The sequence below is a fragment of the Dermacentor albipictus genome, chromosome 1 (assembly GCF_038994185.2).
Source record: "Dermacentor albipictus isolate Rhodes 1998 colony chromosome 1, USDA_Dalb.pri_finalv2, whole genome shotgun sequence".
Taxonomy (NCBI): Eukaryota; Metazoa; Arthropoda; class Arachnida; order Ixodida; family Ixodidae; genus Dermacentor; species Dermacentor albipictus.
Window position 1 is genome coordinate 248,958,294 of NC_091821.1, and position 144,179 is coordinate 249,102,472.

Sequence of the window (144,179 nt, forward strand, 5' to 3'; positions counted from 1 at the left end):
CATTCTTCTCCAAGGCATGCAGGTGCTCCACATAGTGCAGTGGAAGGTTCCTCGCAAAAAGGAAGCCCCGCAGAAGCTGAATAATTTGTCGGGCCTCCTGCGAGGGCAATGTTAAGGCCGCCTGCCCTATTGCGTCATCGCTGGCGTCGTTGCTGCCGCTACCTGATGCAAGCATGTTCACGACGGTCGCCTGATCGGTTAGAAGCACTTAGTTTCCAAATCTATAGCCATGCGCTTTCTTTTCACCAGCAACATCGTGCATTGCAGATGATGAGCGGGCGCATCAGCCATCTTCTGTTTCGGCGGCGAGTCAAACCAACTGTTGGTCAAACGAGGCTGAGAAACCGCGCAGCCAGGAACGTTTTCGACGCAACTAACAAAGACGGACGCAAGTGATTACGCCATTTGCAGAACTGCGCTGAATTGAGAAGCCAGCAAGCAACATGCGAGCAATCTGCAAGCAGTGCAGTTGGCATGGTCCATTTGTGTTTTGGAGGTTGGGGTGCCTTAGAGCTATGAGCACAGCTCAGTCGTGTTTGGAGGGGTGGAAAAGCGACGGGAGAGAGGTGTGCGGAGAAGGCTGGAAAATGATCGCGCAGTGGCTGTTGAAGAAGTGGCCCATCGTGCAGCGGTTTGAATTTCTTGTTTTTTTCTTTTCTTTTCAAGGCTTTCGCATTTCACTACCTTTCAGCTTGGAGACCTAGCAGCCAGACTTCATCATTATAACCGATAATGCGGCATCAATGCATAGTAGTAAGCAGGTTATTTCACCATGGAAAACATACAAAAGTTGACGGTGCAGCAGGTTCTCATTGTTATAACCGATATATTGTTAAAACCAGTATCATTATAAGTGGGTTCGACTGTATATGAAAATGCTGCATATTTTGCTGTCTTTGTTGGGTGGCCATTCTCGAGGTCATGAAACCATAATAAATAAATTGGGCTTCCTAAACTGGATTTAACAGCTTGAAAGCAATTAAGCAGCACGTTCAAGGACAATGACTACCTTAAGAAAATGCTCCAATGTTGGGCCAGCTTTTTCAGCCCCTTTCAGTACAGGCATTTCTTTAGTGGGCTTGCTCCCCAGATGAGGAATCAAGTGCCGGAAACAAACAAGGACTCCAACAATAGTGTGAGCTGGATGGTTTTCCTGGACTGGAAGCACCAGGCCTGCAGAAAATTGAAAGAGGGCAACTGGATCAGAAGCAAGAACAAAACAGAGCACCAGAAATAGTCTGATAAAAACGTCACTGTAGCATGAGCAAGAAACAGGTCACTTAATAATTTGAGTATAGTAGTATTCCTATTTTGACCATATGACCCAAAAGTGTGTGTGTAAAACACCTGTTCACTTGGCTAAAGGCACACATAATTTTCAGTGGTGTGAGTATTGCATTTGCATTTCAGCCTTCAGTGTCACTGAGTAAGAATAGTTAAAACTCTGCCTTTCAACATTTGTGTATGCAATACGTAGTCAATTACCATTGTATTTATGGTGAAAGAACCGCACCTATTCACTCATTTAACCCTTTCAGTGCCACTGATGTACCCGGTACATTTCCGTGTTTCTGTCCTGCCATGTTACTGGCACATCCCTTACGTTCTCTGCTCTCTCCCTTCAGATACGAAGAGTGCATTTTCCATTAACTATGTCTTTTTTTTTTTTTCAGAGACAATAAATTGATGCTGGGGGTGTGTCACCTCTGAGAAAACCCGACAGTGAAAGGGTTAACTACACTTATAAGCAATGGTCATAGGGCCTACACACCAACACACTTATCTTACCTTACTAAGTACCAAGGGCATATTGGCCTTGGCAATGTATCTAGGGGGGTCACTTTCCATGAGTTCATGCAGTCGCCACAAGGCATAGCATTTGCACATTGTCCAGGATGGTTTACCTCTACTTTTTACTATGGCCTTGTTCTTTAAATTTATTATTTCGGCTTATAGCAGGTATTCAGCAGACCTTTCATTTATATTAAAAACTGGTTTTCTTGAAGTAAACCAATGCTACGTTCACTTTAGAGTGATCAGACTCCAAGCAACCAGACTCGCACAAAACACAAACGTGCGCCCCAGTGTGTCTCCGCTGCTCAGTGAACTGATGCCTTTCTTGAAAAGTGTGGTTACACACACTTTTCAGCCAGTGAGTCTTGGTTTCATGTGCTCAGAGAGCCCCAATCCATCTGGCCTCACATTTCTTCACATTTATAAGTTGATATAGTATGTACAGATGGCTTGCTTCAATTTCCCAATGACAGTGAGGTGCCCAAAACATACAGTTAAAATGTTTATTAGTGATTGTAGTCAATCACTGCACCTCACCTATCCTCTGATGTTTGCTACCACTGATGCTATGGCTATGAAGTCAGCATGTTTTTATTTCAAAAAGCCTATTTTGAAACATTACTGTTTAAGTCTTTGTTGAAACCTAAAGTAAAGCCAGTGCCTTCTATGAAAGACTTCTGAGCAGTTACATGAAACAAGCTAGAAAGAGAGATGGTCACAAGAAGATAAACTGAGGTACAAAACCGTATGGACATACTGAAGAGGTCGTTGAGAAGCCACAACAGGAAGACATTTGGCTTTCGAGACCACTGGCATACGGTTACAAGGGATAGGGCTGCACAACGGCGAACCAATGCTGAGGGACAAGACAGGTTGGGCAAGAATGTTCGTAGCAGCATCTGTACAGAAAACAATACAGTACTTAAAACACTAGCAAATTGGTTTACCTGCATTGACACACAAGACTTAAATTCAATTGAGCATGTCTGAATGGAATTAGACGACTCACGATGTCTCAACTGAAGCAGGCAATCACTTTACAAATGCAAAAAAAAAAAATGCAGGAATTCAGGCAGTAACCATCCCTACCAGAAGATTTAACACTTTCAGTTATGATTCATAACAATCACTGACACATAATATCCTTCCTTGGCAATAGCAACTGAAAAAGTGTGCACATAAGAACCTGCATTATGGTGTTTCATGCCACATAAAACAAAATGTATAAAAGCTGAAAGAAAACAAATTATTATTTTGTAATGAAGAAATGAAACTATTCCTACGTCAAAATTTACAGCTTAAATAAACGTTGAGGGAAGAAATTCCTTCTAACAGATTTGGAAGGAATGTCTTCCCTTAATAATGTTTTTGGCTGCAGGCATGAGTCTATTAAAACATGACTGAACTATACTATGTCGCCTGGTTACTGATATCCTGTCCATGATGAATTCACACTACCAACCTTGATGTCGTTGTCGTTGGTGAATTGCCCAAGCATTGGCATGGCTCGAACAACAGTGTTTGTCAAGGCCTCCTGCACACTCTCCTCTTCAGAACGCTGGCTTATGCGCACAAAGCAAGGTATCAAGTTCACCGTGTATGCCCTGAGTAGACAAGAAAGAGCACACAAAAAGCAATCAGAAAACACTTTTATGGCATAACTATTTAAATTTGAATGACATGCAGTTTTCCGTGTTTTTGCGCCACTATAATGATACAAACACGTTTACCCTGATAAAAACAACTTAATGGTCATAATAAAAAAGTAAGATGACTCTGTTTCATTGCAACAAAAAGACTATGTGAGCAAAACACTGCAATGCAGACACTTTGACAGTGACGCAGCAACAGTATGGTACAACTGGATCCTTGCCTGCATTTTTGTGTCTTGATTAAATGGCACAAGTCTCCAAATTTGCCAAGGGCCACACGTAAGCTTCGACCTGGGCCGTTTTTCTTTATTTCCTTGTACAGCTCAGCCTGTAACCGTCCTAGATGAGAGTCTAGAAGAGTCTGAAATATGAAACAAGGCCACTATAATGATAGAGTCAATACTTTTGTGGAAATGTGGATAAACTGTCAGAATTAGTTTCTACAAGCTGAAAGCACCACAAAGCACAAGATATTGGTAGCAGAAAGATCCATGAAAATGGATACATTCTAATGAAAACAATGCAAGGTGGCCATGAAATTGAATACCCTTGACTAAAATATCTGCTACACCAGAATTAAATGTATTTCAAGCAAACAGCTGGCATCATATTAGCAGATTACAACAAATGCCAGTGTCACCTAAATGCAATGTGTCACAACCTAACAAATAAAAAAAAAAGAAACAAAGAAAGAAGTTTACACCGAACAGCCCCCCCCCCCCCTTCCTACAACCAAGTTCTGCACCATGTGCATCACGTTTCTTTGTGCACTGGTTTTCAAGAGCAAGTCTCCAAGACTCAAGAAAACACATCACAGAGCTCAACTTGGAACCTTTCGCAACCATATGAAGAGGTGTCTTGAAGAGACAAAAATACAGCAGTACTTGCAGCAAATCAAAATAGTCAAAATGTGCCACAGTTTTTGCCACAAAATGATATAAATTCAGATGTATAAATGTTTCATACAGGCTCACCTTGATGGTTCGATTCAAACATTCATCTGCCACCATGCGCACATCACTGTCTTCATCATCACAGCAGAAAAAAAAACTTTCCACAGAAATGCCCAGAAGCTTAGGAAAATCTGAGTAAGTCCTGAAAATGGCCCCACCAAGAGCAGAGAGTAAATGGTTTCATCTGTAAAGGTACTCACCCGACACTGCCAACAGGCATTTATTAAGCACTGTGTAGCAGCATATATTTCTATTTATATCTCATGAGAATATCTTGTTCGTCTTCAGCAAGAGCTCTGAGCAGGAACCAAACTGCTTACTTGGTTATAAAACTCTGAAGCCACAGTCACAGTTGGCCCCATAAAAGCTGAATGCAATGTAAAACAGGCCACTAAAGTAGAAACTAATAAAAAATAAGATAAAAAAAGGAACCCTTACCTACTATTCAGTACTGCTACGTCATCCAAGTTATAAAGACTAGGTTTCAGTACTGATGTACACATAAGGCATCAACATTTATCAACTATAAATTGGAGATCCGTAAGTGGAAAGTTGCACATAGTTGTGCCAATAGGCACTTATTAAAAGAAAGAAGCCTTCGCACAGTGGCATTGTCGTAACACTGTTTGCATAATAGATAACTCTGTATCATGACAGTGCAATTACCTCTGAGTGATGAGGCAATATCTTCACTTATTCACCTTACATTCTTTTTTTTTGTACTGACCTCATGTCAACTAAAAAATTCCCACACAACTTGTTAATTAACCAGGCTGATGTGTCCCTAGAACATTTCAACACTACTGGTTCCTAAAGCAGCTTAGAGATGTACTTTTCCAAGAAACACACATATGTAACACTTATTACAACAGGACCACCCATAAGGCTACAGGTGCTTATGACATCTTTTTTTCAGAAGATCAATATGGCATAAATTCTGCATAAGACATCCTAGCAATGAACGAGAAGGATCAGGTGAACTAAGGAGCTCAAATCAACAGGCAATAAACAAAGACATCTACAGGAAGATAATCTTCAATTAAATTATTAAAAGGAATGGTAGAATGGGGGTTAAATTTATAGCAATGTACATTTTATTAATTGATTAAAATAGAGCATACAAAGTTTTATTGGACATCTGCCTACTCCTATTTCTAAGCACTATGCAACGCCTTCAAAGTTTGGATATTCCACATCAGCTGCTATGGCTGTGAGCAGTGCTGGCTAATACTCCCAGGGCTAATTGAGCCACGGCAGCCATTGCCGCAGCTCAATTGCTAGAGCACTGCATGCATCATGTGAAGGTCAAGGATTTCGATCTCACAGTCAACAAAACTTATTCTTCCTTCCACTTTCATTTCCCTTCCACCTCTTTAAGAAGGTGTAAATTATTGCAAATTTAAGTCTCATCGACATATATTACAGTTCAGTTACGTTTCACTGTGTAAAGATCAATAATGTAGGTTAGGCTGTATTGCTCCAGGACACATAAATTTAGGTATTTCTATTTTCCCCAAACCACTGAAGAGCGAAATAATAATTTATCTGGGGAACTGGTGAAATACAAAAATCTTGACTCATTTTATAAACTTTAGTCTCGTGCAGTTAAAGAAGCCTTAGTGGCATTGCAGACTTGTTTGAATAAAGAACAGTTCCTTCTCCCCTATGCTTTCCCTGGTTACAAATGATTACTGACAATAAAAAATCAACATCAACAGGATAAACCACTGTCTCCTTTTTTGAAGCAAAATACTACAGACCTTTCACTAAGGCCCATGCAGAAAAGGGCATTTCTGGGGTTCGAGTAATCAACAAGAAACAACAAGACACGAAGGTCACTGCGCTCTTAACCATTCTGTCACACTGAAAGGGGGTTCATGTCACACCTTGCATATGCAATAGGCCCACAAAATCAGCAGTGCTCGATAGCATAGGTCAGACGCAAGGCAATAAGCATGCCACCCCTTCCATGCGACAGTTTCATTTGTGAGCAAGGAACTAGAAAATAGTGTTTAGCCCTCCTTGAAGCCTCCATACAGGAGCCCCATATTGAACTAAAAAATATTTAAGTGGAAGCCCTGCCTAAGACCGAATAGAACAATTTCATACCATAACACCTATGGGCACTTAGCACAAAAAGGAAATAAAAAGGGGACAGGGAGCCTTGTCCCTGTCCCCCTTATTATTTACTTTTCGAGCTAAGTGGCCATGGGCTTTATGATTTGAAATGGTTCAGTATGAACCGACTAGCCCAGCAACACATATTACAAAGACCCACTATTACTGATATTTTCATCAACTATATGGGAAACAAGAATGCTTTTGAACAGACTTTCAACGTACTGAATGGAACAAGAGCAAGAGTGGCAGACAGATTTTGTTTGATTGCTAGTAGGAACGAAAATTTTATATTCTTTTCAATTATCCCAATATTAAATACTTTGAAAAGTCTGTCAAAAAGAGGTGTTAGCATTACAAGAAAAATGCACACTTAAATTTTGAAAGGTTGACTCCTGTCAATACCACAATAAGAAAAGTTATTTTCTTGTTTAAGACAGTCTATCTCCAGCAGTTAGGGAGAAAAAATAAACAGCTGAAAACAAAATTTCAATTTACAAATACTGCAAATTGCACTTTATTGACTAATGTTTAGTTTCACACATGTGTCTGTCTTCCATTTTGCAAACTATTACTGAAGGCCCAAATTATAACAATACTATATCACAGTACAAGTATACTTTTTGTTTGATTTAATAAATTTCACTTAAGTAAATGCACTGGTTTCAACTGAGAGTATTTGCTCAAGAAAGTTCTGAAGAGATCATCAAGATGCGCTACTGAAAGAACAGTGGAAAGAGCATGTACCGTATGCTTGAAGTGCAAATAACATCTGCAATGTTGGTACAGTGTATAATCTTCTCCTTTTTAGATGGCACTGTTTCTTTTTTTCTGAAAAAAATGAAGAGCTGATTTAGTATGATTGTGTCTCATCATGCCAGATATTGCAGTCTTGGAAGTCTAGGTTTAATATATTAAACCTAGACTTCCTATACTCATTTATATTAAACCTATTCACCTATATTAAACCTAGGTTTAATATAGGTGCTTTGCAAGTCTGAACAGTATATATTTACCTGCAAACATGCTCCTCCAACAACAATGCGGTAAGTCCCTATAAATGCACCATTAACCAGCAATTTATTAGAACTTCATAAGGTGCAAGGTGTAGGCTTGTACTCAGTATGACCTTTGACTTGAATCTGAGACTGGAGCTCACTTTATGAAGCAGTAGAGGCATTAGAGGTGATACCTTCACAACCTTAGAGTTATGTATCACTTTTGCCTGTTTGCTATTGCTAGGTACTATACATCACACTGCATTGTTACAACACACAAACACACACACGCGCACGCACGCACGCACACACACACACACATACACACACACACACACACACACACACGCACGCACGCACGCACGCACACGACCCAGCCACTACTGTTACACTGTAATACACAAAGCAACTGAATATGGAAAGTCTTCTTATACATGGCACTTTGAGTAATATCAAGGACACCCACTAGACATTAAAGAGAAACAAGGAAGTGTGCCATATCTAGTGTCACTTCCTTGTTTATTATAAACATACATTTCGGGCACAACAAATTTACAGAAATAAAGACCACAGCCAAGCTGCTTGTTTTGCACTTCATAGTTTCTAGAATGTGTTTTTGAACTAACTTTTCACCGTAACGAAAAATGCAGAAACCAGCGAAAAAGCAAGTCTTTCACAAAAATGTTATGCATAACAGAAAGGAAAGAAAGACGGCCAAAGCATATATATTACTCTTACAGTTTTAAGGTAACATCGAAGTGCTCAGCAAGTGAAAGTACAAACATGAGTTAATGTGTAGCATGTATGCAGCCACTAATTGATGTTATATCACCACTATGGTAGCATTGAATTATCCCACACAACAGCGGAACGATGCACATATAAATGACTATGCTAATAAAATAAACATGACGCTTAGACGAACACTGTGCCACCTCATGTGACACGCTGAGTCCCTCCTTGTGGCAGATGCTATGATGTATATGGCGGCAAAGGGAACAAGAAATGAACAGATCATCCAAAAATTCCGTTAATGCCGGCCTTTCAAAAGGCAAGTTAGTTAACATACAAAAGCTAACAAGGTCAGCATTCTTCATTGATTAGTCCGTCTATATGGGAACTGCACGTAGTGCAGTAATTCCCGCCAATACAAGGTATGCCGCGTTATTAGTCAATAAACGAGGGGCTTATTGCTGGCAACAAACGCGCAATGATCATTGTGCAAAATATCAGTACACGTTGCGAAACGTCTGTAATGTTTGGAAAACAACAGTTGCCATTCCATTTCTCTTATGGCGTGACAACACTGCTTGCATTACAGAGGCAACAATATTCGAATTTTATGCTGGCATGTGCTATTCGGCAGATCGATGTCATTTACGATCGGACACTGTCAAAATTCTGTCACCATCAATCAAATGGCCTTTTTTACAGTGTGAGCTTTGCAGAATAATAAGGTGGATCCCGAGAGATGCATCGGCGCCCAGCTATCAGCTGGAACGCGAAGCCAGAGGCGTAGTAACCCATGTCGCTCAGTGAGCGATCTCTTCGCACTAAAACAAACAGCTCGTGAGCGCTCACAGCCACATTCAACGTGTACTCTCACAGGTTTAAGCAGATATAACAATGTCTTACTTATGCAGCGGCTCTTCACCTCCTGCAGACGGTTGGACTACCTTTAAGGCTTCGAAGGACTTTATTAATTTTTCTATAGAAGCCATAGCACTAGTAAAAGCTACATTAATAAAACCTACGTCTCCGCAAAACTGGCATACCAGCTGGTCGAACTAAACAGCTGTAAAATAAATAAATCAAGAATGTCACCGCTTCTGCTACTCCCCGTCACTCGTCGCCATCTTGCTTTGCGAACAGCGGCGTCACCTACGGAAGAATGCGTTCGTAGTAAACGCAGTCCAAATTTTTCAACGTTTTCTTCCCTCTGAAAAAATAAAAATAACATCTACTGAAACATATTTAAAACTATAGTACAAAGGTATTTATACTATTGCCAAGATATGTGCACAAGAGAGCGAGAACGCGCTAATCGAAATCGAAACTAGCAAGCTGCGTGCGTTTTTTTTTTTTCATTTAACGCGTCGCAGAGATTGAACATCTCTGCCAAACTTAAAAGATGTTCTCTTAGTACATTAAGGTAAGATGGATAATTGAGGAAGTTAGCTGGGATTCATTGTTTCGACGCAGCGCAGAATGAAATTCAGAAGAGTAGAATTTTGGGCCATTTGCTGACGCATTTTGAGTACGGTGGAGCACTTTGTACGGTGCCTTTCGCCAATCTTTTTGAGGCCATGTGACATTTTATGCATATAAGGTATGACAGTTACCCTCTTATCCTCGCCGTCCTGTGTAGCTACTTTCTTTTTGTTATTTAAGCCTCTCAAAACGTTTCCCCGTACTCAAATACTCAGAATGGAAGGAAGAAAAAGTAAAATTGACAGGAAACGGGAACGCTCACCAGTACTGGATTGACACACGCAAGAGGGCCCTGCATATTAAAATACATCGAACAAGTTTGGCGATTCTGGTGATTCTGTCGAGGGGGGGGGGGGGGGTGTCCCCGCGGTGTCAGGTTCGAACCCGTACGCTGGCTGTAATCATTGTTCGAATGCCAATTAGACAATTTTACTTCCATACTAAAGCGCGCTCCCAGCTGCAGGTTTGTCAAGACTATTTAAAAAAGAATAATGTACACGGGACTCGCAGTAAGGCATGTGAGATACGTACTGTGAGATATCGCAATGCATAATGATCCATGGGGGCAGCCTTTATTTTCTGTTGCCTTTCTAATCACATATAGTCGAAATTCTCTGCCGCGAACGCCTTTAAAGCGAAATGACCTGTATAAAGAAGGACTGATTAGGTCCCTGCCGAACTCCTATTCTTTCACATGTATTATGAACGCCTCTGCAATGAAGGCCACTACCACGAATTTGCCTGTACAACGAAGGAATTCAGGCATCCCCGACAGCTGATTTATTTACAACGAACGCCATGTAGGGGTACGTGCCGACACCGCCTTTCGAAGACGTCATCAAGGTGACAGCTTGCGCTAACGCCGTGCCAGCCACGCAATTGAAGAGAGTGCAGATGTCAGGATCGAATAGTTCTGCTGCACGGCTCCAGGAATTGCTTAACTCAAACGTTGGCATCAGCGGGTGCGACAGCGGACGAATACGTCGCAGTTGATGGCGATTTGATGACGTAATAGTAACTGTCGACCCACGACATCTTCCAAGCCAGCTATAATGAGGAAAGGACGCGAATGTCAACCGAGGCGACAGTGATGAAGATCCTGTAAACGAAACAATGATTTTGACGGCAAGAGAGGCGAGTGTTTAGCTGCTGGGCATATTCTGAGCCTGGGTGCAATAAGGTTGGCTTCAGTCGCGCATTCTGTCATTTGCAGAAAAAGATCTGCGACTTGTTTCATCTTTTCAATTCACGTTAAAGAAAAGTGTTGTTTGCTTGAACGTGCTTAGCCTGCTTTAGTGCGAGCGGTACGGTGCGTGACATTTACAACGAATTAAGTGGCCTGTATAACGAAGAATTTCGGAGGTACCGAGCACTTCTTTAAAAAGGCGTTTGCCTGTATTGTGTTTAATAAATATAAACCAGCTGTTCGCTTGTTTAAAAAAAAAATATATTATGGGGTTTTACGTGCCAAAACCACTTTCTGATTATGAGGCACGCCGTTGCGGAGGACTGCGGAAATTTTGACCACCTGGCAGGGGTTCTTTAACGTGCACCTAAATCTAAGTACACGGGTTTTTTCGCCTCCATCGAAATGCGGCCGCTGCGGCCGGTATTCGAACCCGCGCCCTCGTGCTCATCAGCCCAACACCATAGCCGCTGAGCAACCACAACGGGTTAATCGCTTATTTGCATCCTATATAAAACCTTGATAAAATTTTGAAGAGTGGTGGTGCCGATAAAAAGATTGTTAAATCAATATAAGGCAAATATATTCTGTGCTAGTAAGCCATTTTAATTCGTATAAAATTGCTTTTAATGTCTATTCCTTTAAACTTCTATTAAAGCCTGTGGCAGCGCTCAGCGCGCTTGATATTGTCTTCTTTAGGCGCCAGTAACTATATTTTTACCGATAGATTAGATTTAACACATTTTCAGCATAAACGCACATCAGATGTTTCATTATTTGTTTCATGCTTCATTATTTATTACGTATTTACGCTCTTACCTTATTCATGCATGCACCAATTTCCCGTTTGCTGTAATAACATATCTTCCTGTTGTAAGTATCAGCAGGAGGCCTCGCCCTTACAGTCTTTGACTATGAGACCTGCTTCTGTATATATTTCAAGCCTAATGTTCTTATATTATATATGCAATAAATTTACTTATATTATATATGCAATAAATGGCAAAGATAATAATACTATTAACACTGAAACTTAGTGTTTCATTGATTATATTCGCGTTCACAAATGTGGACATCGTGAACCAATTAACCCAAAAGAAGGTGTCAGACGCGCGGAAATAGTTAATTAAAGCTCTTTGGAATTCTCGTCTCGCAACTATATATAGTTGAAAAAGAGAGAAAGAGAGAAAATGGCATTCTGTTGTCGCCGAGTTGAAGAAGGAACATTTTCTGAAGAGCGCATAGAGATAGGCGTCACACCGCAGTGGGTTTAGGTGCGGATTTCTACTGTGAGCTTTTATTATTGCCTGATAATGCTCCCAGTTTAGCAAGTTAACTTGTTAACATTTTCATGCAGCAGTCTTTCATCAATATCGCATTGTAAACATAAAAAAAAAGCTGTAGCGTATAGCGTGAGTGAGTAATCTAGTGACTGAGTTACGTATGCACAGCCATGACTGATGCATGACGCCGGCATTACTTCGCGTATATGCCTCATGATAGGGTTGCCATCTGGCCTTTGTTTTTTCTTTGGACCAAGAAGAGGAGAAGTCAGATACACCCAGGCGACAGAGCACAAGAACAAAGCAGCCCGCGCTGTCAGCGTGATCAACGGCCAGGGAGAAGAGGCAGCAGCGGCTTCAGTGAACACTCTGGACATATACTATGAGGAAGCAATGGCGAGAGCCCTGGCGGCCACGACGGGCAAGCGAGAGGAAGAGAACATCACAGTCATCACAGATCGACTCACAAACAGCACGCAGAGATTACCAAAAGAGCCACATTTCCGAACAAGCCCTGATCATCCTCGAGAATCTGGACAATTCTCAGTAAGTAAGCATTGTCTGGGCCCCGGGACACAAGACCCTGGCGGGTAATCAACGCCGCTGCCCGAGATCACATTCTACGGGCTATCCCACCGAGCTCACGAGCACCGGCAGACCCACACGATGACGTCCCGAAAAGATGCACCGACATCCTGAGCCACTACAGATTGGGTAGGAGGACCTACCCACCCCCTCATCCCAAGCTGACCAGAGAAGAGACAGTGATGTTCCGGAAACTACAGACCAACACATTCCCGCACGGCACCCTGCTGCACGTGCGCCATGTATCCTACGAGCTACAGTTAACAAATACGCTTCTCCTCGGCGCCCAATACCCTCTACCACATGGTATGGGAGTGTGGATACAACCAATCGACAGCACACATGACCGTACCAAGCGTCGAGCAGTGGGAGGCACAGCTGACAAACCCGAGCCCTGAAGACCAGCGTCGTCTGGTGAGCAGGGCCAAGTTATCTGAAGCCCACGGCATCCTGGACTGCAGACGCCGTCCATTTCGGACGATCCCACCGCCAGCTCATTTGTCCTGTTTGTTCTACTTCTTGTGCTCGCGTCCGTACTTGCTGGAAACCATTATACGTTCACCATGCACCAACTGGCCCAGCAAACTACTATACAAATAAAGTTTATTCCTCCTCCTCCTGTCTCACAGTGCCGGCTGTCGGTTCCGCCCTCTCACCGGCAAGTCATTTTCCGATTTTCTGGTTCTCCTTAAGAGGAAGCTTTAGCTCGGGCCCAACTCTGACGCGGCCTACTCAAATACATGTAAAACGCAAAAACGTTTTTATGAGATAACCTCTGCACCGATATTGATGACATTTGTTGCATTTGAAAGAGAAAGTTAAATTCTAGTGACTGTTGGAAGCGGAATTTCGATTTAGGGCTTGAATTTTCTTAAATCGATTTTCAAATATTTGACCGTTTGAAAAAAATAGAAGCACAAAGTTTACAAATTCATAGCTCTGCATCAAGAGCTGATATCGCGGTTCTGTAAACGGCATGCATTAGATCATTTAAAGCGGACAAATTCAATATGTCATTTTACATCTTATGTGAATTTGTTACGTTGTTTACAACGGTTTGTATTTCCCTATGATTACATTTTTTTTATATTCATGTGTAACATATCAATTTTGTCCGCTTTAGATGTACTATTAGATGCAATTCACAGAATTGTATTACCATTTTTAGTGGTTGAGTAACAGAGTTGTAAACTTGATAGTTTCGTTTTCTGAAAATTTTTGATTTTTGCCAATTTTTCATAAAAAATTGACAACTTAACTCAAAAATTCGAAACCAACAGTCACTAGATTTTAAGTTTATCTTTTAAATGCAACAAACCTCGTCAAATTTGGTGCAGTGGTTGCCGAGAAAAATGAATTCTCCTTTTACATGTATTTAGATAGGAGCACTCGAGCTAAAACTTCCTCTTAAATCGGCACATTATAAGCGTGTGGGGTCTGATGTGGGATATCTCACACCGTACTCTTGGGACAAAGGAACGACAACACAGTAGTGCAAACAAACACAAGGGCATTTATTGCACCTTTCATACATCAATGCCTGCTAGCCGAGTTGCTATCCACAAAACATGCCGATGGGCGCGCGACAAGTCTAGAAGTCCGACTTACCGCGACCGGAAGCGAGCGAATATGTTCGCCCCATGCTGGATCCCAACGCCTGGTCGTTCGCGTGTATAGTCACGCGAATCGTGGCGCGTTCGAAGGCGGCCACGCGAGGCGGTCTCGCAGATGCATCGGTCGCCGAGCGCGCGGAATGTCCGCGCTGCTTCGGCGACCCGCCGGTGAAGAGGGCCGCTGCACGTGCGGCACGGCACGCCTGTCCCGCTGGCTGTCTGGAACCCAAGAGAGCAAGCGCCTTCCTTTCGGCGCCCAAGTAACCTCGCGGCGCGCAACACTAGCGCCATCTCTCGCACTACGCCTGTACCACTCGGACCGCCGCGTGTGCGGCGAAGCCGCACTACAGGAAACGCGCTATGCGGGAAAAACATCAGGGGAGGCGCGAGGGTCGCGCATCCCCACAAGCGGCATCGCAAGCGCTCTGTCGGGAGGTACATAGCAGACACCTGATTTGTAGCAAGTGGATTAATTCTTAATTTGTTTAACATTTCACCGTCCTCTTAGCCGAAGTTGCAAGAGCATGAACTGTGCATTTTTTTCTGAGCTTCCTCCTAAGTTCAAGCGCGCGCGCGCGCGCACGCACGCACGCACGCACGCACGCACGCACGCACGCACGCACGCACGCACACGAAACGCCACGAAACAGTAGACTTGGTCGTCGACATCCACTTTTGAAAGCATTGCCTTTACGTCGCACTGCGTCCCAGTTTTCGAGTGAGTGTCGATGCTTTGGAGCAGCTTCCGAAAGGCTTTCAAGACAGCTCCACCATCAGGAGTGGTCATAAGAAATTGCACGATCTCGGTCTTTGGTATACTTTGGGCCACCAAGATCTTCGAGCCATGCTTAATATTTCTCGTTGTCCCTCACCAACCATTACCTGCCGTGGTTGCTCAGTGGATATATGGTGTTCGGCTGCTGAGCACGAGGTTGCCGGATCGAATCCCGGCCATGGCGGCCGCATTTCGATGGGGGCGAAATGCGAAAACACCCGCGTACTTAGATTTAGGTGCACGTTAAAGATCCCCAGGTGGTCGAAATAACCGCAGTCCTCCACTACTCATAACCAGAAAGTGGTTTTGGCGCGTAAAATCCCATAATTTTTTTCTCACCAATCATTAATGCGATTAGCATTTATTGGGTAGTTAAGGTCCTTTCAGGGAACTATCTGTCTATCTAGTCTGTGTATAACTATTTGCCCGCCAACTTGTACCACTGGGTAGTCCATAGCCTAACGCGCACTGCATAGGCTGTGCTGAGAGGACAGGGTCGAAAGCGACCATCGGACCAACTTGGGTGACTGGGTATATACGTGCCACTGGGCATATGCCACTCTTCAGTGAACTTGTGGAAGCCCCGCTGCCATCAGCTCGAGTCCGAAAGCGAGGCCCGTGGCAGAGAACGTAGCCATTTCCGGAACCTTCAATAAACTGGAGATGGTCTCACCGAACTCACAGTCTCCACATTGGTGACCATGGACGTCGGCGGCATGGCGTTCCTGCCTGAAGGCTCAGCGATGAGCAGCACCCTCGAGCAACCGCCGCTCACAGAGTTGTGGCCGTGAAGCCCTACCATCTGGCTCTAAAGCTGGAGGTTGGATTCTACCACCGCCAACTTGGATGACTGGGTATACGTGCCACTGGGGATGTGACGCTCTCCTTTCTTTTATTGACGTGATATAAGGACATGTTGGCGCACAACTACGGTGCCAACTACTCCTTGGCTCTTGAATACGTGGCATATACACAAAATGCAGTTGCAACATAGGCGTACACTTGCCCCCCCCCCCCCCCCCCCCACTGTAGGGGTTGGAGGACGGACTTCGGGATGAAAACCCAAACTTGGGAGGGGTTTATTCTACATTATGTACAGGGAGGTGAGCGTCAGTTAACAGTCGTACTGACATTACGGGCCGGCAGCAACTCGGACGCTGCGGCCCGCGGCAAGAAGTTAGAGAGAGGTGAATCAGGGAATCAGGGAATGCTCTGGTCTCACTGGAATGCTTCTTATAAACCCTTCGAGCACTGGAAGTCGCGTCATGTTTGACCAATATAAGAGTCCGCTCAGATGACGCCATTTTCAGCCAATGGTAGGCGCCCGTGTCGCGGTGTCACACCTGGCGGCTCTCTGCGGTCTTGCCTCGCAGACTGGCAATGCACTTCTTCTAACGAGGAGAAGGGGAGGGCTGCTCATGCTCCATTGTCCGAGGCCCACCTGCTCCCGGTGCTACGGCCCCACAGCGGTAGCAAATGTCTTCTTCAAAGGCGAAGAGAGGTACGCTTGGGCCTTCCCGGCACGTCTGGCTGTCACGGCGCATTACCGCCGTCTTGATTTGCACCTGTCTTGTGGCCTTCATCTTGTTTGCCTGGGCGCTCCTCTGGAATGTGCTTTTCCTGCTTCTGCATTCCTCAATTAGCTGTGCTGCGTTTCGAAGTGGTTTGGGGAACTCGAAGTAATCGCAGGAAACAGCTCCATATCTAACACCACACCCTTATTTTCAGAAGTGTGTGTATGTTGGCGGGGGCAAAGTAAGCCATGTGCCCTCCTACTTTTGAAAGCGGCACTGTTGGCTGCACACTGGCAAATACAGCAAAGCATCAGCTCAGGCCAAGTCTAACCTAACCATCTGTGACAACACAAAATCAGTGTTGCTTTTGATAATTTACTGGTTTGTAATATTCAGTGTTGCCATTTTAGCAATCTTGTCGCTTGATTTAGCGGCTTTCTTTTCTGTTTAGCGCTAAATTACTTCCTATTTAGCGACTGGCGATTTTCAAGCAACTTGAATGAACACTTGGCGACATTTTAGCGACTTGGAAGGTAGGAAAGTTGCGTCAGAAATGTCCTTCTAAACGCACTTTATTATTCAGAAACTACATGTAAACGGCCGTGACTTACTGTACGACGCGTAGGCTCCGTGCACGATAAAGCGACGGTTGCCTTCACTGTGGTATGTATAGTGTGCACACTGTTGTACTTCACAACAGAGTGGCCATCATAGACTTCACATAGCGCTCACAAAAAGTGATGTTAATTAAGGAAAAATAAGGCATCCGCCCAATCGTAGCAATTCCCACTAAGGAAACCCATACGGGTTCCTCGAACGAAAAGACCTCGCAGTTGAGAAAAAAATCGTTTTGCCACTCTGCGAGTTTCCGCAGAACTATTGCGTCAAAAATTTATGTTGTTTTCATTCTTTACAAAATCTATTTGACTGGGTGAAAACGCTGTGGCTACTTAGGTATTACTATATGCGATCGATTGGTGGACGTTCGCAAGCGTAGGAGTAAATGAATTGACCAAAACCAATTGGAATAAATTTTATGTTCCTATTTAGAACACAGCAGGTGAATAATACCAACCGCCTGCATAGAAAGACGTAGATATCGGAGCGCCTGCACTCCTTCACGTTGAAGAGGTTCGGGCTAACGTGTCCGGCCCCGGCTAGCTAAGGTCCAAGGAGACACGCAGCTCGTCCTCACTCCGCAGCGCACGCAAAGGGGCGCCGCGTCGGGTTCGCCGACTCACCGGCAAGTCGCATAGGGACGACTCCCGCCGTGGTACAAACGAATGGGGGTCCATTCCCTGTTATGTACAAAATGCGCGTACAACACAGCGAGTTACGGCACTGTGGTGGCAGTCGCAGACTACGGGTGACAGCACCCGGGAAATGCGCTCCGCCACCCAGGCTCTTCCGTGGTAGGTTCGCCACACACCAAGGGGGCCCCCTTGCTCAGAGGGGCGCGGGACCAAGTACAAGTCCGCCAGCCAACAGCACCGATAGTCGGGCGAAGGCCCCCCCGCGTACCTCGGATGCTGAAGGAGAGAGAAGAGAGGGAGGGAGGGGATCCGCTCCTCGGGCACTGCTCGTACGCGCGGCGCACGACGTGAGCCGCGCACGCCAGGCGGGCGGGAAGAATGTACGCCAAGCAAAATCAGGCTGGCGTGGGCGTGTCCCCAGCGATGTCGCGTGCGAACGGCCCAAATCGCGCGTGAACCGGAGACGGGGGTCCAAACGGTCCCCCATAACGTTAATCTCAACAAATCGCTTCCATTTCTCAATGCTTTCGGACCAATCAATAGTTCACGGCTTCTTTCAGGTAGATCGAGGGCGGAAGTGTAGTGTTTAACCTGTATAGGAGGTATGCACTGAGCTCGACCCGCGAGGCGGCGACAGTGTCGCTGGGGCAGCGGCGCCATATTGACGGTCGGGGAGCATCGAATAAAATGGCAGCGGTCTTACTCGCGCGAACATCTGATCCCTATCTTTTGGCCCGCAGTTCGCCTTGTTTTCTTATCCAGTCGCTGATATATAAGCAGGACGTTTCAGTGTCTCGAGTGCAGTGCTGTTCTACGTCTACGAACAGGTCTACGTACAATGTTTACGTATACGGACAGACTACGCTCCGGCGTGGCCGTGCGTCAACTGAGCTTCGCTGTCGCGGTGAACTGTGCTATGTTCGGATGCAGCAGGCACACAAGAAAGAAACTCGGTGATAGACTATGTTGTCCAGATTGGGTTCCTCTCGACACGTGGTTATTTCTCTTCTGAACTGCAACCTTAATGTATAAGAGCACAGCAGCTATGTGCGAGCACGCCTCTGCCAGGCCTGCCTTGCAGGCGCAGTGTGCCGCCAGCACCTCGCCGTTTTATTTTGCGAGAAGCCATGGTGCGAGTGGCTTTTCGTCGAATGATTGTGATTGACAAACCTGGGAGGGCAAAAAAAAAAAAAAACGTTTTGGCAAGACCAGAATAATTGACGTAACATAAAAATTACGAAGGCTGCAGTGTGTAAAATCAGTGTTCAGTTCTCGGGGAAGGGGGGGGGGGTCTTTTTTTTTCTTTGAAGCAAATTTAACGCTGTCCTTTGACGACGCAAGTGGACAACGCGGTGTAAATTCCGTAATGAAGGCGATCATGTTACGCGAGCACTTTGACGCGCGGCTGCTGCACCCAGCCGCTCGCCAGATTATTGTGGCCTTCCATCGACTTGTAGGATTTCGATTGCTCGCGGGTCGCGAAGCTCGTTGCATTCACAGTATAATCCTTGATGTCTGCGACGTCCACGCGAGGCAGTAGTCCGACATCGCGCCGAAGCTGATTATCTTTGAGTTAGAGCTGGTCGACACAGTCGCACGAGCGCACTTCGTTTTCATAACGCGATTTTTCTGGTTCACTCAACCCACGCACGCACGTGCTTAGACCCATCGTTGACCTAAGACATACTACTCGATAGCCAAGTCAGAAAGGCACATTGAAAAGGTCGTTTGATGGTTCGTGCGTATTGATGGGCCACTTGGCGACGCAGGCCTGCTCGCGTAGGCAGCGCGAACTTGCGACCGCACTTATGGCGTCCTCCGCGGATGTCGCTAGCGCTCCTAGCGGATGACGTCATGTGCATACCTCCTATACTCGGGTAATTGTCATCGCCGTGTTAACAAGAGGCCAAGCGCGTTCCGCAGAATTTAGTTCTGCAACGAACGCTCATAAACCAGAAAGATAGAAGGATAATGTAGACTATAAGTAACTTTTCTTTATTTTTGCTGGAAAAGCTAGGTTATGTGTGTTTTCTTAAATCGTGTTGTATTTGTAACCTTACAATCTGAAGGCAAGCGCTCAATTTAAGCTCTCATCATCCATCATCAAAATGTATTAGCAACGCAAGAGCCCTCTACACCCTGCTGTTAGATTCACTTTTTTTTTTGTCACCTGCACACACAGTAGAAAAACATGAAACTACTAGGTAAATGATTCCGGTCACGTTATACTATAATACAGTGTTCCAAAACGCCTACGTTTTTTAAGATCACTTAATTGACAGTCTTAGCGAGAATTTTAGCAACATTTTTGTCTCACCTTTTCTTCAGAGTATATTATTGTTTATTTTTGCACAAAATCAGAAAATACAAGTGTCTGCCCGTATCCACAAGGCCAGTGGGGGATCCAAGGCAAAGCATCAATACAAAACAGCGAAAGTGCGGAAATAGACATCATATGCGTATCAAATATTTGGACAGCCAGTGAGGGAAATAAACCCAGGCTTCGCACCAGAACTGAAATATCCAACATGTACACTAAATAAGTGGAAACTCCTAATTATTTATTTCGTTTAATAATTTGCTTGTCTTTCAGAGGTCTGCTAAATAGCGCTTAAGTTATCAATTAAAATTCTTACTGATCTTGAGATTATACGGAATTCGATTCTATACGAGAGTGCCAGAAAAAAATTAAAATTTAGATTTATATTATAAATTTAAAATTAAAAGTTAAATTTAACTTAAAAGTTTGAGTATTTCGGCATACAGGTAACTTATACATTAGTTGTTGCAGCTCTTCTGTTCCTTTTGAGTCTTTCTTTATTATTTGTTTCTTAATAATGGGGTTTTGTGCCAAAACCAATTTCTGATTATGAGGCACGCCGTAAAATTGGAATTCCGATTACCTGGCATTCTTTAACGTGCACCTCAATATAAGTACACGGGTATTTTCGCATTTCGCCCCCATCGAAATGCGGCCGCCGTGGCCGGGATTTGATCCCGTGGCCTCGTGCTTAGCTGCCCAACACCATAGCCACTAAGCAACCACGGCGGGTTTGAGTGTCTTGAAGACACTATTCGATATAGGGTAATTAAACTCCTGTTCATGGTGAATTACACGAACTAATTATAACTAATGCACAAAGGGGACGGCGACACGAGAGCTTGCAGTAATTATACATGTAGTGTGTAGACAGATTACTTAAAATGTGGGAAGACGAAACACAAATCTGCTCACGTCTGTGTATATAGAATGCGTCATAATTCTAAGAACTCTTTCCTGTAGTAGTACTAATAGCGGCAAATAGATGAATATTGTTCCGGGAATCGATACAGCGATCAGCGCCACACTTCAAAAAAGTTTGGCAAAACTGCCTGAAAAAGTTCCTCATATGTGATTGACATCAGATCTCGCAATGGCAAAGCTAAATCTCACTGACACATTTTTCAGCCTATTTTGTATATATATATATATATATATATATATATATATATATATATATATATATATATATATATATATATATATCCTACTAAAAAGTAATGATCACTTTAATGTTACTTTCCTCCCTACCTTCATTATAATATTTCGCAAATTTAGTAAAAAGAACGAGCAGGCCTCGCTATTTCAATATGTCCTCTGCAGCCCTCCACACGTTGCTTATCTTCTCTAAGAATTGTTTTTCACAATTTTATACGGTAACCTTCTCTCGTTTTCTAGTGAGAAAATCGCTCAATCTGCGCGCTGGAGAGAAGGGCTGTGTTGTAACGTACGAACACCTTGCTCAAAAGATTGTGGCTACTCACTGCCGCGATGCTCGGCTGTAGATTGACCATGAAGAGCCACGCTTGGTTGTTGCTGGGGCTAGGGGAAGTCCCTTCTTATAGGGCCAGTGAAAAATTGAAAAAAAAAAACGTGTTTGGTGACTATGAAAGTCTGAAGTGTCTATCGCTATCGAGCCATAGAAGCACCGTTTCAATTTGTTGGCCAGGTGGCCAAATCTGTAGTATAATTTTATATGATGTTGCGCATTATACTCAGCCCTAGAAACACTGTTCCTGCGTTACAATCACACAAATAGGTATTTATTAGTTGCGTAATACCAAACCGATAGAAACACATGAGTATGACGGCCAAGAACTTCTGTCTGTATTACAGAAGTCATTGACTGCACTAAGCGAAAAATTTAGCAGCAGCTCCTACCGCCTATGAAGGCTGCGTATATGCGCTTCCAGGAGAGAGGGACATACATTTATTATAAGAGAAAAGCTCAGACGTCGGACATTCAAGGTGCGAATCTGCAGACCTGGCATGTTCAGGTTATCCAGGCGTATCTTCTGCAGGACGTTGATTGTGGAAAGGAGGTAGCCTACATGTTTTCTTCCCTTTGGACTCTGTTCCCGTTAAATTTAAGCGCTGAAAGCTGCGTCGCTTCTCAGAGCTTGTTTCGTCAAAAATGTAGCTGGTTACATGTAATTGGTTATTGAGGAAAGTAATAATTAAACTACAAAATTACCGAAATCACCAATAAGATATTCCCGTAAGGTTAATATAGACTATCTCATGTTAGCTTTAAGTATATATATGCATCACGGCATCAGCAGTAGCTACATGGAACCGTTAATGTTTGTGTACCACAGCTCGAAAGGTTATTTGCTTATAAAATACCCATTTTAATACTTCATGTAGCCACTAATAAGTTTCTAATGAATACGCGCAATGGTGGAATTCATAAAGAGCATGCGCCTCAATATTTCTGTCGCTTTCCTGCGGACAGAACCATATAATTGAGCAGTAAAACTGTGCTTTTGGCGAGTCGATTCATAGCTACTGAAAGGGCGCAGCGCGACTGCGACGGAAACAAAGAAACACAAACCACGCCACCAAGCGCTGACTAACAACTGGTTTTATTTGCACCGAAACCGGCCTATTTATGCGCAAAGGCTTGCCATGTAGCACCACAGTTAACACAGATATGGTCACATGCGATGAACCAAAAAAAAAACAAGATACCGCAAACGATCAAGAACATATTGCTAAGTCCACAGAAACCAACGCTTGTGGTGTGGTTTGAGTTTCTTTGTCTCCGTCCGAGTCGCGCATGCGCCTTTTGAATACATAATTAAGCTCCGATTTTTTGTTGATTGTCTTATGTATTCGTGAGAACTTTCTACGCGAGAGACTGAAAGAAGCGGCATGCTCGTCCTTCGCTGTTCGTTTTCGGTCGCCACGGTCAAGGAGGTGTGGCCGAAGGGTGGTCTATATTTCGTGACGTCCCCGCTGTGCGCACCTAAAAATAGTAATATTTGGAGGTGGGCGGGAGAAGGGCGCGTTATGTATTGCGCACGGTCATTGTGCGCTGTGGTGAAAGACTGCGTCGGGAACTTTTCATGCTTTTATGCGAGCGAGAGGGTATCGTTTCCTCTTTTATCGCTTCCGGACAAACCGCTCCGCTCCCCGCGTGCATTTTTCAGGCGGCAATATTTCTCCCCTCGGAAACCGGCCGTGGCAGCACACGGTCGAGCTCACGCGTGTTCTCCGTTTGGCCTAAATAAGCAAAAATGTCTAGCTAGGAAATGCTATCGGAGCTGCACGCACGAACACACACTTGGACGCATGCTCAGGCAAGTTAAGTAACATGATTATTCTTTCTTCGGTTTTAATAAGCGTTAAGTGTTATGTTTCAGTTCGCTCCTATTTCACGTCTAACTGGTTACTTACGTGTTCTTAACTGCTAGTATCATGTTAATTAACTATCATGTGAAAACTTGCATTTTTGTTCCCAAACTCAGCTTCCTTCTTATATTGTCATCCTTGGGCAATTGTTTTCTTTTTCGTCCTTTTTTTTTCAATTAACTGTTCTGCCTAGATGCGTACTGATATACATGTATGATGTATCGCCCAAGTGCCACGCTCTCAAATGAGAGTAGCAGTATTGTAAATAAATAAAAATAAAATAAAATATTGAATTGAATTCGGGAGTTTTACGTGTCAAAACTGCGATTTGATTATAAGGCACGTCGTAGGGGGGCCTCCGGATTAATTTTGACTACCAGGGGATCTTTAACGTGCCCCCGTGCACAGGTGATTTTGATATAAAGGGCGTGACTGACAAAGAACCACACGATAACCAGAAAGGACAGGGATGCTTCCTTTTGAAATACGTTGTCAGTTTCTGTTCCCACTGTGCTGGCTCTTGGCTAACTTGAAGCAACGCTACGGTATATGGAATAAGGACAGGATTGGCGTTTATTCATGTGGGTATGACTCATTAGCTCGATTTAGAAAAAAAAAAGAAATAAGGACTGCAGGATCAGAGAAACAACTTCAGATCCGCCGCGCTGGCTGCATTTGGATGGGGCTCAATGGAAAAACGCCCGTGTCCCGTGCATCGGGGTACGTTAAAGATCCTTTGGTGTTCAAAATTATTCTAGAGTCCCCACTACGGCGTACCTCATAATCAAATCATAATTTTGGCACGTAAAACCCCCGAATTCAGTTAAGAAAAAACTTCAATTTGTTCCTGTACTTTTCATGTCTCCTTCCTTACGTTCCCGAGCTCTTGTCGATGCCTCGTCCTCGCTTTTTATGCCTAACACATTTTCTTGGAGAATTCTCTAGCAGTGATTGAGAGCGACAGAAGGTATACTTCCCGTGAACGCAGGATCGTAGCAGGTCATTTCTATACGGCAGCGCTGTGTACGGTATACCACGTATACTTGGCAAGTTCGCCCCTGCGTACGACCTCGGTGGTTGACAATGACTATAACTTTTGGCCACATGTCACTCGACGAGATAACCAGAAGTATACTGCAGTTTTTTTTTTGTTAGAATAATATATCTGCAAATGTTTGTTTTTTTCACATCAGCAGGTAGGAAATGACAGGTGGTCCCTGGATGCCCGACGATCGTTTAGAATATTGTGATGCATTAACCTCGCTGAATAGACTAGCTCGACATTTTTATGCGAGGCCGTCGACGACTTCTCAGTTTTAATGGCTCCCTTATTGCACATATAAAGTAGATATCGTATGCTGTGAGTGTGTGTCTTAATTCCTTAATTTTTTTTGTCTCTCCGACGTGGAAAGTACAGGTAGTACGCCAAAACACTTCTCATGCCAGACATCTAGGTTTGAACAACAGACCGGTGAGTGCAAAAGTGTTCAGGTACAACTCTGGGCGCTAAGATGCAGTCGAGTCTTTTCTACCTCTACGTTACTGCTCGTCATAAATATTTCTGCACCGAACAGTCTCTCTTCTATATGCGACATGCCATGGAACTGAGAGTTACGTATAGAAAAAGTTGACTTCAAGACCGGTGCGACAAAGCACGCATTCCTGTTGTCTACTGATGTCAGCGTACCTAAAAAACAGAAGTAACGACATCTGGACGAGTTAATGCACTTGCACCTAGAAATGGCGCCAAACAATGACGTGAGCCAGGAAAGAGTACTGCGCATCTCCTGTCTTTTCTTTTTTTCGTGCTGTTTCTTTCAAAAGTGAGTTTTGTGGGGCAGGCGCACTGTCACGCTTTTTTATCTTTTCGCTCGTCCCCTGTGCATATTTTCTCGGTTACCGTATATAAACTACAAAATTCAAGGTAAAATAGAAAACATCGCTTATACACAGCATGTAGCTCACCTTATACAATGCTGGGGATCAAACTACCAGGGCTCGCTGACAGTGCGTTATCTGTACGAAGTCCTGCAGTACTTTGTAATTTGTAGTCTGTCATTATTTTTAACCATTCCTTTTATCTTCTATATCATGAAAAAAGCATCCGGTGAGAACCAAAATATCGATGTCTCCTAAGCATGCACTAAAAAAGAAAGTCAGCTGTCTGACCACGAGTGTTGTGCAATTATTATTTTAAATCTTTTTTTTTAAAGACGGCTTTTCTTTGCCTTCTATGAGCGAGGTGAAACGAGGGCGGGAGAGGAAAAAGTGCGTCCTTTTCTTTTTGGCCTCTGTAAACCACAGAGCTCCTCCATAAGAATCGTTAAGCGTGAGCAGTGATGGAGTAGGACTTTATTGTGACACAGCCGCACAAACGGTTGAGAAATACATCTTTCATGTACTCACATCAACAAGTTATAGTGCTGTCCGTGCAATGTCGCCGATAAGAGACAACAACAACCGATAAAGGTCGTCGTCCTCTACGTGCCCGAATGTCATTCTTGGGAAAGGAATCCTTGGACTCGAAGCACCGTTCAGTCGATGTCTTTCGCCACCACCATCCCGAATTTAACAAGTATACATTTTAAAGTGCCACACCTGAGCTCGCTTTCAGTAAATATGCTGCTTAGGGTAGACACTTTCCAGCATCATGGTTGCTCAAATTGCGCTTGTGTTGGCAATGTACAAGGAGAGCAGCAAGCCAAACAGACATTTTACTGTGTGTGCGCTACCGGGATATTAATATCTGCACTTGTAGCAATGCTGTATGGCCAGTAAAACAAAACAAAAGAAGTGCGAGAAACTTTAGACAGTGACGCAGACACGGTGATGATGTGAATTCCTTCGGCACGCAGCTGCACTATTTCGAAGTTGCGAAACATGGCTTCGGCAGTCGTCGACAGGTACTCATCGCAGATAATAAACTGCCTAGTTCCAGGGTCACGGTGCTGAGCCTGATTTAATATTCGAAATTTCAAAAAAGAAAAAAAATAGCATCTAGTTCACGCTTGTGTACTCCACCGTACTTGCATGCTGATGCGACTCCGAATAAGTGGAATATACTTTGATCGTGGAGTGAGGGAACGTGAGGCTGGGCCCGATATCCAGGAGGTTTTATAGGCAAGTTTATATTGCATATTGACAAAGAAATTCATAGTACAGGAAAAGTTCATGAAGTTGTAGCAGCCGATCACTCCTGCCATCCGTCGCTCTTTTTATCCCCTGCGTGGTCGTTGTTCAGTCGCCTCCCCCAATCCGGCGTCAGGAGACCGATGAACTCAGGTCCCACGAATCCGGAGGTTCGTTGCCCTTTCCCGCCGAAGCGAGTTTTGTCGGAAACACACGCACATCACTGGGCACAAACAGGGAATGGGGGATTGTACATTGACTCCGTCTCCGGCGTGGACGTGCCAATTATTGCGGCTGACAGGTGATGAACCGTATCCTTGCACTGACCGCGTCTCCGGCGTGGACGTGCCAATTTGGGTGGCTGACAGGTGAAGGATCGTATCCTTGCTAATTGCCCAAACCTCTCCTGACCGAGGTATACTCCAGTGCTGGATATAAATCATCCGGTTTGAGAACCATTCTGACGAGGCCGTCGGCACGTTCCCCATAATCGCGCTAGCCGTGACCGGATGTTGTCGCGGGGTGAACGGCCGATCATAACAATGCTTTGACTTTCTCCCCTCTTAAAAGTGTGCGTTCAAACGCACGGGGCATAGGTACACGTACGTATATTGAAATATAAACCACCGAAACAAGTTATTCTAGTTCTACAGCTCAAATACCTAACCTAACAAATGCCAAATACCTAACCACTGCAGTGGCTCAGTGTCCATGGCGTTCAGACGCTGAGTACTATAGGCCACAGGTTTGCTACCTGATTAAAACAAGTTGGCGGGCCAGTTGGTTAGAATCCATGATAGAGCGCATAAGCGCGACTGAACGAGGACGTAGCAAGAAACAGATACACAGAGACAGCGCTGTCTCTGTGTATCTGTTTCTTGCTACGTCCTCGTTCAGTCGCGCTTATGCGCTCTACCATGGATTCGCTACCTGACCGAGGTAGCAGCATTCAGGTAGGGCTGGAAAGCAAGAACGCTCGTGTGCATTGACCTTCGGGGGCACGTTAAAAAACTAGACAGGGTCACAATTAATGCGGAGACCCCCCTCCCAACGAACGTGTCTCTAATAATAAGACTGTGAGTTTGGGACGTAAAAAAGACACCTATTTTAAACCTAATTTTCTCCAACATTTCCGAGCAAAGCTTGAAATCAATGGGAATACTGCAGAAAGAACTCGCCATTCGGATGAATGTATACAGAGTACACATTCAGCATCCGCACGCACCAACTAAGCTTTGAGGGAAGTGTGAATAAAAGAGACGGGGAACGAGATAGAGGCGTCGGTGGGCGCAGCACATTTCGTCAGTAGCAGCGCGCTGGGGGCTCTATTTGCGCTCCACTATTTATTTATTTAAAAAGGGTGGGGGGCGGGGTGAAAGGGAAGCGCTGCTTCCCACAACATTCGTTCTCCTGCCGAGTCTTCATGCGCGAACAGCGCGCGAAGGCGGCGAAGCTGGCCGCAACAGAAGGGAAAAGATCGCAACACTTCGGGTAGCGCAATCGAAGTGCTGAATTCCATTTGACGATAAAACTCGGCGAGAGGCCAAACAAACTCGCACTGAGATGTGTGGCGAAGAAAGAAAAGAAAAAAGAATAGGAAAGGAGGTAGAGGGATGGAGTCCTGTGGCGCCATTTGCAGAGAAAACGCTCGCTGTCCTAATCCGAGGACCCCGAACCGCGCGCTCAGTGGGGGATAAACGGCGCGAAATGCCGCGGCAAACAAATCAATCATCTAAGAAGCATGGCCAACGTGCGTCCGCCGAGTGGGAGGGCGCATTCAATTTTTCACTGCGACGGTTCGTGAACTAAAGAGACTAGTAACTTAGTTGTCAGCAGTCGTGAACAAGAAAAAAAAGAAATAAAGACACGGAGAAGAACAACAATAAAAAACAACGCCGTTGAGTCTTAAGGAGGGCGGGGGCTGTGTGCGTTCCTTGTGCGCTTGTCACTCGCACCGGGTCCGATTCAGTCGTCCTCGGCTGATGGATGCTCCCGATGGGATTTGCGGCCGAGGCGGCCTATAAAGGTGGCGACACCAACAGCGCGGGCCTCGTGAAAAGGAACGTCCTCAGTTCGTGAGGGCAAGCATGGAACGACGTCGCTACCCAAAGGTAAGTGGTCCGCGGCTATCGTGCAGAGTGCAAAGGAACGAGCGCACAAGTGGCCGCATGACGTCATCGGGCGGCCATCGTGGCAGCTAATTGTTTCGCCGTAACGCTGAGCAGCCGCTGATACGATCTCGATCGGTTGAGGTGGGTCTTCACCGCAAGAATCAGGAAACGATGACGAATCCGGGCATCGTGATGATGAAAAAAGAAAGTAGAAAATATTGTATTTACATCATTGGTACACGTTGTGACTCTTATCCGAGTCTGGAGCGGTTCTGATTAACACGGGGGCTAGGACGGCCTTAAATAACCCCTTGTGATCTTGTGGTCGTCGACGTCTTCTTGGGGAGCCTGTGGAAGTACTTAGTGCTTTCGTCAGGTTCTGGAATTGAGCTCCTGATCTTCGTCCTCCCCTTTGGGTCATCTCGGGCAATAAAATAGGTGACGCTGTTTCGGAGAAGAGGGCAATTATGTCGACATGGATACGCCCGCTTGAACGCTTCTCACACTTGACAGGTCGACCATATGGGGGCCAAGACGGCCTGAATTACCCCTTGCGGTCTTGTGGTCGTTGACGTCTTCTTGGGGAGCCTGGGGAAGTATTAGTGCATTCGTCAGGCTCTGCCATCGACGAGGTCCTGCCCTTCGGATTTTCTTCCCTTCATCCATCCCTTTGTGTCAGCTCGGGGAATAAAAGGGGCTACGCTGTTTCGGAGAAGACGGCAATTATGTCGACATGGAAACGCCCGCTTGCACGCCACTCACACTTGACAGGTCGATGTCCAGGCTTACCGTAACAGCCTTTCCTGGGACAAGGCAAATCATCTTGTCGCGGGAACGTACGCCTGAATGTCTCTCACACTTGACAGGTAGATCATAACACCACCAAACAACAACGGTGTTAGGCAATGTGTCATACAAGGCGATCGCGTTTGAAGCCACTGAGCGCAAGTTAGTAGTATCCATTAGTTAGGACTGGGTGAGCTTGCTGATCGATTAATGATTTGATTGCAATTAATATTAGCAGATTACTCGGCCCGAGTCAAGTGGGCCAATGGAACCAAGCGTGGTTTATTCTAAATTGGTTTGAGCTATAGCATAAGGGTTGTTTACATGCTGAATTTATGCTTGAATTGAATTCTGGAATTTTACGTGCCAAAACCACGATTTGCTTTAGAGGCACGCCGTGGTGGGGGACTACGGAATAATTTTCACCACCAGTGGATCTTTAACGTGCCCTCAATGCACGGGACGCTGGCGTTCTTGCATTTCGCACCCATCGAAATGCGGCCGCCGCGGCCGAGATTTGATCCAGCGCCCTCGTGCTTAGCAGTGCAACACTATAGCCGCGAAGCCACTGTGCCGACTGAAGTTATACTCACATCGTATCGTAGTGTGGTCTTATTTACGATACATTTACTCGCTCACAGTAGTCCTTAAAAAAATGCAACAATGATAAATGCAAGTCTGAAGTGCAACCAATGAAAGGCCGAGAGGGTTCTCAGGTGCACACTCCACCTCCCCTAAAGAGTAAATTTTAAATGTGCTGTGTTAATGTGGACATAAAGATGAGGATGATGTACTAACAACGGCTGTCTTATTTATAATGCATCTTTCGTTCTTTTATTTTTTTAAAGCGTCGTGCGTGTAGATCAAAAAACTAATTGTTCAACCAGTCATATTCGATTACGGTTGTGATTTGTCATTTTAAACAATATAAATTGACGACCAAGACCCGCTTCTGGTGATGATTATTTGAGTAGCGGCAGCAATCGCAAAGAATGTGTTAGGTCATCAGCGGCGTTACAAACAGAACCCATTGCCGAGTCCGTCAGCTGAATTTTGCACTTGAAGTAGTTCGTGTAGGCCACGTTGAGTCTTTTGTGGTGAAGACATGTTTGGTATCGTCTATTGAGGCCTCGCGGCGTATCAAATCACAACATGGATCGATTTCGTATAGGGTACCCGTACTGGTGATTTGCATCTGTCAAAAGGGACAGCTGTAAACGTCAAACATGTGTAGATACCAGTGTCGTCGCGTCTTTTCTTTAGACAGGTATCTGGACCATTTCAATACAGATACCTGGTCAACTTGGATGTTGACTTGCATACTGCAGTGGGTTAGTAACCACTGCAACACAACGCTGTGATTCAGTTCGCAGGCTTTTGTGCATAAGCGTCTGATGTCCATGACGAATTGTTCCTGCGTGCGCGACGGCTTCAGGGACATGCAGGGCCTCTCTTGAGTCGGTGAAAATGACGCAAGAATGAGCTCTCTGGTCTGTGATGTAAATGAAAGCTACCGGCAGTGCAGCTATAGATCAGTGTCTGCAGCTGAAGTGCGAGGATTGAGATTCGCAGAAATGGTAACACTTGCGCCGGAATCCACACACCAATTACAAATAAAGTAGGCGTGACGGAGCCATCAGCGTAAGTAATACTTTGAGTCCTGTATAAGCTGGTGTTAATATGCTTTAGATCAAAATATCTCAGCGCTTGCCTGGGAGAATTTCTCTTGCTCTTGAACCCAGGCTCTGAAGTGACAATTGACCACGAAGGAAATTTACACGGTGGCTCCGTCGGGATAGAAGGGCTTTGATAATTCGCCGGGAGCAAGCTCCGAACCACAGGACCACTCCCTGTATCAAGCGAATGACCCGGCACTCTGGCAACAAATTGCATATGAACTCGACGAAACTCATGCTACGGAAGCACTGGAACCGATAGGCGTCTGCTTTTTGCAAGGGTTCCTACACTTCATGTATTTTTCAGTAGACGGAGGCACATCCTCAAGGCTTTTGCTTGCGTACTGGCGAACCCTTTTTATGTGAGCTTGGGAAAATCTCTGCTGCAAGAAAAGAGTTTCACAGGGAGCCGTATACATGCGTACCAGAACATTCACGGTGTAGCCACCAGTGTTGCTTGATGGCATACGGAAGATGCTCGCGTATGATCTAAGTATTTCCATTAATATTCGAACATGAGGTTTCCACGTTATTAGCCTGTCAATTAATAGCGAGAGCAGTCACATTTGCTCAAATGGAGCGGGGAGTAAATCCATGAGTGAGTGGCCTGACGTTTTTTTTTTCCCTTGGTATAATTTTGCACATTTGAAGCTACACTATTTGCTGACCGGCTGGAATCGAACTACAAACAGCCGGCGACGTCAAGGAATCAGTCGTCAACCAGACGTTCAGCGACATGTTGCAGCGGTTGCGAGCGTTAGTCATTTTTTGTCTTCCACCTTCACTTAATCGACTCTCAAAGGCCGTGGTGAGTGTCGAATTTTGGCGAATGTTGTGCTCAGATCGCAACTCACTAAGCAAATATATCGCATCCGCTTATCAGCTGGGCCTACTTTAACTGTTAGTTCTGAACCGGTGCCCTCGGCCTCCGCTGGTGTGGGCGATGCTGCGAACCACCCCCAGTGCTCAGCAGTCAACAGCTGACACAGGGATCTGAGAGCGCCGGAAACTGTCATTAGAGCTCATGTAGTTCTGTCCGAGTTGAGAGGTTCAACAAGACATTTCTGGGTAGTTTCTTAACTGGCTGAGCCGGGAGGGAGGCGGATACTTCTTATGGCCAGACCATACGTACGCTTGCGGACGCGCGCAAGCTCGCGTCTACGCGCCATTGTGCCTGCCGCGCCTCGCAAGGAATGGCGGTTTGCCTCTACAAAGCGCTACAGAATATTGGCGGCGAGGACTTACGGAGTCGCCATCTGTCGGAAGCGCCTCGCTTGCGTAGTATGAGGGATAACGCGGCGCGCTCCTCATAGGTTTGGATGTCGGCGCTCAATAAAAACACCACGCGGGAGCCCTCCTGGACACTTCTGTAAGTACTCTCGAAACGACAGAAGTTATTTACTGTCCAAGCAATGACCTTGGGCAAACAGAAAGCCTAGAATGGTTTGCTGACACTACCTATTTACCGAAAACGTACAGTGAACGCCCACTGCGCGCGGTCTCCGCGGTGGAGTCCCCCGAACCGGTTTCTTGCGTTAAAGGCAGGCAATCGCTGAGGGCAAACTATGTGAAATATGCTCTTATGTCTGTATAACCGAATGGAGCATAACAGAATGAAGCTTCAATGCGGCGATCGCACGGGATCGCAGCGACCGACTGTGCGTCTGCATGCATGTCCGGGCACAATGTTTCGTTTTCGCCGCGAGCGCGTTTCCGCACCGTGCCGTGAGCTTTAGGCCGGAGCATATGAGCATTTGACAGTAGACTAGCAACCTTTGTTGCGTGGACGCTATCGGAGCCGTTCAAAAATAATTTCATCATAGCTAGTCCCTAGTTATAATGAAATTATAATGAAATTAGACGCCTACGGCTACTTGTAATGTTCCATCGCGACGATTCAAACTTTTTTTTTCGTTTCTTCTAAAATTTTTCACATTTCAATATCATTATTTCTCAAGTTGCATCGCTCTGTATGTTTGTCGGTCTTCTCAGCGATCAATTTCCCGCTGCTGCTTTTTCTTAATCCAGTATACATTCATTGTTTGGTGCTAACACTAATATGAGCATATGCCATGCCTTTCATTAACGTGCTTCTTACCATTCCCATTCCATTCCAGTGAACTTGACAGTGTATAACATCAACAAGTTCATAGATCAAAGCTTCATCACATTAGCAGGGCAGCGCGTGCGGGCGAGCGTCTCAGTGCGCGCTTTCTGTTACTCAATGAACATTGCAGCCCCGACGCCGTAGCATAAATCTTCCTGGCGGAAGTGCTTGCCGCACACCCGAGTTGTAGCCCATGACTGCTTGCCGGTTCTAAGTTTCGCGATCAAAACTTCACGCAGCTTCTTGTCTTGCGGGTACGTATGAAGGCTGACACAGGGTTCCGTTGAGTAAATAGGGGTTCAGAAACTTTGGTTATGGAATTATGCTACTTTGATTGGAATGACCGAAAGTGCGGCATGGGGGGGGGGGGGGGGGTGAGGGGAGGACGACGTCTGCGGCGTGGAAGAGAACATCGAACATTTATTCTGCCCTTGTCACCAATTTCAGTCGGAAAGACCAACATTATCTATCACTGCGACGACTGGAAGATCGGCCGTTGTCTGTGTAGGTGCTACTTGAATTCCCACAGTCTGTGGGATCAGCATATTTTTTTATTGACAGTGTTTCAAAATGCTTCAGTATATGAACGGAATTGTTGTACGCGTATTTTTAGAGATCAAAGATCAGCACAGTAAGGAAAGAAAAACCACTCTCTTGCAGGATATTTCCACGCGCTATAACGCTTTAAGCCAAGGACGAAGTGTGTGGTAGCTGCTGCAGAAACGAACAGTAAACGACCCTTCGCTTGGGACTGGCTGCTTGTCTTTTCCTGTTGCGACAAATTGGTGGAGGGGCTGGGTACACATACGCCCTACGCCTACTGGTCCTGAACCAGAAGCTACCGACGCCACCACCTCGGGGACGGTACACTCTAAGAAGAATTCCGGGGAAAACGGGAGTAACTGCGCTGTTAGTCCCAAAAAGGGCGCTTTCGTCCCTCAAGGGAGTAACTGCATGGATATGCGTGCCGTGTGCAAATTTTGGAGAGAAAGTGCTTAGTCCCTGGTTGGAAAGAGAGCAACGGGAGGACGAACGGCAACAGTTACTCCCCATGCGCTCCGCTGTTTTCGTCCGTGTCGTGCAGTGATGCGGCAAAAGCTGTATTGTCTATAAATCGTGAATAGTTCGAAGTTCGTGCACTGTCTATTGAACTACATGCAAAGCAGCACTTTGCCTCTTCGTGAGAAAATTGCGTGAAATTTAAAGTTGGAATGTGAAGAGCCATGCCCTTCTTGCGCACCCCATAAGTGAGCGATACAAATTAAACGCGCAAGTCAGACTGCCAGATTTTGCTGGTCAATAGTACCTAAGGTCCTTCCGTTCCAAGGAGATTACGAATTTAACTGAAGCGATTTGTAGCTCAAACGGGACACACTCAGCAATTGTCCGTCTCTGTCGTCTTCGGGGCCCCGCTTGAGCTCGCTACACGTTTACATCGTGTAGTGCTTTAGTTTAAAGCACCCTAAGAATACTCGGGCAGATTTCTTTTCGCACTCGCCTATGGTTGCAAGTACACTCAACGTTACGCTCTCCCCGCACAGCATACACAAAATGCCGAGTCGCTTTTACATTGCCGCACCTGCGTTCCGATGCTTAAACTGTCTCAATTTCCTACCCCGCCAACCAATCTAAGTGCTTTTTTGCGTGAAGTGGTCGCGTCTTTCAGAATACTAAAAGCAAGATTTTCTATAGTCGGATACAACTTTAGAAAAAAGGGGAGGCCCCGCCCAGATGACCGAAGCGGCGAAGTCACCGGCCGTCCGGCGCATGACGTCGGTCCAGAGTGCGCGCCCATTGGTGGATGCTCGTGTGCATCCGCCTCGGAGGAGTAAACGCCCCCTTTTTTCTAAAGTTGTATCCGACTATAGTGAATATCTGGCCGTTGTTACTAGTAAGAAGTTGTACAAAGATCTTGTTGATGTATTCTTGCCTGTACCGTTGTATCGTACAGTATTTGTTTTAGGTTCTGAGCGAGATGTTCTTAAGAGAGTTAAACGAATGCCGGTAAGAGCTTCTGTTAAATCTTTCTTTTTTCAACTACATACAGGCACTCTCCCAGTGAAACCGTGGCTGCAAAGCAAAGGCATTTTTGTACCTTGGTCTGTGAATTGCTTTATATGCAAAAAACCGGAGACGATTGAGCATATCTTTTTGGACTGTCATGACGCCGTGTTTTTGTGGGATATTCTAAAACGTAGCCTTAAAAAGGAATTGCCATTAAGTGCTTTCGGAATACGCTTCCTGCCATGCGCGGAACCAGAGAGAGTGCCTGTCGATCGGTTAATGCTTCTGTGCATGCACAGTGTGTGGCGAACGCGTATGGATATTAGACATGAACGCATTGTTCAGGCCCCAGCACATGAATATTTCATTTAAAGTGTGTTATATATACGCGAATTTTTCTGTGCGCAGAGTGATACTCCTGATTGGCGAAGTGCTTTGGACAAAGTGACTAGCCTAGACCGACAGAAAGCTGAGCTATTTGGTAAGGATTCATTATGCAAAATAGAAGTGAGGCGTGCAGACAGGACACAAGAGTGTTGCCTACTTCTCTACTCTTGTGTCCTGTCTGCACGCCTCACTTCTATTTTGCATAATGACTAGCCTACATCGTTCGTATCACACCAAACTGATCCGGCATTGACTAGTTGTTTTTTATGGCCATGTAAAAAAATGTAATACTCACATTGTATTTTCTTTTGTCAAGCCGGTAATAATAATAACAAAAAAAAATCTGCCGTGGTGCAGTGGTTAGTGTAGCTGACATGGGAGCGCGAGGACGTGAGTTCGAATCCAACTTCGCGGCAGTTTTTCTTCCTATTTTTTTTTTGCAGCTCAGTAATCTTCTTTATTAGCGTATAGATGCCCAATTTCATTATTTCCACCTTTGCGGAGCATCGGAAATAATGACCGTTACTCCCTTGAGGAGCATCGGAAAAGAGCAACTGTTAGTCCTCGGAGGAGTAACGGCATGGGAGTAACAGTTCATCCCCTCGCACTTACCCCCTAAAGGGAGGAATGGTTGTGGCAGATCAGTTGCTCCCCTAAAGGAGTAACCTCAATCCCTTACAAAATTTTTTATAGAAAGTCCATAGACAGTCCAGAGACATTTGTCTATGAAGTCTATAGACTGTCTATAGACATTTCTTTAGACTGGTCTATAGACAGTCTATAGATTTATGGCCGCACACTTTTTATAGACTGGTCTATAAAAAGTCTGAGTTTATAGACTGTCTATAGACATTTCTTTAGACTAGTCTATAGACAGTCTATAGACTTATGGCCGCACACTTTTTATAGACTAGTCTATAAAAAGTCTGAGTCTATAGACTGTCTATACACTGTCTATAGACTGTCTGTAGACTTATGGCCATACACTTTTTATAGACTAGTCTATAAAAAGTCTGAGTCTATAGATTGTCTATAGACTATCGATAGACTTATGGCCATACACTTTTTATAGACTAGTCTATAAGAAGTCTAAGCCTATAGACCGTCTATAGACTTATGGCCATACACTTTTTATGGACTAGTCTATAAAAAGTCTGAGTCTAGAGTGTCTATGGATTAATTAAAATTCATGTTTGTAGACAGTTGTCTGCATAATGTCTATGGGCAAGTGTATAGGCTTAAAGTTCTACTTTTGTAGACTGAAATCTATGGAATGTCTACAGACAAATGTATATATACTATAGACATTCTATAGACTTCAGTCTACAAAAACAGAACTTTATAATCCAATACACTTTTTTCTATGACATTCTGCATACACTTGCCAACAAACATGCATTTTCATTAATTTATAGACACTCTATAGACACAGACATTTTATAGACAAGTCTACAAAGAGTGTATAAGGCCATAACTCCATAGCGGCTATCTACAAGTTAGTTTACATTTTTCATTACATGCGGTAGCAAAACGTTTTGAATGTATTTCATTTCATTTTATAGATATGAAATGCATGGAAATGCATGGAATGCAGATATTATGCATGTACACCTGTTCCTTTTCATCCGCACTTATGCATTACCGTTAGTAGATTAATAAAGCTCCTGAACCAGCTGTACTTTCATATATGTTGCATAAACAGAAAGAATTTATATAGTGCTGAATCATGCAGTGCAAAAAATAAAACTGCACCGGCAATGCATTAACCGTTTTTATTGCTCGATATAATACATGAATTCCTTAAATTCTTGTCTTATGCTATTATGGAAACAGATTAAATATTTACACTACTCCTTGGCAAGCATGGTCGCCAGGCTGGCCTTGACCTTTGTGTCATTAGTCCCAAAGGTGCTGCAGGTGTATGCTGCAAATAAGTACATGCAGCAATATGAGGCAAAAATAACAGATGTGTATTCTTTGTATGTTCATTAAGCAGCTGAATATATTTACTCAAACCATCTAAGTCAATACTTAATGCGGTTTAACTATGACTAATGGCAGCTTGTCAATACAAATCAGTACCTTTATGCAATGTTCTATTGCATGGTATGGTGAACAATTAAACTGTCACAACTGCTGCTCGTGTCAGCAACAGTATGTTCCCTTTTATGACAAGTTCATATATGATGCATTAATGTACTTATCCCAAATGGTCCTTATATTTATTGCGGAAACGTTACCCAGTTGGGCTGTCTGTACAGATTTTTGGCTGGTAGTTAAGTATGCCCGTGCAGAGGGATGTTTTCAGAAGACGTGACTGGAATATTCCCAGTATCATGCCTTAGATTGTAATTTATTTTGCTTAGTACACATTGAAATGTATTTCTCATACTTTTAAATGAATGGGTCATTGGCCATAACTTCAACAGATGGCAGATGGGTTGATTGTATTGATATGGTACCTTAATTTCTTGCAGGTAATGAGGCCTCTTGGGCATGCTAACAGGTTTCCAAGTTAGGTATACTACATGAGCACCCGAAATACCACACGAGCACTTTGTGTCATGGCACGACAGATATGCACCTCCTAGGAAACGGAACTGATAGTATATATAGTTCGAATGAATTCTATCACAGTAAATTATTTAAGGTGCTTTGAAAGATGAAAATTTTTTCTAGGCTATCGAGGTTCAGGACGTTTAGTTAACGCAAAAAAAAACATATTGAGTAAGAAATGCCTTGTCAGTCTGCTTGACTTTCTTTTTTTTTTCAATAAATACAACCAATTTCCTTCAATTTTTATGAAGTGAAACGTTTTAAAAATATATTTAACACAGAGACTTTCTGGAAACTTTGACATGTAACAAGACAGCATACCTATGTGGCCAATTTAAAGTTTCCCGATCTTTTTCCAAGCATTTCCTGGCTGTTTTCATGAAAATTTTCTGGCGATCTATGACGCCTGCAGGTTAAGTGCAATAAAAAATACTATGGCTTAATGCTTGCCAAGTAGTGCCAGTCCATAATATTTAGATAAAACGAATAACACGTCAGTCACTTAACATGTAGTATTAGATGCAACTGACTTGAATCCCTTGTGTAATAAAGCTGACCAGGCACGTACCCAGGATTTTTTTTCGAGGGGGGCCCACCACCACCACCACCACCACCACCACCACCATCATCATCATCATCATCATCATCATCATCATCATCATCATCATCATCATCATCATCATCATCATCATCATCAGCCTGTTTTATGTCCACTACAGGACGAAGGCCTCTCCCTGGGATCTCAAATTACCCCTGTCCTGCAGCCAACCGATTCCAACTAGCACCCGCGAATTTCCTAATTTCATCGCACCATCTATAGTTTTCTGCCGTCTTCTACTGCGTTTCCCTTATCTTGTGCCCATTCTGTAACCCTAATGGTCCAATACTTATCTAATCTGCGCATTACATGACCTGCCCAGCTACATTTTTTCCTCTTGATGTCAATTAGAATATCGTCTATACAAACCGCTCTCTTTCTCTCTCTTAACGTTATGCCTGGCAATCTTCGTTCGACCGCTCTTTGCGCGTTTCTTAACTCGATCTCAAGTCTCTGCCCCATATGTCAGTACTGGCAAAATGCACTGAGTGCACACCCTACTTTTGAATAATAATGGTAAGCTTCCAGTCAGGAGCTGGCAATGTCTGCCGTATGCGATCCAACCTATTTTTATTCTTCTGTGAATTTCCTTCTCATAATCAGGGTTCCCTGTGATTAATTGACCTAGGTAAACGAACTCTTTCACAGTCTCTAGTGGCCGACTGGCGATCCTGATGTCTTGTTCCTTTGCCCGACTATTTATTATTATCTTCACCTTCTGCATATTCATATTCAACCCCACTCTTACATTCTCTCAGTTAAGGTCTCGAATCATTTGTTGTAACTCGTCAGCATTGTTGTTGAGTAGAACAATGTCACCGGCAAACCAAAGGTTGCCGAGATATTTGCCGTCGATCTTCACTCCTAAGCCTTCCCAGTTTAATAGCTTGAATTATTCTAAGCATGCAGTGAACAGCTTTGGAGAAATTGTGTTTCCCTGTATGACCCCTTTCTCTATAGGTATCTCCCTGCTTTTTCTTGTGTAGAATTAAGGTAGCTGTAGAGCTGTAGAACCTCTGTAGATATTCTTACGCGAAGGACGAGTCAGTAAGACGAGAAACTATTTAAAGATTATATTTACAACAACGGTTGCAGCGCTGACCGGTTAGATTCACACCGCGAGCCCAGTTCGTTCTTCCTCCTCTTTTCTGGAGTGATGGCGCCCACGCGCCTCGTTCAAACAAATACCACACGCATGTAGCAACATTTTCCAAGCTTTTTACGTGAGCGTTCTGTACTCCTTGATTGCGTAGTGCCTCTTTGACTGCTGGTATCTCTACTGAATCAAATGCCTTCTCGTAATCTATACAAGCCACGTAGAGAGGCTTATTGTAATCTGCGGATTTCGCGATAACCTGAGTGATGACATGGATGTGATCCATTGTAATGTATCTCGTCCTGAAGCCAGCCTGTTCCCTTGGTTGACAAAATCCAGTGTTGCCCTTATTCTATTGGAGATTATTTTGGTAAATATTTTATATAATACTGGGAGCACGAGAATGGCCCTATTATTTTTCAATTCTTTAACGTCTCCTTTTTTTGTGGATTAGTATAATGTCTGCATTCTTCCAGTTTTCTGGGACCCTTGCAGTCGATAGACACTTGGTATAAAGAGCCGCCAGTTTTCCAAGCATTATGTCTCCTTCAGTTTTGATTAAATCGACTGTTATTCCACCTTCTCCTCCCGCGCTCTTCACCGTTTCATTTCTTGCAGGGCCCTTCTGACCTCATCGCTAGTTTCTGTATCCTGTTCATTACTGTTTCTAAGTGAGGTATCGTGGTTTGTCCAAAGCCAGGTTTCTTTTTTCCTGATTTCAGGCTGCGTTCATTTTTTACAGCTTCTTCAGTCTTTCTCATGTTATAGTTTCGAATAACAGTTATTTTCGCCTTGTTGATCAGTTTTGACAGTTCCGCGAATCGCGTAACGCTGTGCGGCTGCCAGTCCCAGACAACCGCGTAGAGCGCAGGACTCTGCGATTCTATAGATGTACTGCGCTCACCGCGAAAGGTTAGAAAAACACCCACATAAGCACAGCAGAGAAGTGGCTACGTGATACGGTTCGACCGATAACTGTAGAAGCGTCATTCAAATCAAGTAATTGTTCTCCACTTCCGGCAGCGTTTTCTCTACTTCCTTTTAAAAAAAAAAAATGTTGATCCATAAATATTCTCATAAACAACGGTTAACTTCTTTTATTTTTCGCTTTTCCTTGCAGTTTGGTTGTTGCCTTGGCTTTCTCCCTTAGTAGATCGCTTAATTTCTCAACTCCTTCCGATTTTTGTTTCCTTGCCAATTTTGCACAAAACGTGCTATACAATTAGGAAAAAAACAGGCGAGGTAACGGGCGACAGTCATCTTGCTTATGGGTTTAAGGGTTATTGCAGGATTTCACGATGGATGCACTTTACCATTATTTTATTTCCCACCTTATCTAACCCATATCACGTGTATATGGTTGCGGGCATCTGCCAGCCTCGCGGCGAGCCGTAACCCAAGGAAATAATGAAGCAAAGGGATAAGTTAAACGCAATGGGCGTTTTCTCCGGCCGCAACTCGTTCCACGAGAGTACAGACCAGCTCAGTAACAGCCGCATCCCTTTCCTGGTCCCAGGCTCAGCCTAAACAATGAAGGTTGAACTAACAAAAGCAACAGCTATGCGCGTGACGGTTGAATAGATGGTGAAAACTGAACGCATCTCGAGTTAATCGCATGGGTGTGGAATCTATGAGAAAACTGTCCTTCACATTATAAGAGATGCCGATAACTACTGCCATCTAAAAGGAGTGAAAAAGGCAACATAATGCTGACCGATTAATCGCTGCCAAGTCTCAACATTGATCTGGCGGCGCTTTAGAAATATGTGAGGAGTGGTGGCGTGGGTGGGGAGGGGGGGGGGGGGGGTATGCCACTTGATTTCGGGGGGGGGCCCGGGCCCCCCCGGGGCCCCCCCCCTGAGTACGTGCCTGAAGCTGACAAGGGCTTCGGCAAGTTCGTAATTGATGGCCACACGAGTACAGCACGGAAGACACAGAGACACGCGTAAAACAAATGCAACAATGTGAGGGAAAACTATACAATGAGTTATTTTTACGGTTCAATAGTAGTTTTCTATATAATTTGCTCTCACCACTTATGCCTCTAGTTAACTTTGTTTACCTATGACTAAAGACTACATGGCAATATTAATCAGTACCATTATGATGTTTCGTTATATTATAGTATGATAAGCAGTTAGACAACCATAATGGTCGCCGGTGTTAGCAACGGTACGTTTCGTTTCAAGACAGGTTCATGTGACACACAGTGTACTCATAAAAATGAAAGAAATGTGAGAATCCCAAACGATTCCTATAATAATAATTGTTGAAACAAAGATACCCTGCTGGACTGTGCACATTTTTCAGGTGTTAATGCAATGTGCCCGTGCCGATCGAACATGCTCAGCATACTGACTGTGCAGTTTTGAACAATCACGTTAACATTTGCAATTTATTTCCGCTTAGAACAGTCTGCATTGTCTCTTTTCTCATACTTCGAGATGAATACATTTGCCACACTTTCAGTAGAATGCGCATGAATGGGGGCGTACTGATCAGGTCACTTATCAACTAAAACATGTTACGATCTCTTAGGTGTGTTAATAAGGGTAGAACAAATGCAATGTCCACTGAATTATTTGAATAATCTGTGCGTTATCTACTAAGAAAAGACCACCAAATTGATAATCTGGCTCTTTTTTCTTTTGTACAGCGCATATAGTATGCAGTCTGTCCAAGACGACGGCACTACATGCAACAGTAATGAAAACCGGAACACTTATTGCGCACGACAAGGGCTTCATACCGTGCACGACTGGCACAATGCGAATCTGCGCCAGCAGCTGCCTAGAGATTAAGAGCACGTAAACTGCATAACCCCGAAGCATCGAAAGGCGCTTAACGCTTTTCATATAGCTCGAAAGATAACTTCTGCTGCTAAACTGTTTAAAAGAGAGACAAAAAACAAATCTTCCAACTACCGTCAAACGCAATGCCTTCAGTCTGAAACGTGTAAAGGTGCTTCCCGGAGCGACTAATTTATTGTGCTCCAATTTTTTCGGCTAAGTTGCGAAGCTGCGAGTGACTGAGCTTATCGCAGGTTTCATGCTCCAAAAGCGTTTGTGGTTGCATATAAATAGATTGGGTGAATCTAGAGATTTTCGCTTGACATTTCTTCAAGTCTCGCGTTTTGCTTGCGGTAACTTCCCAAAATTATTTAGATTGGTTGCCAGAAACCTTAAAAATACTGCTACCTTAAAAACAATGCGAAAACGGCAGTGCACACACTGCTGATGCATGCCCCGCAAACACGGCCTTTCATCCGAGTACGTTAGCAGTTATTTAACTATACGTGTCTGTCAGAACATTCTTGATGCTAACACAATTTCGAGATATATACGTAAAGCGTGTCACGAGAATTTCACTACACATGCGGCGCAGCATTCATCGCGGCCGGATCAAGCGCCACGAAATGAGATCTACCACACTGGCTGCCCAACATACACAATCCGCTTAGTGGTAGCTCAATATCAAGTTAAAACATGGTGTAGCTTCCTTCTTTACGCACCCAAACTATTATGCGAAAATCAACAAGCCCGAGCGATCGCTCGCCGTAAAACATTCCGTATAGTAGAAGCGAGAACAAGAGCGCGTTATGAAACCATGTCAACGACAAACCGACACTATACCCGAGTCGCCTGCGCTACATACAGCCGCTTCGCGCTACGAAATGCGCTCACATAATCATGAGCTATTGACACAAAACATCTTTGCTAAAGCTTACCGTTCAGTGTAGTTGACGTGTGATGCCACAAAGATGACACGCATACACAGACACCAACGTTCAGGCGGACACCGCACACCGGTACAACCGTTCACGTGCCCGGCGCGCTCGTTGAGATGGCGCACCGCCGCGCATGCGCAAGATCTCCGAACATGCGCAGGAGCTCCGCGCGCGAGGACGCGCGCGCTCGGAGGAGTGTGAGCGCCTTTTCCTCCTTCATTTTAACGCGATAGCGTTAAGGAGCTCGTGTCGCAGAAAAGCCGGTGTCGTCGGCGTCGGTGTCGGTGTCGGCGTTTGCGGCGTTGACCGGGAGCGATAAATCATGGCAGGCGCTTTATAAATAAAAAGCAACTTCCTAGATTGGCCCGGTGGGAATCGAACCAGGGTCTCCGGAGTGTGAGACGGAGACGCTACCACTCAGCCACGAGTTCGATGCTTCCAAGCGGTGCAAACGCGCCTCTAGTGAATGCGGTGTTGCCTTCGAAACGAGCCGTGGAAAGTTATACTGCGGTGTATATCGGTAATTATGAACATGTAACGTACAGAAGTCACAATTACACGAGTTGCGAAGTGCGTTTCCGCTGCATTTCTGCGCTTTCCGCACACGCAGAGCCATCTTGCGGCAAACACAGAAGACCCCCTCCTCTCAATGTACGGCGCTGCCCCGACAGGAGGCGCGCCGCGCGCGCATTTGGACCGCTGCCAGGCGCGTCGCGGGACTCCCTCTCCCCTGACGACCCTTCCCCGTGCTCCCGGTTTAGATCACTATCTGTCTCTCTGCCCGTGCCGATCACGACGTTTGGCTGGCGTAGATCGTTTCCCCTCCGAGACACCGAGTTCTTTGGTTCGTTCCGTTCGCTCAGGCGCACGTTTCGTTGCCGCGCCGAACGCTGCGTTGCTCGACGCTCACCGCGTGATAGGTGGGCGCTAAGTCCGATGCGGGGCGCATCGTAAGTGATCGCTGTGCCGTAGCGCATTGTCGACCCCTTGGCGGGTCCACGGGAACGCTGTCGCGTCCCACTCTTGAAGGCGAAGCTTAAGCGTCCTCCAATTTTTTTTTTTTCGCTCTCTCTCTGCGCGCCATGCGCGCCGGAACGGGTGGCTTATTCATCTTTATCACCATTATTCATCTTTTTTCGTGGACGAAGGAAATGCGCTGGCAGGTTGTATGACAAACGCTGTGGGCTATCGTATGAGACTGGAACGCTAACTTGAATGCGCTGTTTGTAAAAGCCATTACAGGGCCCTTCAAACGTTTCAGACGCACTATTGCCAGCGTCGATTAGTAATACAGCGTACTTGTAGCATATCTTCCAGCGTACCACCAAATGTGATGCCCGCACGTATGTTAGTGCTAATTTTCTGTTCCGGTGATAGGTCAAAGCAATCAGTACAGCATTGAGGTACTCATATGCGTGGCTGCCCAGGCATACCGCCGGCGAAATACTGGGTGGGCTCTGATGATTTGGCACCTATTTTAAGTGAATGAGAAACTTTGATGGGTTTATAGTGCAGGATATCAGTCAACAAAAAACCGCCCTATGTTAGTGACGCAGCCGAGGTATGAAGAAAATGTGAAAAGTATCCGAGAATCGGACGACACACAACGCGAACACCACATGCGCGACATCGGTTCATCGCACATTCACAAAGTCCGCGTTGTCAGCTACAAACATTACGAGTGTCCTTGCTGTTAGCTCGATGCCTGTTTGGAATCCACTTGTAGCTGAAGCTGGCGTTCATAACAACTATTATAACAATTGGATCGGCGTTTTGCTTTCTTTATTCTACTGCCGCAAAAGTGATGCGACAACTGTGAAGACTGTCTTGGGATTGCCGAGACCGACTACGTAGATCATATCATGTGGTCAACAAATGCGGAGGTATACACTATGTGTATACTAATGTCTACAAATAGGCTCTACAGCAATCTCAGCAGTATACAACTTCAGTGGCTTATATCAAACGCAGCTACGTATTATCCACCGGTACCTGCGCTTGGTTACAGCGTACACGGGTTGGGCCCAGATTAACGATGTTTGTCTATTGTTAATCTATAGATATGCAATACCACGACAACTCAGAGGCAGACCAGATGGTGAATTCACCACCTGGTCTGCCGGCTTTCGCGACTTATTCACCACCTTTGCCACATCATCACCATCTGACCTTCACCAGCTGGTCTCGCGAAGTGTACGTCCGGGAAGCAGCCAGGTTGAGGGCCTTCGGGTGCCTGGAAGACCTTTGTGACTCGGACGTTGCCTGTTCCGCCGCGATCCTCGTTCGGTGCAGCTGCACCGAATGACGACTAGCAGTCTGCACGGTTTGCCCGCCGCGCCGGGGTTGCACGCGGTGCCGGTCGCGCATGAACCAGTGCCATATCATCGCCTTCGCAGAGGGCGGGGAGTATGGGAACTCGGCATTACATATTATTGACTTTCTTATATAGACATTCAATACGCCAGGAGAGAAAAAGAAATAGAAACCTTAGCCGACTATTATTATTAACTGTCTAATATAGAGAGTCTATAGACAGAGTATGGACAAAAATAAATAGAGACTGTATCGGCTTTCGTCTTATCATCATCATCAGCCTGGTTACGCCCACTGCAGGGCAAAGGCCTCTCCCATATTTCTCCAACAACCCCGGTCATGTACTAATTGTGGCCATGCCGTCCCTGCAAACTTCTTAATCTCATCCGCCCACCTAACTTTCTGCCGTCCCCTACTACGCTTCCCTTCCCTTGGAATCCAGTCCGTAACCCTTAATGACCATCGGTTATCTTCCCTCCTCATTACATGTCCTGCCCATGCCCATTTCTTTTTCTTGATTTCAACTAAGATGTCATTAACTTGCGTTTGTTCCCTCACCCAATTTGCTCTTTTCTTATCCCTTAACGTTACACCTATCATTCTTCTTTCCATAGCTCGTTGCGTCGTCCTCAATTTGAGTAGAACCCTTTTCGTAAGCCTCCAGGTTTCTGCCCCGTAGGTGAGTACTGGTAAGACACAGCTATTATACACTTTTCTCTTGAGGGATAATGGCAACCTGCTGCTCATGATCTGGGAATGCCTGCCAAACGCACCCCAGCCCATTCTTATTCTTCTGATTATTTCTGTCTCATGATCCGGATCTGCAGTCACTACCTGCCCTAAGTAGATGTATTCCCTTACGACTTCCACTGCCTCGCTGCCTATTGTAAACTGCTGTTCTCTTCCGAGACTGTTAAACATTACTTTAGTTTTCCGCAGATTAGTTTTTAGACCCACTCTTCTACTTTGCCTCTCCAGGTCAGTGAGCATGCATTGCAGTTGGTCCCCTGAGTTACAAAGCAAGGCAATATCATCAGCGAATCGCAAGTTACTAAGGTATTCTCCATTAACTTTTATCCCCATTTCTTCCCAATCTAGGTCTCTGAATACCTCCTGTAAACACGCTGTGAATAGCATTGGAGAGATCGTATCTCCCTGCCTGACGCCTTTCTTTATTGGGATTTTGTTGCTTTCTTTATGGAGGACTATGGTGGCTGTGGAGCCGCTATAGATATTTTTCAGTATTTTTACATATGGCTCGTCTACACCCTGATTCCGTAATGCCTCCATGACTGCTGAGGTTTCGACAGAATCAAATGCTTTCTCGTAATCAATGAAAGCTATATATAAGGGTTGGTTATATTGCGCACATTTCTCTATCACCTGATTGATAGTGTGAATATGGTCTATTGTTGAGTAGCCTTTACGGAATCCTTCCTGGTCCTTTGGTTGACAGAAGTCTAAGATGTTCCTGATTCTATTTGCGATTACCTTAGTAAATAGTTTGTAGGCAACGGACAGTAAGCTGATTGGTCTATAATTTTTCAAGTCTTTGGCGTCCCCTTTCTTATGGATTAGGATTATGTTAGCGTTTTTCCAAGATTCCGGTACGCTCGACGTTATGAGGCATTGCGTATACAGGGTGGCCAGTTTCTCTAGAACAATCTGCCCACCATCCTTCAACAAATCCGCTGTTACCTGATCCACCCCAGCTGCCTTCCCCCTTTGCATATCTCCCAAGGCTTTCTTTACTTCTTCCGGCGTTACCTGTGGGATTTCGAATTCCTCTAGACTACTTTCTCTTCCATTATCGTCGTGGGTGGCACTGGTACTGTACAAATCTCTATAGAACTCCTCAGCCACTTGTACTATCTCATCCATATTAGTAATGATATTGCCGGCTTTGTCTCTTAACGCATACATCTGATTCTTGCCAATTCCTAGTTTCTTCTTCACTGTTTTTAGGCTTCCTCCGTTCCTCAGAGCATGTTCGATTCTATCCATATTATACTTCCTTATGTCAGCTGTCTTACGCTTGTTGATTAACTTCGAAAGTTCTGCCAGTTCTATTCTAGCTGTAGGGTTAGAGGCTTTCATACATTGGCGTTTCTTGATCAGATCTTTCGTTTCCTGCGATAGTTTACTGGTATCCTGCCTAACGGAGTTACCACCGACTTCCATTGCACACTCTTGCACATTGCAGGCTTTCGTCTATAGGTAGTCCATATAGAGGGGAAGCAGACAAAAAAGAAACAAACACTTTACGGAATTTTTTCTATAGACCGTCTATAGACTGCGCGTAGACAAAAAGAAATAAAAACCTTATTGACTTTCGTCTATAGAAAGTCTACAGACAGAGTATATGGACAAAAATAGACAGAGATATGTACCCACTTTCGTCTATAGGTAGTCCATAGAGGGGAAGTAGACAGAAAAGAAACAAACACCTTATCGACTTTTTTCTATAGACCGTCCATAATCTACGAGTAGACGAAAACAAATAGAAACCTTATCGACTTTCGTCTTTAGAAAGTCTGTAGACAAAGTATGGACAAAAATAGATAGAGACCGTACCCACTTTCGTCTATAGGTAGTCCATAGAGGGGAAGGATAAAAAAAAAACACCTTATCGACTTTTTTCTATAGACTGTCTATAGACTGCGAGTAGACAAAAAGAAATAGAAACCTTATCGACTTTCGTCTATAGAAAGTCTATAGACAAAGTATACCCGCCGTGGTTGCTCAGTGGCTATGGTGTTAGGCTGCTGAGCACGAGGTCGCGGGATCGAATCCCGGCCACGGCGGCCGCATTTCGATGGTGGCGAAATGCGAAAACACCGGTGTACTTAGATTTAGGTGCACGTTAAAGAAGCCCAGGTGGTCGAAATTTCCGGAATCCTTCACTACGGCGTGCCTCATAATCAGAAAGTGGTTTTGGCTCGTAAAACCCCATAATTTAATTTAATTTTATAGACAAAGTATGGACAAAAATAGATAGAGACCGTAATCCACTTTCGTCTATAGGTAGTCAATAGAGGGGAAGGATACAATAAAGAAACAAACTCCTTATCGACTTTTTTCTATAAACTGTCTATAGACTGCGAGTAGACAAAAGAAATAGAAACCTTATCGACTTTCGTCTATAGAAAGTCTATAGACAAAGTATGGACAAAAATAGATAGAAGCTGTATCGACTTTCGTCTATAGGTAGTCCATAGAGGGGAAGTAGGCAAAAAAGAGCAAACACCTTATCGACTTTTTTCTATAGACCGTCTATAGACTGCGCATAGACGAAAAGAAATAGAAACTTTATCGACTTTCGTCTATAGACAGTCTACAGACTTTGTATCAACAAAAGTTTAAATCTATAGAAAGGAAAGGTCGTCTATAAGAAGTCTATAGACTTTCTATAGACAGTCTAAAGTCATTTTTGTAAGGGATACCCCATTTCCTCCTTTTCTTCTTAGAGTGTAGAAATACATCGACGCAGCCGTTGCCTCCAAGGTCTTCCACCGCAATACAGTCCCTGGCAAGCTCTGCGAGGAAGATGTCAACAACAACCGCAAGCCAAACCGAGGGAATCCAAAATGTTGGTGTACCATGCATTGTCAACGTGCCTCGCGCGCCTAACCCGTTCCATGGCGACGCCTTTGAGGTCGTCGAAGACTGGTTAGACCATTTCGACTGGGTCGCCGCCTTTAATTATTGGGATGATCGCCGTAAGTTGAAGAACGCCTATGTTTCCTTTTTAGATGCGGCAAGAGTGTGGCACGAGAACCACGAATCTTTATTTACCAGCTGGCAGGAGTTTTTTGACTGCTTCGCGACGCTTTCAGCGCCCCCGAAAGGAAAGAAATAGCCGAACAGGCACTATCTATAAGGTTCCAAATGCCGAACAAAACCATCGCCTTGTTCATCGAAGGCATGACGCGATTGTTCCATCGGGCCGACTCACTAATGCCAGAAGACAAAAAGATGCGTCTGTTAATGCCAGGCGTAAAAGAACAGTTTTTTTGCGGGCCTCGTACGCAGTCCTCCTACAACAGTGTCTCAGTTCGTTCGCGAGGCAACAGTCATGGAACGCATGCTTCGGCAGCGGTTCTCGCAGTATGAACGCTAGACCACCATGACTGCTGCATGCTCGCTTGTAGCTGCAAATGATGACCGGGAGTCCCTTACTGAATTAACACGGCTGGTTGTTTGAGAAGAGCGCCAGAAGTGTTATGCGTCGCCTCCGGCACCTCCGAGTGCCGCGGCTCTTACGGATGTCATTCGGAAGGAAATAAGGCAAGTGGTTCGCCCCTCGCCACCCAACACGTACCGAACCTCCCATGTTCTCGTACCCGGATGCTCTTCGGTTTTCTACGCCATCGACGGCCCGTTTCTCGCAGCCGCCTGCTGGGATTCTTCGACGCTTCCCAAGTCCAATCCACCGCACGACCCCGCAAGAAGCCTTTCATCCTGGTCGGCGGAAGTTCACGGTATGGCGCGCTCCCGACAACAGTCCGTTGTGCTACCACTGTGGGGAGGCTGGACACCTGAATCGCGACTGCCAGTACCGATGAATTGGTCTGCGCGGATACCACCTGGATGCCCGTTGCACCCGCTATGGCGAACGCACGTACGAAATCAAGGAATACTTCGAAAGCAACCGTCTTCCCCCTGCCCCTCAGCGAAGACAGTCACGGTCGCCATCATCTCGTCGGCACGCACCACAATACCGCGCTCGATCTGCGATTCTCCTGGAGTCAACGGCGAAAGACCGCGCCAGGGAAACTGAAAACGGCGACCTCCGGGGGTGAGGCCACTGTCATGCGAACCGTCAGATATCCTCCGCCGACGCCACCCCATCATAACGTACCGCTTACCCCTCCTTTCGAAACCGCCAAAAGAACTTCAGCTGCTATTACTGTTTCCATCGACTGTTATCCGGTAACTGCACTTGTCGATACGGGAGCTGATTACTCGGTTATCAGTGCCTCATTGGCCACTCGGCTACGCAAGGTGCTGACAGCGTGGGACGGCCCACATCTGATCACGGCTGGAGAACACCTCGTGTCACCCATTGGAAGATGCACCGCCAGACTTGCAATTTGTACTTCAACCTTCGTACCGTCTTTCCCTGCGCTGCCCAAGTGTTCTCGGCTGGTTATATTGGGCACGGATTTCCTTCAGGAATATGGGGCATCATTATTCTGCGTGACTTGTTCGTGCCTTTTTCTAACTATATTTCTTCGGGTTCGAGTGGGGAGGATGAACATCATCGCACGGCTTTACGCATGGTCAATGACTGCGTAACCCTACCGCCTCGAAGTAGCATCTTCGTCCGCGTTGAGTGCCCGCAAGACCAACTATAGAATAGTCATCGCCGAAGGTAACTTCACCATTTTGCTGGATCGAGAAGTCGGCGTCGCACGAGGTCTCGTAGAGCTCCAAAATAGGCAAACCACGACCCTAGTTACTAACTTCAGTGGCGAATACAAGCACTTTGCGAGGCATACTTTAAAACACTGGACGAGTCCCATGCCTGTGCTTCGGTAACGACAATCTCGATTCAGGAATACAGCGATGTGAACTTGACCAGTCACGTAAACGTCAATCTACAGCTGGAACAACCCAAAAAGGAGAGGCTCCTCAGTCTACGATCATCATTTAGCGATTGTTTCACCATCACGTCGAAGGTCAAGCAGACTCCTCTAACTAAACACAGAATCATCACTGAGCGGACCGTTCTACCTGTTCGCCAACACGCTTACGGGTGTCGCAGAGAGAACAGAATGCTGTTCGTTATCAAATTAAACAAATGCTAGATGATGATGTCATTAACCATCGGCAAGTCCTTGGGCTTCACATTTTGTGCTAGTTAAGAAGAAAGACGGTTCACAACGATTCTTGGTTGATTATCGCAAACTGAACAAGATCACGAAAAAAGACGTTTATCCCTTTCCTCGGATTGACGACTTTTTGGATCGCCTGCGATATGCCCGTTACTTCTCTTCAGTGAACCTACGTAGCACGTGGGTACTGGCAGATTGAGATTGACGCACGGGACCGGCAAAAAAAAAGGCGTTTATAACACCTGACGGTCTCTGTGAATGTAAGGTCCTCCCTTTTGGACTGTGTTCCGCTCAGGCCACATTTCAACGCATGATAGTTTTATCTGACCTCAAGTGACACTCGTGTTTAGTCTATTTAGACGATGTAGGTGCTTTTTCCACCACGTTTGGGCAACACATCGAGCTGCTTGAGGCGGTTCTTCAGTCCATCCGCATCGCCGGCCTGCCTCTGAAGCCCGAAAAATGTCACTTTGGATACGAGGAGGTAAATTTCTGGGTCATATTGTCAGCAGCACCGATGTTCGCCCTGACCCTGACAAAGCCACGGCAGTTGCTTTGTTCCCGATACCGAAGACAAAGCACGATGTACGCAGATTCTTAGGGCTTTGTGCGTATTAACACCGTTTTATAACCAATTTTAGAGCGCAGCTCTTTGGCGTCCGTTCCTGGGTTTCGCGTCGTCGTCGGCGTTGTCGTCGGCCTCGTAACCAGCTCCACCCCCCTTTCATCCCCCCAGCGCTAGCAGCGACCGACTGATACCGCTGGATGCCGCTGACGCCGCTAGAGAGTCAAGATAACGTGACTGCATAGAACACCGTCGCCGCCATGCAGAAAGAGGAGGAAAGGGTCCCCCCCCCCCCTGTTCTTGTGTGGCGGATAGGGTGCTCTTCAGTTGCCGACGCGCCGGTTATTTCACGTAGGCCCCGGCACGTCGACGAATACGTGACCACCTTCCCACGGCTAGACCTGGTTCTTAGCGCTGCGGAAGCGAGGGTATCATATTGTTTGTGTCGGCATCGGCGGCGTTGTCCCTGAAACCAACTCCGCAGCTGGGGTTGACTCACTATCGGCGTCAGCGGCATCAGTCAGTCGCTGCTATCTCTTCCCTCCTCCCTTTATCGTGTTGTCCGCTTGCTGCGCGCGCTTCTGCCCCCATCGTTTGCCGCTGGGTGTACACGCCGCCCCCCTCCCCCCTCTTCCTGCGAGTCTCCGGTTGTCAAAGCGCCGGCTGGAACTTAATTCCTTTCTTCGCTCCTCCTCCAATGCAACCCCTGTGCGGTGGCAATCAGAGAGCCAGATCGGTGGCGGCGGATCTGTATATGTGCACCGCCCGAGCCGAAATTGCCGCTGCCGTTCGCCCTGTGCGGTGGCAAACAGAGAGCCAGATCGGTGGCGGCGGATCTGTATATGTGCACCGCCCGAGCCGAAATTGCCGCTGCGGACTTTAATGTTGACATAAAGACAAACAGCAATTTCCTAACACTTATGCGGGAGAACATCCCGTTCCTCTCGCTCGTAACGCGTCCCACGGCTGTGACAACCTCGCGAGGCACTGGTATAGATCTCGTCTTTGAGAATCAAGCATTGGTGTACCAAGTCGAACATATATCAGTCTATTTCTCCGACCACAAAGCTTCCTTCATGACTGTCAAGAACTGTTAGTGGAGTCTTTGTTAAAGGAATACGTGTGAAAAATAGTTTTACACGACGATTACCGACGAAACAAGTTTCTGAGGCAGCAGGGAAGGAGAGATAGCACGCGCGCACGCGCGCCTTGAGCGTGCGTGCGTGTGCACTTGCATTTGCGCATGCGCATGTGTTTGTGTCTCCGTATTTGAATCTGTGTACGCATGAGTGCGTGTATGAGCGTAAGAGTATACGCGCGTTTGTGCGTGCGTGCGTAATTTCTGTGATAGCGCATACATGTGTTGCTCGATTTCTTTGCCTCAATCTATCGAAAAGGTGAAACAGCTTATTTGCTGCGCTCAAATTTCGCATTAGGAAGTAACGTAATCGTCGGTAATTTTTTCTGAGATTGTCGAACATTTGCTACGACTCATCAAAAATGACATCACATTTGTTTAGGGCCCGGCACAATCCGACGCTTTCCATGACATTAAGCGACGTCTACAGACACCACCGATCTTTGGTCACCTTGACACAGAGGCCGACACAGAAGTGCATATTGATGCTAGCAACGTAGGTCTCGGAGCGACATTCGTACTATTTCAAGCTGGTAGTGAACACATTATTGCCTATGCCAGCTGCACGTTGTCTGCTGCTTAAAGAAACTACTCAGCAACTGGAAAGGAATGTCTGGCGGTCGTGTGGGCTATCCACAAGTTCCGGCCATATTTGTACCGGTGCCCCTTCCGCGTCGTCAGCGACCACCGCTCTCTCTGCTGGCTGGCGAATCTCAAGGATCCTTCAGGCCGTCTTCGCGAGATGGAGCCTTCGGTTGCAGGAATTTGACGTGACAATCGTCTATAAGTATGGTCAGAAACATACCGACGCCGACTGTCTCTCCCGCGCCCCGCTCGAACCCGCACCTCAACATACTGACGACGACTGTGGTTTTCTTTGTACTCTTCCATCTTTAAACATAGCTCAACAGCAACACCAAGATTCCGAGCTGCGACCCTTGATTGAACACCTTGAAGGAAGCCGCCAACAACCCCCGCGGCAGTTCGCGCGCCACTTGTCCACTTTCTGCCTACGCGGCGACATCCTATACAAGCGGAACTTTCATCCTACGGAAACCGTTTTCCTACTCGTTGTTCCCGCTTATCTCCGCGACGACATTTTACGTGCATGCCAGGACAAAACTACGTCCGGGCATCTTAGTTTCACGCGCATTCTTGCAAGGATCAAGCAGAAGTACTACTGGCGAAAACTCACAAAAGCCGTGAAACAGTACGTCAGAAGTTGTCGAGATTGCCAACGTCGCAAAGTTCCACCAATGAAACCAGCCGGTCTGCTCCTCGCTCCCCTTTTGAACAAGTCGGGATGGATTTACTCGGCCCGTTTCCGAAGTCTTCGGCTGATAAGCGTTGGATCGTTGCCGCCACCGATTACCGCACTCGACCCTGCGAAACCCAAGCCGTTCAGCTAGCTACTGCTTCAGATGTAGCAAACTGTGAAAAATATCGTCCTTCGACGTGGTGCTACTGGTGCTACCGCTGTCATCACAGACCGTGGTACGGCCTTCACCGCGCAGTTCGTCCGCTATATTCTGCAGTTGAGTGGACCAACGCACCGTACGGCGACTGCGTATCACCCGCAGACCAACGGGTTAACTGAGCGTCTCAACAAAACGATTGCAAATGTGCTTTCGATGTATGTCGACACGGATCATAAAAATTGGGACGAACTGCACCATGCAGCATGTGACATTTGCGTATAACACTACGCTTTAAGAAACCACCGGGTTTCCTCCTTTTGGCCTGGTCTACGGACGTGACGTCACCACTAGGCTCGCGACGTGATGCTCCTACACTCTTAAGCAAAATTACACCTTTTTGCCACACACTCTTAGAAAAATTTACACCCCTTGGGGCTTATCTTGTCCCACAACAATAATCGTCATCTGTATTGCCCGCGTTTCCTTCCTTTAACGCTGCGAGCCCGGTACTTCCCAGTAACGAACGGCATGCGCGTTATCAGTGTGACGCATCATTCTCCACAGGAAAGTATAGCGAGCGCCGAGTTTTCAGGAAAGGAAACGCAAGCAAGGCAGATGACGATTATCGTTGTGGGACAAATATACATCACAAAGGGTGCAACCATTTTAAGAGTGTACGCCACCGAAACATAACATGCAACCCGGGAGATCTCGTGTGGGTTTGGACCCCTATACACTCTTAGGCAAAGTTACACCCTTTGGCTTGCCCCTTCTGCCACACAACGATAATCGTTATCTGCCTTGGTGCGTTTCCTTTCTTTAACGCTGCGAGCCCGGTACTTTCCAGTAACGAACGCACTCTTAAAATGGTTGCACCCTTTGGGGTGTATATTTGTCCCACAACAATAATCGTCATCCGCCTTGCTTGCGTTTCCTTTCTTGAAAACTCGGCTGTCGCTTCTTTCCTGTCGAGAAGCTGCGTCATGCTGATAACGCGCATGCCGTTCGTGACTGGGAAGTACCGGGCTCGCAGCGTTAAAGAAAGGAAACGTGGGCAAAACAGATGACGATTATTGTTGTGGGACAAGATACGCCCCAAAGGGTGTAAATGTTTCCAAGAGTGAAGAGTGTAGACAAAGGTACACCCTTTGGGGTGTATATCTGCCGCACAACGATAATCGTCATCTGACTTGCTTGCGTTTCCTTTCTTGAAAACGCCGCGCCCGCTACTTTCCTGTAGGGAATGCTGTGTCATGCGGATAACTCGCATGCCGTTCGTTACTGGGAAGTACCGGGCTCGCCGCGTTAAAGAAAGGAAATACGGACAAGACAGATGACGATTATTGTTGTGTAGCAAAAGGGTGTAATTTTGCTCAAGAGTGTACGTCAACGAGGCCGCTCAGAAAAATTATTGCGTGGTTACTTTGGACCCTACACAGTTATACATTGCCTAAGTCCAGTCAACTACGAAGTTGTCCCAGCCGAATCGCACCACTCTCGTAGACCACGCTGCTCTGACATTGTTCACGTCACCAGGATGAAGCCCTACACTCTTCACTCTTAGAAAAATTTACACCCTTTGGGGCGTATCTTGTCCCATAACAATAATCATCATCCGTGCTGCCCGCGTTTCCTTTCTTTAACGCTGCGAGCCCGGCACTTTCCAGTCACGAAAGGCGTGCGCGTTATCAGTGTGACGCAGCATTCTCGACAGGAAAGTAGCGAGCGCCGAGTTTTCAGGAAAGGAAACGAAAGCAAGGCAGATGACGATTATTGTTGTGGGACAAATATACACCCCAAAGGGTGCAACTGTTTTAAGAGTGTTGATTTCGTTTCCTTTCTTGAAAACGCCGCGCCCGCTACTTTCCTGTCGGGAATACTATGTCATGCTGATAACGCGCATGCCGTTCGTTACTGGAGAGTACCGGGCTCGCCACGTTAAAGAAAGGAAATGCGGTCAAGATAGATGACGATTATCGTTGTGTGGCAAAAGGTTGTAATTTTGCTTAAGAGTGTACCACTGGCGCTGACTCCCATTCACGAACTTTCATTTATTTAGAAATACTGCAGGCCTTAGAAGGCCCAGGCAGCAGGGGAAAGGTACATACAAAAAAAAAAAGAAAACACAATAGATTGACGAAGGAGTAGAAGAAGCTCCGGAAAAAATGTAATAGAAAGTACAAATGTATGATCAGTAAAGCACCTATATAATGCATAGAGAGTGGCAGATACAAATTGAAACATTGTTTCACAAGCACAATTTTAAAGCACTGGAAATCTAGTAGAAAAAAAAGAGGAGTGCATAATTCAAAATTATTACAACGCGTAAATCAATAAATATTGCACAACGATACAAACTGAAACGAGATTTCGTAACAACAAGCACTAATATTAGATAGTAATGGACGCTATTGAGTCAGTGCTGAGAAGTTTGTTATAAGGTAGGCTGTTCCATTCCGTTACTGTGCGAGGGAAAAAGGAATACATAACGACGTTAGTTCTACCATTATAACGCGTTAATGAGGCAGCGTGGCGATGTCTTTTTCGGCAGGCAGTAAGGGGTGTTTTGTAAGGTTCGGGAGAAAGAGATAGCTTATTGTTACCCAGTAAGAAGAGAAATTTAAGCCTGTGAATTTTTCTTCTTAGTTGTAAAGACTGAATATTGTGTTCAGCCATTAACTGACTTGCGGAATCACTTGAGCGATATTTAGAGAAGATGAACCTTACTGCTTTACGTTGTATCATCTCTAGCGCATCGGTGTTAGCTTTAGTATAGGAATCTTATACAATAGCTGCATACTCGAGTTTAGGACGGGCAAGAGAGGTGTAGGCGATAAGACGGGTTTCAGAAGGAGCGTTTTTTAATTTATGCCTGAGGTAGCAAAGCTTTTTAGAAGCTGAGTCGCAAAGATGAGAGATGTGCGAGTTCCAACTATAGGGTTACTAGCTATCGTAACACTGAGGTACTTATATTCATTCCCCTCTGTAAGAAGTTTGGATGCTAGGCTATAGGTAAACGACAATTTATAAATTTTTCTAGTGATCTTCATAAATACTGTTTTATCAATGTTAAGCTGCATATCCCAGCGCGCACACCAAGCTAGTATGTCTTGAAGGTTAGAGTTTAGAGTAACTTGATCTTGTTGGCAGGTGATCTCATTAAACAGGAGACAGTCATCAGCAAATAGTTTTATTTGTACGGGTTGAGTAACAGTGTCTACAATGTCATTAATATATATGTTAAATAATAATGCTCCATGAACACTACCCTGGGAAGCACCAGAAGTGACAGGAAGGATTGTGGAAGAACAATTATCAAATACTACGAATTGCATATGGTTAGAAAGATAAGCGCGAATCCAATTCACGATATGTGAAGGAATTTGAGATGTTGAAGTTTTTCTATTAGCTTTGCGTGCGATACAAGATCAAATACTGTCCTGAATTCCAAAAATATGATGTCAGTTAGCCCTGATTTGTCGATAGTACTAGCGAGACTGTGAATTACAGTGGTTAATTGGGTTACAGTGGAGAGGCCCTTTCGAAAACCATGCTGCATAGGAGATAGAATGGCTCTATCATCTAGAAATTTATTGATTTCAGAAGCAATAATGTGTTGTAAAAGTTTGGAACTAGATGAGGTTAGTGAAATGGGACGGTAGTTTGCCACTAGTGATGGATCGCCTGTCTTTAATATCGGAACAATACGAGCAGAAAGCCAGTCGTTAGGAAGCACCGCCGATAAAAGGGATGCACGAAAGATAATTACGAGAAAGCGAGATAGCATTTCGGCGTACCTATCAAGAAACGCGTTTGGTAGGTTATCAGGCCCAGGAGATGATTTTAATATTCAGAAGCATAGAAAAGACGCCAGACAAAGAAATAAAACTAAAATCATCGTTTGGTGCTACGCCATTCACACGAGGGGAAACGGGCTAACTTTGCTGTGCGGTCCCTTCCTCACGCTCGTTGTCTTTCTCATTTCTATTGTTTTCTCCCTGTGGTATTTAACCCGCCATAACTTTTATTTCTTGCTTAACTTTCGTATAGTCGCATCGAGACGAAGTCTCGTTTCTTTATTTCTTTTTCTCTTTTCGGGACGGAGGGGTAATACCTCGCGCTAGTAACGCTGGAAGCCGAGGACGAAGTGCGTGTGGTAGCTGCTGCAGAAACGAACAGTACATAGCAGTTCGCTTAGAACCGACTGCTTTTTCCCTCTCGCGACAATATATATCTGCTTCACCGAGAGTTCACTGTACCACGCCGTAGCTGCGTAGCCAGGCGCGCGGACGCGAGCCATGCTCAAGCGCACGATAGCAGGGAGGAGCTGTTCACCGTGGCCGCGCCGCGTCGCGTATGAGCCATGCCGCACCATCTGCGCATGCGTGGGCGCGCGAACGCGAGCTTGCGCGCGTTTACGTGTGGGCTCTAGTGAAATGACGCTCGCGCGAAACGGTGCCCTAATCAACGGCGTACATGCGCTCCTCGCACGCAGGGTTGTTGTCGTTGCACATGCGCCGTTGGCTTCAAGGATAAACACGTGGCGATAATTTATTTCACAAAAATGGAACGGAATCTGCAACACCTTGTGCACGTGCGAAGAGAAGCTCGGTGAAGGACGTTGCTCTTCAGACGCGCAATTTTCTCCTGATGGATATGGCAGAGACATGGTGCAATCGAGTCTGCACTTGCTTCGACTGCGATTCGCTGAACGAATGGCCGACAAGCGATCGGCACAAACAAGCTGTGTTCGGCTTCTTTGTGGAACCGTTCATTTCGATCATTGGGGCTCATTACAAATGTGGACTGGTGGAGCTGGTCCGCGAGCAACAGTTTGCAACAAGATAAATTGCGCTTTTTTGACCTCACGATTCTTGCTCATAGATTATGCTGCATTGAGTGCGGTATGTATCAACATCGCCTTTGTGCATGTATGTATACTATGACTTCCTAACAAAAAAAAAAGTAGTCTTTGTTTTGAAGTCGCACTTTCGCTTCTGTGAATGACTTATACCTGTCTAACCATCTACGCGTAATGGGTTCCAGTCGCCACGCCGTCGAAGCTATCTATAGTTATGTTAGAGGATCTCACTGTTGCCTTAGTGTGACTTCTATATAGGCTTCCCTCAATGACGCTTCTCAGTAATACGAACTAAACGCGGTAACTTTTACAGAGGTTCACATTTTCATAATACGACTTGCAGCTCGATCTTGTATAGAGTACTCTTTGAGACAAGGATGAAAGAAAGGTAGATACAAGAAAGGGGCTAATTCGTAACTGAAGTTTAATCGAAAAAGACAACATGCAAATAAGAAACAAGGAAGGTGCGCAGATCGCACCGCGCATAAGCGAGAAAAATAAGTTACGGTCACCTTGCGATAGAGTCTCAGATAGGTAGTACTAAAGCGAAACGTTTTTTCTTTTTTTTCGTATTTACAAATACTGCTAGTCATAGATTTGGCCTAAGCAGCAGAGACTATATTTAGCACAAGAGCAGGTTTGCCTAACACCATGCCAATAAAATACATTAGTAGAACTTCTCAATCTAAACAAGTTGAACGTATTAAGTCTGCAGTGCGAAAACGTGAGAGATCAAGTAATTACGCTGAATTCAAACAGATATATCAACATCGGCCAACAACTCGAACATAATAATAAGCAGCAGCAGCAGCAACAGCGGCGGCAAACAAAAAAATCAATAAATAAAAAGTACCAAAACTAAGTAATTATTGCACGTTGGGAAGACCCCCAACATATGAGCGCTTCTATTTTCGTGCTTAAAAACTGTGCTTAAATCCTTCAGTGCGTGCAAATATAGGAGCTAATAAGTGTTCGTAAAATCGCCTCGCTCGCGTGCTACCGGCAGGTTAAAAACAATAAGGAAATAAACATTTACCTTGGAAATAATTGCGTGCAGAATAGCTAGGCGACCAACTTTCCGACGTACCTCCAATGTGGGAATATGTTGTTGCATGACTGAACATGGAGAATCAGACCTTACCTACTTTCCGAAAATAATTCCTTATGGCATTCCTCTGGGCCTTTTCCAACTTTGCAATATGTTTTTTAGTGTGAGGATCCTAAGTTAAAGCCGCGTATTCGATCTTGGACCTAACGTAAGCATAGTAACCTAACTTTTTAGTACTCATGGGATCATTTCAGAGCTTTCGTTTAATAGTCCGCAGTTTCCTGAGCGCTGATGTTCAAATGCTTGAAATATGAATTGACCATGCAAGCTTATCTGTTAAAATGCCACCCGGTAATTTATTGTTGGCAACTTGCCAGACTGAATTATTACGAACAGTATAGGAAAAAGCAGCAGGTGTCCTATTTCTTGCTATCTAAACGTAATTTTTTTCATGTTTAAGTTGCATACCCCACCATTCATCTGTTGACTGTAAAATTTTCTAAAGCAAAAACTGGTTGGATCTAGGTGATATGTCCTAAAACAATGCACTCTGACATCCACTTCCTTTCAATTACTTTCACTAAATAATTAAATGTAAATTAAAAACAACAGTAGCCTTAAGACACTGCACTGCAGAACAGCAGATGTAACCCGTAATACATCGGAGAAGCGTCCACTTACTTCAACAAACAGTTATGTTCCGCAGATATTCTTTAATCTAATTAATTACTCCGCATGGAAGTCCTAGACATTGCAATTTAAACAATAAGCCTATCGTGGAGCACCGTATCAAACGCCCTGTAAAAATTAAAAGACATTATACATCAATTTGACCAGATACATCACGAACACGAAAGATCTCATGAACGATAGACGCAAGTTGCGTAACAGTCAACCTATTCTTTCTGTACCTATACTGTTATGAGAACGTATTTTCACTTATCAGAAACTCGCAAATGTAGTCGGCAACAATATGCTCCAATAACTTGCAGCAGGTGCTGGTGATCGAAACAGGGTGGTAATTTTTTATCGACAAGCGATCACCTTTTGTGTGGATCATGACAACGCATGACAGTGGTGCGGTATGTCGCCAGTGTTAAGGGACAGTTAGAAAATACATGTACAGAAGTAACCCGGATATTTGTTCAGAGTAGCGCCTTATAAGAACGCGTTTGGAAGGGGTCCAGAAGTTTTTTTTTTTTTAAGGTTAATATTCAGCCATATTGCCAGAACTTCCTCAGGTGACAATGTTTCTTCTTGCGGCGACGGAGACCGAGAGTTAGGCGTGTATTCTTCACTTTCTGAGAAAACGCTCTGCAAGTACTTCATAAAATAAGTGGCAGTCTCCCGTTGCATTTGTCACAGTAATAGAATCCACATTTACCTTTGATATTTCCTTTTTACTGCTGCCTTAATAACACCCAAATTTGACTGGATCTGATCGGACAAATTCTTTCAGGTTTTCTTCAAGAAAGCTGTGTCTGCCTTTGTTTACTTTTGTTCGCAATTTTCGCTTAAATTCTACAAACCGGGGCGTTGAAGATTTACGCTGTTTGCGCAGTCTCTTGATTTTACGCTTGGCATGTGTAATGCTACAATCCAAAGATTTGATCGGTGTTTGTAAATTTTGTTGTGTGGAACAAAATTTTCAACGCAGTGCTCAACAGTACTTCGAAAAATTTACCATAATGATTCGACATTATTATTTGAGATGGCAAGATGTGTCTTTAAATAGTCAATTACAGCAACGTCGCTCTGTTTGACTGAAGTACCTAACGACGATTGGGGACGGCTCTTGCTTCTGAGAATTATTAGCATTATTATTCGAAACGAAGTAAATTAAGAGCTGAAATTTAGGTGAGTTTGTCAGAATGCATACTCGACTGGAAGAGCGGAAAAAGCAAAATAAAAAAAGAAAGAAAAACAGGGAGACACATGAAAGGAAGATCAGACAGAACGAGCGCTAACTTCAAACTACAATTTATTCTCAGATTACCACACGTATTTATCTGTCGACACTGCTCATAAGCGAAATACAAGACTGCGCAAGCGCACTCCAAACCTCCCAAAAAGTTGTAAAATTCACTAGTGACATGGCTATGCGCATAAAAACACAAAAACCAAGAACTACGAGAGCGTAATAAGACACAAAAACAAGCTCCGAATCGCGACCTTATCATGTGGGCACTGATAGCGTTGGATTTGCAGCGAGAAAGGCATTGCCGAGATATGCTATTTTGCTGGTGTGAAGGTTTAATCGAGGGCTGGCTGACACAAGTGGAACCGTTTTTTGAATGTAGAAAGCCTCTACAACCTCCGTAGTTGTCTCATCTCGGTGACGAAAGAGGATTGATGTGCCGTACTATGGGCAAAGTTTACAATTATAGGCCACTGCCGTTCTTTTGCATTAAGTAATGACAACAGCCGTGTTGGCTGGGATGGTTTAATTATATTTTGTTAGGTCTTAATGCGGCATCGATGTTATTCAAATTCACAAATGTAATATATATATTTACCTCCAGCGCCACGCGCCACGGTATACATGCTGTAATATGACACCCGGCACCGCAGTTATTAATGATTTATTCCTGCATATTTTACTCCGACTGGCTTCAACTTAAGGTCTGGTAAAAATATTCAGAACATTCAACTTCGTGCGTATATTACCCTTATTTAAGGTGAAAAGGCGAAAAGCACCGACTATCTTTATTAGGTGGAAGTGTGCACTGTTTTAAATGTTACCCTGCTTATAGCACAGGTTTTACGAACAGTCAATTAGGCGTACCCCTTTCAGGCTTTATTTTACTTGGAAAGCATATTTAGCGCCAGCGAATAAGGACAGAAGGGAGACGACACCAACACGCCCAACAAATGGCAATGCTTATTTTACTGTTTACTATGTTCATAATTAAATTATAGCTACTTTATTTCTTTACAATTCCTAGCATTCTGCATTTACTGACACTCCAAAACGAAACGCTTGGTGCTGTAGCCGCTCGACCGTGTTGGGCCATCCTCGGGCTAACTTCTTCGCGCGGCACGACAGTACGAATTGCATGCATGGCTCAAAAACGGTTACACAATGCACATTCGCAGCATAGACGTCAGATCGGTGGCGCAGTACCTCGGCTTAAAAAGGCACTACCAGGTAGTTCTCCAGTTCGGAGAGTGTTCGGTCCGGCAGTCGTTCAGTAGAAGTAATTTGATAATAACTTTATGTGCTTGACATGGGAGCTCCCCACATCCTACGAATTAGCCACTCACGCTGCAGGACAGCTGCCCTTGATGTCTCTGTCGTGTGAGGAGCGTGGATGCTCGAGCTTGTTGGTACTGCATTTCTGAGAGCGTGAAGAACACAGAGAGATGGAGCGCTGAACAAAACAGCGCTGCCGTGTTCAGCTCCGTCTCTTTTGTCTTCGTCTATGTGTTTTCGCGCACTTGGATAAACCAATGTGTGAGGAGCGTTCAGCATTGTTTCGCGCGCAGATGACACACCTGGGCCTTCTCCTGCTGGGCTTGGTGGGAGCGACCAGTGCGTGCTTCATCACAAATTGCCCTCCGGGAGGGAAGCGGTCTTCCGAACCGTCGGCCGTCCGAATGGTGAGTCGGGATGGCTACTTGTAACCGGCGGTTGCTTTGTATGCTTTCCTGAACCGGAAGGTGGGAAGACTTGATGACACACTGCCTCGCGCGGTACGCAAATGCGTGGAGTTTCCTTACTCTCGGAAGACTGTTGTGTGCTTGCGCTGTCATCGCTATGCTACAAAAATTAAATGTTGCTTGCTGATTACATAAGGGACGCATCATTATGGACATTGATATTTTAAAATGCGGTACGCATCTATAGACTGACAACATATAAGTAAAGAATAACTGCCACAGCATGCACGCACAAATTTTAAAGTCTAAGCTTACCTGGCAGTTATAACTCCCTTAAACTACATATGTTGGCGTCATAACTTGAGAGAAATTGTGAGAAATTCTCGTTAGGAATTGTCGAACGAAGATATGAGACTGTGCATATGACGTAGTTACACTAAATTACTCGTCAGAATGCGACTTCGGCGATGCTCTATGCGAATGTAATTTCTCTTTGAGTTATGTCATATCCGTTCTAATCGTCATTTATAGCATTCGCTGTAGCCCTTTACATCATCATCATCATCATCATCATCATCATCATCATCTTTTGTATCAACTGCAGGACGAAAGCCCTTTCCTGCGATCTCCAATTGCCCCTCTCCTGCGCCAACCGATTCCAACTAGGGCCTGCGAATTTCTTAATTTCACCACCACACCTAGTCTTCTGCCGTCTTCGACTGCCCTTCTCTTGGCACCCATTCTGTAATCCTAATGGTCCACCGGTTATGTAACCTGCGCATTACATGACCTGCCCAGCTCAATTTCTTTCTCTTACTGTCAATTAGAATATCGACTATACCCATTTGCTCTCTGATCAACACCGCTCTCGGCATGTCTCTTGCATCTTGAAACTGTAAAAGCGCAAAAAAAAAATTTCAGTTGTGAGTAAGCGCTTCGTCCTGTCCACTCTCTTCTTTTCTCGTCTTTGTGCGCTTTTATAGTTTCAAGATGTCTCTTGACGTTACGCCTAACATTCTTCATTCCATTGCACTTTGCGCGGTTCTTAACTTGCTTTCAAGTTTCTTTTTCACTCTTCAAATTTCTGCTCAATATGTTAGCACTGGTAGAATGCACTGATTGTACATCTTTCTTTTTACTGATATTGGTAAGCTTACAGTCAGGATCTGACAATGTCTGCCGTATGCGCTGCGACCCATTTTTATTCTTTTGTAAATTTCCTTCTCATGATTAGGGTCCCCTGTGAGTAATTGACCTAGGTAAACGTACTCCTTCACAGACTCAAGAGGCTCACTGGCGATCCTGAACTCTTGTTTCCTTGCCCTGCTATTGATCATTATCTGTATCTTCTGCGTATCAATCTTCAACCCCACTCTTACAGGCGGTGGTGGTGGTGGTGGTGATGTTGAAGCCGGCGGGGTTAGCCTGGCATACATAGCCGGCAATTGTTCCACCTGATCCTCCTTCGAGTTGAGATCAGGGGTGTGTCACCAGGTGTCGATGAGCCCCGTGTCTGCGCCGCTGCTTCGGGCGCCTACACGGAGTGGACCAGAGGGAAGAGAAATTCGCCGAGCCTCGTATGCACGCTGCTCTTCGGGAGTCCACTCTTACACTCTCTCTGCTAAGATCCTCAATTAATTGTTACAATTCGTCCCCAGTGTTGCTGAACAGGACAATGTTATCTGCAAATAGAAGGTTGCTGAGATATTCGCCATTGATCTTTACTCCTAAGCCTTCCCAGTTTAATAACTTGAATGCTTCTTCCAAGCACGCGATGAATAGCATTGGAGATATTGTGTCTCATTGTTTGACCCCTTTCTTTGTAGGTATCTTCCTACTTTTCTTGTGGAAAATAAGGTAGCTGTGGAATCTCTGTATATATTTTCCAAGATATTTACATAAGCTTCTGTACTCCTTTATTGCTTAATGCCTTTATGACTGCTGGTATCTCTACTGAATCAAATGCCTTTTCGTAATCTATGAAAGCCATATAGAGAGGCTGATTGTACTCTGAGGATTTCTCGATTACCTGAATGATGACATGGATGTGATACCTTGTAGAGTATCCCTTTCTGAAGCCAGCCTCTTCCCTTGGTTGACTGAAGTCCAGTATTGCTCTTATTCTATTGGAGAATATTTTGGTGAATGTATTATATAATACCGGGAGTAAGCTAACGACCTATAATTTTTTCAATTTTTTAACGTCTCCCTTTTTGTGGATTAGTATAATGTTGGCAATCTTCCAGTTCTCTGGGACCTTTGAAGTCGATAGACAGTTCGTATAAAGGGCCGCCAGTTTTTCAACCACTAGGTCTCCTGCATCTTTGATTAACTCGACTGTCATTCCATCTTCTCCTGCCACTTTTCCCCATTTTATATCTTGCAAGGCCCTTCTAACTTCATCGCTAGTTATAGAAGGAGCATCTGTAACCTGTTCATTACTGCGTCGAATGGAAGTATCGTGGCTGCCCTGGGTAGTGTACAGGTGTTGTGCCATTACCACAAGCCCGGATCCCGAATCTGCAAGATGCAGAATCTATCCTGCGAGCGCCATAATTCTCCCTTCACAAGTCAAGATGCTGCGCCTTCGTGCGGGAGAAGCCTCGGCGGAGCAGCGTGTTTTGACGTGTCCGCGTGTGCCCGACGGCCCGGCGCCGCACCTCCCTTGCCTGGAGGTCACCGCGCGCGCGAACTTTGAACCGAGTGGCCAGCGCGGTCGCTGGTTGGACCCCTCGGACGACCGTCGTGTGCTGACTTTGTATTGGGCCGTTGGAGTGACAATGGGCCTCGGGGATTATAAAAGCAGCAACACGCCGCTCGAAAACAGGATCCGCCGACCCCACCTGGAGAGAGGGTCGCTCCCGACTGGGGTGAGATGTGTCACGCGTTTTCGCCGGACGCCGTCGTGCGAGAACAGTCGCGTTTGTGTGAGCTCTCGGCCCCAGTGCCGATCCGTTCATGTCCTGTATGATAACCTGTATATAATGTATAAAGTCCCTTTTGTTATTCTCATCGACGCCAGGCTCGGAGTCTTCGCTACCAACGCTCTGTCACGAAACGGGTGACGAGCGCTACGGGACCACAAAGCCGTAACACTGGTGGCACCGGGTGCAAGTTCGTAACACTGGTGGCACCGGTTGGAAATTCGTAACACTGGATGGCAGCTACGGGATTGACCGGCATCAGCTACCTCGGCGCGGTGAGTGCCTGAAGTTTACCTCAAACACCAGACTTTCTCTGACACAGGTTATAGTAGCTCAGGGATTGACTTGGTGTTGCATTGTGTTTAACCTTGTGTGTTTCAAGCCTAGTAAGAGTGTTTTGAAAACCAGGGGATGCTGAGGGGGTAAACAGGGCAGTGTGTGAAATACTTGCATATGTCTTACTAGTAGTGTTATAGTAGCGTACGGCAGGTATATTCAAAAAGGGTAAACAGCAGGAGGACAGTGTGAACGATGGAGAAGTACAAGGTGAAGGAACTTCTCGAAATTTGTGAGGAGTTGGGCATTGAGTTGGGCTCAACCAAAAGAAAGAATGCGATCCTTGAGGTCATGAGGACTGGGGACGTAACGGCTGAGGAAGCCGCTGAGGCCTGGGCGGATATCAAGGAACGTCGGGAAAGGGAGGAAAGGGAGAAGGAACGTTGCGAGCAGGAAAGGAGAGAACAGGAACGTCGCGAAGAGGAAAAGGAGGAAAGGAGAGAACAGCAACGTCGCGAGGAGGAAAAGGAGGAAAGGAGAGAGATTCGTGAGCACGAGCTTAAAATGAAAGAGTTGGAGACCCGAAATAGCTCGCCAGCGCCTAGTCTCACTTCTAATGTTCCAAGAATACGCGATCAACTTCCACCCTTTGTCGTCGGAGAGGATATGGCCAAATACCTCGTGAAATTTGAGCACGTGTGTGAACGGAATAGCATTGAGCGATCCCTTTGGGCACAAAATCTGTTAGCGTTGCTTCCTGGGGAGGCATCAGACGTAATAACTTGCTTATCGAAAGAGGCGTTTGAGAGCTACAGTGATGTGAAGGAAGCGCTACTGCGGAAGTACAAATTGTCGCCCGAAGCTTTCCGGCAGAGGTTCCGGTATGCAAAAAAGGGTAAGGAGTCGAATGTTGACTTCGCGTTTCGTCTAAAAGCCGACCTGGTGGAATGGCTGAAGGGCGAAGAGGTTTACGACGACCGCGACAAAATTGTCGAATGCATCGCGTTGGAGCAGTTCTACCGTTGCATTGATGAGGATGTCCGGCTCTGGCTGCAAGATAGGCTAAAGGAGGTTAAGCTAAACAAGGCAGCAGAGTTAGCGGAAGAGTATTACACCCGCCGCAGCTTGCACAGCAAGGCAGTGCGCATAGAAAAAGCAGATAGAAGAGATGGGTTTTACGGGAAGCCCGACGAACGGAAGGAAATCACGCGTCGCGAGTTTCGGGACGACGAGTCCCTTCCCAAAGAAACTGTAAGGGATGGACAGAATGCATCTCAGAATGATGACGATGGTCCGAAACAGCGAAACGAAATGACGCGTTCTTTTGAAAAACGGAGACCGTTAACCTGCTACAATTGCAAAAAGCAAGGGCACATCGCTGCAAGCTGCCCAGAGAGAATTGCTTTTGCAACGATACAGGAAACTCACAAAAACATACGTCTATTGGAGCCCTATGTGCAGGAAATTAAGGTAAACGGCAAGAAGTGCCGAGCACTGCGGGACTCTGCAGCAACTATGGACGTTGTTCACCCGTCTTTCGTCTCCTCGAGTGATTTTACGGGAGAGTGCGTTAGGATACGGCAAGTGGCCGAGAAGGAGAGTGTCTGTTTACCGATCGCAACGGTTATCATTGAAGGAGAATTTGGGAAACTTAACACCGAAGCCGCTGTGTCAGCCGCCCTCCCGAAGCAATTTTCCTACCTCTTCTCAAATAGCTCGGAGCAGCTGCTGAGGGATCAGGGCAAATCATTCTTTGCCGACGTGGCGTACATGGCCCCCACGCGATCCAAAGCGCGCCCGCTGTCGAGGGAACTTGACTTAGCGTCGGGAAGCGAAAGGCGGTGCGGCACACGGACCGATCACGGTAACTTGAGTGGCGAGCAGTCACGGGAGAGGCAGAGCTCGGAGGCTGGCCTAGACGAGCGGGTCCTGGAAGTGAGTGGGAGTGACGCGTGCAGTGCTAGCCGCGATATAGACTCGACGCCGCAATTAGGCGACGCGGGCTCCGCACTCGCTCCGGTTTCCGCCAGCTGGCAGGAGCAGGCTGCAGTTGAAAGGGAAACTCGGATTCGCGAACAACAGCAAGATTGTTCACTAGCCGATCTGAGGAAGAGCGTCAAACGGGGAGTGAAAGAAAAGGGGGTTTCGTTTGGCAAGGAATCTGGCTTATTGTACCGCCGCTACACGGATAAGCAGGGTCGCAAATATAAGCAGCTTCGGATTCCGCGAAAATATCGCCGGGAAAAATGAATGACCTCATTTGCTTCCTCAGAAGTATGTTTTCGGTCCAGAGCGATTTCAAGGGGACCATTCTATTTGTAATTATTATTGCTGATTAATAATTGTTTCTATTTTGTTGTGTTGATGATTTGAAAACTGATTGTTTAAGCCTTGTGTGCTAGATCGTACACCTGCCTCTTGTTGCAGCGGGAGAAAAAAAAAGGGGGGAAAACAATTTAGTTAGGTTGATTTGAATTATGGCCTTGTCTGGTGTTTGACGGGAGACAGAGGGCACTTGTTCGTGTTGGGTGTTGCCTTTTGCCGGTCGATTTTGCAAGCTGCAGAACGACCAAGCGGGACCAGTGGCGAGAAGCAAGGTCTTAGGAACGACCCGAGCGGAGCTGGTCAAGGTGCCTTGGCGACGACGTGGTGAGCAGAGCTCCTGTCCTGGCGAGTCGGACCTGGGCACGTGAGGTTACCTGGCGTCCCGACACTGGACGTGAACTTGGACGAGCCTGACGAACGTGCGCGCCTGGCATCCGAGCCACGTGGAGGCAGCTCGTCTTCCCGGCGCCTTATCTGAGGGCGGGGATGCTGTTGTGCCATTACCACAAGCCCGGATCCCGAATCTGCAAGATGCAGAATCTATCCTGCGAGCGCCATAATTCTCCCTTCACAAGTCAAGATGCTGCGCCTTCGTGCGGGAGAAGCCTCGGCGGAGCAGCGTGTTTTGACGTGTCCGCGTGTGCCCGACGGCCCGGCGCCGCACCTCCCTTGCCTGGAGGTCACCGCGCGCGCGAACTTTGAACCGAGTGGCCAGCGCGGTCGCTGGTTGGACCCCTCGGACGACCGTCGTGTGCTGACTTTGTATTGGGCCGTTGGAGTGACAATGGGCCTCGGGGATTATAAAAGCAGCAACACGCCGCTCGAAAACAGGATCCGCCGACCCCACCTGGAGAGAGGGTCGCTCCCGACTGGGGTGAGATGTGTCACGCGTTTTCGCCGGACGCCGTCGTGCGAGAACAGTCGCGTTTGTGTGAGCTCTCGGCCCCAGTGCCGATCCGTTCATGTCCTGTATGATAACCTGTATATAATGTATAAAGTCCCTTTTGTTATTCTCATCGACGCCAGGCTCGGAGTCTTCGCTACCAACGCTCTGTCACGAAACGGGTGACGAGCGCTACGGGACCACAAAGCCGTAACACTGGTGGCACCGGGTGCAAGTTCGTAACACTGGTGGCACCGGTTGGAATGTCGTAACACAGGTCAGCATAGAATTGTTTCGCTGCTTTTACTATATCTTCGAGATTGCTGATGACATTACCTTGCTTATCTTTGAGTGCATACATCTTGGTTTGTCCTATGGCAAGTTTACTTCTCACTGTTTTCATGCTGCGTCCATTTTTACTGCTCCCTCAGTCTTTCTCACGCTTTAATTTCGAATATCCCTTATTTTCTCCTTGTTGATCAGTTATGACAGTTCCGTGAATTCATCAGATCTCTTGAGTTGGACACTTTCATTCTTTGTCGTTACTTTATTAGGTCCTTCGTTACTTGTGAGAGCTTACCTACTGGTTGCCTTGGGGCCTTACCCCCCAATTCAGTTGCTGCTTCTGAAGCCAGCCTAGTTACGGTTTCATTCATTACCTCTATGTCATGTTCATCTCTCTGTTCTAAGGCTGCATATTTGTTTGCAAGTACCAGCCTGAATTGGTCTGGTTTTACCTTCACTGCATCTAGGTTGGCCTGTTTCTCCTTGACCAATTTTACTCTTTCGCTCTTCAAATCGAGGTGAATCCTAGACCTCACTAACCTATGATCACTGCACTTTACCCTACCTAACACTTCTACAACCCGCACTATGCTGGTATAGGCAGAAGGTATGAAATCAATTTCATTTCTTGTTTCACCATAAGGGCTTCTCCAGGTCCACTTTTTTTTTTCCTACACTTTCTGAAGAAGGTGTTTATTATTCGCAGCTTATTCTTTTCCGCGAATTCTACGAACATCTCTCCTCGAGTGTTCCTAGAATCCACGCTGTAGTTACCAATTGCTTGTTCACCAGCCTGCTTTTCGCCCCCTTTGCATTGAAGTCGCCCATTACTACAGTATACTGAGTTTGCACTTTTCTCATCGCTAATTCAACATCTTCATAAAACTGATCTACTTTATCATCATCATGACTGGAGGTTGGAGCGTAGGCTTGTACTACCTTTAATCTATATCCCTTAATAAGTTTTATTGCGACTAGTGCTATCCTCTCATTAATGTTGTAGAATTAGTCAATGTTGCCCGTTATGTCCTTATACATCAGGAATCCCACTCCATACTGCATTTCATCAGGAAGGCCTCTATAGCAGAGGACGTGGCCATTTCTCAGCACTGTATAGGCCTCACCAGCTCATCTAACCTCACTAAGGCCAATGATATCCCAAACAATGCCAGTCCTGCTAAGCTAGCTTCACTCGAGAGAGTTCAGCTGTTAAATGTTGTCAGGGTCTGCTATACGTACAGTGCGAAATCATTTCTCAGGGGATCACTGTAGCCAGAAGACTTAGTTAGGAAATAAGAGCTCCCAACCCGTGTAAAAACATCATAGGCTACAGGCTATATTCTGGAATATTGTGACGAGACACCATGACTCAATACCATCTGACTTCAAGCCTGCTAAACGCCCAACATCGGCATTATGGTGTCTCCGGTAAATTCACATGTGCCACTAAATTCCTCGGTTTGCTAAGGCAGACTTGTCACCATTAGCCCTGAAGCAGTTGTCTCTGCTTCTCAATTAGTCTTATTTTGACCGCATACGCATTTACATGGGCGGTTCCACCAATTCCAACAGCTCTACTGGAGCAGTAGTTGGTCCATCGGACGCAGTATTTTTGCAATTTAAATATTCGTACAGTACCACGTCTACAGCAGCAGAACTTGTGGCTCTTCAAGCTGCACTCAAGTACGTGCTCCAACAGCCACCTTATTGTTGGGCCATTTTCTGCGACTCTGAAGCATCCCTACAAACTCTGCCGTTTGTCTTACGTTATGGGTTACAGGAGCAGCTAGTGCACGTAATAAGACACGCTCATCATCACGCATTCGAGAAAGGGCACGACATCGTATTTCAATGGTTGCCGAACCATTGCGGAACTGTCGGCAATGACAGCGCAGATGAAGCAGCGCATTCGGCTCATCAAAAGCATCAGCGGGTTCCTATGCCACTTTCAAGAACTGATGCTGCGCGGCAACCTCAATCACTTGCTCGCTACATCACAGTTCAACGATGGAATTCACTGCGTTTCACCAACTTACACCTGCACTCTTTCGGACTTAAGACTTCGTCTGCCACCTGGACTCTCCCGTCGCGAAGCAACTTTACTGTGTCGCGTTTGGTTGGGCGTCGCATTTGCCAATGCCTATTCATTCCTAATAGGGATGGTCAACAGTGCGTCGTGCAACTTGTGCGGGTACGATGAGACTCTAGAGCAGCTTCTGTGTCACTGCCCATCCTTTGACACTAAACGACGCACTCAAGCTAAACTCAACCTGCTAGATAATAGGGTGCTCTCGGAAGAGAAGATCTTGGACCATGGCCTATGCATTCTTGCATAGGCCATGGTCCAATATTTGCGTTCACCCACTTCGGGGAAGGGACAAGAACCCATCGGTTATAAGGCTGTTTACTTAGAAGGAAGAGTCCGGCTTTTAAGAACTTTTAACTTTGAAGTAAGAAATGAAACATTTTTATTATAATTTTGAAAGGTAATTATATAATTGTGTGATTGTACGTAAAGGCTAGTTGGATTAGATCAGTTGTAACCTTTCCTTCTTTGCGATGTACGCAACTTCTTTTCTGCATGACATACTAATGCATGTTGTGGAATTCGAACTAGGTATATGGACATACTTTAGTACCCTCAGACTGTCCTTGTCTACGTAGGCTATATTTATTTAGTTAAAATGATAGCTTTCCAGAACCTGTTATTCGCAATTCGGGCAAATGATTATACTGTTTTTTTTTGTTCACGACTCTATAACATTTTACTATTTAAATTTCTTTGATTCCGATAATCTTGGTGTATCATTCTTAATTTTGTTTGTTTTGTGTAGAGCAGCTAATTTCTTTGTTTCCATCGTTCACTTGGACAACGTCCAAGCACCTACCTGCCCGACGTGACAGCAGCGGGGCATTTGAGATGACCTTCAAAATCTAATTTCCTTTGTACCATTTTCTAAATTCAACTTTCCCGTAAATCAATATTTAGGCCTCGTTCTACGTGTTGCTGGGCCAGGCTGTTCATACTGATCAATTTCGCACCATAAGGCCACTTAGCGCAAAAAGGAAATAAAGAAGGTAGGGGGACAATGGGAGTGGCTAAACCTAAAGCATAATTTGAATGCCAAATAGACTAATTAAAAAATACGAGGACACCTAAGCACTTTTTTAAAGCTGCGAATGCGAAAGCACTCATGTCCAATTGCCCACCGCTGAGGGGTCCTTTGAGTATAGCCCTGCGAGTAATGTTTTCGAGTTTTGCGTTAAAATTAGTGCGGGTTATTATTTTTTTGTACAGTTTCTACGTTAGCATGCTGGTTGTAGACCGGAATCATTTGGACATTATTGCTGAGAAATCAAGGACGCCGCATGCCACCGACGTCCTGCGCGACGCGAGACCGAGGAAGCAGCAGCGGCCACCAAGTCCGGCAGGCGCGCGCAGCAGCTCCCAGTGGGGGTGAGAGAGACAGATGCGGAACCGCGCACCGGCTTCCGAGAGCGAGACGGCGGCGCCCGCACGCGCGCGTCACGTGACTTTCTCGCCGACGACAACCCGTCTCGCCCCGCGTCGCCGTATCTGCTCCGTCGAGGTGCGCTGGTGACGTGCCGTCGCGGCGACGCCCTCTCCCCTCACGCAACACCGTTTCGCCTGCTCTGCTCCGTGGAGACGGGCTCGTGGTGTGGCGTCGCAGCCAGTGGGAATTTAGGTGTGGTTTCGCTGCTACAGACGCCGGTTTTTTCGCTCAATTGGCCGTGTAATGCTTTCGCATAAAAAAATGCTGAATCAAATTTTAACTAATTACTTCACGGTACATGTTGCACTTTGCGACTAGTAGCCTGTGAGTTCTTCGCGAGGCGCATCCACTTGAAAGGAATTCTGAGGGTAACACCATTGCCAGTTCGAGACATGTGCCGTCAAACAACGACAACAACAAAAACCTGGAAAAGTAACCGATTGAATTTTCATCGTCCGGCCTTGCGGCAGCATTAATTTTAGGCATCAAAGAACAAAGTAGAAGAAAGACGGAGTGAATCTATAGAGAAAGAAATTAATGAAACCCGACCACTGAGCACCGTTGCGTGCCTGCACATATGTCTCTAGCATATGGTCAGAGAGCCATTACGCCGGTTGAGTCGCTTATAAGTTCCGTGGGTATGACATACAATGAAAAACTCAATTGGCGCGCTCACATATATAGAACACGCTGCAACTAAGGGGACATGAACCGTAGGAATACCACGTAGTGTCAGCAATCGGCATTCTGGTACGGTTTATTCTTGTGCATGTGTATGCAGCGCACATGCCACGTCCACAATTTCGGCCCCTACTAACACATTTTATTCAATAGCTCCGCTTTAATTACACTTGGTTCATTTACTATGGGTACCAAGCCACCGAAGAATTCATCCTAACGGACTGCTCGATTCACCTGGCACGCACTTCTTTAAATTTAAATTATGGGGTTTTACGTGCCAAAACCACTTTCTGATTATGAGGCATGCCGTAGTGGGGGACTCCGGAAATTTTGACCCCCTGGGGTTCTTTAACGCGCCCCTAAATCTAAGTACACGGGTGTTTTCGCATTTAGCCCCCATCGGAATGCGGCCGCCGTGGCCGGGATTCGATCTCGCGACCTGGTGCTCAGCAGCCCAACACCATAGCCACTGAGCAACCACGGCGGGACACGCACTTCTTTGAAAGGCGCGCTGGTCTCTCTGCTTCGGGCTATATTGCTGATATCACTGCGGTTTAGACAGAGACATTTTTCTTTGGCCGGTGACAGAAAATGTCTGTCGCTAGCAAAATGGATAGATTTCTTACGTCTCAATCATTCGTGTAAGTGCGGCGATGGCGTCCTACCCGACCGCTCGAAGTTTCATTAACAAGTTTGCGCTGTCGTACTTCACCACTTGCATAGATCTAGTCTGGCGGTATACCTCTTCTATTCAACATCTACAGTGAGCTAGAATCTATCGATAGCTTTTTTCCTATCCTGGCGGCGACTTTTCACTTAACGAAAACGACACTTGTAGATTCTGCTTCACAATCTTTCGAGGAGTTTATCTAGTACCGTTGGACTACTCTCTGCGCATACGCGTTCGAAAAGTTGGCGTTCGGTTTTGCCTCACGTTATTGGCCTTGATTGATCTAGGCCGCGATATCGGCGCGACCTGGACAATCGCGTGAGGCGTAACCGAACGTTGACTTTTAGAACACGTACAGGATAGCGGCTCTGTGCTAGGCTAGTCATAGGAACGTTTGCCGAGCTTTCTGTGATTACCTCGGCGAAACAGATGAACAAAGAGAGGAAAGTTTACGTGTATTATGAAAGAATCCTGACTGTGGTATCTCGAATGCTTTTTCGTACTTTGCGATGTGAAAATTGAGTGAAATTTATAGCTTAATAAGGCTATTGCTTTGAATTGTTCGGTAACACCTGTTTTCGTTGCTGCCTTTGTAACCAGGGGATGGCGGGTCTTGTCAAGCTGTTAAAATGCAGCTTTTTTCCCGTTATCCTCACGATTTAGGTACATTCTGTCCTGTTGCGATGTACCGATGTGGTGAAATAAACCAAACCTCAATATTTAAAATATCAAACAAAAATGCTACGTGTTAATGTTTTCTTATTTTAATTATTCTCTAACATACCTCAATGACTTATGTCTACATCATACAGTTATAAAAATGAAATGTCAGAAAAGACGTACTTGAAATATTTGGTACCAAATTTGTGAGACACTCTTTACCCCATTCCTACGCTCTTCCTTAATTCTTTATAAAATTGTTTAGATGTCTTCATCTTTTTGCAACACTGACTACTTTATTACACATTAGTATTACTTCATCTTAATTATGCTCAGATTCTTTTGCATCTTTATTTGTATTTTTATTCTCGTAATACCACTCGAGTCATATCTCTTGTAGTGGAATCTGCGCTACTTTTTGTAATGGCGAGCTTCATCATCATCATTATTAGCGCAATGTCTGCTCCGCGTGTGCTAGCGTACCGCTTAAATTGCTCGAAGGATTACCTTCCGCTTCATTTGAGTTTTTCATTAATCCAACAACGGTTGTGGAGATTGCGGTGACGTATATGTTGCCAATATGGGTGATAAATAAATAAATAAATAAATAAATAAATAAATAAATATACTGCGCTTCTCGAGGTAGGAAGTGAAACGAAAGAAAAGAACAAAGAACAAATTCCAAGTGGCGATTCTATCATAGTTCCGTTACCTATTGCTGTCATTATTTCGTACTTTGAGTGAAACTGCCCTGATTTTATTTTTTCTTGACGGACGTGTTCTGGAAACTTTTTTCTGGACATGTCTTGTCCGCGTTGTTTTTCTGTGATTGGCTCATGATCGAATACTCAACAGGCTTAAGGATTAACTCACCGACCACCTCCATACGCAGTTTCTTTTGCATTGTCTTTATTGCGATAGCAATTATATGGTCACTCCGAGCTCATTTTTACCGTCGCCGTGATGTTCTGCATAAAGTCCGAGGGCGATAACACCGTCGCCGTGTGCTGTATGTGCGAGTGAAAGCGTGGGAGGGTAAGCCGAGGGTCGCGGCTCCATCTCCCGCGAGCAAGGGAAGAAAGCGGGGTGGAAGCGCGCCGCCTTCCTTCGCGCGCAAGGTACCGGGGGGAGGGGAGGTAGGGGTGGGGCATTGTACTGCGACAGCAACTGCGTATGGCGCGGGCACGCGCGGTCGCGCGGGCTTTCTCTTGAAAGCGATCTGCTTTGGAGGAAGAGTCTAGGTGGGCCGACAGCTCGTAGCTTTGCGTCTGCTGTGTTCTCGCCCCCTCAGTTTGCGTTGAAGGGATACACAGCACGAAAGTCAGTTCGCTCGCTGCTGCTTCCGCTCTTACTCATACCAGCGTTTCGTCAGCGAGTGCCTGCGGTCATCGAGTGTGATGTGCGCATGTTTTCTTATGCGCGCGGGACACCATGCTTGTTAATTTAATTATTAAGCGAATGTTTACAGGTTTATATGAAAAATTATGGGGTTTTACGTGCCAAAACCACTTTCTGATTATGAGGCACGCCGTAGTGGAGGACTCCGGAAATTTCGACCACCTGGGGTTCTTTAACATGCACCTAAATCTAAGTACACGGGTGTTTTCGCATTTCGCCCCCATCGAAATGCAGCCGCAGGTTTATATGACCGATGAAACTGTACTATCGTTACTTCGTATGGCTCTCTACCAATTTCTTGTCGCAAGCGATGCTTCACCTTTCGGGCGAAACTGTGGCTTTCATTTTTCATTCCTCATTCCTTTTCTTACGCTATGCTCATGTCTGCATAGAACGACGCTCTCTTGGCCAGTATAGACAACAAAAGTAAATTGACTGTATCATAGCTGCGCTTAAGCGTAATGAAAAGAAAATGAGAATGCCGTGCCCTCTACAGCTCCAAGGCAAAGCTGGTGCAACTAATACTTGCTGCACATCTGGCATTACAATGTTCAAAAGAGCAGCACTGCGTCGCGCTACTTGACAGCCTAGCCAAATATTCTTCGCTACGCGTGGACGCTTCACAGAATAATCACGCAAAAGGACGAAATGGCGCGGCACAGAATTCGCGAATACTTCAGCTCAGGAAGGACTCGCATTTGCAACGCTGATGGGAACGCTGGCAAGGCCCGCGTGTCACCCAACCGGCTGGGAATACGCCGGCACAATCAGCACCCGGGCACGCGCGGCAACACCGCCGAGGGAGGACGACGTGGCTTTCATCCAAGGCCGGACGGTGCCCGAAAATAGCCGCCGCTCTTATCCGGCACTCATTGATTCCCAAGCAAAGTTCGGCGCGTGTGGCGAGTGCGTTGCTCCTGCGGGTAAAAAAGACGCGCAGGCTCAGACGGCCGCCGAGATCTTCAGCTGAAACCTGACGTGCCCTAAAAAAAGAGGTTTCCCAGAGTAGATCGGGACGCCCCGTTGTCGAATACGTGCACGCCTCTTATCTCGCCGTGGTGTACACTTTTAAGACTCCTAAGCGGAACTGCTAACGGCAGTGATCTCCCGAGGAGGCGAGCGCAGGTTTCCTCTCCGCTGCTTATCACATTCTGCTTACAGTATACGTTGCTGAAGTCAGTATGCTGGTGAGCAAGCGGCCATGCATTCTCCCAAGGCAGAGTGAAAATTAGTGAATATATAAGCGTTTTCGTGACGTCACATTGGCTCGTGCTCGGGTCGCTGCAAGCCAGAGGCACATAAAGTCGCTGACACTTCATGGCAAGTATACTGGACGTGGATCTCTCTCGACGTATAGCGCATCTCGTTCGCTGCTGAAAAGCGAGAGAGAGAGAGAGAGAGATGCAGACGACACAAATGTGTCTTTTCTTTACGGCTGTGCCTTCGCATTTCCCGAGAGTGAATGCGAAGACCAAACATTTAGCCAGACACTGACCTGCTTAACAAGAAGTTTGTTTAGGTGTTCCAAGTTTGTCGTGTACTCTGTCGTTCACCTATTTACCAATTCCTATAGCTTAAACCACTCCTCGCGCATTTACTTGGCAATAAGTTTTTTAAAAATTATTTCTGGACACTTCAACACGTGGCGCATGTGATTTTATGCGTATGAATGTATGTATAAGCACTCCTCAGCGTCAGAACGAAACAGTGACGCATACCTTGTAAAGGAAAGGAAAGCCGGCGCATGCACGCACATGGCACACACGACACAAACTTGCCGTGTTCGATATTCAGTTCACCTGCCGATTAATAAACAAACAAACAAACCAAGGAAGGAAGGAAATGGCTACAATAGACGTGGCAGATGTTGGATCAAAACAGCGCCTGTATTGAACTTGTATTGCACTTCTTTTTCAGGTAATCATACTATAACGTCTCATACTATTTGTGCTACCCGATCCTTGTCGAATTTTCAGAATAAGTGCCTGCGACTAGCGCGAGAGGCTCTAATTTACTCTGCTTTACTCTATGATGCTGTCCTCAGTTTGCAGACATATATTCTAAGATAAAATATTTTGTTCGTATGTTCCAAACGATCGAGAGGAATACAGAGGCTCTAATATTTCTTTGTAGCGCCTGTTGTTATGCGAGCTGAAGGATGAAGTACTTATCTACCTTCGGTATTCGACGTTATTTGGTTTGTGAAAAGAAAAAAAAAAAAAACTCGCGGTGTGTCTGTAACCTTAATTTCCATCTAAGGAGAGCGAGACGAGGGACAAGATCATGTTAATGCCCACACTCAGGAACAATCACAATATACCCCTGTGTACTCTTCGAGGCATATCTGCGCTTCCCCCCCCCCCCCTTTTTTTTTCTCGTCGCAGCCCAGCCTGACAAATTTTAGCTAAAAAATAGGCTTAGTGGAAAGAGATATCTATTTTTATTTAGAAAATAGTGTCAACGCTTTCTTGAGCGTCATTTTGAGCAGCACAAGAAAAATATCTAGCACTACGCACACAAGCGTATCTAAGACCATATTTACGAAATAAATACAATGTAGAACTCACGAGGAAACTCAACAACTCGCATTCGCCAGAATTACGTCGAACGCTCAGGCCCACACCCTATCTAAATGCTTCGTCAAGCAACAACAGAAATTTGCTTGCATAACTTGCATTCATGACAGCCCCCCCCCCTCCCCCCCCCCCAGGTGGCAGCTCATTTCATACCTTTACAACCTCAGGAAAAAGCCAGTAACGAAAGCAAAATAAGGCTGTATGACGCTGTCGTGATTCGTTCGTTCCCACCGCTCTGCAGATCTACTTGTGTGAGCGTTTTCATAAATTTCTCCATGCATTAAAGGAGTATTTCTGCCTTTATAAGTACTTTTTTATTAATGCATCTTTGTCCTGTCTCCCAATCGCGCAGGTGCACTCAACTACCGGCCCTGTGAGCGTCCTGCGAGCAATAAGTTTTACATCTCTCCTTGAACATTGTAATTACTTCCTCATAAAGAAAAACTGCGATATCTCGAAACATTTATTGTCAATGTGAGAATATTGCTCTAAATTGGGTGTTATTGTGATGGCCGGGTACGTAAAGCTTCTAACGGCTACCAAGCCAGGATTTCCGATGTTATATGTAAGTGGCATTACGTTTTCGTTCAAGTTATTTGGCTAAAGGGGGAATAAGAGTAATTAATTTCCTTTCTCCGATTTTAGCACCACAAATGTAAAGCTTCGAGGAAAAGGGTAATCTTTAGTTGGTCGTACCTATCAGCTGTTGGTGAGTAAGTAAAATAATCATCAACGAAAAGCTATAATTTTACAAGGCACTCTGTAATCCTTGGGATGTCATTAATGTTGATGAGGAACAGTAACGGTCCTTGAAAAGACATCTGCGACACTCCCGAAAATGCATGCAGCCAAGCGGTATACGTTGTCCTCAACATTAAGAAATTGCCTACGATACCTCAAGTAGGCTTCCAGTCCAGTTCAGCATACTCCGCCTAAGTTCAGCTCCACGAAGTTTCGTAATACACTGTTCATGAACTAGCTTATCAAAGGCCTTAGCACCATCAATACATGCTACATCTATTTGCCCTTGTAACATCTATGACAGTTGATAGTTTCAGTAAGTTGTGTTATATTCGATACATTACTTCTGGTCACATGTTGATTAGAAGAGAAGCAGCCATGCTTTTCAAGAAATGCAGTAACATGTTTGGCTAAAACACGCGTGCTAGTATTTGCCGTTAATTCTTCACAAACATTCGATCCAAACTTTTACGCAGTGGAATAACAATAGCAGTGCGCTGATCAGTTGGCGCAGTGCAAGTATTAAGGAATATTGTAAAACAAATATTTGCGAGTAAAACGAGCGCCACTTGGCATAACGTGGTAAGAACTGATAGGCTATTTTGTCAAGCCCATTTGCTTTCTTCGGAAGTGTAGAACACTTCTTGCGGTGTTTGTGTGTGTGTGTGTGTGTGTGTGTTTGTGTGTGTGTGCGTGTGTGTGTGCGTGCGTGCGTGCGTGCGCGCGCTTTCAAGCGTGTTGCCTCATACCGACTAGCTGGGATGGAGACCTTAGTGCAGTGCTTCCCACTGGCATTACTGTACGCTCCTCAGCATGACTCTGTTTTGCGTCGTGCGCAAGCAAGTGCGCGCCCCCCTTCCTCCTTGCAAGTGTCCCCGGTGCGGTCCCGGCGGTCGCGGAGTGTGCTACAGCGCGGACGTGTGCTGCACGAGCAGCGCTTGCGTGATCAACGACCCGCTGCTGGCGCTGCCGTGCCGCGCCGAGAGCCTGCACAGCCACGCCTGCCAGGTGCCCGGAAAGCGCTGCGGAGCCGTTGAACAGGGACGATGCGCTATGCGGGGATTCTGCTGCGGAGCAGGTGACGCCGGCTTTTTCTTGCCCGCTGCACGCGGTCGCTCGGAGCCTGTGGCGAACCTGCTGCTGAGCACGCGGGCGCGGGTTGGATTCCCACGTGCGGCAGCAGCATTACGATGCGGGAAAGATGAAAAAAAGAAAAACTCTCTTGGACCGTGCTTGTGGTGCACGAGGACCCCAGGCTGTCGAAATTAGTCTGAGGTCCCCAACTATACGGCGTCTTTCATAGCCCATGACTAGCTTTCGAACGCCTAATCAAATGAAATGAAAAAAAATTACAAATAAATATTGCTGGCCTCTGTGACAGCATGGAGACAGTGCTCGCTCAGTTGGCCTTGCGTCACATGTCGCAGGTTTGGTCAGGCCTAATAAATAGAACGGGAGCGGCCCCCCAATCGTAGGAAAATGTGGCGAAGTACCGACAGACTTTGTGCGTGCGGGGTTCGCTATTTATATTGTTTCTTGCTTATAGTGGTTCATTATGACTGAACTCTTGCTCGAAGGGTTGCTCCAGGAAGGAAGTCAGAGTTCAGCCATGCAGTCCACACGATGACACCTCGTTTTCACTTGAAGTACGAGCTTGGCAACCTTGGTTTCGTTCGTTCGTATCACGATAACGTTTACTAAACCTGCATATTGCAACATTTGCATGCAAAGCTTACTTGGGTGGATGTAGGCACGACAGAATAACCAAAACACACACATAAAAAATAACGCTGCTGTGCGATCAGCTGCCGAGCTTTGTTATGTATGGGATATGGAAGGAGGGCGCAATGAGCTGCTTAGCGTTGCTCACATAACAAATGCCCAGAAGCACGTGGACCAGCCTATTATGAAACCATGCCTCGGCACATACGGTAATGAAAAGTGACCTACGAGGTACCTTGCTATGGCATATAGATAGGTACATAAGCGGGAGCAGTACAATTTTTAGCAGTGCACCTGGCATATATGTGCTATGTTGTACTCGTATGTTACATGGCACACAATGTTTCATTCTCTTCATACGCAGAGCTCATGATCAGTACAATTCATACAAACTTCGAACGCGGTTATGGTCGAATAGCCATCACGTTTAATAGAGATTTTTCAATTAATCAAGCGCTGCCAGTGTGATCAACAGCAGTGGCCAATGTTGCACGAGTGTGCATTTCGCGTTCGTCATTATGAGCCTACCCTAGCGATAGACGAATACCGGTCAGCCGACGAGAGAACACTGTGTAGGCATAATGTCGTCGCTTGCAGCCGCGAACCTTGCCTGCTCTTCGGTTTCTAAATGGCATAACTTAAAGGACATCGCTGCTGTGACCTAATTCAGCGATTATGTCGGCGATGCGCGGTGGGCAAGGGGAAGCGAGCGGGTCACGTATGTGACTTACTGAGCAAGAGGCGTTTATCGAGGCTGATTGCCTGTCCCTTGACCCGGAACACAGCGATGACGACTACGACCAACAGTTGACTTGCTTACCCAAACATATCGAAGGTCTGTCCGTTTCTGCGTGAAAGAAAGAAAGAAAGAAAGAAAGAAAGAAAGAAAGAAAGAAAGAAAGAAAGAAAGAAAGAAAGAAAGAAAGAAAGAAAGAAACGAAACAAAAATTGATTTAGTATTGACTTACTGACGAATATAGTGAAACGCTTAAGATACGCACGACACAAATAGCGCACATGGTACTAAAACTAATGAGCATCCGAAACTATACCCGGTGTTTGACGTAACTTGAACCAAACTTCAATTTGCTGCGCCTTAGACCAACGAGACCAACGACATATTGCTAGTGGTTGTCACGAGTTACACAGACTATTTATGGAAGTATGGTTAGTTAGTTAAGTACTTACGTTAAATTATGCAAAAATTTAAATATTACTTTTAGGACGTACGTCGTATTTGAAGAGTTGTGGTTTGTGATTTTAATATTACTCATTCTGTAATTTCTGACTGTCACCGCCCTTTTCTAAGCGACAATCAAAGTCAAAGGAACTCTTCATACATACTATGTGCAAATATTCTGTACAAAAATTAATATCGCAGTAATGGCTGGAGGATCATGCAGAGACAGTCTTCTTTTTGAAGGTACAAATAGGACACGCTCATTTATTGTATATGTATATAAGGACTATTCGAACGTGCTTAAAAACTTTGAATAGGTGAGTAAGAATGGCTGCTGCAAACACATTCGCGCAAGATCAAGTCTCTTTCGCGCATTTTTGTGCGTGCTACAAAAGAAGAATTAAACAAAACAGCTTGTTACGGTATCTGGAATCGCATGTTATTTACAAGCTAGTTGTCCTTGCCACTCGGAACAGTTGTTACACAGTTTCTCACTGCTTCTGGCGCTCCACAATTTTCCGAAAATGAAGAAAAATAAACAAAAGGCTAACATAATTTCATTTATTTGTGATAGTTGATAAATGGGACAAGAAAGATAATGGAATCAAAAGAAAAGAAAAATGGAACGATGAACCATGGTTATGCCTAGAGTCACTGGAAAAAAATTGAGAGTACCGCATTCGTTTTCCCCGCGCCGCCGACGCGTTCATTGGCCCAACCGTACCACGTGACTTTGGGGTGCCATAAACCTTCCAAGCGCCGGTCGGGCCGGCTGAGTTAGAGCGCAGGCTGCGCAGGTTCCCTACGTTTTTTTGTGTGTGTGCACCGATTGTCGCGCTCGCGTTTGACTACAAGGAAATCATGCCTGGCTGCTGCGCCTTCGAATGCAGCAACCGAGCCGAGTCTGGAAATACTTTTTTCTCGATTCCGACCGGGAAAAATGACCGAGGGCGTCGTTCTGCGTGGTTACACAGAATCGGCCGGGAGAACTTCAAGCCTACAAAAAACACCCGCGTGTGCGAGGTATAAGTACACCTTGCTTGTGCTTTTCGGCACTGTTTTAGAAGATATTTAAGCGAAGTGCACGCGGTGTTAGCGATGCTACGAAAATAGGAGTCCGTTGCAGGGATCGTTCGCGTCTTGCACGCTTGACGCGGGTACACGTGTATGCGTTTGTTGCTCAACACACGCGGTTATTCCGTGCTCGTGGCACGCGAAGGCACGCTTGTCGCGCGAGAATTCCGCGTCCTCACGTGCACCAGGTACTCGCATGATTTCTCCGCGCACGTGAGCGCGCTCTCGCCTCGAGTCACTCGACCCATATGGCACTTGTTTTTCGCAGATAGTGATGATCACAGTAAATAAAAACGTGGTCAATACGAGGTCCATGATGCTTCCTTTTTTCCACTTATCCTTTGCTCATTTATACATACGCATTTCGAGCTTGAACCCAATGGCCAGGTGATATTCACAACACATGCTTCAAATTTTGAGCTTGTAAGCCGAGCACGTGCAATGAACTGAAGTCAGCATACATATTATGTTTTATGTTGAAATGCTACGGTGCATATCCAAATAATGTTGTGCTTGATGCATAACAAGAAATACAAAACAACAGAACACCCAGTAGCTTTAGTTCCACTCTGTCACTATGCATGCCACATAAACCGCTCTAAAAGCGCAAAAATTTTATACATCGCCCATGCAACTTAGAAAAAAAAAAGGTGCTGCGTCACCAGCGGGCGTTCCTGCTTTTTTTTTTACACAGGCAGCAAATCTTGGCAGTCTAAGAAAACAGTCATAAATAAGTTGAGAAGAGTAGCCGCTCATGAACGCACTAGACAGCCGCGTTCATAAATCGCAATGTAGCAAACTCTCGCTCATTATCAGTGTACAGAAGTACATATACGTTGCTGTAATCACGCAAATGGGTCATATTGGCCTTCCACAAGATTTAGTGCGCAAACTGGTCATAGAAGTTGGTTTTTACACCTGCTGTGCACAGATCGTCTTACGATCACGGCCAAACACCGGTGCGCACACGGCAGCCGCAATGTGTCGTGCGTATACGGCGGACGAAGTCGCCCGGCAGAGTCGAGAACGCGCGGTATCCGTTTACAAACTAAATTAAATGTATCCGATTTAGCTTGGGAAATTATACAATGAACGTACGTGCCTGTGACACTGTCAGGTGTTAGTTTCGTCCTGCTTGGAAGCATTCAATAGAAGCCGACGGCGTTCCACGATGTTCATGCCCAAAAGCACAAGCTTGCCTCATTCCGGCTCGAAGTGACGAAATATTTCCTTCGTAGCTCGCTCCGCGGAAGGAAAAAAAAAAAATAAACGCGTGCTTAAGCTCCCGATAGAAGCGCTAAGCTGCTGCCCACAATCGTAGCTCATTTCCAGCAGTTAACACGATCGGCGTGCAAAACAACCACCGGCTGCATTACTTCGCACAAAATAACATTTTATTTGCATTCTTAGCAACCATTATCTCCGGGCACAAAGTATTTGTACTTCAGTAAACACTCAACCCGATGTGTCACCGAATATCAAGCTCTTCCAACACGCTGGCCTTCCCGCGACGCAGTCGGCTTGGAAGGTATATGGCGGTGGCCGCTCAGTGTTGCCAGTCAAATCCCGACCTTTACGGTACTGTGAAATTTTTTCCAGTGACTCTAGTTATGCCAGCTCAACCTCGCCATCTACAGCACAGTACTTGTACGAATTCAGCACCACAAATGTGTGTCATAGGTTATACCGTTTCCGTTACAGATGTTTGACAGGAAGTAGTGGAAGAACTGCTCGGTTTCACTGCTGTTTAGCGTCGAGTTCAAAGCTGCAGCTTGCGTTTTATTTGTTCATAGTTTGTTTATTTAGAGAAAGATTGGTGGCCACGGGGCGGCTGAAACTCTCTCGTGGCCACATGCACTCTCTCTCTACGACAGACACTGTGTCCATCCATGGGGGGAGTGACATCTGCCCTCCAAACTGACGAAGAAGCATGGCATGTGTTGCATGTCGGGGTCGCAAAGTGCTCCGTCAAAAACAAAAAAAGACCAGAGATACGAATCCATGGATCACACGTGACGTTATACACGCCAAACGGAAGTGAAGCGCTTAAGGGAATAACTAAAAAAAAAAACGAATACTTGTAACAGACAGAGCCTGAGCGCAGGCATAACTGATATGAAATTTAAGATAAGGGCAGCCAAGTCTATTTATTTCGCAAAAATCCAGCCGAAATTCATAAAAGGCTCCCCTACAAAATGCTGGTAAATATAAATCCCAAGGTCCGAAAAACAGCCCAAGAAGCGCGTGAAGAAAGTGCTAATTTCACCAACACATTAAATAGCTACTTTCAGTCTATTTTCCCCATTGATGACGGAAATCAGCCTAACGTAGAAATTAGGGAGGAAAACTGCATCAAACCATTAGTGGTCTAAGAAGCGGGAGTCTTTAATCTGCTTTTGAACTTGGATGGAAAAAAGAAAGCTCCGGGCCGGATAACATACATAATGCGTTTTAAAGAGATATGCCGAGTGGATATTAAAATACCTGTGCTTGCTCTTTAATCGATCATTGTCGTTGCGCACAATCCTGAAAGATTGGAATATAGCAAAAGTAATCCCTATACATAAGTCCGGAAATATGAGCGAGCCTTCCAATTATAGACAAATCTCCTTAACTCGTACATTTGATAAACTGCTCGAGCGCATAATCCTAAAACACAAAACGAATCACCTTACAACATTTTATCTCTTTTTCAACACTATTTCCGCCAGGACGTGTCCACGGTAACCCAACTGATCGAATTGATCCATGATGTCTCCTCAAGCAATCAATCTCATTCTGCTGGATTTGTCTAAAGCTTTTGATCGGGTGTCGCATAACGAACTTATTCTGAAACTTCAATTTACTCTGGACAAGGGACAAATTCTTGACTAGATCACCACCATCCTCAAAGACAGAACGCCATTCGTAGAACTCAATCATGTGAAATCCTTAGTCGTACCGCTGACCTCTGGTGTATCGCGGGGTAGTGTTTTGGCACCGGTATTATTCCTACTTTTTGTGAATTATCTGCCTTCATCTGTTAATGTCGGATGCAGGTTGTTTTCAGACGACTAGATTCTGTACAAAGAAATCAATTCCCATGATGACCACATCATCTTAAGTACAGCCTTAGAGAAAATTTCAGTGTGCTGCAGTAACTGGCAAATGCACATTAACGAAAAAAGTCCGCTCTGTTATCCATAACTAGAAAAAAAAATTCATCCATCTTTAATTATGCCATTAATTCAACTAACCTGTCTTAAGTTAAGCAGCATAAATACCTAGGTGTCATATTGTCACAAGATCTACGATGGTATTCTCATATACAATACATCACATAATCTGCACTAACAATATTGCTTTTTCTATAAAGACTATTACAGCTAGCAGCACCAGACACAAAGTTACTGGCCTATAATACACTTATCAGACCCATCCTGGAATACGCAAACGCTGCTTGGTTTCCGTCCACAAAAAAGAACAAACTAACCAACAAACTCGAAGGAGTTCAAATAAAAGCGCTTAGGGCCATTTTTAACAAATTCAACCGAACAAATTCGCCCACAGAACTGCTTAAAAAGCTGGATTACTAACCATAAAAACCGCACGAGATTGGCGCGCTTAAATGTAATGTACCAACTATTACACAACCACCTAAATATATACAAGTCCCGTTACATTAAGCAATCCACAGCAAGAACTACCCGCCATAATCATTGTCATACCCTTGCGGCTTACAAATTCAAGACAGAAGCCCTCAAATTCTCGTCTTTTCCCCTGGCGATCAGAGAATGGAATAACCTGACGCCCTCCATTACCAGCAGCACATCTTTATCTCGTTTCTCTAAACTAATTGAAAGCCTCGCAATTTTGAAACAGTGATATGTTTTTGCCTTTGTCCTCATATAAACCAAGTGTACATGTCATTTGTCTGTGCAATTTTGTAGATTTTGTTGTATGCCTTACAGCCGTCAATTGCGCGACATTTGGTTGTATAATGTTTTAGACAATTGCAGCGCTGACCAAGGTCGAGCAAAGAGCCAGTCCGTCGTTGTTTTAGTCGGGGTGACCGTACTCATCTTACAAGAGACGCAGGTAGAGTGCACATAGAATGATATAAATGCTTTTTTTAAGGGATGGTTCGAAGCCATAAATAGCTTCCTACTCACATTACGGAAAGTATTTCTTGTATCGTAAAAGTACGAGCGGTTTAACGGCAGAAGTGAAGAAGACGCCTTAATTTGCATGTGTAGTTGATATCTCACAACACTAATTGCATTCTGGGGCTATTACGATGCAATTTCTCACCTGCCACTATTCCAGTGAAGCTATCCTTATAGAAAGTACAAATACAGCCTACAGTGAAATATGCATGTTCCATGTATGAGACGCCGTACACTCTTTCCTAAAGAACATTCATGAGTCCGTTCAGAACTACGTCTCCCGTTTCATTTTGACCAGTTATTCTAGTCATGCTAGTGTCTCAATCATGAAATAAACCCTTGGTTTAACTGACCTTGTATTGCGGCTCAAGAATACCCATCTATGCCTTTTGAATAAGATTCTTTACACTAACCATGCTCTTGTACTTGCTACATCTTGTATTTCACCACGCGTTGACCATCAGCTTAAGGTCGGTGTGCCGACTTGCCCCTAGAATGCTTATCTCAACGCCTTCATCCCGCGCACCAGTGGAACATGGAACCATCTCCCTGCCTCCATCGCTGGGTGTTTTCAGCTAAGAACAGACTAAAGGGGTCCAGACTACTTTCAGTTTTCAGCAAAATTTTTATATGAGGTGGGAAGATGTCTCTGTAGAAATGAATCAACCTTCATTTTGCGAAACTTAGCACGGATTTCTCAGAAAAAATCTTAGTACGCTAAAGGTACAAAAGGGCATTTTAACGACTTGCAGATTTTACAAATTCGAAGGCCTATTACTCTAAAATTAATGCATTGTACACCACCAAATGTTTTTCGGTAAATCTGCACCACTAGTAATATTGGTTCACTGGAAGTAAAATTTATGTGACTCTCAGTATGTTCTCGAAAAATTGCCAAATTTTGCTTCTTGCGCAACTGCCTCTGTCTGACCCCGAAATCAGGAGCTTTTTGGGGCCAATGTAACTAAGGTGATAAAGCTGGAAAAACATTTTTGACAAATCTTCAAAAGAATTCTCGTTGCTAAAAAGAAAGAAGTATGCAACTACGCCACATATTTATTTCGTTATAAAATCCCCAAAATGACAAAATTGAAATAATAGCGAAAAAAAATGAAGCATTTTGGAGGCCTATTAAAAAAAATAGACATCGTCCATTTTTTATGAAAATTTTATATAATGCCCACACAGGATTGTTAAATATAGTACTGCAATAATATGTTGCATTATTTTATGTTAAGTGAGAAAATTGAGACTATATTAAGACCTACGGATGGTCATCCGTACGATGAGTCTCGGTCTAATAATAAAATAAAAGTCACACTCATATTTAATTCTGGACTCATTATTTTTGTTGTAGTAAAGACGAGTGACTCACATTATGTGTTTCTTGCTTAACTTTAGCGATGAAATGACTTGAGCTTGAGGCTTCAGGGCTCCTGCATCCGTATTCCTACTACGGTACGTTAAAGTAGCAAGCACGTGAGTGCGCGTACAGCAAGATTTTTTAGACTAGTCTGGGGAACCTATTTATGGCATTGGTCTGTAATTGCATTTTCTATCTGAAATGCTCCCCGTGTACACGAACAATGCAGCAGCCTAGAGGGAAAGCGCGATGACGCCACTGCAGTGGGTGAGCCAGCTGGGTGTGTTCAGATGACGACATTCGCCGAACGGGCCCCGAATATTTTTCATTTTCACTTAAACTTTTAAATTAGGCATAAAAATCTTCGCACACCGCGGAACTGCGACTAGTTTACCATCACATTTTCTTTTTTGCACACACAAGAAGTCCTAATTAACTGAGAATATGATGTCTTTAGCATTCCGGAAGGAGTTTCAAAATGTGACCACGAAATGGATCCCTCATAACAACATAAGGCGCACGCAAGCAAATGCCATGCACGAAAAAAAAAAAAAACAGTTTTGTGAAAAGGGTTCCATTGTTTCTCACTTGGGCTTAGCGGAAAACTGGTGCACAGTACTCCCGCATGAGGTGCGATCATGCCATTGACGAAGCGCGCAAATTAGCACCTTCACTTGCGTTGTATCGTCAAGGACTACGCCCTGACTGGCGACGACGTCTGCCATGACTCCGCACAAGCTTGCTTGGCTCTGAGAAATGGCAAGGCGCACATTGAGGATTACGCTCCAGTTTACTAACACCGAATGCTGTGGCCGCCCATTTCAAAAAGTATTTAGAAACTTGCTGTACGCTCTATCGCGTGCTTGCTACAACAACACACCGTGGTAGGAATACGGATGTGGGAGTCCTGGAACAAAGCTCAACCCATTTCATGGCTAAAAAGAAGCAAAAATGACACAATCTGAGTCACTCTTTTTTTACTACAACAAAACGAATTAGTTCAGAATTCAATATGAGCGGGAGTCTTACCTTATCTTTAGAATGAGACACACTGTATAGGGATGCCCATACCTGGCTCTTAATATAGGCTCAGTTTTCTCACTTAAGATAAATAATGCAACATTATTTTGCAGTACTATATTTAGCACACGTAGGTGGGTATTCTAAAAAAAATTCAATAAGAATCGGCGATGTTTCTTTTGAAACTTCTCTAAAGCGTTCTAATTTTCGCCATTTTTTCACATTTTGGCATGTTAGGGATTTTATAACGAAATAAAGATGTGCGGGAAATCTTCTGAAGATTTGTCACAAATATTTTTCAGCTTCATAGCCTTAGCTGAAATGCACCCCCCCTCCCCCCTCCCCCCCAAAAAAACCCTGATCTCGTAGTCATCAAAGGTACTTGCTAAAAAAAAAGAAAAAAAACGTTTGACAATTTTTGGGACAGACACTGTAGGTTACATAAATTACATTACCGTGGACCAGTATTACAATTGGCTCAGATTTACCGAAAAAATTTTGGCGGGGTACAATGCCTTAATTTTAGAGTGATAGGTCTTCGAATTAGTAAAATATGCAAATCGATAAACGCCCTTTTGTAACTTTTGTGAAACAAGATTTTTTTTCGAGAAATCCGACCTAAGTTTCGCAAAATAAAGGTTGATTCCTTTTTACAGAGACATCTTCCAACCTCATAAAATTTTGATGAAAACTAACATAGTCGGGCCCCCCTTAGTCTGTCCTTACCTGAACACGCCCCGCTGTTATCACCGACGGCACTAAATTTAAGAAAGTGAGTTGCAATTATATCATTTCATCCTACTCCTCTCTCTAATGACCTATGGGTCATGAGAGTATTTGAACACTTAAATAAATAAATAAATAAATAAATAAATAAATAAATAAATAAATAGCCATTCCAATCTGCGAAGGCAGATGAACAACGGAGCTGTATATATGGTGATAAATATATTGATAATAAATATGTTGATTTAAAATAAAAGACACAACGAGAACGAATATCGTTTTTTTTTTCACGATTTTTGTTGCTGTTTTATTAAACTGCATACTCAATGCCTGTTTTATTTTTAACCTTCTGTAGCTTGCTTTTTTTATTCATTATTTGCTCGACAAGGTGACTATTGCTTTATGATCACTATGATGTACGGCCAGTGGCTCTGTGGCGACACTGAAAGGTTCTTGGCCAATGTGAGGTCTACCCACGACCAATGACGCGTCGCGGGCACACTGATGTTTGCGTAACATTGAATGTCGAACCTTTCCAAGAGAAACGCTACGAATCACTTTCCGCCTCGCCGAGACACGTCTATGTTGAAATCCCCCACAATTAGGATGGGAGTGGAGTCGGTACGGGTAGGGGTGATCCGAACAAAGATGCATACGCTTGACGTTTACGGCACGATCTTCGTCCGTCTTACGTGCCGCCCGCTGTCGCCGCGCACATTCCCGCTGCTGTTCACGACGGTGTTCTTCGTACAGGCGCGATATTCTTCCGCTGTACTCGCCGCATGGGACCTACCCATGGCACGGGTGGAAGGGAGCTGAGATAAGGTTACGTGGTTTGCCTATAGAGCCCGTGACGTCAAACCGCGATCCATACTAAACGGTGTCTATTCCGGTGTTATTTCTTTATTACGATATTTTTGTTTATGACAATACGTTTTGACACTTCTCGCTATTAAACGGAGCTGCGGCATACCCGGCGATAAGCTTTTGCTTTATGTTTTAGCTCTTTTAGCTCTGAAGTGGCCGTCATTTTTTTTTTGTCTACACACACAAACCGCCAGAACCTAGCGTATAACAGCTCCGCTGTAATGCATACCAGTTTAGTCTGGCTTCGTGTTTCTCTTTAGGATCTCATTAAAGACGACCTTCGACTTCCCGAAGAGCGATGGAAATCAATGCAAGCGTAGTTACCGCTTTTACGTCACACTTCGTGCCAAGTTATGTCAACGCAATGTGGGGCTAATTACGCATCAAGACGTTCTTCTGCTTGTAGTTATGAAACGAGTAGTCGTGCTTTTCTCTCCTCCCGTCTGTAACACTTTGTAACTCCACCGCTTCCTCCCCCATGCTGTGCAGCTGCAGATTCAGCGAGTCCACGTTGTGTTTATTGCTGCGGCACCTAATTGATGCGTTAAAGTTGACGTACGCTTGGACACCTTGAACTTGTGGACCATAGAGTTTCTCGCTATATTACCTAGAGAGAAATCTGGCACTGCTGCGCTGTGGCATGCATGCGAATGCCGGTATATTGCGACTTCGGATGGGCGGCGTTCTCGGAGAGCCAGGACACTGAAGACGCGCCTGGCAAACACCATTCCGTCTGTCACAATGATTCATTTTCTACTAAACCTGAACGTAAAAAGTTGTTTTAGTTTTATTAATACACAAAAACATGTTTTGTTTAATTAGGAGAACTTGTTATTGCATGTACATTTATATAAAACGCAAAAAGTATCAGCGGGCCGCTAAAGTTGGAGGACAGACAACAACATTCGAGCATGCTTTGGAGCAGTTTGTCGTCTGTTCTTGCTTTTCTTCGCTTGGTTATGCATGGTAGGTGAGTAAACTTCCCTGGAAGATGTAATATGAGTTAATGGAAACATTTCATTACGATTTTACTTAAAGAACTCGTTATTTATGTAGCCATATCCACGTTTTCGACGAAGCCTCTTACAACACCAGCCAACACAAGCCTCGGAGACACATATACTATAAGCACTACAGATATACCGTTATTCCTATGACAGCATAGCGCCGCTTAGGAAACTCCCATAGATGGCCGCGCCCATAGAGTTTCTTACAATATTTACTAGAGGGAACTCTGGCGCTGCAGTCGTTGTACCACCATGGGAATGATGGGAAGTACATGGATTTGCCTGATCTTCGTGCTTGTGGATTCAGAAGTTCTTGTGGCTTTGCATATTATACGCTATATAAATCTTATTGTCGTAAATTTCAGCGCAGTCTATACTCTTCGAAGTGCAGAACACGCCGCCAACACGCACAATTGCTTTTAATCGTGTATCTTAATATGCCATAGATAAGGCCCCTCACCAGGCAACATCGAAAATTTTGTTATACGCTAGAAATTGTGAAGTGCCCCCCGCGAATCATTCTACCACAAGAATTAAAAAAAAATGGATGAAGCGGGGTGCGGGTTTCAGTAGTGGCTGATATAACACAAATGAAATGTTGAGAGTTCATTATGCGATGAGGCGGCCTACGCTCCCCGCAGCTGACGCTCTCCCCGTTGTTACTCCCCGTCGTACTCGCAAGTGAAGTCGCTCTCCTGCCTTCTCCCGGATTTCCTTTCTTTTTCTTGTTTTACTTTTCTTGCTGCACGGCACATTTCCACAGGCAGTTCGCCGTACTCTGCGTCTCAATTCCCCGAGTTGCCCTCACTGCTGCTGGTTATTTGTGCGCTACGCGCCATGCGGGTGACACGGAAGTGCTATCGCGAGTGACGTCATCCGTCTCGCCGCCGAAGGGGCTCCTTCGAGGAGAAGAGTGCGCGGGCTTCAGTTACAATTTGCTACTGTTTTCGCGGCGTACGCCGGAGTAACACTTTGCAGACGTGATTGTCACCGCGTGATTAACGAGCCACGCTTGTCTGTCATTGCACGTTCTCCCTCAACAATCTTCCAGCCGTTGTCCTTATAACCAAAGTCCTCAGACCGGCTAACTCAGTCCACAGTCGTCGCTGAATGGATACCGTGACATTCCAACATAATGTGCTAAACGGTTTCTCCACCATTTCTACCTGCTGTGCACGAATCGGCTTTTGTCAGAAAGGGTTCTCCTATTATTCCGTGTTCTCAGACTCCCTGGTCTTCCTTGGAACATCAGTTGTCAAATAAGTTTATGATAACTCATGAAGCGTTTTCCTTTTGACTTCATTCTTCGCTGTTCGATATAGTTCCATGGCTGTATTCCTATCCATTGCGCCTATCAATTCTAGTGTTTCTGCTTCACCGATCTTATGTTCAACACCATTTTTTTACCGCTGTCCCCGTGTTAGCTGCTTGATGCTTAGTTTCCTGATCCTCTTCCTCCGCTGTAAGTCAACGTTTTCCTTCTATACAGCCACCTAAATAACCTAGTCGCCCATATATTTTTGTTCATATTTTTGTTCATAGCGTATTTTGCCCTGAGTATTCCACAGTTACAAGAACGCCTGCAGCCCATGTCTCTCGGTACTGCTTCATTTGCGGTTTTTCCATGCGCATCCAATGCTGATCTTCCAGCGGTCTTTTTGGTTAATATACAGGGTGTCCCACCTAACTTTAGCGAGAGTTTAAACATATGCGAATGCCACGTAGCTGGAGAGAACCAAGGCAATGTTGCTTGCCGTCGCTTGCAGATGCTCAAATAACATTTTTTCATTTCACCTAATTAGATAATTAGTCTTCATTAATTAATGAACTTCTCAAATATTGTAACTAGATGAAAAGTGTCAATGAGAAAATTGTAGAGTGACATGAAAAAATTCCCCATAGATCTTTTTGTTGCTCGATGCGTGCTACATAAAAGTTCTTCCCGAGCGTGAAAGAAACCCGCGAATACACGCAAAGTGCCTCGAGCGGCCAGTCGCGCTGCAATTTTCTAGTCTCTCTACTAGCTAGCCCATTTGAGTTTAGAAACATCAGTGGCTAGTTTGCGGACTTTTGGTTTGACGACCGTTTAGGCCGGCACTGCAAGGTTGTTTGCTCTGAAATCATCCGGTTGTCGAGACGGCTCAATGCGGTGGCGAGCGACCACCAGCTATGGAGCGCGTGTATCCCGTTATAGTCTGTGTGAGCGTCCAGGTCTTCATTGTGGGCATACACATCTCCTAGCAATATAATTTCCGCATGGTCACCGATCTATTTGTTATTTCTATGCATACAATGCACAAATTCTTCGTTTGCTTGTCTGCAATTGTTGCCTGTCCACAAGTAAGCTATTGCTAGAATTACGTTCTTCCCCGCGATTGTGCCTATCGCCCAGATTTGCTCACTAGAACTGGGTTTTATTCTGTCCTGTTTAAGCCCTCCTAGATGTAGCCTCCAATGAATCGTGGTTCCTCCAAATCTCTAAGAGCAGTTTCTCCAACAGCATATACATCCTACATCCCAGCATACGCATAACAGCACGTACAACTTGAAGGGAACACCAGCGCCAGTATGGCTGAAATAGAGGTGGTACTCCAGCAATAAAATTGGTCACATTTGGGCACGTTTTGTATTGAAATGAGTAGAAAGCTAATAAATAACCAGGCACATTTAACAACGCGATACTGCTCTTCTTTTGGCCGCTCTGATAGAAAACAACTTGTTCATGTTGTAAAATGGCGTTTTCGATGGCGAATGGCGATGTCCGAAGTGGGCGAATGAACAGTCAAAATGAAAAAACAAAATAGAACCGTTGATTAGTTTTTTTCTTATTTGATTAAAGATGATGTCAAGATAAAAGGCACGAAGCCCGATAAAATTCCAGGCCATCTTGACTACAAAGTCAGCAGAAGTAATACAGTGTTCGCAGAAGTATACGGCAACGAACACGGAAGTATAAATGGTGTGTACATGTAAGGTTCAATGCACAGCTACCGTTTAACTATACAAAATAATGTTCATGTATAACCCTTAGCAGTATGGAAAGAAAGCACTGTGAAATAAAAAAACAAGAGTGCCGTCTTGTTGCTCGAAGTTCGTGGCCTCTCGCAAAGATTTTTTGGTGAAGAAAGCGTGAAACCAACGCTTCCATATTCGCTGACCATATAGCTTTGAGTGCGCACTATATTTCTCGGCTTTCGGTTTAGGAAACTAAAGATTAATTAAAATATATGATTTCATTTCATATCTGCTAGAAAATGTAACAATGAACTGGGTTATGATACCACTGTGAAACTACTGCATGTGCTGTAATCGCTGCTAAAGGAGAAACAAGGAGTGGCAAAGAAATAATGTTATTATAATCTGCATAACTTTCTGGTGCGCCGCCTCAAACACCTAGGCACGCCGCGTAGCTTCCACTCGAGTGCCAAACTGCTGTTACGCAAACGCAGTAGAGGCACAAAAAACTTAGCGCTCAAAAAAGAAAAAAAATAACTAGACTAACTCGTGGTACGTGTTCCTGCGTTAGACGCCTTCGCTTCTGCGTGCCGGACACGCAGCTGCAGTCGTGCACTTCTCACGTGATCGCGTCGTGCTTATTGCAGCGCTTTTTTATGAGCCCACTTCGTCGTCATGCACAGCCATTCCTCGCTTGCAACACTTGGCAGCCGTTCCCAGCCCCGCAACAGATGGTAAAACGCATCCAGACGGGGTCGTATTTAAAGTGGAGAGGTAAAAAAAAAAAAAGAGTCGTGGTTGCAATAGGAAGCTCTGCCACCCACGACCACGCGCGGAGCCTTCGCTGCGAAATAATATATTTATTTCTGTGGCTGCAGTCTCGCTGGAAGGTTGGGGGGGGGGGGGGTCACTGTGGCAGGTATTTCCCTGACACGTGTATGTCTCTTCTGAGTGCACCAGCCCGCGTGCAAGACAAGCACAAAGGTCATGTTGTGGGGAAAAGGTCCCGTTGGGCTGATAAAAAAAAAAAGAAAAGAAACAAATCAAAACTGGACATATTTGTTTGTGGTATTCTGAAAAAATTGCACGCAGAAACGATTGTGTTAGTGTTACGAAAAAAAAAGGACATTTACTTGGCTCCATTCTAGCACATCAACGTATTTGCTCATAAGTATAGAGGCCGGATTATAGGCGAATGTATATTTGTTGTCGCACGCCGGGGACTAACCCTTTTGATGCATGAGTTAAGAAGTGGTTTGGCACTGGTTGTATATATAGTGCCCATATATAGATGCCTATTTCTGTCCTTTGTTTGTGCCTATCTGTGCCTATTTTTGCTTTTGCCATCTGCTTATAGCAATGCTTTTCTTGGACGCTATTATTGCTTCGAAAGCAGATTCGGTTACTTCTTTCCATAAGACCTGGAAGCATAACTAGACGCTATTGTTAATGGCAACGCATCTGGCAATGTGACTTAGCAAGTGAGCGCTTGCGTTGTCAACGTTAGTCGATGTTTTGAGTCTCTCACCATCTTTCTGACACTCGTTGGCAATTCCAGAGAAAAAGATCAACAAAAGTGTCCTTCTTAGGCAGTGGTCATGTTACACTGCAGGTGGGAATACGAAAGGCGTATCATTTTCGCCAAACGTGTAGTGCAAGCTGAACCTTGTAAGGACTGTCGGCCCCCATTGGAATGCTGCTGCCGCTTTTGGTAATCGAACCCGTAACCTCATGCTCGGCGCAGAACGTCATATAGCCAGTGCGCAACCACGGTGGGTAGACTGAGGAGGTGCACCGGCGGCGTTGCAGCGAAGCAATTCGTTTCACGTAGAATTTACTGGAGTAAGGGATTCATTTGCAAGTCTTATGCAACGCCGAGACAATAATCCATCGCCTTCGATTTCGAGTGGCAAACACCAATAGCGTTCTCTCCAATGCTGCGCTTCTACGGGCTTTTGGGGTCTGAAGATCAGCAACATTTCTATTACTCTTCTCGAGTAGGCAATACGTTAAGCAGTACGAATGTCGTTGGCAGAATTGAGAGGACCGGACAAACTACTATTTTAACTATAAACAAAATACGTATCGGGCATCGACCAACGAGTCTGCTGGATCGAAATGATATTAACGTCTTCGTAAGAAATTTCTTAGCGTATACAGTGACCTACATATTGAGATACCAATATACACAGCTGTGCATCGCATGCTGAAGAAAATTAATGAACAATAGAACTTATTGCTTGGTGAGTCGGTTGGAATCTGATGAATACTTGGTTGCGCTAGCGGGAAAAAAAGAAAGCTTAGGAAGAAAAGTAGGAAAAACAGCAGCAGGTCCTACTTTTCTTTCTAGCCTTTTTTTTCCTGATAACGCAACAATGTATTCATCAATGAACAGTGTTTGAACTGAAGTGTGTGCGTTTCGATAGTATACAGAGAACTCTTGGTACCTAGATATTTTGTATATACCAAATGTTCAGAACTACAGCATAAGCCACACACATGTGCGTAAAACATAAACTGCTGCTAATAATTTATTAAGGTGCAATGTTGCGCATTGTAAACTAGGTATAACGTTTCAAACTCACGTAGACTTACATTTTAATGGTTACCGGCGCCGCATATCGCTCAGGTTTAGATGTTTCGGGCATCTTTCGTTAAGTTTGAAAGCATCGTCGATGTTATTAAAATTTGCGGAGGAAATATACAGTTAACATCAGCGCCGGCTGTCATACATACGCACACTTCGCTTCATGTCCAGCGACATTTCGCGAAGACAATTCATAGCTCAGACCACGGACCTGTGTTCCTTTGCGCAGACGGCTGCAGGAGAGACGAGTCTTGCTCAAACGACGCAAGCACCGACCAGTTCGGAACGGGCGTCGACATGCTGGAGTACGGCGTATCCCGGAGGTAACCAACCGACCCGCGGCTGACCGGAGCCCACAGCAGAACTCGGCGGATCGGACGAAATGCTCGAAAAAATAAAAGTTCGCTTTCCCACGTCGTTGCTTTCGCTTGAATGAAAACGAGTCCTATGCTGCGATCCCACGTTGCGAAATGCAAACTAGAACCGGCCCGGTTGCGATCGAACGGCAAACGCTTCGCCGAATGCGATTCGATGCCACCGCCATTGATGTGAATGTAGGACTGCCAGAGCTTACTTCTCAACGACAGCGCCTGCCTTGACATGTGACAAGGCATGTCGTAGGGTGCACATGCGTCGTCATTGACCAGACAAAGTGACGGAGAGACAAAGCGGCCGAAGTGGCTTACAGCTGGTACTGAGAGCCGGCTTCTGCTGCCTGGTGAAGAAGTTTTTCTGAATTATTTGTAATTATCTCCAAACGAATGAAGGCACACACACAAAAAAAGGATTCAATTTGCGCTTTTGTCTTTGTCTTCTTTTAATGTCGCACAAAAACTCTGGGCCCACAGTATAGCGCAGTGCTTGTAAGTAGCAGGGTGTAATTTTATAGCATTCGAAAACATTTACAGCGTAATTTACTGCTTTCAGTTTATTGTAAGCGTGGCTATTTGACGCAGCGTGAATTGCGAGCGAGCGACTTCAAGGAAGTCAAATCACGATGCAGGCTACAACAGCGTGCAGCTTAACCATCGAACTTGATCACTAGCAGCGAAGCCTCCACAAGTTTTTTTTAAGCCATGACAAGTCCTGTAGATAAGGATATACAGCAAGCTCGTTGGCGGCGCACCTCGCGCGACTATGCCTAATGATCAAGAAAAGCGCACGACGCTGTCAGATAATTTGTATATAGATAAGACGTCATGCCTACGTTACCTTGAAAGATTTTGTATATCCGCCGTATTACAGAATTCAGTCTCTCTTGTCGGAAATATTTTATAGATGTAATCATTTTAGGCCAACGCCTGTTAAGTTAAAAAAGTTCACCGGAGATTACGATGCTCCCTAATGAGAAATTTGAGCTCAGCACTATACGTGCTTTGATTTCGCGATACATTGGCTGGCACGGACAATCTGCCTCGTGCGGCACATTGCAAACGGAGCGAAGTGTGGCGCGGCTGCCTCGCTGATCGGGAGGTGGCGAGAGGCAGCGCGTGGGTGACGCGTGGACGCGATTCACAGCAGCCGCAGACAGAGCTCCGCTCATCATAGGCGCCGGCTACGGGGAGGATCCGGGGCCCGAGCACCCTCCGAAGTTTTTAGTATTTCAGGACGGGCAGAGCCCCACCCCCGGCGGCGCCAAAGCCTACGCCCCCCCCCCCCCCCCCCACCCATTGACACCCCATTGAGTGTCATTACCAGAGTTCTGTTACATACATCATTTGAGGTTTCTTTTTAGTTGCCTCTACCTCTTCACTTAGCATTTTATTGTGGCTAAAAGCTTACTGCATCAATGTCGCTGTGGACGTGCACAGCTTTTATGCATACTTTCGCTTTATGTCTGCAAATCCTGACATTAAGAGGACATACGTATTAGAAGCATCAGCGCCGGCTACCTCATCCGTATTTTCTAACCAACACTTTTTTTTTTGTTTACAGTGTGAACACCATGCACAAAGACAATATGTTGAAGTATATACGAAGGACAACGTTTGTTATATTTTTTTTTTCAAGGGAATAGGTAGCCAACTAACAATTATTTCTAATGGTGTATGGATAGCCTATGCCGGTATATGTTGCTGTATGTTCACCTCGCTTCAAAGTGCTTTGCGTGCTTTTTTGATCTTGAAAAATAAAAGAAAAACCTGCAGACTTCAGTGACTCCTTCGGCAGTGTGTTTTACCAACGGCGGGTGAAATGCACGTGAATGGTATGTGTCTCATTATTGCTTCTCTTTCTAGTAGGCAATGCTAACGACTCATGAAGAAAAATTTCGAATATTTTACATTTATTAGGGATGGAAACACAGCCACTTGCACGTAGAGGTCGTATATATATATATAGTAGGTAGAGGCATTCTTCAGGCTACCTTTCAAACTTAAAGAACTTGGGTGGTGCTACAAGGTAAAGAGAACAACAATTTAATTTCAACAGTTTCGACTGGTGGACCGATCTTCATCAAGGTTTACAAAAAAAAATTTTGTTTTGTGAACCCTGATGCAGATTGGTCCACAGGTCGAAACTGTTGAAATTAAATTCTTGTTCTGTTTACCTTGTAGCACCGCTCAAGTTATATATATATATATATATATATATATATATATATATATATATATATATATATATATATATATATATATATAAACGAGAAGAAAGGGGGTTTTTAACTGACAGACAGACAGACAATGAACTTTAATGAGGTCCTGAGGGACTAGCCGGTGGAGACCCGTTGGGGCCCCCGGCTCGCCGCTGGCTGCTCCCATGTCGGAATCGGGAGGCCAAGCCTCTCCGCTCTTTCACGGGCCCTCTGGACGGCCATGGACTGGAACTTGAGTTGCGTGCTAGATATGGCCTCGTCCCAGTCCTGTTCGCTGGTGAGGGACGTATCCCGTAACGCAGGACACTGCCAGAGCATATGAGGTAGCGTGCTAACCTCCCCACAATCCGGGCACTGTGGGTCAATTTCTGGATAAATCCTGCTTAAGAAACTTCGCGAGGGATATGACCTCGTCTGAAGCATCCTAAGCGTGATCGATTGTGATCTGCATAGATTTGGATGTGGAGGCGGGAAGCGCCTGCGTTCCTCTTTATAATGGGAGACAATCTCGTGAAATGTTAATAACGGGTCGCTGTGGCCGAGCTCCTCCGGATCCAATGTAGCCCCATCGCCGTCGCGGCGCGTTAATTCTCGCGCACGGCGGTGAGCAATTTCATTGGGGTTCGGACGGCCCGGCAGCACGTTGTCGCCCATGTGAGCTGGGAACCATGTAATATAATGCACGGGGTCACAATTAGTACCGGACTTGTTTTTCAGAATCACCTCCACCTGTCTCGCAACCATTCCCGAAGCGATAGCCCTGACGGCCGCGCGTGAGTCAGTGTAGATATACGGCCTTTTTGAATCCTGCATCGCCAGCGCCACCGCCACCTGTTCTGCCACGTCGGCCGTCACAGCGCCTACCGAGGCCGCAGATAGGAGCTCGCCCTTTTCGCTGACCGCCGTGACCGTGAATTTACCGGAGCGCCCATATTGAGCTGCGTCCACGAAGGCTTCCATGCCGACCGTTTTCTTCAATATCGCCCTGGCACGAGCTGCTCGCCTGCCCGCATTATGTTGCGGGTGAACGTTTCTAGGGAACGGACTGACGACGTAGGTCCCTCTGGAGTTCTCGTCCAGCTGAACCACCTCGCTGTGATTGAAACGTGGCTGCAAGCCCGCAGCCTCCAAGAGGCGCCTACCGGCGCTGGAGCCCGAAAGCCTCGTGATCTGCGCCGCTCGTTGCGCCTCTATGAGTTCGAGGGTCGTGTTATGAACGCCGAGCTGCATTAGCCTGTCCGTGCTCGCCGTGATCGGAATACCCAGTACCTTCTTGACGCTTTTCCGCATCAACGTGTCAAGCTTGTCCCTTTCAGTCTTTGTCCACTGCAGGGCCGAGACCACATAGTTGATGTGGCTCATAAGAAAAGCGTGATGCACCCTAAGTAGGTTGTCCTCGCCTAGGCCTCCCTTCTTATTGGAGACTCTCATGATTAATCTGAGAATATTCTCGGTTTTGGCGGTCAGGTGCGCAATGGTTTTGGCATTACAGCCCCTGGCATAGAGCAACAATCCTAGAACTCTAATCGAATTCACCCTGGGGATCTTCTGGCCGTCCCGCGTGTATACATCTATGGGGCTCGAGCGGCACGAGCCCCCGAACCCCCTGCCTTGCCGGTCTGTATAACATAAGCTCTGACTTGGTCGGGGAGAGTTGGAGACCCGTGCCCTCCAGGAAGGACTGGGTCACGTCCAAGGCCTCCTGGAGTGCCTGTTCCACGGCCGCCTCCGAGCCTCCCGGACACCAGATCGTAATGTCATCGGCGTACAGCGCGTGTCCCACGTTTGGCACGGCGGCGAGCCGCTTCGAGAGTCCGTGCATTGCAATGTTAAATAGGAGGGGGGAGATCACCGCCCCTTGTGGCGTGCCTCTGTTTCCTAGCGGGAATGGTTCTGATTTGTTCTGCCCCACCTTGACGACCGCCGTCCTGCCCCTCAGGAAGGACTCCACAAACGCGAAAAATCTACCTCCCAAGTTCAATGCCGAAATCTCATTTAGGATGAAGTCATGCGACACGGTGTCGAAGGCTTTGGACAAGTCTAGTGTAAGAATGCCCCTGACGTCTCTAGTCCTGTTGTCAATAACCTGTCTTTTTAGCAGTAGCATGACGTCCTGCGTGGAAAGAGATGGTCTAAACCCTACCATATTGTACGAGAACAACCCCTCCCGCTCTATGTGTTTTGAAATCCTGTTATGTATAACATGTTCGGCAACCTTACATAAACATGACGTTAGCGAAATGGGCCGGAGGTTGTCCAGGCTTGGGGGCTTTCCAGGCTTAGGAATCAGTACCACCGTCGCCTGCTTCCACGAGTCCGGAACACTACCTTCCTCCCATACCTGGTTGATTTCCTTTGCAATGGTGCTAATGGACCGGTCGTCCAGGTTCCTCAAAACCCGGTTGGTTAAGCCATCCGGCCCAGGGGCCGACCTACCATTGAGATTGTAGAGCACCTCCCTGATATCTGCCTCAGAAAACGGATCATCGAGCTTTGGGGCGTCCTCCCCCACGTATTGAGGGCATTCCCGTAGTTCATCCTTTCCTACCGGAAGATACTTTCTTGCCAGGTCTCGGAGAAGGGACGTATCGGAATGACCTTCCTGCTTTTGCTTATGCACAAGTCTATCTACGGAGAGTCTCTGATTACCCTTGGTCTGTTTATCATCGAGCAGGTGCTTAAGAAGGTTCCATTTTCCCCCCGTGCGCATTCGCCCGTCTGCTGCAGAGCAGGCTTCGTTCCATTGTTGCCTGTTGAGCTCCAGACAGTGTGCCTCTATGCTGCGATTAAGCTCCGCGATCTTCTTTCTCAGCCTGCGATTTAGCCTTTGCGTTTTCCACCTCTCCAGCACAGACCTCTTCGCCTCCAGGAGATGCGCCAGGCGCGCGTCCATCCTGGGGGTCTTAAGGTCCGTGGATATTTCCTTGGTGGCCCTTTCAACGTCTATCTTGACCTGCGCGAGTAGATCCTCCAGTGCACCGTACTCCGACTCATCTTCGTCCCGTATCTTTCGGAAGAGATCCCAATCAACGTACTTAAATATCCTAAGCGGGGCCGCTCTGATCCTGATTGATAACGCCACAATGTGATGGTCGCTCCCTAAATTTTCTTGCAAGTTAGTCCAGGCTGCGTCAGTGTTTCTAACAAAAGCCAGATCTGGCATCGTGTCCCTCCAGACCGAGGTGCCTATCCTCGTGGGAAAGCGGGGGTCCGCCACTAGGGTCAACGCGCACTCTTCTGCCGTGCTCACTAAGTTCACTCCCTTCGCCGTTTGTCTATTATAACCCCAGGCCATGTGCGGGGCATTGAAGTCCCCTGCCACTATCAGAGGGCTGTCACCCGCTATGGCGACTGCCCTGCCTAGGAGTCCGCGAAAACTCTGCCTCTGATCTGTCGGAGGGCTGTACACATTGAGGACGAATATGCTCTGTTTGATCCTGCCACTAGGGATTATCTCAACCAGCTGCGCCTCCAATCTAGTGCTAGCATCAGCTCTGCCTATTGTGATATCGTGCTCCTGGAAGGAAATTGCCTTCTTAACCATAGTGATCACCCCTCTCCTACCGTCCCCTCTCGTCGAGACAACGCGGTAACCCGAGAAGGTCGCTTCCTCACAAAGGGTCTCCTGTAGGAGCAGGACATGCGGTTTGTCCGCTTGTGCTTTCACGAACTGTTGTAGCGAGGCCTTGCGCCTCTTGAAGCTGGCACAGTTCCATTGCCACACAAATAATTTGCCTGTGTTGTCCGCCATTGTGTCTCTATATAGTTAGCATCCCCTTGAGCGCGGTGCACTTGCCCGACGCCTCGGAATCCTGATGTGCTTTCTTAACTTTACCGGCCACCTTCAGTCTGCTTACGTCAACAAGCTTAGCCTCCATTATCCCCATTCTGCGGTTGAGGGTAGCAATGGCCTCAGACTGTTTCTTAATGGTCTCGGATTGCTGCTCGATAGCTCCGGACTGTGTCTTAATCGCCTCCGCTAATCGATCGAGGAGTTCTGCAAGCGATCCTTTCGCGATGGTCGCGGCGGGCATGGAAGCCGATACGGACGCCTCCTCCATCAGCTCCACCGCAGCCTCGGTCGACTCGGGAGGGGGCGCCTTACGCTTTGCCTGACCCAGCACTGGCTTTTGCGCTGGTGCGGGCGACGTGCTGCCATGACCGTGCTGTGCTTTACGAATCGATTCGAGATCTGCCCTCAACTTACGCATTTCCGCCTTGAGCTGCGCGTTTTCCTGCTTTAAAGCCACAAGACGCGGATCCTCCATCTGCTCTGGCAGTGTACCGTGCGTTACCTTCTTTCCAGTCGTCGTCTCCGTGACCTTGTCCACCCAGGTAGGCCCCTTTTGGATGCGAACACTGGAGCGCGAGCGTCCCCTAGAACGGGAGCGCGCTCTGCTGACGGGACGCCCGCTGGATCGGGAGCGCGCTCTGCTGTCGGCGTGCTCCCTGGATCGGGAGCGCCCTCTCGTTGCCGAAAGGCCGCGGGAAGGGACCGCGCCTGCCACGCTGGCATCACGTGATCCTGCAGCCACTTGCGCCTCCCAGGCGCGCCGCCGGCGCTGCCGCCTCCGACGCACGATGTACGGCACCTGGAAGCGCTGGCTGCACATGCGGTCGGCCGTCGGGTGCGCGCCTCTACAGATGGCGCACTTTGGGTCGCACTGATGATCTTCTGGTGGGGAAACCAAGGCACAACCGCGGCATTTCCTTTTGTCTTCGCCGTTAGGGCAGACGTCTGCTCTATGGCCGAGCTCTCCACACGTGTAGCAAACGTCTACTTGCCTGCGATACAGGGCGCAAGGCAACATGACCGTCCCGCAGACCACGTGATTCGGCACCCGTTGTCCTTCAAAAAGCACAACGATCGTGGGGGTCTTCTTGATTCTTCGTACTTCTAATGCTTCGGGGTTACGGTGGTTGACAATGAGCGCCTTTAGATCGGCGTCGCTGATCTCGGGGTCCACCCCCCGCACCACTCCCTTGCAGGTGTCATCCGATGCCGCCACGTATGCTGCCACGTCGAAGGGCCCCTCCTTCGTGTGGATCCTCTTGATCTTGGCGTAGGCGCGCGCATTCGCTTCATGCGGCGTGGAAATAACGAGGATGTTCTGGATGCCATTGGGGCACACCGTGTCATCCTGCACTTGCGTCGGCGCCAGGGCCGCCGCCATGGCCAGCGCCCGGGCGAGGTGTATCAAATCCGACTTCTTTAAGTCCAGCCCCCCTCGAGGTCGGACGATGATCTTGAATTGCTCCCTCGGTAATCTGGGGAGCCTCGAGGCGTCCACGATACGCTTCAACGCGCTCCGTGGTGCGGCAGTGCGGCTGCCGCGTTTTTCGCCTTTTTTCTTCGCTTCGGGCCCCGGCATCCGCGGCTCGCCCGGCCCGGTCTTCTTCTTCTTTCTGCCCAGCGCTGTTACCCAGCCTGAGCACTCCGCATCCTCCGGACTAATATCCATGCCTTCAACAATCACCACTCTTGGATTGGAGGCCATAGCACCGCGTCTCGCCGCCACTGGCCGAGCGTCTCGAGCGAGCGTCTCGCCGAGCGGCCACCGCTCTGCCGTTAGGCTGAGCGCGTTAGGTTTAGCGGCGCGCCAGCGTGGTCCACCAGAAACAGCTCGGCGAAAAGTCACAAAAGCACCCACCGGTGAAAGTTCGGTGTCCTCCGGTTCCTTGCGACCAACCGTGTCGAATACTGCAGTTGTGTAACGTGGCAGCCAAAAGAACCTGCCAAAAACATTTAACAAAGCGGGAGCCGATATTCAGCCGTCCGCACTGGTCGGCTCTTCTTCTTCTTTCTCGGTTTTCAACTGAGGAGCCTGATATTTATTAGCCATATCATAAGAAGCCAACAAACACTGACACCAAGGACAACATAGGGGAAATTACTTGTGCTTAACAAATGGAATGAAGAATCGATAAATTAATGGAAATTAAAGTGGATGAAAAAACAACTTGCCGCAGGTGGGAACCAAACCCACAACCTTCGCATTTCAGGTGCGATGCTCTACCAATTGAGCTACCGCGGCGTTGTTTCCCCATCCACTTGACTGTAACTGACTGTAGGTTCGGTTCCCACCTGCGGCAAGTTGTTTTTTCATCCACTTTAATTTCCATTAATTTATCGTTTCTTCATTCCATTTGTTAAGCACACGTAATTTCCCCTATGTTGACCTTGGTGTCAGTGTTTGTTGGCTTCTCATGATAAGAATATATATATATATATATATATATATATATATATATATATATATATATATATATATATATATATATATATATATATATATATATATATATATATATATATATATATATAATTCACTCAGTGCTTGAAACGAGACCAAACCGGATTCACTGGGAAACAGATTTAATAGCAGTCATGCGCATCAACGCTTATACTCGGGCTCACAGAAGAAAAAAAAAAAAGGACACGAGGCTGCAGTTTCGCCGGAAAGGCGGCGCAGTATTAGTGATAGCGAAGTATAAAACAATTACACGAAGGCAAATTCTTACCATACAAATCCGCGTATGAGCCGCACCCATGTAATGGCCCCACCCCCAACTTGACAGCCGATATTAAAAAAACAATCCAAAGGAGAAGCAATCGCGTTAGGTGCGCTGGTTCTGATCACGCTCAAAACAGCGAAATTTATCGCGCAGCGTTCTTTCGCGCGTCGCTATACTAAACGGCAAGCAGGCGATCGCGGAGGTTTACGGCGGATTTCGTACTAGTAGTGGGAAAAAAATACGTCAGATGGTCCCGTCCCATCCAAGGCTCGCCAAAATCGCCACAAAAAAGTACGGTCCTCACACGACTCTATACGTTAGTTATATCGGTCATATAAATTGAGGGGAAACATTCGCTTACTGATTAAAATAACAAGCATAGTGCACGGGCCTTGTAAACCTGTAAATATCTCACTGGACGACCACGAGCACTCGCTGTCACAACACTGGCATTATGAAGAACGCCGGCAGCGGGGGCGAACGGTTCGCACAGCCGCGCGATTCCCCGCAACTTCGTAGATTAGATTCATCATCATCGTGTGCCTATTTTTATGCTCACTGCATTATGTTCACTGTGAGCGACATCTCCAATTACCGCTCTCTCTAGGACTATACGCGATCCCCAACACTAGGGACGCGGAACGACAGCCCGGGAAGGAGCACGGCGCGCATGAAGTCAGCAGCCATCCCTGCTCGCCCTTGATCATTGCACCCACCAATGATCACGAACAATTAGATACGACTCGCGGGCCGCGTAAGAGTCAGCCGAGCACATTCGTTCGCAGCTATACGGCAAGGATGGAGACGCGTGCGTTCCTTCCCAAGCGCGCGTTTGATTACCTCACCTCCAACTAGCCCAGATATTGAGCGAGTTGGAAAATAATGCCCATCAAGCCGCCATCCTTTTCGGAGCACTGTTACGTGATTTTTCTCGCATCCACGATGTACGGGTCGCTCAGTCATATGGTTTTTTTTTGGACTTTACGTGGGACGTCACGGTGACGATGAGAAATGAAACGAGAAACAGAAGACGTGCGTCGAGCTCGCTTCTACCGCGGCTGCGGACGTCGCAATGTGCGCCGGCTACAAACACAGCATGAGAACACCAACAACAAAGCCAACAGTGGGCACGTCGCTTATCGGCACTTCGCCAGAACCCGCCTTATTTATTTATTTATTTATTTATTTATTTATTTATTTATTTATTTATTTATTGTACATATATTTCAAGGCCGGCAGGCACAACAGAAAGGAGTGGTAGAGTACATTATTTGCAGAACGAGAGAAAAATAAAAAAATAATGAAGGAACTATAAGGCACTTTGAACAGCAAGCTTGAAATTGGTGCTGTCACAAATGGTGACTAAGGAGGCGGAAAGGCGGTTCCATGCAGTGGCGGTTCTTGGTAAGAATGAAGAATGGTATAAATTAGTGCGGCAAGTTGGCACTTCAACTTTGTGTTGATGATCGATGCGAGATGAGATGTAACTGGGTCTGGTGAAGAGATTTTCTTTCAGGAAAGGATTGAGGTAGTATATTTTATGAAAAAGACAAAGGCGAGAATGCTTGCGACGTAGTGAAAGGTCAGGTAGATCTAATGTTTTTTTCATGGATGTTACGCTAGAATGACGTGAATAATTAGAGAGGATAAAGCGCGCTGTTCTGAATGCTTTCAAGTGAATGAGAACTGAGAAGGAAACGTATTTTCCACCGTATAAGCACCAGCGGCAACATAACACTAGGCGCGCGGGGAGACAGCGTACGCGAAGAGTCTTGTCGTCTTAGATTGCAAGCTTGATTCACCCGGCGCAGGTTACCTCTAAAATAAAGCGCGCGACCCGCGTATGTAGCACTCCTCAGACGCACGCACAGCCAAGCGAAGTCGCTACAAACTAGGAGATATATATATATATATATATATATATATATATATAATTCGCTCAGTGCTTGAAACGAGACCAAACCGGATTCACTGGCAAACAGATTTAATAGCAGTCATGCGCATCAACGCTTATACTCGGGCTCACAGAAGAAAAAAAAAAAAGGACACGAGGCTGCAGTTTCGCCGGAAAGGCGGCGCAGTATTAGTGATAGCGAAGTATAAAACAATTACACGAAGGCAAATTCTTACCATACAAATCCGCGTATGAGCCGCACCCATGTAATGGCCCCACCCCCAACTTGACAGCCGATATTAAAAAAACAATCCAAAGGAGAAGCAATCGCGTTAGGTGCGCTGGTTCTGATCACGCTCAAAACAGCGAAATTTATCGCGCAGCGTTCTTTCGCGCGTCGCTATACTAAACGGCAAGCAGGCGATCGCGGAGGTTTACGGCGGATTTCGTACTAGTAGTGGGAAAAAAATACGTCAGATGGTCCCGTCCCATCCAAGGCTCGCCAAAATCGCCACAAAAAAGTACGGTCCTCACACGACTCTATACGTTAGTTATATCGGTCATATAAATTGAGGGGAAACATTCGCTTACTGATTAAAATAACAAGCATAGTGCACGGGCCTTGTAAACCTGTAAATATCTCACTGGACGACCACGAGCACTCGCTGTCACAACACTGGCATTATGAAGAACGCCGGCAGCGGGGGCGAACGGTTCGCACAGCCGCGCGATTCCCCGCAACTTCGTAGATTAGATTCATCATCATCGTGTGCCTATTTTTATGCTCACTGCATTATGTTCACTGTGAGCGACATCTCCAATTACCGCTCTCTCTAGGACTATACGCGATCCCCAACACTAGGGACGCGGAACGACAGCCCGGGAAGGAGCACGGCGCGCATGAAGTCAGCAGCCATCCCTGCTCGCCCTTGATCATTGCACCCACCAATGATCACGAACAATTAGATACGACTCGCGGGCCGCGTAAGAGTCAGCCGAGCACATTCGTTCGCAGCTATACGGCAAGGATGGAGACGCGTGCTTTCCTTCCCAAGCGCGCGTTTGATTACCTCACCTCCAACTAGCCCAGATATTGAGCGAGTTGGAAAATAATGCCCATCAAGCCGCCATCCTTTTCGGAGCACTGTTACGTGATTTTTCTCGCATCCACGATGTACGGGTCGCTCAGTCATATGGTTTTTTTTCGGACTTTATGTGGGACGTCACGGTGACGATGAGAAATGAAACGAGAAACAGAAGACGTGCGTCGAGCTCGCTTCTACCGCGGCTGCGGACGTCGCAATGTGCGCCGGCTACAAACACAGCATGAGAACACCAACAACAAAGCCAACAGTGGGCACGTCGCTTATCGGCACTTCGCCAGAACCCGCCTTATTTATTTATTTATTTATTTATTTATTTATATATTTATTTATTTATTTATTTATTTATTTATTGTACATATATTTCAAGGCCGGCAGGCACAACAGAAAGGAGTGGTAGAGTACATTATTTGCAGAACGAGAGAAAAATAAAAAAATAATGAAGGAACTATAAGGCACTTTGAACAGCAAGCTTGAAATTGGTGCTGTCACAAATGGTGACTAAGGAGGCGGAAAGGCGGTTCCATGCAGTGGCGGTTCTTGGTAAGAATGAAGAATGGTATAAATTAGTGCGGCAAGTTGGCACTTCAACTTTGTGTTGATGATCGATGCGAGATGAGATGTAACTGGGTCTGGTGAAGAGATTTTCTTTCAGGAAAGGATTGAGGTAGTATATTTTATGAAAAAGACAAAGGCGAGAATGCTTGCGACGTAGTGAAAGGTCAGGTAGATCTAATGTTTTTTTCATGGATGTTACGCTAGAATGACGTGAATAATTAGAGAGGATAAAGCGCGCTGTTCTGAATGCTTTCAAGTGAATGAGAACTGAGAAGGAAACGTATTTTCCACCGTATAAGCACCAGCGGCAACATAACACTAGGCGCGCGGGGAGACAGCGTACGCGAAGAGTCTTGTCGTCTTAGATTGCAAGCTTGATTCACCCGGCGCAGGTTACCTCTAAAATAAAGCGCGCGACCCGCGTATGTAGCACTCCTCAGACGCACGCACAGCCAAGCGAAGTCGCTACAAACTAGGAGAAAACGCCCGCTTTACCGACTGACTCGGCATAACTGGCTGAATTTGATTCGACGTAACTGACTGATTCGGAAAATTTCTCACTCTCGTTCTAAGGGAGAGGCGCACCTTCATGAAGGTTGCGTGGCGATAAGTCTTGACAGAAGAAACAATTTTGGAACTATCGCATAGCTCTGACCCATTTTGTACCAGAGCGCCAGTTTTACAGAGAGTGCTCTTTCTATATAGCAAGGCATTCATGAGGTATTCGGTTGGCTAAAGCTATCAGGCGATAATGCGAGGTGAGGAGCCAGTGATCACGTGGCTTAGAAAACAACGCAAAACGATATACAAAGGAATGAAAATGGGGTACATAACAGCGCAAGCAGCGTGAGGCCTGTTGGGTATATGCAAAGGCTCTTGGTTCCCTAGTGTATGCTCCCTAGTGTATGCTATGTATTTCGCTTGTTAAATTTTATTCGCCATAAGCTTTATCAGCTGCTGAGTAACGTAATCCACGCTGTTCCTACTTGCTCTCGTGTACTTTCGCGCTTTTGAGATATCACTGTGTCTTATTATTGATTTATTGGTTAATACGGTTGTTTACTTGTGCACCTGATAACTTATTACCCAATAATCCTCTATATTCCGCCACCGGGAAATAAATGAAACCAATGGCACAAGGCATGCTTTGACAAGTAATTAAAAGATTGTGTTATAGAGTTACATAGCTTTGCGCTAATAATTCTAGACATAAGTTGCGTTCAGAAATTGTTACATATTGTGTAATTTTTATATATATTATCTCTCATCTGCTCAAATTACCTTTCGGCAGAAAAATATTTCTTGATTGTATCTACGTGTATTATAACTTACATAAGGCGTTACATGGCATTTTTCGTTGATGTGTATTTGTGCGACCTAATACGCACAAAACACATCTCGCTTCCTAACGTGTTTAGCTGAATTCGCTTGTCATATGGATCATCCTGGAGACGTCAGTGTTTTGGTGTGGTATATATATATATATATATATATATATATATATATATATATATATATATATATATATATATATATATATATATATATATATATATATATATATATATATATATATATATATATATATATAAGGCAGGAAAATGCAGTGCGTCTGCAAAACATCAATCTGTGCGCGTCGCCTATCACGCGTTCAGCTCCCAGCATTTGTGTTAGGGTGCAGTCGAACCGATCACCACGCAACAGGTAGAGAGCGTTGAGAACTATTGCCTAAATTTAGAACAAATCGAATACATGCACTTAGTCTGCGTGCTTAAACTGCTGGTCTCTCTTTCTAAGGAGTAGCCGTTGTAGTGTACAAATGCCAATATACATTTGTCTTTGCATATTTTCATTGTCATGCCTCCACATACCCGTACCTCACGTCGCTTTCCAGAGTTGTCGAGTACCTACATCGCTTTTGTTTAAAGCATAAAAGTAGGGCGATTGACTGCGCCCGGAGAATTGCATCTCGCATCTTTTGTACCTCCATCAATCACACTGCTGTACACGTAGACAGCTGCCACCAGCTACAAAACGCTCGCCTACGTCTTTTCGCGGTCATGCTAGCTGCGCTGTTCGTTCGGTGTTTCGAAGCTCATTCATTTCTCATGGCTTTGGTGTAGGCCAGGCGGACTGTTGGGCTGCAGTGTGCATACGTGGCCCGCTCAAGTTCCGAGCATCTCGTCTCTAGAAAGAAAGAAGAAAGGAAAGCAAGAAAGCGAACTAAAGAAGAAAGAAAAAGTTCACTGAATGCGGTTTGAAGTAGATCTTACCGGTTTGCCGCTCCACTTACACACGCGAGAAACGAATAATCTCCCATCAGGCAGCTATTGCAATCTTTGTTTACTCGATCGCCCCCGTTAAAATATCAGCTGCACAGAAAACAAGTTGGATCTGTGAAAGCAGATGCGCTATCTCGTGTCCATCAAATTTTTCCAAAGATAGACGTCATCCCAAACGATCGCAGCAGATGCTGCACCCGCCGTGGTTGCTTGGTGGATTTGGTGTAACGCCACTAAGCACGAAGTCGCGGGATCGAATCCCGGCCACGGCGGCCGCATTTCGATGGGGCGAAAACACCCATGTACTTACATTTAGGTGCACGTTAACGAACCCCAGATGGTCAAAATTAATCCGGAGTCCGCCACTAGGGCGTGCCTCGTAATCAGACCCTAGTTTTGGCGCGTAAAACATCATAATATATATTTTTTTAATGCTTGCAGACTACATAATCCGAAAACGCCATCGATAAATCGTCACAGGCGCTGAAAGGTCACTGAAACGCGTACGTTCCAGAAACAACTTGTAACTCGCCCGATCCAGGTACGAATTTGTGTCCGCTAATTCGGCTCTTGGAGCAGACTTCTGTTTCCACTTGCTATCATTGGCAGACACTGTTCGCAAAATTTTGTGCGATCTTTCGCGGCATGAGAGGTTCACTCAAGATCACGAATAAATACTATAGCATTTAAAAACATTACTCGCTAAATTTATTCTTATAAATAAAGACCGCTATGTCAGCTTCACGTGCCGGTCTTTTGCCGCAAACGATTCCGCAACGCTAGCACGTGCGCGATCTGGTGCTGTACGGCGCACAGCTGCTGTGACTCAGCTCAGTGATGCATGAAAGAAAGAAGAAAAAAAGGCGCGCAAAAAAACTGGCTGATCGAGCTCCATCGCTGCCCTGCTCACTTTCGTTCTGCGTTTCGTTGCCACTGTTGATCGCCATATAGAGCTTTATTATAAGGAGAATGAACTTTCATGACTCTGCCGGCGCAATGACGTGCATTAAGCTTCGGTAACATGCAAGAATGGACATTTGCAGCGGTATATAGTATATGCAAAGTAACGCAAAGGGATGAGTTATGTTTAGCAAGCCCACATAGGTCAGAGTGATTCTCACAAAGTTCGAGCTTGACGGGATTAATTAGGGGAGGAATTAGTTCGACGGTTCGTTAAAGTAACACACGCGAAAATGCTCCCGCGCGCCGTCGAAGCAGTGACTGCAATTCGATATTGTATGCCGTTAGAGGACGTGAAATGGAGGCGAAGCACAGTGTCAAAGTGAAGCGAAACCAATGACGATGTTTCATCGCACAGAGAATCGCCATTTTGTTACATTGTTGGCATCACAAGCGAGAAAAGGTACCGAAGGGTTCGATTTTTTGTTAGTCCCAACCATGCCAAGCGACAGAGAATGAAGCCACATAAAGCGTAGGGGAAGTTAAGTGTGGCGATTTAATTTAAATTTAGAAATAATCGGTTGAAGGGAAACGAAAGGGGACGAAAGGCTAACTGCCCCAGGTGGAAGCCGACACCCCAGTATTATACGCATCCGGTGCTTCAACCAATTAGGCTCTCGCGACGCAATCTTACAGACCACTTTTATGGGCATTCGTGTACAACGTTTAGCCTTGCTAGTGTTAGCCTGCGCCGCTCACGGCAGACGTGCTCGGAACGCCCTTTTAACCGCAGGCGTCACATAGTACGTGAGCTCAGTAGCAGGCAACCGGTCAATAAACCCTCCTATATGCTACCTTATGGCTTCAAGACCGCAAAATTCGAGGCCCTCCCTACGCAATGAGTGAGAAGATTGAGGGGAACCGGTGCAGCTGAGTTGGTAAATGAGCGCACGCGCTTAAAGCGGGGAATCTGGGTTCGGCTTCTTTTCGTCTACTTTCATTTCTGGTTGCCTGATTATTCATACTTTTCAATTAAACAACAATTATCTACCCCCTATGCCTTTCTGAGCTTTCATTCTCTCTCACTTGATATGGTTGTTGCCGTCAGCAATTCCTAAAATGGTGCGAAGAACCGCAGGACTCTTCTTAATGTTGTTCTCAGGCCATGACCTCGTGCTTTTATGAACTTGAATAAAATAAGATAAATCGAACCTTAATATTACATGATCAAGATCCTCCTTTCCCGAATTTATTCTCCAAATATCTCTCTTTAAAAATTTCTATTGGCAAAAAAGTTTGATTAACGCAATTAATATGACCATTTACATGTCTTGCCTGTAATACGTATGTGGCGTGGAAAAAGCTTTCATTTTTCTGCTGTGTTTTCCTTTTTAACCCGCCATACTACCACATCCTCCTCTTTTGTGGTTGTTAATAAAGCGCCTGCACTGCGCCATGGATCACATGAGCAGCTCGTCGCAGAGATCAGAGAAGTCCACCATCGACTAGTTGACGAAGGACACGATATAATATATCAGTGGTTGCCTAGTCACTGTGGCATACATGGCAATGATCGAGCAGACGCAGCTGCCCGATCTGCCCATGACGGCGTCAACTGCGTTGCCATTCCTCTTTCGAGAGCCGACGCAGCGAAAAAACTTGCCGCACTTGCGCGTGACCTGACATTAGCCCAGTGGAATTCATCCGATTTCACAAGTGCACGCCTCCATACTCTGGAGCCTAATTTACAGCTCCATATTCCGCCCGAGCTTCCACGACGTGACTGCACCCTTCTTGTTCGTCTATGGCTTGGAGTAGCATTTTCAAATGCCTACTCTTTCCTTGTCGGAATGGCCAACAGCCCACTGTGTGACTTCTGCGGGTGCAACGAAACGATCGAGCATCTTCTTTGTCAGTGCTCTCGTTTTAACCCACAAAGAACTGTCCTCTCAGCCACCTTAGACAAACTGGACAAGTGCCCAATGACAAAAAACAAGATCCTTGGAACCTGGCCTACGCGAACATCAGCGCGATCCGCTATGAAGGCGCTGCTGCGATACTTGAAAGACACGGGACTTTCTGACAAATTGTGACAGTACACTGTGTGGCGCAGGACTGTACGGTGACACTGCGTAAGACTAGGAATGCCTTTGCGGGCTGCGTGACAGTGCCCACAGAAATAGTTCGTGTGTACGTCCGTGTCTGTGCTTAGGTTTTTTTTTATCCTTCTTTCTTCCTCAACTATTGCATCCCCTTTCCCCTCCCCCAGTACAGGGTAGCCAACCGGAGATAATATCTGGTTAACCTCCCTGTCTTTCCTTTGCATTCTCTCTCTCTCTCTCTCTAATAAAGCGCCGCTGTCTGCACCAGCGTACCCATGCTGCAAGTTATGGTCCGCCGTGCACGTGTGCTGGATGAAGTCCTCACACTGCAACCCTCTCCCCCTTTTTTTGCTTCTCCTTTCTTTCTTTGTTTCTTTTTTTTTCTCCCTTTTTGCTCGGGCGCAGAGCTCGTCTCATTGTGGAATGCAAGCATGTACACACGTATGGCAGCGTCCATGTGACCTATTTAGAACCACGACTCTTCGCTCTGTCGCCACCGGTAGCAGGTGAAACTTCATTTCAATGCGCAGCACGCCATATACTCACTGAAGCCGTCGTCATGTGCTCGTTTTGCCGCAGTCTGGTCGAGGGAAGGACTTTCCTCTGGCCATCCGCAGCACGCATGCAAAAGCTAGTTCGTTGATGAGCGCCTTCAAAATGCACTGCATCTCCTTCTTCCTCCCGTCTCTGAGAAAAATAAAGAGACGAAGAAAAATAAACACCGCGTTTTTTTTTTAGGAGGCGGGTCCCGAGTTGTCACTCAAATTCTTAAAGCCTTTTAGATGAAGCCGCAGTCATCCTGCGTGAAACTAAAAGGGGGCCTGCGTTTATTTTGCATGCGCTTCGAGAATCAGTTGATCATCTCTGTCAAGTGCGTGGGTTACCGACTAAGAGTGGACGCTTCTTCCACAATATATAGGGAGATTCACGGAGTTGTTTGACCCAAAAAAATCGATGCGGTGCACGTTCGGGCCATGCCATGTTCCCCTAACAATAGGCCTCATGGAGCGTTCTATATAAGCACTCAGTTTATCGGGTTGATAGCAACAAGTCCGGCTACAACATTTCTAAATTTTTGCGGAATACTTGGTGTTTCCACAAAGGACCACTGCGATATTAAAGGAAGAGTGGCGCGATGACCTTTGAAGATATGTGGACGAGTGGAAACATACAGCAAAAAGGGGGACTGCCCCGCCGTTTTGCAATAGCGGCGCGAAGCTTGGAAGCGACTGTTGCGCAAGGCACACGGCCGGTCTCGCCGCTGGGCACGATACGCTCTCTTCCTGGATGAATCGAGGAGCGACGGTGCTCACCTCAAGGCTGTTTTGACTGCACGAAGCAGTTGCGTCACTGTGGCAGGTATCAACAACCTTTGTGCAGCTTAACAGCGCGAAAGGACGAGAAGGAGGCGCACAGGAGGGTTTCTGGTCTTGCCCGATCGTCCATTCGCGCACTGAGACCATCATGATCCAGCCATAACTTTGTAAAGTGTTCCGCGCTATAGTTCTTCGCTGTATTGTAGTAACACGGTTGAACGCTTCTCTGAGATTGCTCCAGGCCCATTTAACAGAACGCGTTAATTGCCGCGGAAAACGCCTTTATCAGCCCTGAGGTTTTATCGAAGTACTATTTAGTGTATTTCTAAACTGCGGCTCATGTTTTATTTGTGGGCTGCTTGGAGAGGTTAGATGCCAGTGTTACATCCAATTTCTTTATCTGGCTTCCTAATTAAGCCTAATTAGCCTGTACCGGTTTTCGAGCACTAGCGGGCCGGGCAAGTCGAGCCATGGATGCCTGCAAGCATATCGGGATCCTGGGATGCCAAGATGCATCGTAGCCTTTTCTTTTTCCAGAGTTCGTCTTCTGTGTATTTTTTTTCGTACCTGTTAACATTAACATAATATCGTATGTCACTTTTCTCCTAAACGAAATACTCAAGTTCAGAGAAAAAGGCATCCCAGTAGCTGAGCAGCCGGTTCATTGCTGAAAATCAAGAACAACCTCAGCTGCACGCGATATGGCCGACTCATTGACCGTTTACTGAGCCTAGATGCCGAGTTAATCTTTCTACATCATCAATGAACATTGCCCGACTATTTAAGCCCGGAATAACGTCAGTATTTTCATTGTGGTACCTTTAATGTTGCTAACGCGATGTATGTGATTATCCAGAGCATATGTCTTCAGCCACTATTAACTTTCATGCTCTTTCGCACACTCATTAACAATACACTACCACCAACATCACCGCTGAATCCGAGATCTTCGAAAAATTAATTCTCAGCCATCCATGTTTTTTTTTACCCCCTTTTCATATTACATGGCCATGGCGGTCACATTTTGATAGGGACGAAACGCGAAAGCACCCGTATATTTAGATTTAGGTGCACATTAAAGAACCATAGGTGGTACATATTTCCGGAGACCCCCAACGGCGTGCTTCATAATCAGATCGGGGTTCTGGCACGTAAAACCCCATACTTAATTTTCTTTAATGTGTGATTTTCCTTAATAAAGATCACTTGAGAGTCAGCGGCGTCTTGTGGTGTATTCTTTCTTGTTTCCCTGTTTGTTCGCGCTGTTTCACAAGTTAAAATGCATGCAAAGATGACTTTCGACGAAAAATTATCTTAAGGAAAGCGTTCGGAGCTATAAAAACGAAGTATAGACAAATCCGCGTGCTCCTCATCATTCACGTGATGGCTGAACAGTCATGGGGGCTATTCACGCAAACATTATAGCACCAAGTTTCTTTCTAGGTCTCTTCGTATCCGATGCGGTGGCTAATTGTTAAAGCACTCTGATGCTCAGCGCGAGGTCTCGGTTTCGATTTCAAACTGTGGCAGTCGCATTTAAGTGGAAGCGAGATGCAAAAAAGAAGAAGAAAAAAAAACATCCACTCGTGTGCTTAAATATATGTTTGTGTGTGCGTTAAAGAACCCCAGGTGATGCAAGTGAATCCGAAGCCCTCCAACATGCGGAGGCCCTCATAACGCCCTGTGTAGTTTCGGGAGGTTGTTAATTACACAATTCAATTTCATTTCTGTTACTCTCAGTATGACAGTCCACGTTGGGGGGGTATATCTGCTTTCACTAGCCACCGCGTGGAACCCATTTAGGCTGGATGTACAGCGTGGTAGAAACTTTCCATCGGCCAGAAGGCGCTATACAACGTTTTAATGTATCATAGTCATCACAAGGTTAGCCAGACACTCGAGAACAAGTGATCGCCATCCCTAGTCTCGTCTCGCACCTATTTCGGTCATTCTTGAGGCGTGCAAGCAGTCCGCCACACTTCGCGGACAACCGTCAGTGTATACAGGGTCGCCGGCTCCGGCAGGCCGTCTACAACATCCCTCCGATTGACATATGTCAATCGGAGGGATTCATGATCCCATGACAATTCGACCACAATCCCACCGTCGGAAGACTACCAAATTGTTTACATGCACCCACCGCTCGCACGCATGGATCCAATACGCCACAAGAAACGAGACTGTATTTTGTAAAACTGCATCGACCTACCGACAGACCTCATCGTCGCTGACACTGGCCGTATGGGAGGCGAAAAAAAATTAGACGTCTTTCCATAGGAAAACGACTCACGCTCCATCACTCGTCTGAGTGTTGCTCACCGAGCTTTGCCTATACCTCAAGCTCACGTATCTTTGCGCTTATGATATTAATTGCAAGCACGTCCAGTCATGCAGAGCTTGCGCACTTCGACATTTTCCCATCTCACTGTCACCTAGTGATAAGCGATCAGTGGTGTTATGGAGTATATTTATCGCGTCCCTCATAATTTGCTTCTACCGCTCACTAGTCTGCGTTTTGGCGCTGCGTTCAGCTGTGGAGAGTTTAAGCGCAAGGCGTCCATAGCATATAATGACGCGCCAACACCTGGAAACACCACACTAAAAATGCGTAAGAAATGCTCTCTGAGGTACGATTTCCGCTGAAGAAATCTATGGAAGAAATTGAGCTTACATTGCGCGGCGTACGGAAGGAAGACCGCGCGCAGGGTTGTCAACATACGTGACCTAAAAATGAACGCGATGCACCGGCAGCCAAGTTCCAAGCGCAGTGAAAGAACTTCCATTTGTACTATCAGCCATGTCTCGGGCCGAAGCGCAGTGCGCGAGTATAATCGGTATAACTTGACCCGCAGCCACGGGACATAATAATGGCGATAACGGCGAATGGGATAATGGCGATAAGAAGTAGACTTGCCAGGAAAAGAATAAAAAAACGGCAGCACGCGCGGCAGCAGGCACGTGACTGGGGCGACAGTCGACCCGACAAAGTTTAACGTTCAGTTACGTCGGAGTCGTATTCGGCATTAAATACAAAGCGCAGTGCTAGGAATATTGTTCTTCGGCTCCATGAGCCCGCAATCCACCAACTCGTGCGGACGGCATGCTTCCCGCTTCGATGGGATAATTAGTGACATGCGCCGGCGGGCTAATTACTGCCTTTCTCTCACTTTCACAATGGCTCATACACCTTTCCATAGTTCGCGATACCCGCCGAGGTTGCTTAGTGGCCATGGTGTTGGGCTGGTAAGCACCAGATCGCGGGATCGAATCCCGGCCACGGCGGCCGCATTCCGATGGGGGCGAAATGCGAAAACACCCGTGTATTTTGATTTAGGTGCATGGTAAAGAACCTCAGGTGGTCCAAATTTCAGGAGCCCCTTACTGCGGCGTGCCTCATAATCAGATCGTGCCTTTGGCACGTAATACCCCATAACTTAACTTCATAGTTTGCGATGAGCTGTCAAGAATAAATTTCCACGCGTATATGTGCGGCATCCAGATTAATCTGTCTAGCTCAGCAAGAAAGAACCGTGCTCAGAGCGAAGCTAGCTGCCGCCATCGCCAAACACAAACATCGATATTAATGTGGCGAATTGGAAAGGCGGCAGCGCAAAATAAAGACACGACGAATACACTTCGCCTGCGGCAGCGCCGCCGCTAGAGGGCGTGCTCCGCGCGAGCCACGCCCTCTAGGAATATGGAAGAAAGTAAATGGGCTGGGAGAGTGTTCAGGTATCTGTACAGGAAAAACATTGATTCACAGTGGAGGAAAAGAACTAGGAAGCTTACCAGCAAGTATGTGGACTGTGGGGTGGGCAACACAGCAACATAGATGGTCAAGCGGAAAGTCAGAGAGGATGAAATAATCTCATGGGTGGCGGCAATGGAAAAGAAACCTGCCATGAGTAACTACTTAAGAGGAAAAAACGAAATCAGGAAAGAAACAATTTATGATAACTCAAAGGGAAGCTCATTACTTTTCGAAGCGAGATTAGGATGCCTTAGAACACGCACCTATAATGCGAGATATAAGAAGGAAGAAGAAGCAAGTGCTTGCTGTGGTAAAGCTAGGGAAACTACGGAGCATGTTTTATTAGAATGTGAAGACGTCTACCCAGCGGTCGATTTAGGCACCAGTGGCCTCCTTGAAGCCCTTGGGTTCAGAGGGAGCAGTGGTAAAGCAAACATGTCCGCAATAGGCATTAGTAAGAGGCGACTGGATGAATGGTGTAAGAAAAGTAGGGAAACGACAAAAGACGGTGACGTACAAAAGCACAGTTCGCAATAGGGGATCAGAAAATTTGGGCGTGGTAGTTCATAGTGTTTTTTTTTTGTTTTTTCATTGTTTAACCTAGGTAGAATATTAGGCAGTATAGCAGCAAGAGCTTGGTGGCGCAACCCACCGCCCCGTTCCAAAGGGGACGCTCATAACATCCATCCATCCATACGCGTTCTCGTGTTTATGCTTCCTTTCTGAACAATGCGCGACGCAACCGGTGGAAATGCTATATAGATCGCGAATTCAAAACATCTGCGCTCAAAATTATCATTAGGGGGCATCGTAATCGTCGGTGAATTTTTTTTTTTACGCTGTCGCCTTTACAATTAACGAGAGGCGGAATTACGGTGTGGTGGTCAAAGAAAAACGACTTTTAATAACTTTTATTACGTCTCGTGTACGGCTATCAACGCGCTCCCTGAGGAAAATCGCACGAATCAAAGTATGCTGTTTAAGTGCCAGTTTCAGGATACTGGTCAGCAAGCGTACAGGGCGAGAAAGAGACAATGTTCAATAGAAAATAAAATTTAAAAAATGCACCGTCGATTACGATACGTTCTCTTGCGAAATTTGAGCGCAGCTCTATACGCCTTTTCATTTGGTGATATATTGGCTGGCGCGGACAAGCTGTCTCCGGCGGCACGTTTCAAACGAGCGAAGTGTGGCGCGACTGCCTCGCTAATCGGGAGAACGCGGGAGGCAGCGCGCGGTAGACGCGTGGGCACGATTCAGAGTAGCCGCCGCAGGCAGACGTCCACTCATGCAGCACTTTGTTTTGACGCGCTCGCCGCATGCCTTATCGATGGCGTCATTAGTGAACAGACGACGCGCGCTACTCTGGCGCGACCGTCGCCGCAGAAAGCCCCGTATACATTAGCGGTAAAACATGCGCGGCGCGCCACCTGCGTTAAAACGCAGCTGCCTCAGAGCCGCCACACCAACTGGAGGTAAGCCGCTGCGGCAGTCACGTGGTAGCATGAGCATTTCACCTCCTCTCTGTAGGTGCGAGATGTCGCGTGATTTTTGGTTCGTGCGCTGACAGGTCGGCGCTGTGTTTAAGTCCTCCGTTCTTAACGTGAGTCATGTCTTATGAAGATGACGACGTCGATGCCGTTGATCATAATCATGTTGACGTGCTCTCTTCTGTTGCGGTGCCATCACGTTCCAAAGCCAAGGACTATGAGCTACTAGGTGTCGCCTCCACGTCCTTGTCAGGGTCCGTCTTGTCGTATACAGAATCGAATATGACGCACTGTCTCCAAAAGCCTTTCCATCAGTACATCTCGGTTTAGACTCATCATTAAAAAAAATCGCTAATCATGACAATCAAAACAAGCGCGAGTGAGATTTGACGCGAGCCGACGGTAGCACGAAACTAGCGGTGCGGCTGACACCACGTGCGAGTACGAATTGAGCGGACGGGCGGGTCAGCATAACACCAGTTTCCCCCGCACACGTCACTAGGAGTGGCGCCCTCTCGCGAGTGACGTCACGGCCAGGACGCCGCTCGCTCCGGCTCGCTCGGCTGCCGCGCGCGCTCGTTCCCTTCGTGTATGCTTGGGGGATGGGTGGCTCGAGCCGTACGTATTGAAGAATACGTCGGCTTCTTTCAGCTGCCATACCTTAACCATAGTTTCTTCTTCAAAAGCGTGTGAGTCGAGAAACTTTGCGGCTTGGATATCGCAAGATAAGTAGCGTTAAAGGGGTCTACTAGGTTTTGCAATGCATATATGCGCCGTGTCTATCGCTAAATTTTGACTAAAAAAAGAATATCTGCAAATTCAACGCGCGAAGTTGTGTATGATGCTTCGATAAACACTTAACATTCCTTTAGTATTTAGCTATGAGAGGCATTGCATTTTATGTGGAAGGAAAATTTGGTAATTGGCGTCAACATGTTATCCGATGTTAGAAAGACACTGCCCAGCGAAGCTGTCATCACGATTCCTATTACTCTGGTGTGTTGTTCTATTCAAATATGGCCATTCATTGTTGCGTAAAAAAATAGTTAGGCGCGCATTTCTTATGAAAAAGTTTGCTGCTACTTTCATCCCCCTCTGAAACAGGCCTCCAAAAAACGAATTGCTCATGGCTGCTAACACGACGGCGCGTCATGTAGAGTATTTACATAGTTAATTCACAAACACCATAGTAGCAATCACCTGAGAGAAAAGTTTCGTTGTTAAGATCGAGAGCCACTCAATTGAAAGTGATGAAATGTTTCATAGTGGCCCTCAGTAGCCTTTATCGACAATATGGCACACCCCTGATCACGTAACGGTAGCAATCGACTGTCCGTATGGCGAGGCACGCTATGTTCGCGAAACCCATCAGTTCACTACAATTTCGAATTAAAACCATAAAGCATTTTTTACAATGCTAACTGGAATGGCTAAAGTATTCTCGAGCTACTACACCGCGCAGCTTAGATTGCCTACAAAAGGAAAATTCAAGCACCTTCTGTCTCACGATGTCTCGATCCAGCGTTATTTAATTATACAAACGGATAACAATTCGCTTCGTCGGTACATAAATTAAGGCTAAATTAAGTTTGCTCCAATCTAGCCGCAAACATTCATAAAGAAAGCACCACAAGCCTTGCATATACTTTCACTTGATTTCTGACCCTCCACCGGGGGAATTTCGATATCTTGAATATGTCCCATACTACTAGTCATTGACGCTTCGACGTCTTTCTGGCTGCAGCTATGCGGTCCAGCAGGCATGCTTCACTAAAAAAATTGGGCCGAGCAGCCTGTGTCAGTTCGCCAAACAGATTCGTCATGTATATTCCTCAAGCAACAAGCACCAGTAAATTTCTGAAGTGAGTTTGATTTGATTTGATTTATTAATTTCCATTTACACACACACATGTGCAGAGGAGTGGTAAATGGAGGTGGATGAGGGAAAAAAGCCGCACAGACGCGGCTTGAGGTAACCTCACCCCCTTAGGTACAATATGGCTGCATGGGGTAACACATCAAACGCCATATAAATTACATTTATATAGTGGCCATAAAACATTGCAGTTATACAATATATGAAAGAACAGTAAAATATTTCCACAATAACAATGCAAAACACACTGCGGCATTGAAATAAATAAATGATATACACTAGGTAACATACACAAAAAAATAGAAACATAACATACATTATTAATCATTAACAAAGGCTCTCTAAAGAGGTGAGTTGAAAGTGTAGCACGGAAAAGGGAATATATATTGGTACATTCCTAATTGTACTCTGTAAATAGCTGTAAGCCTTCATTAACTTTACTTCAAGTTTCCGCCGCTTAAAAAAAATAAACACGTGAAGAACCGCCTAATGTTGACAAGCAGGTAAAGAAGCAAGTGAGGCGTGTAGAATCTAAGCTCCAGTATTAGTTAAGTCCCCGTGCTACTGCCGAGCGTTTCTGTGAGGAAATGCAAAAATTCGATATTATACCATGAACTTCTCGTCGTGAGCAAACCAGTTTTAGCGGAATAAAATCAACGTGACTGCTGTAGAAGTCATATATAGCCAACTTTGTGACATACTTGTTACAGCGCGGCAGGTATGGTATCATAACTGGATTCCTATAGGCTATGCTTTTGCGTTTGTCTATGCGCGTATGAAAAACCCGCAATGGGCTGGTCTGCGTCGCTTCGGCTGGCACTGTAGCGTTGCCTTCGAGAGCTGCATTGTTGTCTAAGAAATTAGCTCTTTGAATAAATGTTCGCAAAGGAAGACGTCGTAAAAATATATTTGAGACGACCACCATAAGTATACAAGCAGAGAGAACGAGGGTGAACAAACGAAAACACCGCAGAAAGCGCCCGGACAACGCCCGAACTGTAGCAGACGACAGGCGCGAGTCCGTGCCCTGACGTCACGCGAGCGGCGCTCACAGCGCCGCTCGTGTTCGTTCTCGGGGCTAATAGGTCTCCGCCTTTCGCGGCTCACGTCTTTCATATCCCGCTCTTTCATCCTTTGCCGTTGTGCTCGTTCGCTCGGTTACGCCGACGCCGACGTTCACCGCAGAAACGGGCGCCTAAGAGCTGCGCTCTAAAACAGAGAGGTTAGCTCACAGCTACATGTCCTGTGTTAATGTACAAACACAGTTTTTTATTTGCTTTCGCGTTGAACTGACCGACTCGTCGGACAAAATGTATCCAAGGCCGTTCTATAAACCAGCCTGCTTTTGAATTTCCCGCTCAAACTCGAGAATTGAAGCGGAACCTGGACACAACGACACATTAGAGTAAGGCCTGCTTTTCGGAGGTCATGCGCATAGCGCTCTCATAAAGTACGATTCCCACGACACACTAAATCGCTCATTCAACCAGCCTAATCGCGTTACTCTCCTGTGGCCTTTTTCTTTTTTTGTCCGCCGAAGTTCCCGGTTAATATACTCCATGTCACGATCCAACCACTGACTGAATTGCCGAGTGTGTCCGTTGTGCGAACGCACCTTAAGGAGTATAGGGGTAACTGGTGGCCATTTTGGATAGAACCGCTCGCACATATATCAGGGGGCGCAAGGAGAGAAACGCTTCCATTGCCCCACCCCCGCCCTTTCCCACTATCTCCATAAAAATCTTTCTCGTTACGTCTTTGATTACACACCGTGCGTCGCTGCCCGTGTTCTATGCAAAATGGAAGTACAATAAACACAACGTAGTATTTTGGAATATCGCGATTCGGTGTATTTAATTTATAACGTAACTTTGTTGCAATGCAAAAATACGAAGACGTACAAGATGCACATGAGTTGATTTTAGAAAGATAGGCTTCTAAAAATGAGCCAGGTTTTCCCCATTTAGCGACCTTTCTAAATTTAGCAGGAACGCAAGTGTTGCTCTAATCAAAGGCTTTTATCAAGAAAAAGAAACAACGCTGGCACTTGGGAGTCACCACCGGTTTCTTCGCTTATTTCATTATGGGAACCAGCGACATTTATTCACCTGGGGCAGCGAGTATTGTTTACTTGATAAACTTCCATCAAAGTTTCGGAAAGTTTCCGTCATGTGTGAAGCCTTAATTGAGATATCTATACCTAGACCAATATAAGCGCAGTAGTAGTATAGTACTGTATATCATCGTTTCGTCACTCGTGCGATTGCGTGACGGCTGCGTGCGCGAGCGTTTTTATGCCATATAAAACGAGCGCTGGGCAGCTGTTTCATATACGAGTGCCTTGCTATAGAAGCGCTGCGAAGCCGTTTCCATAAATGCATTTCTAGAGCATACTTGACACATACTGCTTAGGCGACAAAGGTAAACATGATCACCTGAAACCCTTGCAAGAAAGCTTTGAAAATTGTGCTATATAGGCTCTGGCGTAGGTGCGTACGGTGATGAACTTAAAATTTGTATTCCTGCGTGCAGAAGCTTTTATTGATAGATTGTACTGGAGTTTTCAGAATGGAACGCGCAGCGTTAAAGTCCACGAGAGATACGTCGCCGCGTGAAGATCACCATGCTACTCCGTATAGCTGTTTAAGTTTCTACTTGCGCATAAGGCCATGGTCTCGATCGTACCTGTAACGTTGCGCTCCTTGTTACCTTTCCGCGCATGTTGATTGCATTTGTTTTTGCGAGCAGTCATTCTTTACCGCTTGCTCTCCTACATTTGTACGCAAATATACCACACACGTATATGCACATTTCATAATGCCAGTGTTATTCTATAACTGCGGGCGAGAGAAATTGGTTGAGAAAAAGTGAAAAACCTGCTAACCCACCATGAGCGTCTTGGGCACGGCCAACATCTGCACATCCGTCAGCAGTTATGGGCAAGGAAGGAAATAGTTGGAGGGGGGTAGGCAACGCCGGTCATTTTGGACCCACGTTTTCTGGCGTGTCAGGCTCAAACAATTGCGCATTTTAAAGAAAGGACACAGTGACGAGGCATACATGTTATGAGTATTTGCCGCTTCTTTTATTTACGCGGCATAGAAAGCAATTTCATTTCTATCGCGATTCATTAAGCACCTAAAAAACGCGAGATTCAAAAAGGATTTGTATAAATTTGTAAATAGGAAGTGAACTAAGTAAGAAGCAACCATCTCCAGGTGCGCAGCAGTGTCGAAGCTTCCCCACACCGATTTCTCTTGTAATCTTGTATACGGCGAAAGCGTCCCGGTTGCGAAGCAGGCAGCGTCAGCCTCGCTGTAGCAGCGGAATTAGGACCATGTGCGGGTTTGTCGGTGCTAGTTGAAGTGCATGTCGACAAAGTGTTGGCGGTCCCTGAATGTGGGGCCCCAGGGGTTCCGCTGGTCATCCTTCCTCTGCTGGTTTCTCTGGTCGTTGCTGCTGCTGTTGTTGTTGATCTTGAACGACGGCTGAGGATCCTTGCTGAAGATCTGGAAGCCTTTTTGGCTGTCAGTACCCAGGGTCATCTTCCTGCAGAGATACGAGTGACGTCAGCGGAGACGAAACGCGCCCTCACCGGCATCAAGCGAAGACCTACATTGCAACGACGTGGTGCCGAGATCGCGTCATTTCATTTTTAAGCATTCATTAATTTTTTTACGGCATTATTTTTCTAGCGGTCCCTAAATGCAACCGAAGACCGAATCACTCAAGTTCGTATTATGTCTAACGCATGCGCACAATAAATCGTACACTGCATTGGGCCCCTCCTGTTCAATGACTGCTTCCACATCGCAAAGGTAACAACATTTTCTTTCTAGGGAAAAAAGCGTGAGTGAACTTTGCATCGCTTATATAAGTGACGTTTTCCCAAAGAAACGGTGCTTTCTGAGTGAGCAAGGGTTGATGGGCGAGTTGGTACTACATATATAGACGGTTAATTGCTAAGTGAAAGTAGTACGTAGGGCAGAAATGCACAACCTCACAGGTCAAGCTACGTTGTCCCTATCCTCGTCTCGTGTCGTTCGGCGCGTCACTTCTTCAATGACCTGGTTGCAATCGGTTCATCCAAGTGGTGATTAGAGGGTTTACGTACCTGGCAGGGATCGCAACGGTTTCTCCGGGACGCATCTTTCCCTCTGTCCTGGTGTCCGGGCGGGGAAGCTTTCGAGCGCTGTGGCACAGCTGAGGATGGTTGTTCGAAAGGGCCTTCACAGAAGGCAAATATTCCTAGGCAGCTAGGCGGGGCCAATTCTGCAAAGACAGGCAAGGGGAGACACTCTGGTGAGCTGCTAGTTGGTCGCTCGACAGCTCTGCACACAGTGGGTTCAGTCATGCGGAGAAAAGGCAACGGCGTTCAAGACTATCAGCCCGAATGCGGCGCGCAAACTGCTGCGATGTGTAAACGCGCGAAACTTTTAAGCGGCAGGTAGCAGTTGCACGTGAGGCGCGCGTGAATCAGACCGCGAGCGCAGCTGAGTCTCCGGGCGAGTGTCACACGCTGCCAGCGCAGGCCATGACGAATCGCCAGCTGCAATGCAGGCTCATCGATGAAGTAGTCTTCCGGCAACTTTAGTTTCAGGGCACATGTGGCCTTTGGGTGATGGCTTCTGAAAGTTGTGCGTCATGCGAGGTGTGTTCAGCGAATCCCTCTGGAGGCGGGGCTGGTGTTTGACGTTTCGTAGGTAGATAAAACTTCCAATTGACAAATATTTAACATACAAACACAGATATAGAATTATGATGCAGGTGCGTAGATAAAAAGCTGTTTGTGTACAAACCCCTGTTGATATTGCGATAATCCTTCCCGAGAATAATCAAGTAACGAAAAAAAGAAAGGCAAGCCATGAGGAATCCGCTAGGAATATTCCATAATACGAAATATTGGCTGTGATCTACGCTGACAAAAATATTTGTGGATCTGATTGTATCATGGGTTACGCTAATCAAGCCATTTCAACCAGTCTTAACACATCCCGTGAACAAGAGTGCGGCTACCATATCGTCGTAAGGCCTACACCCCTCCCCCCCTCCCTAGTTAATATTTTGTATTCTGTCGTTTTTTTATTATTACATCTATTACAGATTTTGTAGCACTTGCCAATTTGAACAAAGAGATAATACAGTAAAAGTTCAATAATTAGTAAACGAAGATAACTAATGCCTCTACAAAAACTCTGCTGTAAAATTTCCTAAGGACAAAGGTAACCTTCTCGCCCAAAAAACAAATGCCCCAGATTTTAGAACAAGCTAAAGGAAATCGGAAATAAACACGACCAGGAGACAAATCAGGCGCAAACATGGTCAAGTGTTTGTGCCTGTTATTGCAGAGGCCGTCACCCCCTCCCCCCGGCTCACCGGCCCCCAGATCCTCCTTTTATTTTTTCCTTCATTATATGTCCGTTTCGGAAGTCCGAACTGCGTCCCAAGTAATCACAGGCAAGATCAATGCAGAGTATGTAGGCTATTCAAGAACTAGTTTATATACGCTTATGAGGTGACCAAGATTAACTACGCTTAAACAACAATGCCTGTCCGGCATGAGGTAAGCATATTTTACAGAGCTCCTAATTGTGCAGAAAATATTGCGTGCATTTTTTATTAGCGAGTCGTGCAAGAATAAAATGCCCAAATGCCCAAAAAGCGCTTTTAGCTCCGTGCCGACTGAATCCCTGCTGCTCGGGCAATTGGAGCCAGCGCGAGATGCGATTCTACAGCGCTGCTGCTGCTGCTGCCAGTGTAGCAAAATTGTTTTATTTTGGCACTGCGTGTCTTTGTTTTCGGAACTGGCGTGCAAGACCGGATTTTCGTTAAGATGTCGGAACGCTATCGCAACCGGTGGAGAGTGGCCCGGTCGTTGCCGTACCGCCAGCGTCAACCAATCGGCTCCGGTTTAGCCGCCGATGCGCGCCGCGTAAATAGAACGTGGCAGATAAGTCGAGCTTGTTCCATCGCTTATCAACGTGCGTTCACGCAGTGGTCTTGGTCGGCTGTCACACTGCACGCTCGTGGTCTTTTCTCGTCTCGCTTGCTTGCACCCGATTTTCCGAAGCACGGCGAACCGGTTATCCTGTGTTTCTAAGAATAAATTCCAAGTGCTCCCAAATGTCTGGCAACATTCGCGCCCGCTGTGTTATATCTGCAGGCTGCTTGGTTGCGGCTGTCAGCTGCCATTGTTCTGAGCGGCCAGGTAAGTTTAGCGCGTCCTACGCCAATTTGTAAAAAAACATCATGTTAACTGGGCAGAATGCTACGCGCTACAACCGTGTGCCACTTACCCACATGACAGATGTAAAGGAAAAGTTCGGTTCGAGCATTTTGGGCGCGGAGTGTCACTTCACTTATTTCATACGATCAGAGTGTCCCCTTACGCAGGAAACCTCCAACAGAGCTCTCTAAGGATAGGTTAAACAGCGGAGAACGTGGCGGCTAGAGGCATCAGCAAAATGCAACATCAGGCGTGTCCTCCCTCCCGCGTATACATCAATCGAGCTTCGTCACACGTAATCAGCGATCACTGGCTACCAAAAAATGAAAACTCCAGTGAGTGGCTTACCTCAAGGAACGTGGTGCAACTGTGTGAGAACTTGTAGCTCCAGCACGTTCCCACTGTTCCCCAAACGGCTTCCCCGCCGAGTGAGAATGGTCTCCAGCAGCTGGTCAATGACTGCAAAGACGACGGCCTGGCTGCGCATCCGAACCTCCGTTAGCTCCGTGGGATCAGTCAGCGGCTAACGGCCGGGAACTCGTGAGGATGAACAGGTGGCTCAAGGAGGGGTACGGCGGGCGGCCAGACGGCGCGGGGCGCGGCGCTGATTTCGCGTTCGTCCGGACTTCAAAAGTCTCTCGTGATGCGAATACGAGCGAGCGTCGGAGGGGGCAAGTCTGACTGGGCAAGTTGCTCTCCGAAACAAACAGCCCTGCGCCCCGTCGGCTCCCTTATATGCCGCGCCTGGTCGGGCCGGCGAGAGAGAAGATGACCTTCTGCGCGGCCAGCCAATGGCGGCCGCACGGCGAAACTCCCAAGATGGAAGCCCCCATCCGCAACGAGAGTGCCACCGCCGCCGTTCGGCTGTCGCGGCTGCAACGTGACCCACGTCACGGACCCCGGACACCGCCGCTCGCTGGACCACCGAAACCCGCTGCCGAAGAAACGAGACACGTCGGCTATCTGCGCGTCGCCTGCAGCGAACGAACGGCCTTCCTCAAACTTTCCACTGCAATATAGTCGGTCGCAGAGCTCGTTGGCATCGTACTCGAAGCGCCCTGGGAATGGCTAACCTTACACGGTGCCGTTCGGCGGCCGTTCCATGGTCGCGTGCGGTGTTAACCTTTCTTCGGCACTCCAGTGGCGTTTGGCGTTTTGGTTAAATGTCGCGCGTGTCACTTATTCTACTTTTTTTCCCCCGTTGTTTGAACAGGGGCAGTCTGGGCTATTTATCTTGGACAGACTGCATTAGTAATTCACAGTGCGGCGTCCTGCTTTCTCTTCTTGTCTGAGGCCAGCTTTCTCAGTACTCTCAAGACAATTGAGACGAACAAATTAAGCAAAAATACTGTATGTTGTCGCGATAGAGTCAAATGAACGGGATTTCGCTGCATTTCATAAACATTTATTCTCTCTGTATCTCTCTCTCGCATTCGGAGACAAAACTTCTTACCACGATTCAACAGCGACACCCCCTTTTATAGCACTCCGACTCTGACTTCATAACCTGAGTGGTCTCAGAAGAACGGTAAGCCGCTACCGAAATGTGATGACGTCAGCACAGGAGCGGAATATTCCAAACTTAGGGCGAATGAAAGTTGAGCAAGTTGACAAGAACTAACACTACTCGAAGGACAATGCAAACGGCGTTTGTGTTGTCCTTTACGTTTCTTCTTGTGTCCGTGTTTACGTTTCAGTTACATGAATTCAAAGCTCTGCAGTTGTGTTGTAAAAGTAACATACAGCAGGGAGGTTGATCTTCAGGGGTCATGCCCTGAAGATCAACCATGGTTTCATGGTTGATTCATGGTTTCATTGCCTAATGCAGCACCTCAGTATCCCTTAAAAGGGACGAGAAAGAGTGAAAGAGAGGGATTGAAAACTTTTATTATTTAGCAAGTGAAGTGTTCTTCGCCCTCAAAGGCAGTTTCCTCATTTCAGGAAACCGTGGGCCTGGCCATCTGCCGGGCTCGGTTGACCAGTGCTAGCTGGTCCTCGGAATCCAGTGAGAAGAAAAAAATAATAAAACGTGGCGGATCCCACGCATATGCTGGAATCGGCTATAAAAGAAGCTTCCCTTTATATTTACTGTTTTTTTTAACTTCCCTTCTTCACTTCTATGTAGCTCAACGCTCCATGAAAAATGCACGTTCTGGTCCCATTCTGTTGGCCTCACTTCATAATTCACACTCGGCTGCTTTTGATGTTGACTTGTTCACTTCTCTGTTGCCGACTTCTTCAATGTTTGTCCCTTGTTCTGCTTGTCTATTCTGGTAAACCCAGTGGCATATGCCTGTTATGGGGGATTGGCCCGGAATGTTCCCATACCTAGCGAAAAACTCCCGGTGGCACATACCCAGCGGCCCAAGTTGTTAAAATGTAATGGTGTTTTACGTGCCAAAACCACGATATGATTATGAGGCACGCCGTAGTGGGGGACTCCACATTAATTTTGACCACCTGGGGGTTATCTTTAACGTGCACCTAAATCTAAGTACATGGGTGTTTTTGCATTTCGACCCCGTCGAAATGCGGCCGCCGTGGCCGGGACCCAAGTTGTATAATCAACAAGATAGCAGCAGCCAGTACTAACACAATGAAGGGAAGAGCCAAAGAAGGCTTCGCTTTAATGAAGCAAAAGCGAACGAATGTATGAATTGCGTTGCATGATTTATTTGCGTTATCGCCGCTGCTGCGTTTGGTCGATGTGTTGGGAGCGCTGGCGTTGGCCGAGTGAACGAACATGCGCGCAGCATGACAGTGCGCACGTTCACCTCTGCAGCATTTCATGCCAAGAAATGTCCGCGACTGAATGAAGAGACCCCAAATGTTTAGACTCCTTATTCTCTGTCCACGCGTCTAAAAAATCGTGCGTACTTCAACTTCAGCTATGGAAACATCAACTAGCTAATTATGCTGGTAGCGTTGAAACTGAACACTAGTGCGAGCCAATTGCTGCCTCGGTGGCGTCGAAGGTAGGCATTTGATGCAGGCAAAAAAAAAAATTGGGGGTTTTAGGTGCCAAAACCACTTTATGATTATGAGACACGCCGTAGTGGAGAACTCTGGAAATTTCGACCACCTGGGGTTCTTTAACGTGCACCTAAATCTAAGTACACGGGTGTTTTCGCATTTCGCCCCCACCGAAGTGCGGCCGCCGTGGCCAACGCAGGTAAGAGGCAGATTGAAACAGTAAGTACACACTAACGCAGTGCTTCACGCGAGTGCAAATACCTGAGCCATCTTGATTGATTCGCGAGCACAGACAGTAAATCAATCAATCAATCAATCAATCAATCAATCAATCAATCAATCAATCAATCAATCAATCAATCAATCAATCAATCAATCAATCCACTTACCAGCAAACACAACGACGTGTGTACATAACCACGGAGTAAATGGATGAAAACAATTACGTTCCTCGGCACCGTGCCGACGAACATAAGGCACACTTAACAAGCAGCATTTGCTAAAGGAAACTGAAGGAGACGACATAGTGAAAAGAGCTGTAACGAAATATTGTAATAGTGCACAAAATAAGGTTCAACGCATTCAGTGGAGCGAATGCGTGGTAATTTTCAAGCACCGAAATTTCTTTTTTGTGTTCACGTAAACAACAGCGACGGAAAAGCAGAAACAACAGTAATGGAAAAGCAGAAAAAGAAACGACCTTCTTAGCACTCTTGGAAGGGAAAAAAAAAGTAATTGCATTAGCCAGTGTTGTGGTGGAATGAAATCAAGCCTAAGAATATGTATTGTTTTTCTCTCTTCCGCCATCGTTGTGATAACTGCAGATTTTACTGTGGAGTAGCAACAGCTCCACGATCATGGAAAATGAACTCAGTATATACTGCGGGTGCGGTGTTACTACGCTTCCAGCTAATATACGAACGCAGATTTACGAGAGGTTCCTTATCACCCATAACAGCACATTAAACCGTTCGAAAGCGCAGTGGGCATCTGATTTTACGTTTGGTACCTATCACAGCAGGGTTGTCACGGTCTGTAAAAGAGCTCGTAACCATTATTGCTAGGGAGAGAAGCTGATCCGGCAAATTGGCTGAGGGCAAGCCTATACGACCACCCTTCTGCCACTGTTACAGGACGGGTGCAACAATCGCTGGTCTCAACATCCAAGCCACGCCCTTGCCCCGCTTCAAGTATGCGTCTTCTCCATATACGCCCTCACGCATACGTGATGGAGTATGCGCATGCGCTAATATTGTCTTCCTTTTACGCGACATACCGACGAGCGCACACACGGTTTTCCTCGCGAAAGATCTATTTAGAGATGTGGGCAGTCATTTCCTGTAAGATAACATCGAGCGAAACTCTCTTTCTTGCTTCAGCAGTAGAAAGCAAACGAGCACCGACCGGTAACTGCGACCTTGCGCTTGTACGCTGCCCTCGACCGCACGGTTCATAAACGTGTGGACAGCGAGAACGTTACGGTGTGGGAAAGCAGGGAGGTTGGGGGTATACGCGTTGCTCGTGGAGCTATAGGCAGCTCTCACCCGCTCTCTCATCGCTTTACAAACGCCGCCATCAGTGGAAGACATGTACTCCTTCTGCTCATGTCATAACACCGCGTATATACTTTTCATTTTAAGTTTGTTGCCTGTTTACTATGCTTTATTAACATATGGACCGTAGCCGTCCATATGTGTCCATATCGGTCCGCGCGCGCGCGCGCGCGCGCGCGCGCGTGTGTGTGTGTGTGTGTGTGTGTGTGTGTGTGTGTGTGTGTGTGTGTGTGTGTGTGTGTGTGTGTGTGTGTGTGTGTGTGTGTGTGTGTGTGTGTGTGTGTGTGTGTGTGTGTGTGTGTGTGTGTGTGTGTGTGTGTGTGTGTGTGTGTGTGTGTGTGTGTGCAGATGGCAGCATATTTATACCAAACAGTCCGTTATTACGAAATTATCGTCAGCCTGGCTACGCCCACTGCAAGGCAAATGCCTCTCTCATACTTCTACAACTACCGCGGTCATGTGCTAATTGTGGCCATGTTGTCCCTGCAAACTTCTTAATCTCATCCGCCCACCTAACTTTCTGCCGCTCCCTGCTACGCTTCCCTTCTCTTGGAATCCAGTCCGTAACCCTTAATGACCATCGGTTATCTTCCCTCCTCATTACATGCCCTGCCCATGCCCATTTCTTTTTCTTGATTTCAACTCAGATGTCAATAACTCGCGTTTGTTCCCTCACCCAATCTGCTCTTTTCTTATCCCTTAACGTTACACCCATCATTCTTCTTTCCATAGCCCGTTGCGTCGTCCTCAATTTAAGTAGAACCCTTTTCGTAAGCCTCCAGGTTTCTGCCCCGTAGGTGATTGCTAGTAAGACACAGCTGTTACCAGTACTCACCTACGGGGCAGAAACAAAATTATGAACTTCATTATATCCCACACACCTTCCAGGCACAAAGAGCTTTCGAAGTGTGACGGTGTGAGCACGGGGAGAATTCATGGTGCAGCTTAAACATGTAAGGATCAATACTACAGCGCGAATAGTACAAAAAACTGGAAAGTATAGCAAATGCCCGCGCTCTATAATCTGTCCTTCATGGGAGCTGAAATTTAGGCTAGTTGGTATACAGAAGCATGGAGGAAAACGGCGCAACTTCATGTGGTCGAAGAACTCAAGACACTACACGTGGCGCATACCCCATCGTCCGACGTGAGCCGGGACCCGTTTCCGACGAGTGCGTTTCGCCGGTGAGCGGAGGACATCGCACGCCGGCAGCCGTCTCATTTTTGCCCTCTCTATCCCTCGATGCGACACGCCGGCGTTTGCACTTAACCGCGTGAAACGACTCATCTCGTCTCGAACTACCATCTCCCGGCGCATCAGTGCGATTCGCCTTCTTGGCGCATTAGCTACATTTTCGCGGATGCGATGCGCCACTTGTCGCATTCGTGTAAACGCCGCTATAAAAGAAACGTGCAGTGATACAGTAGCGACACAAACTATTTATTCTTACATCGTCTTCCCAAATTATTTTTGTTTCTTTTTCTAAAGCGAGAGCCGCTGAACGCAGAAATTTTGCATCCTAGCGTTGCGCGCGCCGAGTGGTGATGCCCGGCGCAGGCGGCGCAGGATTGGGGAAGGTCCAGATGCAGATACAGAGGCCTCAGCACGCGCAGAATCATGGGCAGAGTGGTGGCTTACGTGTCGTCACTCTTCCTCACAGCTCACAAATGCGAAGCTTGAATTAATGTCCCGAAGGACAGTCCTTGCGCACTGGACTCACATTCGTCTTTTATCAAGGCAGAAGGCCACTACTTAGAGCGACTTTGCTTGAACTCTTTGTTTTATTTACTTCATTGCGCATGAAGGCCGGCGCACTCATGTGTTATGGTTATCTAAGTGGATCCTCACGTCCTTCTGACGACAGCCGACGCCAGCTGAGCGCGTTTTGTCGGCGTGTTTTTCCTTCGCAGCATTTCCCAAGCCCCACAGGACTATTGGGTTTCGTCTTCCAATGCTAGCTTCTCGCTGACATCGCGTAAACTCTCTGGTAATCTCTCGCATCCCTTCTCGCGGATCGTGCCAAATGGTTAGACAATCGCGGACATTGCAGGGAAGCCGTGCAGAGGCCGTAGTGTTGTGTGAAGGTTTTCGCTGACTCCAACTCTGAGGCGACGCCACGGGAACTTGACGTACTGCGAATCATCCTTCTACCAGTCAACCTCAGCGACGCGATAACGTAAGACTATTCCACTCTTTTTCTAACAAAAATCGACCATTAGTCCTCCGTGATAGGTCGAAATGTCTCGGGCCTCGCCCATGCGGCGCCCGTATGGCTAGACTCGAACCATTTTGACCCGTCACGCAGCCCTAATGGCGGCTTTGAATAGAAACAGAGTGGAATAGTCTTACGTTATCCCGGCCAAGTTTCTTGCGTGTACCCTGGCGTTCTCGTGGGCCGATCCCAAATATAGGGCAGCCTGAAAAATGCACCCAGTAAAAATTAAAAAAAAGAACCGCGGTTTGGATGGCTGGTCATCATACATGACTTCTTCCCAAATTAAATTAGAAGCTTTGGGCCCCAAAAGAAAGTACGTATAGAACTGCATAATTACCTATCACATCATTGTGCCACTTGAAAAGCTGCCTTGAATCAATAAGCCTCGCACCATTTCCTCTAGATTTGAGGTCACACTTGTAATAGTGCAAAAGTCGACTCGACTTCGCTCCTGCTGTGCTGTAATGTATGTAACCTGTGAAGCGCAGTGCTGTTTCTGGACCAAGATATATCGTTAGAATACCAGCTATTTGCGCAGCCTGTTTCTGGTAAATTAGTTTCGCACAAACTGTGACGAGGTCCACTTTCATTTCCATTGAATTCAATTATGAAGTACAAGTAATTCCCTATGTTGTCTTTGTTTGTTGACTTCTTGGGATATACATACATTCAGGGTGTCCCACCTAGCTTTAGCCAGAGTTTTAAAATATGCGAATGCCACGTATCTGGACAGTACCAAGGTAATGTTTGCCGTCGCTTGAAGATACTCAGTTTTATGTTTTTTTTTTCATTCTGCATAATTACATAATTAGTCTTAATTGATCAATAAACTATTCAAATATTATAATTATATGAAAAGAGTTAATGAAAAAATTTTAAAGCAACATGCAAAACTCCCGATACAGCTTTCTCTTGCTCAATACGTGCTACATAACAGTGTGTTTACGAGTGTGAAAGAAGGCCGCGAATACACGCAAGGTCCCTCGAGCGGCCAGTCATGCGGCAGTTTTGCGTGCATTTGCGGGCTTCTTTCACACACGGAAAAACTTTTACGTAGCAGGTATTGAGCAACAGAAAGTAGTACTGGGAGGTTTTCATTCCAGGCTGGAATTTTCTGATTGACGCTTTTAATTTAATTATAATATTTGACTAGTTGATTAATTCATGAATACTGATTATCTAATTAGGCGGAATAAAAATAATTGCAGTATCTCCAAGTGACGGCAAACAACATTACTTATGTTCTGTCCAGCTACGTGGCATTTATATATATATATATATATATATATATATATATATATATATATATATATATATATATATATATATATATATATATATATATATATATATATATATATATATATATATATATATATATATATATTGACAGGCCCATAAGATATAGGACGCACGCGTTGCGAGAGCAGTGACCGTCAGCTGAATGACACTTATACGATTTATAACAACAGTTCTCTACCGAACCAAGCATGCTTCGCATTACGTAAATCTCAACTGGAGCTTAGTTCTTTTTTTTGCTCTCTCTCTTTACGACGGACGTTTGTGGTCCTTGTACCTTTCAGGGTCAAACATCTATCCTGTTTCGACGCTTCTGACAACTGCGACAGCGGCGACTCCTTTAGGAGTAGCCGGACAAATAACATCCGCCATTGACTTCAGGTCTCCATCTATGAGAGCGGAGTAACCCCATTAGCTCTGCCGACTTTGGCAAGATGAAGGTAGCTTTTTGGAAGAGAAGTTGCGGCCTGCTTGATTATAGCCACGTGGCTTCGCGGCATATCATCCTGTACCATCATGACACAACAAAACGGAATGCAAAAGCTTTCCATATCGAGAGAGTCGAGTGTCAGCCCACTCTCTCAACAAAGACCACTTTCCGCATGTCCCTCCCGATCAAAACAAGCTTTGATATGGCTGTTCCTCTCCACATGGAAGCACCATAACCTTGGGTGGCGTAACGAGCGGCATAGTGAAAAGCTTGGGTTAAATTACCAGTGAATTTCTTTCAACGTTAATACAACACGAGCTTTTGTGTTCTGCGAAATTCTTCCTTTGAGCTGCGAGCCTAAGAATGGTGCAATGCGTAATGTGTAAGCTCGCTAGGAATACTTAGCGGTGGTGAGATAACGGATTAAGAATGGTAATCCTATGGGCGAATGCAAACACGCAAGATAGCCGTTTCCGGACAACAATAACGACAATAAAACCGGCAAGTCAAAAGCAAATGGAAAACGGTACAAGAAAGATCGCCTTGCACCGCCATCGAAAATCGCACATATGTTATGTGACCCGTTTCTGAGTGCCGTTGAACGCCGAGTTGAACGACCGTTTTAAGGCGTTGGGCAACGCGTGCTCCAAAATTTACGGAAAGCATTTAATGTGTTTTACTCGCACTGAATTAAATACTGAAATTTTTTTAGCGACGACAGTGAATGAAATTATATTTATTACTCAGAATTCTTGTATATTTGGTGGTACAGTGAGCGAAAAAAAAATGTATTTCACTTTGTTGATAGGATTAATTTCCGAAGACGCAGAAATGACATTTACAAAATAATTATGCAGACTTTTCGAGGCCGATGCGCGAATAACTACCCTCGATAACTACATGATGTTCACATTCTATATAGGCGCATTGTTCAATCGACACTGTACACAGGGCAGCAACCCGGGGTTCTTTAGCATGCACATAAATATAAGTATACTGGCGCTTTTGCATTTCGCCGCCATCGAAATGCGGCCGCAGCGGCCGGGATTCGATCCCGCGCCCTCGGGCTTAGTACCGCAACGCCATAGCCACTATGCACCCCGTCGGGTAAAGAAGATATTCCTCAATTTTGCTGCATAACTGCATGTAAGTTGCATAGCTTTTATTCGCCACGGAAAGACAGACATATATATAAGCATCCAGTAAATGCAAGGCGTTTCTGTCAGTACTCAAATACAAGATCCCGCACCAGGCATACAGTTTTGTGTGTCCATCATTCATTACTCAAAATGCGGCGCCGCTGTTGGTAACATTAGCGCACTGCACCTCTTCCGCATGGAGCCTATAATCGTTCTCTGATGCAATAAAATAAATTACTTGCTGCTGTATTTAGTCTAATGGAGCACTGAATTTGTATATAATTGACTTCATAATTGAGAAACCAACTTAGCTTATTTTGGAGGCCCGCCAAACACCAACGTATATTTTCCTTCGGAATACCCTCCAACCCCCCCCCCCCCCCGAACATACGTGCACGCACGTGCGTGCATACAGCATATATTTACAAAAAACGGGAACATGAAACGAATAATCTCTTCTGAAAAGTGACGAATAAACGCGCGCTTCGGAAGCGTCACCCACCTTTCGTCTTCACCTTACAAAAATTCTGTAACAATGAAATAGTATTCAATAAATGAAACGCTCTTATTGCATGGTGTTTCACAAAGTATTAATTTATCGACCACCCCTGTGAAAATTTCTTAACAGTCCTTAATGAGTTATAAATGAGTATGTACAGTACAGAGTTTTTGTACTGCATATACATGCGAAATTGTACGTATGCATATGGTACTTATGGTACGTATGCATATGGTATGCATATGGTACATATGGTACTATAACTTCAGATTTCTTGGAAAACTTCAGATGCATCTGCAAGAGCTTATTAGGTAACCATAACATATGCGAGGCTCATTTTCATGCAGGTAAAGCGTGTTTTATGTCACCACCGTGCTACAACGAGTCTATTGAACAAGCCTGGCGTGTCTCCATCACATTAGCATCCGAAAACCTTCGACGAGTGTTGGGGCCGGTTGCCACGTAAAAGAAAGAAAAGAGAAAACGGTCAGAATCAATTGTCATGTACACCTTGATAAACTCTGGGATAAAACAAACAAACAAACACGTTAAAAGTGGGAATCATGCTAATGACTGCGTAGATGCGGTGCGTTTGTTGTATGCCGCTTGGCACCGTCTGCTTATAGACATCTGCGCACCGTGCCACACCATCGCCTATCCATGCTTGCCCTGTAAGACACAAGGTACCAACGAAGGGTATGACTCATGCAGTATGCGTTCCTGCCAGTTGTCTGCACACTCCAGTGTCACATCTATTCCTGATTGTAGCATGTGTGCATGCTTGCTCGATGCTTGTTACCAAGCCGCACGATGAGGCTGCATCTAAAGTTAACGCGTAGAATTTTATGTTATGCAAAGGAAAGAGAAACAAAAAAAAACAGAAAGAGGAAGTGGAGCTATGAGAAGGAGATTGGACACTGGAATGCTGCCACCTGGCGCGTTCAACATGGAATTCTGGAACTTGCCGCGCGTATGTGGCAGCGGATTGCGATAGCCAGGAAGTTGGAGGGGCATTTTCTATGCAGAAAACGGGATTCGCGTTTCCAAGTTTCTTGTTGCTCTGAACGAAACAGTGTAGTTGTGTGGCGCACAAAGAGTTTGGCGCACACTCTTGCACACTTTGATAGGTTTTTAGAAATTAGGTGCGCTTTGTTTCCCGTGTCGTTAATGTAAATGTGCAGCCTCATGGCTTCTTAGGCGTGATTATTGACAGGGACCTTTCATGGAACCCCCATTACATCTACCTGAGCAGAGAGTAAATTCGATTGTACATGTAATGAAGTTGCTCTGCGTAAAAGCACGGGGAACATACGGTCC

General features: G+C 45.9%; 2 protein-coding genes, 1 long non-coding RNA gene and 1 other non-coding gene across 5 annotated transcripts in view; 1 reads left to right on the forward strand and 3 right to left on the reverse strand.

The window, feature by feature from the left end:
* Positions 1–9,386, reverse strand: part of htt (huntingtin) — a 160,291-nt gene extending 150,905 nt beyond the window's left edge. Inside the window, exons 1-7 of the mRNA XM_065430124.1 lie at positions 9,151–9,386; positions 7,265–7,348; positions 4,421–4,541; positions 3,668–3,807; positions 3,257–3,398; positions 2,552–2,693; positions 1,010–1,173 (exon numbers count right to left, since the gene is read on the reverse strand). Coding sequence (XP_065286196.1) covers positions 1,010–1,173; positions 2,552–2,693; positions 3,257–3,398; positions 3,668–3,807; positions 4,421–4,541; positions 7,265–7,348; positions 9,151–9,236 — 879 coding nt within the window. The 5' untranslated portion in view covers positions 9,237–9,386. The remainder of the gene's footprint in view (positions 1–1,009; positions 1,174–2,551; positions 2,694–3,256; positions 3,399–3,667; positions 3,808–4,420; positions 4,542–7,264; positions 7,349–9,150) is intronic.
* Positions 9,387–23,433: 14,047 nt separating this feature from the next.
* LOC135900181 (oxytocin-neurophysin 1-like) lies at positions 23,434–100,553 on the forward strand. Of its 2 annotated transcripts, none has more exons than XM_065429628.1 (4): positions 23,434–23,557; positions 64,453–64,566; positions 82,371–82,578; positions 100,376–100,553. In XM_065429628.1, exons 1-4 carry the CDS (start codon positions 23,510–23,512, stop codon positions 100,471–100,473), a joined length of 468 nt encoding a protein of 155 aa, XP_065285700.1. In that variant the 5' UTR covers positions 23,434–23,509; the 3' UTR covers positions 100,474–100,553. The 2 variants fall into 2 exon arrangements, with proteins under 2 accessions (XP_065285700.1, XP_065285704.1); XM_065429632.1 differs by lacking the exon at positions 23,434–23,557 and adding an exon at positions 28,754–28,849.
* LOC135900177 (uncharacterized) lies at positions 37,563–43,886 on the reverse strand. Its single transcript, XR_010563815.2, has 2 exons — positions 43,787–43,886; positions 37,563–37,733 (listed from the first exon to the last, which is right to left on the reverse strand). It is a non-coding gene; the product is annotated as an uncharacterized lncRNA (long non-coding RNA).
* An 8,148-nt stretch (positions 100,554–108,701) lies between the features above and the next one.
* On the reverse strand, positions 108,702–108,774 carry TRNAS-UGA (transfer RNA serine (anticodon UGA)). The gene has a single exon. It is a non-coding gene; the product is annotated as a tRNA-Ser (tRNA).
* Positions 108,775–144,179: the final 35,405 nt, after the last annotated feature.

Coding starts and splice junctions, on each gene's coding strand:
- LOC135900181 (XM_065429628.1), top strand. CDS start 23,510: ATGCTATCGGAGCTGCACGCACGAACACACACTTGGACGCATGCTCAG. Junction 64,567..82,370: donor AACCGTCGGCCGTCCGAATG/GTGAGTCGGGAT, acceptor CCTCCTTGCAAG/TGTCCCCGGTGCGGTCCCGG. Junction 82,579..100,375: donor GGGATTCTGCTGCGGAGCAG/GTGACGCCGGCT, acceptor TCCTTTGCGCAG/ACGGCTGCAGGAGAGACGAG.